This window comes from Gossypium hirsutum, chromosome D03 (assembly GCF_007990345.1).
Source record: "Gossypium hirsutum isolate 1008001.06 chromosome D03, Gossypium_hirsutum_v2.1, whole genome shotgun sequence".
Classification (NCBI taxonomy): Eukaryota; Viridiplantae; Streptophyta; class Magnoliopsida; order Malvales; family Malvaceae; genus Gossypium; species Gossypium hirsutum.
The window spans coordinates 2,503,842-2,648,020 of NC_053439.1; the positions used below are offsets into that span (position 1 = coordinate 2,503,842).

General features: G+C 30.8%; 12 protein-coding genes, 2 long non-coding RNA genes and 1 pseudogene across 17 annotated transcripts; 5 read left to right on the plus strand and 10 right to left on the minus strand.

Moving 5' to 3' along the window:
• The first annotated feature begins 12,496 nt into the window (after positions 1-12,496).
• On the plus strand, positions 12,497-22,196 carry LOC107932577 (kinesin-like protein KIN-4A). The gene is made up of 26 exons (XM_016864625.2): positions 12,497-13,053; positions 13,593-13,739; positions 13,843-13,992; positions 14,159-14,412; positions 14,999-15,186; positions 15,271-15,395; positions 15,898-15,934; positions 16,391-16,482; positions 16,708-16,812; positions 16,905-17,018; positions 17,218-17,311; positions 17,526-17,638; positions 18,019-18,117; positions 18,193-18,306; positions 18,415-18,531; positions 18,630-18,710; positions 19,250-19,321; positions 19,537-19,630; positions 19,705-19,736; positions 20,052-20,149; positions 20,234-20,332; positions 20,425-20,643; positions 20,792-20,954; positions 21,047-21,202; positions 21,283-21,588; positions 21,746-22,196. The coding sequence occupies exons 1-25, from the start codon at positions 12,937-12,939 to the stop codon at positions 21,493-21,495; spliced, it is 3,093 nt and encodes a 1,030-aa protein (XP_016720114.2). The 5' UTR covers positions 12,497-12,936; the 3' UTR covers positions 21,496-21,588; positions 21,746-22,196.
• A 746-nt stretch (positions 22,197-22,942) lies between these two features.
• On the minus strand, positions 22,943-26,092 carry LOC107932584 (probable inactive receptor kinase At5g67200). Its single transcript, XM_016864640.2, has 2 exons — positions 24,604-26,092; positions 22,943-23,635 (listed from the first exon to the last, which is right to left on the minus strand). Exons 1-2 carry the CDS (start codon positions 26,018-26,020, stop codon positions 23,076-23,078), a joined length of 1,977 nt encoding a protein of 658 aa, XP_016720129.2. The 5' UTR covers positions 26,021-26,092; the 3' UTR covers positions 22,943-23,075.
• Positions 26,093-28,671: 2,579 nt separating this feature from the next.
• LOC121215288 (uncharacterized) lies at positions 28,672-32,461 on the plus strand. 2 transcript variants are annotated; one of them, XR_005911024.1, is made up of 2 exons: positions 28,672-29,591; positions 30,468-32,461. It is a non-coding gene; the product is annotated as an uncharacterized lncRNA (long non-coding RNA). The 2 variants fall into 2 exon arrangements; XR_005911023.1 differs by having other exon boundaries at positions 32,077-32,461.
• Positions 32,462-36,626: 4,165 nt separating this feature from the next.
• On the minus strand, positions 36,627-37,682 carry LOC107932556 (uncharacterized). The gene is made up of 3 exons (XR_001693428.2): positions 37,298-37,682; positions 37,089-37,159; positions 36,627-36,959 (listed from the first exon to the last, which is right to left on the minus strand). It is a non-coding gene; the product is annotated as an uncharacterized lncRNA (long non-coding RNA).
• Positions 37,683-41,196: 3,514 nt separating this feature from the next.
• Positions 41,197-43,965, plus strand: LOC107932560 (probable 2-oxoglutarate-dependent dioxygenase At3g50210). 2 transcript variants are annotated; one of them, XR_001693429.2, is made up of 12 exons: positions 41,197-41,279; positions 41,375-41,490; positions 41,581-41,699; positions 41,778-41,841; positions 41,914-41,981; positions 42,217-42,275; positions 42,364-42,520; positions 42,646-42,665; positions 42,748-42,794; positions 43,153-43,234; positions 43,509-43,598; positions 43,690-43,965. XR_001693429.2 is itself a non-coding variant. In XM_016864603.2 (12 exons), exons 1-12 carry the CDS (start codon positions 41,246-41,248, stop codon positions 43,816-43,818), a joined length of 984 nt encoding a protein of 327 aa, XP_016720092.1. In that variant the 5' UTR covers positions 41,197-41,245; the 3' UTR covers positions 43,819-43,965. The 2 variants fall into 2 exon arrangements, 1 of the variants encoding a protein (XP_016720092.1); XM_016864603.2 differs by having other exon boundaries at positions 43,153-43,231; positions 43,507-43,598.
• Positions 43,966-45,733: 1,768 nt separating this feature from the next.
• Positions 45,734-47,714, minus strand: LOC107932593 (tRNA-dihydrouridine(16/17) synthase [NAD(P)(+)]-like). Its single transcript, XM_016864650.2, has 3 exons — positions 47,164-47,714; positions 46,989-47,095; positions 45,734-46,748 (listed from the first exon to the last, which is right to left on the minus strand). The coding sequence occupies exons 1-3, from the start codon at positions 47,620-47,622 to the stop codon at positions 46,007-46,009; spliced, it is 1,308 nt and encodes a 435-aa protein (XP_016720139.2). The 5' UTR covers positions 47,623-47,714; the 3' UTR covers positions 45,734-46,006.
• A 4,124-nt stretch (positions 47,715-51,838) lies between these two features.
• LOC107932530 (probable WRKY transcription factor 15) lies at positions 51,839-53,330 on the minus strand. Its single transcript, XM_016864569.2, has 3 exons — positions 52,556-53,330; positions 52,315-52,440; positions 51,839-52,224 (listed from the first exon to the last, which is right to left on the minus strand). Exons 1-3 carry the CDS (start codon positions 53,224-53,226, stop codon positions 52,071-52,073), a joined length of 951 nt encoding a protein of 316 aa, XP_016720058.1. The 5' UTR covers positions 53,227-53,330; the 3' UTR covers positions 51,839-52,070.
• Positions 53,331-62,940: 9,610 nt separating this feature from the next.
• On the minus strand, positions 62,941-67,234 carry LOC107932549 (U-box domain-containing protein 4-like; annotated as a pseudogene).
• Positions 67,235-73,067: 5,833 nt separating this feature from the next.
• LOC107932565 (beta-1,4-xylosyltransferase IRX14) lies at positions 73,068-76,009 on the plus strand. The gene is made up of 3 exons (XM_016864607.2): positions 73,068-74,172; positions 74,271-74,810; positions 75,331-76,009. The coding sequence occupies exons 1-3, from the start codon at positions 73,442-73,444 to the stop codon at positions 75,563-75,565; spliced, it is 1,506 nt and encodes a 501-aa protein (XP_016720096.1). The 5' UTR covers positions 73,068-73,441; the 3' UTR covers positions 75,566-76,009.
• A 1,089-nt stretch (positions 76,010-77,098) lies between these two features.
• LOC107932566 (protein RER1A) lies at positions 77,099-80,081 on the minus strand. Its single transcript, XM_016864608.2, has 4 exons — positions 79,548-80,081; positions 78,156-78,336; positions 77,988-78,053; positions 77,099-77,380 (listed from the first exon to the last, which is right to left on the minus strand). The coding sequence occupies exons 1-3, from the start codon at positions 79,916-79,918 to the stop codon at positions 77,997-77,999; spliced, it is 609 nt and encodes a 202-aa protein (XP_016720097.2). The 5' UTR covers positions 79,919-80,081; the 3' UTR covers positions 77,099-77,380; positions 77,988-77,996.
• A 1,318-nt stretch (positions 80,082-81,399) lies between these two features.
• LOC107932563 (F-box protein SKIP2) lies at positions 81,400-83,495 on the minus strand. The gene is given in 2 exon segments (XM_016864605.2): positions 81,400-82,877; positions 82,880-83,495. Coding segments are annotated over 2 exon segments (1,635 nt in total). The 5' UTR covers positions 83,358-83,495; the 3' UTR covers positions 81,400-81,720.
• Positions 83,496-107,811: 24,316 nt separating this feature from the next.
• LOC107932545 (cyclin-D3-3) lies at positions 107,812-109,587 on the plus strand. Of its 2 annotated transcripts, XM_016864588.2 has the most exons (4): positions 107,812-108,510; positions 108,609-108,810; positions 108,886-109,016; positions 109,095-109,587. In XM_016864588.2, exons 1-4 carry the CDS (start codon positions 108,037-108,039, stop codon positions 109,368-109,370), a joined length of 1,083 nt encoding a protein of 360 aa, XP_016720077.2. In that variant the 5' UTR covers positions 107,812-108,036; the 3' UTR covers positions 109,371-109,587. The 2 variants fall into 2 exon arrangements, with proteins under 2 accessions (XP_016720077.2, XP_016720076.2); XM_016864587.2 differs by having other exon boundaries at positions 107,887-108,510; positions 108,886-109,587.
• Positions 109,588-115,754: 6,167 nt separating this feature from the next.
• On the minus strand, positions 115,755-118,070 carry LOC107932538 (microtubule-associated protein RP/EB family member 1C). The gene is made up of 6 exons (XM_016864580.2): positions 117,775-118,070; positions 117,508-117,663; positions 117,302-117,408; positions 116,712-116,937; positions 116,512-116,625; positions 115,755-116,406 (listed from the first exon to the last, which is right to left on the minus strand). Exons 1-6 carry the CDS (start codon positions 117,880-117,882, stop codon positions 116,128-116,130), a joined length of 990 nt encoding a protein of 329 aa, XP_016720069.2. The 5' UTR covers positions 117,883-118,070; the 3' UTR covers positions 115,755-116,127.
• A 2,470-nt stretch (positions 118,071-120,540) lies between these two features.
• On the minus strand, positions 120,541-123,733 carry LOC107932595 (probable LRR receptor-like serine/threonine-protein kinase At4g37250). Its single transcript, XM_016864652.2, is given in 4 exon segments — positions 120,541-121,383; positions 122,002-122,076; positions 122,079-122,099; positions 122,102-123,733. Coding segments are annotated over 4 exon segments (2,283 nt in total). The 5' UTR covers positions 123,612-123,733; the 3' UTR covers positions 120,541-120,706.
• Positions 123,734-135,588: 11,855 nt separating this feature from the next.
• On the minus strand, positions 135,589-138,324 carry LOC107932552 (probable receptor-like protein kinase At2g23200). Its single transcript, XM_041089578.1, has one exon. It carries the CDS (start codon positions 138,226-138,228, stop codon positions 135,802-135,804), a length of 2,427 nt encoding a protein of 808 aa, XP_040945512.1. The 5' UTR covers positions 138,229-138,324; the 3' UTR covers positions 135,589-135,801.
• Between the last annotated feature and the right edge of the window lie 5,855 nt (positions 138,325-144,179).

Consider the following 144,179-nt stretch of genomic DNA (forward strand, 5'->3'; position numbering starts at 1 on the left):
TTTAAGTAACAAAATGTATAACTTTTGTCAGATATAGATATCACATTGGACTAAAAAAAAATTACCACTTTCAAAAAATATATCAAACTCAAATATCAAATCATGTATTAAGCCTTGAATTAGAAAAAAAATACCATCCTTGTATTTTGGTGAAATTGAATATTTAATATTTATATTTAAATAGATTAAAAATTGATTTTATTATTTAAAATTTTTAATCTAATCTTTAACACCACTAATATTTGCAGCTTTTTTTTTTGTTATCAAGTATGCTTACTAGTTTGTAATAATCTGTTTAATATGAGATCATTATGATAATATAAACCCTAAGTAGTAATTATAATAATAAAATTAATACATAAAAATAATTTAATTTCAATGGAGTATAGGAAATGGAAAAATCCCACTCACCTAAAAAAGGGGGAGCAGTGAAGCAAAGGCAAAACTAACAAATAACCCAAAAAAGGGGTCTTGGCAAGAATCTGGGCCAATTAAAGCCCATGCTATTTTCAATCTTAAGAGTCCAATTTCACCTTTGCTTATGTTGTTAATATTATTTTTAAGTTAATCAAAATTGTAATTACAAATATTATATCGAACTGATAATCAGAATATATCTAGAATTAAACTACAATAATCAGATTAATAACCGGAATGTATCTTGATCTATGCCATAATAATTCACGAAACGGTCTACACACGGTGCAACTTAAACTAAAATAAATCTGAACTAAAAGTTTACACATAATTTACGCAATATAGGACTTAAAACTAAGTCACAAAAATAATATTATAGATTTGTCCTTAATTTTTATCTTAAATTTAAAAGCACTTCTTTCATTTATTTAATTCAACAAATTAAATTTTTTGGTACAATATTTAGAATTACCCATAGTCCCTCTTCAACCCTTAAATAGGATGATAATGCGTTTCAGCACATTCAAATCTACGTCCTCCTGCACTAGCAACAATGTCGATGTCAATTGAACTAAGACTCAATCGACAATATATGCATAATTTTTATGTAATTAAACTCGGTTTTATTGATTAAATTTAAAATACTTTTCATTAATAAATTATGAGACATAAGAATCTAAAGATAATGCTTGAATTAAGGGTCTACATGGATGAAAAACTTCAAAATCAAATCAATGATCTTATAATAAACAAGTAATATATAGTCAACGAGGCAAAGAAGCTATGATTTGTAAGGATAATCTCTTTCACAATAATGATGTGATGGCCAATTGAACATGCCCATGTACATTATATTTTAGTCCTCTTTTCTTTTTTATTTTCCATTTTTTTTCCCAATTGGATTTTATTTATTTATTATTATTATTGAAAATCTTTTGCTTAAAGAAAAAATGGGTCATGGCTTATTGGCCCTTTCATTGCTAAACTTCCTAACAACATAGCAAATGTTAATATCCCTACCAAATTTGATTAGATTGTTGGGATTTTAAAAGATGGATCTTTATTCAAAGTATTAAAAGACTGACCACATGTTTTCCACTGGTTCTTTTAAATTCACTTTTAAGACTGATAAAATTAATACATCAATTTTGATTTAGTGTAATTATACGCATGAAACTTCAATTGTAGTTTAGATGTATACATAAAATTTTGCTTTTAATTCAATTATATATATCTAATGAAATCAATACATCAATTTATTTTTACACTGAACAATACAATTATTTATATATGCAGTATATAAACGTAAAACAATGTTACGGTGACAAGGGTGTTGATGATTTATAAAAATTGAACCAAATCGAAAACAAAATCAAAGTTTATATATAACATTACAAGTCAATATAAATATAAATATAAATATTAATTGATAATAACTTGTAATTCGATTAACTGCTAAGCATTTGAATTGTTATATAATTTTGATTGTTAATTGGTTTAGTAGTTTAGTAGTGGAATTTGATAAAATTGCCCTGAACTAAAGAAAGTATCTATATAGTTGAATGGTAAAATTTCTCTTTCCTTTGCCAAGGAGAAGACGCGGGTTCAATTACCGTGTTCACCATGTATCTTTTTCTCAATCTCATAAAATTAGAATGAAACCAATACACAAATGGTTATGTGTAATATAAGTAATAACCTCCGTTAATCATGTACTAGTTCATACATTTTTTTTGAATAATCTAATTATAGGTTTCCTAACCCATAAATAGGAAGATAATGCGCTTCAGCACACTTGAATCCGAGTCCTCCTGTATTAAAAATAATACTCATAACAATTGAGTTAAGACTCAATCGACAGATCATACATACTTTTAAACTTTATTAAGTACCGAAAGAAAAATAAAAAAAAAGATAATTTGAGCTGGTGGAACCAACTTTTTTTTTTCTCTCTCTCTCTTTTACTTTGAGTTTCCTTGTTCCAAGCATATTTCACAATAGATGCCTCAATGCATCTATTTCCTTTTTTCTCTTTTAGGGCATACAAATTCTCCAAACGATACAACTAGCTGGTGCAACTTTCTTTTTAAGTATATTTACATCGAAGCAAGTGGATTTGGTATCTATATGATCACTTAGCCACTACGAGATAGAATATATTAAAAGAAATTTTGCTTGGTGTTATGAAGGGGATGATTATAACTTTGGGGTGCACATGTTTTTGTGCTGTCCAAATATTGAATGGTCGAGCTGTAAAGGTATGATAAATGCTTTGAGCTTTGTAAATAGTTAATCAGTTCGAGACAAAGACACATGTTGCATGGTGAATGGGAAGAGCAACTTTTAAGGTTAAAAACATTTTTCAATTATGTGTGTATTCAGAGGAGCACTCTCAGCTATGATTGTCCTATGGGAAAATGGGGAATCCCTCTTTTTTTCAAATTCACTCATGAATTTAGATTTTGTTATAGGATTTTGTTAAAGTGAGATGACGTGGAACCCTAACATTTTATCATATTAATATAAAAATTATTTTTGTTGAGGGGAGATTAGTCTCGAACCCTCAAATAATGGAGGTATTGTGTTTGGGGTGTTTATGTTTTTTTTCGTCTCCAATGATAGTCCAATCGAGTTCACAGAATTTAGAGATCGTCTTGCCATCAAAGAAATGTGAGTATTTGGCCTTGGTGGGGGTTCAGACTCATGACCTTACATAGCATTAATGGGTAAGAACATTACAACACTTGGGGACAAAATCGAGTATAAACACTTCAGACACAATACCTCCACTGTTTGAAAGTCCAAGACCGATCTCCCCTTAATAATTTTTAAAATTTTAAAATGATGAAGTAGAATAATAGAATATTTATTATCACACCTTAATAAAAAATTAAGTTTAAAAACTAAATTAAATAAAACTATCAAATCTCGAAGTTAATATGAAAAAAAATTAAATACAAAAATAAACTTAATCTCCAAGTTGAGGCTAACCATTAATTTTAACCCAAACCGCATATCATAGTTTAGAGATGCGACGAGGAGGAGGATGATTGATGATTAATCAAAGCTTGAGGTACTAAAATGATTTTTTTTTCTTTCTATTTTAGTGTTGGTGGAGAATTAGTCAAACAAGAAGAGACAGAAAAAAAAAATGGCTGATGAATAATCAGATCAAAAGGTGTGTGTGCATGTGAGAAAAGGCCCACAATTGCCAGGGATTAAAGCAGAAATTAAATGAAATTTAAAGCAAATCAATAAAATTCATGAGAAAAAAAATTGGAATAATGAATTACAAAGTTGTCTACTGAAAATCCATTAGGAGTACCGAAATAAACTTGGCTTAATTCTAGTTTTAATAACTCTATTTTGCTGAATTTTAAGATTTAAATTTTTATTACTTTTATATTGTTATAAAATGACAAAGTCGTTGATCTTTAAGCATCCAGATTCGAGTTTTATCGTACACAATTGCAATGTGTGCCAAATGTATATATTTTCCCTAGTCCTTCTTCTATTGTAATTTAAACTTATTTAATTTTGCACTATAGTTGTTCAGATATGTATTTATACTTTTTTCGATAAAAGGAAACAACATAAAGCATTATATCAACTTATTAACATTAAGCAGGCAACGACACAGTCAGATCAACAAGCAGTAAATCTTGTACCGAAATTCGAAGTTCTTCAAACAGTTGTAAAATTAAATTACCAACTACAACACACTTAGCCATATGATCTGCAATCTCATTATGCTCCCTTGGGATGTGGCACACTCTTACGTCCCACCTCCTATGCAGGAGTTGATGCAAAAGCCTTAACTCCATCATTCTACCAACAAAGCTTTCTCAAATTCATCCTCAATCCTCTTGAACCCCTTTTCCCAAGCTATAAAAAGGCCTTCCATCATCACTCTAGCCTCAACTCTGAAGACGGATTCCTTACCTAATGACATCGAATAAGCACATAGCTATTCAGTATTTGAGTCTCGAAGTACACCTCTAATGGATGCATAAGCTTTATCCAACTCCTTCTCGAACAAGACCAATTTTAATTCGTCCCTGCATAACTCTTCGTCCACGTATAACCTGTATTCCCAAGGACTTGAACACAACTATTACTTTAAGAACAACCTATTTGTAATAATAATACTTTAAGAAAAATTAAAATTCCAATCCCAACAAACACAATAAAACCCCAATTTCATCAACCATCTAAAACATCTATCAATGGGATATGCATTTGAACCAAAAGCGATTAGCCTGTTAACATTAACTTTCAAGTAATTGCAAAAATATCAAATCAAATTGGGTTTAACTTGTGGTAAAGGCATTCAAAAAAAAAAACCCCCCATGGTTGCTTAAACCACTTTTGTTTATTTTTTACTTCAAAAAAATTGAGCCTAATAAAAACAAAAATAGTGCAATAAAACTTATCCAGCTACCTAATTAGTAATTACCAAGTTTCCAATTAAAGCCCTGTCTTGTTATATTTGACCAATTATTCCAGTAAAAGCCCTTTTATATCATTTCAAGTCTAATCAAATTGGAACATATATCATATATATTGTCCCTTTTTCTTGGTTCACTATATATATATATATTATCATAAATTGACAAAATATATTTATTTTTTTTAACTTTTCTTCTAAAATGTTGTGTAGCTAAATGGTAAAATCTAGAACTTTGTTTTTATTTTTCAGGGCAATGATTTAAATTGGTTCCCCATCATTATTTCAATTTTCACATTCAGTACTCCAAGGCTTTTGTTTTAAAATCAATAATTTCTTCATTTAAAATAAAAAAAAATCTCAAATTCTATGGAATATCTCTTTACTATATATATTTTTTGATATGACTCATATTTCGGTTAGATTTAAGGGATAATTTTTCAACCTACGAATTTAGCCTATAAATAGGCTCTTTTACAAATATTGAAACTCATAACACTTTTGAAGAATTTTGTGTTTACGTTTTGAGGGTTCTTTATTTTCGAATTTCGAGATCTAATTTTTATCTCTATCTTTTATACTCTTTGTTCTTTTACCATTATAGTAAAATTATATATATCCGTGGTTTTTTATTTTTTTAGAGGGGTTTTTTCCACATCAAATTTGTATGTTCAAATTCTCAATTTCTTCCACTGTTTTTATTTGCTCGTTACTTAATCGGGTTGATCCCCAATATTTATTTTTTAATTTAGTTTCTTTATATCACCAAATATTTTTTAATATATTTTTAAGCATAATCCCCATCTTAAAGTTAATTTTTTCCCTTTAATTTTGTCAAATAATTTTACATTTAATATGGTGTATTTTTTGTTGTTTTTGTATTTTATAATTTGACAAAACTAATGGAGAAAATTTAAACTCAAAACTAAAAATATTCATTCAAGATTTAAAAATTAAAAGTGATCAAATTATAATCGAAAGACTAAATCACATTCTATAAAATTTAACCAAAATAAAAGCAAATTCTTCAATTTGATGAATCATTATCCACAAAACCCTAAAAATCTCGTATTTGGATGTTGATAATGGATTAACAACTATCATTGAACATGTGTTCTTACTCATTTTACGGTCTGAGCATAATCATGTTCAAGCCGATAACAGTATTCAGATAAAACCCTTTTAATAATATTGATTCCAAAACTTTAACTTAGTCTAAATTAATCTAAATACCCAGGGACAAAAATTTACTTCCACTTCTTCAAATTGATTATTAATTATATCATTAAAATTTTAATATATATTAAGAGTTAATTATCTAAAAACCAATATATACTATGATGTTTAAGCTTGACCTAAATTAAAACTCTATAGCCCATTTTTTTAATTGCCCACTATTCAACACTTGTCATTTAGCTAATGACTTCTCAACTTACATGAAAATTACAAGTTTTTTTTTTCTTATGGTTCTTATGATTTCATCTTGAAAAAAAAAATTAATCATGATTTTCTTAGAACAAACCGACTTAGATTAATGTTTATTGTTTAATGTCATCATCCATCAAATCAATAAAACTAACAAATGTGAAAGGAAATTGATTGGGTGAAAGGGCATGGATTTTCTAGGTTACTTGGATAACATTCAAGCTTAACGGTTGAATTTTATTATAATTAGGGAAAATCCAATGAATATTAGGTTAGGTGTTAGAAAGGGAAAACTTTGAGGTTGGGATTTTTCTTTCTTTCTTTATTTTAAAAAACGATTATTCATTTCTTTGGGTCAAAGATATTAAAAATTTAGAATAATATTTAATATAATCCAAGCATTTTCTTTTTAGGTGTGTCTAGAGGTGAAGGTAGAAAATTTATTCAGGGGTTGAAATTAAATTTTAATTTTTACGATAGCAAAAATGTAATTTCATCATTTGAATAGTCTATATCTTTATAATTTTAAAAAATTAAATCAAATTTTTATCATTTTAAAGGGGACCGAAGTGCAATTTTATCTTTACTAATTTAAAAATTTTAAAACTTACTAGGTCTAAATGGAAAATTTTCCATTTTGACCCTTTAGAAATTTTAAAATTTTAAATTAATAAAGGTAAAATTGTACTTTGCCCCCTAAAAATGATAAAAAATTTTGATTTAATATTTCAAAAATTATAAAGATATAGGCTATTAAAAATTATAATTTAATTCCGGCCCCTCCTAAAACAAATTGTTGGTTTCGCCCCTGTTCTCACCACATTATTCATGGTATTCTTTCAATTATTTAATGACATTTCAACAATTTTTTCCATGTCATTGATAATGTACTTTTGATAATTTTTTACCTTGAACCTCAAACCTAAAACTCCAAGTCCGAGTTTAGGACTCAGAGAATTTAAAGTTTGGGATTTGTGATTCAAGATCTAAGGTTAGGGTTTAGAGTTTTGATTCAAGATTTGGGGCAAAAAAAATTACTAAAATTATGTGTTAATGACATAAAAAAATTATTAAATTATTAAAAAAGACCATAAATAATGTAATAAGGAGGGTCTATACAATAATTTCTCATATTTTAACATTTCAACGGGTAATTTTCCTTCACAAAATGTTACCTAACAAACATAAAAGAGAAACTCTTAGAAATAAATTACAATTTATTTATTAATTTATTATTACATGAAAAATAGAGAAGATTTATTATTTTTAGAAAGTAAAAAATAAAAAAAGTAATCTTTGTGGACCCCATCTAAAAATAAATAAATAAAATAGCATGTGAGGGTGGGGCCCGAAGGGAGCCGAAAAAGCTGCTCATTGCTTAATGCTGATACTATTATTATTATTATTATTACTATTTTAATTTAATTATTAATTTAATTATGTTTTATTTGGGACATCGTTTTCGCTCCTTTTTCTTTCTACTACTCCCGCCAACTTCTTTTACCGTCCACGCTTTCCGCCATTCTTTTTTTTTTTTATTCTTTTTTGTAAATTTTATAATTACCCCCCACCTTTAGCCTTTTTCCTAGTTGGCATCTCTTTGATTAACCAGCTCAGTAATCTATAAAATAATTAAAAGAAAAAGTTAGGTCCAAATTTCAACCTAAGATCTGTTAATATAAATTGCTAGAGTTAAATTCTATGATTAGTCTTTTTACTTAGCAAAAGTCGTGAATTTAATTTTTATATTTTTATTTTATCATTTTTAGTTTTTGTAATTTTAAAATTTTAAAATTTTAGTTCTCGCAAATAATCATTGTCAAATTTATTAAGTAAGGTTTTGTTATTTCCAAAATCTAATACGTCAAACATATTACGATATGCATGCTGTCATGTCAGCTTATTATTTCTACATATTAACGTCTGTCATTTTGTGTTAAGATAAAAAAAATTTAAATTCGAAAAATATAAAGATTTAGAATGATCTAATTGAAGAATATGGATTAAATCTACAACTTATGTACTAGTAATTGAATTTAACTACTACTATCTGGGTTAGGACTAAATTTCAAATTTCAGAAAGTACAAGGACTAAAATTGACCAGTTCGAAAAGCATGGCAACTAAATTTGATCAAACAAGAATATAGAAATTAAATTTATAACTTTCACAAAGTACAATAACTAATAGTAGAATTTAACCAATTGTTGGAGTTCAATTGAAAATTTACTTTTAAAATTGTCTTTTATACCACAATACATCATATATTAAAAAGATAAAGTTATTCATTAAATTATAGGTGATGTGTTTGAATATGATTTATTAACAATGTATAGATTTATACATGACTGATAATTCGAAGTTAGAAATATAGTTCATGTAGCGATAAACCTTTGATGTAAGGATTAAATGGATCGATTAATAGTTGAATTGTTTGGACCAAATTATAAATTATTTATCGATGATTCAATCGATTGAATCGAAAATTTATCATCTGGTTTTAAATTTTGGGGATATAATTTAAAAATCTAATAGCAAACATTGGACAATATTTATTAGTGTTTCATTAATTTCTCCATAAAATTACATCACATGACATCTTTTAAGTCTAGAAACCCAATTAAATGATGTACTAGTTTCATTAATCTTAGAACTACCAACTAATTATTTGATTTCTTTGAACAAAATTTCTTTATTTTGTATATTTCATTCAGTTTATTCTTTTTAGTAATTCATCCAACAACACTATTTTAAGAGTAAGTTTGGATGGGCGGTGTGTTTACCTGCGATTAATGCGATAATATTAGATACTATAATGATATTGTAGCGTGAAACAAAAAGTAAGCTAAACACATCGTACCACACCCTACCGCCTATTCAAACCCACCCTAAATAAGTAATCATCTCAACATTATTATCACATTAATAAAATTGTTATTGGTTTCAATATTTTTTAAAACCTATTAAATGTAAATTTTAATTTGTATGATGCAAATATTATGATTTGTTTTATGTGGTGAGAATTTGTCACTAAAACTAAAAGTTCAGCATTCTACCAATAAATTCGAGTATATATATTTTATAGTATAATTAATGTATTATTTATGTCCATTTTATAATCTAAGAATATTAATTTATTCGGAGTTCGTGGCAAGAGCGGCAGGACGGGTAGGTAGAAAATTTTTTTACCCTTTAAAATGTATAAAATTAGTAATGATAAAATTGTACATTGGCTCATCGAAAATGAGAAAATTTTAATTTAATCTTTTAAAAAATTAAAAAATTATTAATTAATACAACAGTGAAATTACATTGGCTCATCGCCCCTAAAAAATTTTCTGACTTCACCTTTATGACTTCTCTTCCACCTTACTATTTCGACACTTATTAATAGAATCGAGTATATTATTAAGGCTTAATGACAAATTTTGCCACTAACGTTTACATGTTTTGTCAAAATAGCCCTAATTGTATTTTTGAGCCTTTTTTGGCCATCAGCCTTTTTTTTTTTAATATGTTTTTTCTAATAGATTTAATGAAAATACCATTAAAAAAGTTAACAAGAATGATGTGAAATTTCATATGTGGAATATTTTTAATGAGATGTAATGTATTACTAAGATAACCCAATAAGATAATTACATGTAGAAAATAACAAAATAAATAAATAATACATTAAATTTTAAAACAATTTTTAATTTAAATAAAATAAACGTAATTATCTAAAAAAATTAACTCTGTAGAAAAAATTCTCAATAAACAAACGTATGAAAGAAAATAAAAATTGAAACCTTAACTTTATTCATTAAATTTGTTAGAAAAAATAGATTGAAAAAAAGAACAAAGATTGATAGTAAAAAAATACTCAAAAATATAATTAAAATCATTTTAACAAAACATACAAATATTAATGGCGAAATTTATCATTAAGCCTATTATTACTTCCATATAATAATAATCAAGCCTTAGCTTTAGTATTGTAGATGCTTCAATTTTGATCCAAGTAAATGAGCCTCACCAATGTCATATACTCACAAATGTAAGCAATCTATTATGTATGTGATCGAGGTGCAATCCTTCTTTGCACTTATTAATTAATGCAACTTCAATAAATTTATTTAAATAAAAATAATATTTTTTTGTGATTGAAAATAATTCACACGTAATTTTTAGGAATTAATTTTAGTTAATTACTAAAAAATAATAATTGTATATCAACATCACAGTATCATTTAACCAAAAATAGGATAAATAAATATCGAGAATAGAAAAAAAAATTATAGCTAAATTTGGACATTATTAATTATTAGAGTTTCATACTTATTATCCATAAAAACACATCACATGGCATCTTTTAAGTTTAGAGACCCAATTAATCAATGAACTTGGTGTTTATTATCTTTAAATCTAATTTCTTTAATCATTAATTCTCATTTTATTCATATAATTTTTTTTGAAAAATATTATTATAAGTTCTGATCATATTGTGACATAATACCTAGAACTACCCATAGATAGAAGGATAATGTGCTTCAGCATACTCGAATCCATGTCCTTCTACATTAACAAAAATGCCCATACCAATCGAGTTAATACTTAATCGACTTTATTCATATAAAATTTGAATAGTAAGAATTTGCAAAAAAAAAAAAGAAAAAAGAAGAATGGATAAATCTCAAAACTATATATAAAATTTTGATTTGATCTAATTCTTGTAAATTATTACCACAATTATTGATATAATATCATTTTATGTTGATATATTGTATACATAAATAATTATATTTATCCAATATCATTTATTTTTTTAAATGTGTATAATTAAATCAAAATTAAAGCTTCAAGTATACATTTGAACCACAATTACAGTTTATTGTGTATAATTATTTTTTATAATAAAGAATTGTAAGAGGCTAATTAGGGTAATTTACCAATAAAAGCTTTTTTTTTCTTCAAAATTTACCGAAATGAGCCAACTATTTAATTATTTATCGGAATGGTCAATTTTCCACGAAATCGCGTCCACGTCAGAGCGACTTGCTGACGTGGAAGGAAATCGCGCCCTCTATGACGCGATTTGCTGACGTGGCATGAACAATTTATGTTTTTTAGCTTGGAAAACTTTGAAAGGCCATAACTTTTGGCTCGGTTGTCCGATTGAGACAAATTTTTTTTTGATTTTGAATAACTTTTCGAGATCTACGCACTGACAAACAGCCAAAGGCGGTTTGCCACAATTTTCATCGAAAAAGATCATTTTTTGCCCTTAAATTTCAAATTTTTTGCCCCTAAATTATGTATTGTAATTAATATTTATAATATTGTAGCTCAAATTGTCAATCTGTCTATACTATTGTACTAATAATGTATATTAATGTAATATTGAAGAGTTAATTGATTAAAAAAATAAATGCAACAAGTACAAAAAAAATTCAAATTTATTGGCAAGAAGATTCGAACCAAGGTACTAAGGAAAAAGAGCAAGCATCTTAATCAACTAAACTAAACTAATTAATTAACATATTATAAAAATACTGTTATTATCTTAATTATATTACTTACGTTCTAACGATTTATCGGACCTATTCCATACACGTGTCAAATCAGGAAAAATAATACAACAATTCTGTAAAAAAAATCCGGTGTTTAATTCAAATAAATAAGGAAATTAATGATTTGAATGTTTCAAAATTCAAATTTAAACCGAAAAAATCAAAATTTAGGGGCAAAAAAGGATCTTTTTTGATGAAAACTGCGGCAAACCGCCTTCGACTGTTTGTTAGCGCGTAGATCTCAAAAAGTTATTCGAAATAAAAAAAATCGTCTCAATCGGACAACCGAGCCAAAAGTTATGGCCTTTCAAAGTTTTCCAAGCTAAAAAACATAAACTGTTCATGCCACGTCAGCAAATCGGGTCCTAGCGGGCGCGATTTCCTTCCACGTCAGCAAGTCGCGCTGACGTGGACGCGATTTCTTGGCACGTACCCTGATTTCGCACTGAAGTGGACGCGATTTAGCGGAAAATGGACCATTACGGTAAATAAGTAAATAGTTGGCCCATTTCGATAAATTTTGAAAAAAAAAAGGCTTTTATTGGTAAATTATCCGGCTAATTACCAAAAAACCCCCAAAAGGGTTAAAAAAAACTGTATTTTGGTATTTTTCGCTTTTTCGCGGTATAAAAAGGGAACAAGAGCATGCTGGGGTCGAAAGGCCAATTTGGTAACAAAGAAAAAAAGAACATTTCGTTAAAATTAAATTAAACCAAACGAACGAACGAACACTCACCGGTGGGAAAAAAGTTTAGAAGCAGTGAAGAAGAAGAAAAGATCCCTTCAGCGGTTGTTAATGTCTATATCTTTCATATAACCTCTTCCTTTCCGTTACTCTTTCCCTTTTTATATATACCAAATTCGTTATAACCTTCGCCACCACTCCAACCACCGCCACTTCCACCACTGTCCCCGCCACTTTCTTTTCTTTTTCTTTTTTCAAAATCGTAATCTGTGCTTATTAAGCTTACGGTTGAGATCACTCTGTTTTCAGAGAGATTATTTTTCAAAAAAAAAAAAGAAGGAATCTGAGGCTTTGATATTCAGTTTCTGTGTTTTTGCTTCGGATTCTTTTTATTTGTTATTGTTTTCATAAATGGAAGTAACGGAGAATTGTTCGGTGAAAGTCGCCGTTCATATAAGGCCGTTAATCGCAGATGAACGAACTCAAGGTTGTACCGAATGTGTCACTGTCACTAAAGGAAAGCCTCAGGTACTCTGTTTTTTAGCTAATTTGGAGCATTATTTCTTTTTCTTTTCTTTCTTTTTTTCTAGTTTTCGGCTTTAGTGATTACTTTTCTTTAATTATAACAGTTTTGTTTATTTCAATGATTTTTGTTTAGGATACTGTTTTCTTCATATTTGCATGCAGAGCCTGAATAAAATTTCTTTAGATTTTTTTTTTGGATACCGACGTAAGTGAAGATTGATCGATGAAATTTGTCAGATTACTAAAACATATCATGAAGCTGTAGTTATTTAAGTGTAAAAGGCTTTGGTAAAGTACAGGTTTATTGAGTAGTATTATATATTTATGTATAGTTGGCTCCACTGTATTTAATAAAAAAAAATTTCAGCTGGAAAAACACGGCTAAAGTTAAAGGGGGTAATGCTTAATGGATTTATGATTTAATTATTTTTTAGTTTATTACTTATTACCTGGAATGATTTTTCTTATGTCCTTAGATTTGATGAAAGATAATTGATTTTGAGAAGCAAAGAATAATTTATTATTTTTGGCTCTGGCTGTAGGTGCAAATCGGGACGCATTCCTTTACATTTGATCATGTTTATGGACATGGTGCTTCTCCATCAAGTTCCATGTTCGAAGAATGCGTTGCTCCCCTTGTTGATGGTTTGTTCCCAGGATACAATGCTACTGTACTTGCTTATGGCCAGGTAATAATTTGTTCAATTGATATATGAGACCTACTTTAAGTTAAATAAGCTTTTTGTATGCCTTGGTATTAATGTTCATGATTGATTTATGCAAATTTTGCAGACAGGATCTGGAAAAACATATACCATGGGGACAGCCATCAAAGATGGTTCTGAGACAGGATTGATTCCTCAGGTTATGAATGCACTGTTCAAGAAAATTGAAACACTGAAGCATCAAACAGAATTCCAGCTACATGTTTCCTTCATAGAGGTAAAATTATTTCTTACCAGCTTGAGAATTCAATTGGAATATTTATGGAGTCACTCTAGAATATCTTTAATGAATCGAAAATATAGTTGGGCTATTGGTTTCATTTCTACATATTGCACATCATTTTCGAGGATTAACCTAATTTGTTGATGGTTTGAATATGAAGATCCTGAAAGAAGAAGTGAGGGATTTACTGGATTCTGAACCTGTAAGCAAACCTGTAACTCCTAATGGAAATGCCGCGAAAGTTACAGTTCCAGGAAGGCCACCCATACAAATTCGTGAATCATCAAATGGAGTTATAACACTAGCTGGATCTACTGAAGTTGCAGTCAGTACACTGCAAGAAATGGCTACTTGCCTGGAACAAGGATCAATAAATAGGGCAACCGGGAGCACAAATATGAATAACCAGTCCAGGTAAACCTCTACCTGATTTTTTCCCCCATCACTCTCAAAAGGAATCTTTTATTTTTATTGATCAAAGTTGTTATAAGAAACTTGAAGCATTTTGTTCTTTTCCCACTATTGAGCCGTTATATATTTGTGAGGATGTTACCTAATAGTGAGTTTTATGTCACTGACGAGTTCAAAGAAACTATGGGTAGCACTTCTTCCAAATTTCTAAGCAATCATACTAGAATAAAACAAGATTGTCCTTGCAGGCATTAATCGAATGGGCTGTACAATTAGTTAAAATACTAAGTAACTAGTAAAGGAAGTATTGGTATCCTTACAAATTTGACATTTACAGAGTGTTCTTCTGATAATTAAATTATAATTTCCGATTCCTGAATAGTTATATGGTTCTGTGTGTGTATTTTCCTTTAGATTTCTATAACAACTTTTAGTTGCGAAAAAAATTATTATTCTTTTCCCAAAATTTTTGAGATAAAGTGGTTGAGTGACATACCCTAGTCACTCGAGTAGAATTATTCATTTTGTAACCTACCTGCAAATGTTCATAATTAATGACATGGGCTTCTATTCTGCATGATTTTAATAGTCGGTCCCATGCCATCTTCACAATCACGTTAGAACAAATGCACAAAATCCAATCAGTTTCTGCTGTTAATGACACTTCGGATGAAGATATGGGGGAAGAGTATTTATGCGCAAAGCTCCATTTGGTGGACCTTGCTGGATCTGAACGAGCTAAAAGAACAGGTTCTGATGGTCTTCGGTTGAAAGAAGGTTTGTAAATATATTATAAACTTAAATACATGCTTCCTGAGTGTGATGCTGATTTTAAATGTTCATTTTTATTTTCATGAACAGGTATCCATATTAACAGAGGACTTCTTGCACTTGGAAATGTAATCAGTGCCCTTGGGGATGAGAAAAAGCGTAAAGAAGGTGTGCACGTTCCTTACCGAGACAGTAAACTGACTCGACTCTTGCAGGTAAGATTTATTTTGGGTTGATTCATGCAGCAGTAGTTTGAACGAGTGACATTTAGATAACCAAAAAGTGGCCAGATTTCAAAGTTAATTTTATGGTATTATCTACTGTCTCAATTATCTCTTACTTTTACGAGGACGTCCCAAGCTAAGAACAGTTTCCAACACAATTTAGCGTGATCATTCTGCCATATAGAATTTAGTATGTCAGATGCTTTTTTTAACTCATATGACATTGTTCTCGGTGGACAGTGTACATCATATTATAACATTTCTTTTGCAAAGCTTTAGAGCTATGCTATCCAATCATCTTATTTTCTTTTTGCAACTATATTTATTAAATTGTGGCTGAATATTTATTCCTGTGATTTTTTTTTGAGGAAATTTATTCCTGTGAGTTGATACAGAAGTATCTTGGCTTTTGGTCCATGATATTAAATTAGGAATGTTAAATGAACTATAGAAGTTATATTTAACTTCTTTCTCATTTTTATTTCATTTTCAGGATTCACTTGGTGGAAACAGCAAAACGGTTATGATAGGTAAATCCCTAAACCTAAAGCATACTATATAACCTTGTTTTTAGAAGATATTCTGTATGGATTTACACATATGAAGTCCTGTACACATCTTGATCATGCTATTTCTTACTTAAGATTGCCTTGTCTGCTTGCTTGTTAGGCCAATTATCATTGTTTACTATTTGTCAACCTTACCACCGGTATTAAAATCTAAAATGCAATGATCATATTCATATATTTTATGGGTTATGAATCTTTTCCCTTCCATTGTGTTGATTATATATTCTTGAAAAACCTGTATGTTTCTATTCTGCTTCAGGGTTCCTTTTATCATGTTTTTTCATTCTTGATCTCTCTATTCTGTATCTTGCTTTTGGTAACATGTTAGTGATTATTCCTCAATATCTTGATTTTGGTTGCTTATATTCTTTTGTTCTCTGACTATGTATCATTGTAAATTTTTTATTTCTTTTCCAGCTTGTGTAAGTCCTGCAGACATCAATGCAGAGGAAAGTCTTAATACTCTGAAATATGCTAATCGTGCTCGCAATATCCAGAATAAGCCTGTTGTAAGTTTTCTAGGCTGTTTCTTCTAACTACTTTTGTTGTAATTCTATCCTATATGTGCTACTTCAGAAAATTGTTCAGGTTTTGAGTTCTTATATTCTGATATGAAAAGTATTATTGCCCCTTCTCCCTTTACCTTTTCATTAAGGTTTTGGATCGTATCATTTTTATTAGATCATAGACGATCAGCTTAGGTAACCTGACAGATTTGCATTTTTATTGTACAGGTGAATAGAGATTTAGTATCCAATGAGATGCAAAAAATGCGTCAGCAGCTACAGTACTTACAAGCAGAACTTTGTGCTCGAGGAGGGCCTACTTCAGACATACAGGTATTACCGTTATCTACGAAAGTACTGGATTCTTAATCAATTTTTTCCCTGTGGAGATTTTACAATGACTGCATAAAATATCTCTTAAACAGACTCTCAAAGAAAGGATTACTTGGCTGGAAGCTACTAATGAGGATCTTCGTCGAGAACTTCATGAATACCGCAGCTTACGTGCTGTTGCAGAGTGTTGTGAAACCGGTGCTCAAGTATGTTGATGAATATGTAGTTGCTTTCTATCCCCCTTTTGTTTTTCTCTTTCTTTGCAAATTGGTTAGAGTATGCTTTTAACTGGATCTTATTCCTTGATAATAATTGAATATGTTAATTCGTATTTGTTTCATAACATTCTTACATCAGAATTCTAGCTTGGTTGTTATATAACCATACTTTCATTCTACATCTCAGGAAAGCCATTCATGTTTTGTAAAAATTGATGGACATAAGAGGGTCATTCAAAGTATGGACTTACCTGATTATCAAATGGATGAAGTTCTTTCAGGTAGGCACTATTTCACTTATTTGGTTGAATTGCATAATGTTGGAACTAAAAGGAATTGTCCTTTCACATGAACTTTTCATTTTCAATCTCACCTTGTGTTGTGCTGATGCAATAGACTATATTACTCTATAACATGAAAAATTTCTCTGGATCCTATGCTTCTTCAAAAGATACAGGTGCAATGTTACTAATGGGTAATTGCTGATTTCTGCAGATGACAATCCTGGAGAAATTGATGAAGTAGATAAAGAATTGGAGCACGCACTTCGAAGAAATAACATGGATAGAGAATTGAATGAGTTGAACAAGCGCTTGGAGCAGAAAGAGGTTTCCTTTATGCTTCTTGTTTTTTCTTGCAGACATATAAATTACCAATGAATGGACTGTAGTCTTGAAAGAGCATGTTTATTATTCCAATTGAGATTCATGTTTGACAAGGAAATAAATGTTGATATCTCCTAGGTAGATTTCTTTTTTCATGCTCTAGGCCTCGTGCTAGAGTTCAAAAGAGATCTTCATATTCTGTCTTTTGAATAATTTTTTAAGAAGCATTTGTCCTGCTCAAAAAGCTTTGGAAAGGCACTAACATGCATTTCTAAAAAACATTTTCCTATCTTCTAAATAGACTTATATGTTTCTGGTAGATTACTGGCAGGAACTACATTGATCTTCTCGTGAACTAATTCAGTGCATTACTTCCTGTGCAGTCTGAGATGAAACTTGTTGGAGGAACTGATACTGAAGCACTAAAGCAGCACTTTCAGAAGAAAATCACGGAACTTGAGGAGGAAAAAAGAATTGTGCAGGTAATACGACCTTCAGTTTCTGTAGTTTTATATGCCTTCTGCTCCAATGCTTAATTTTATATGACACAATCCCAGCAAGAAAGAGATCGTTTGTTAGCTGCAGTCGAGAACCGTGCTGCTAATTCTGACTCACAAATTCAAAAGGCGCAAGAGATCAATGTGCAGAAACTAAAAGCGCTTGAGGCACAGGTGACATTATGATATCCAATCAGTGTACTTCTATGAGAAAATATTGTTTTTAACTTCTAACATTTTATTCTATTACTTTTTTGTTTTTTTTCCTCTTTCCAACTTCAGATTTCTGATCTCAAGAAGAAACAGGAAAACCAGGTTGAGCTCTTAAAGCAGAAACAGAGAAGTGATGAAGCAGCAAAACGGTTGCAAGCAGAAATACAGTACATTAAGGCTCAAAAAGTTCGTTTTTACCTGAGTGATATTTCTATGTGTACATCCATGCATTGTAGAATCAAATATCTTATTATTTTTTGAAACATGCCTCCTCTTTTTTGCAGGTTCAGTTACAGCACAAGATAAAACAAGAGGCAGAACAATTTCGACAATGGAAGGCCTATCGTGAAAAAGAGTTGTTGCAGGTGATTCACTTTTCATGAACAAAATATTCTAGTTCCAGCTTCCTTTCTCCTTTCTTTTCATGTATCTTAAATGCAGAAGGGTTCATACCTCAAAAACAGATGTGTTTCATTATGAAATATGGTGAATCAAAAACTTGAGTTAGCAAGCAACTGAGCATGCATTAATTTGACTATTATTATCTAGATTTTATTGAAGTTTATGGTGAACAGGGTACAGTTGTATCACTTGTGCTTCCTTCCAATTCCAATAAAATGTTGCACAACTGTAACAGAGTTAACATCCTCCACTTCAAATCATTATGTTTCTCAATGAAGTACTTTATTATTAGGACCTTCAGTAGGGACATCTTATTAGAATCTTTCTTGTTCACAAATGTTTCCTGCTTATCTAATCTTGCATTGTAATAGACACTAAGAACTATTTTTGTTGGTAAACTTTTCCTTCCAATTCTCTCAAAACTTTGGAAGGTAACTTCTGCCAGTCATGCTTGCGTTTTGTATCCTATGTTTTATTTTGACATTTTACTTTTCTTGAACAGCTTAAAAAAGAGGGAAGGAGGAATGAGTATGAAAGGCATAAGCTCGAAGCCCTGAATCAACGCCAAAAACAGGTAAAGGATCATGACAGACATGATTAATGTTTGATGTTTTATTATTTCCTCGGTGTTTAAAAATGTTGGAATTCTGAGGTGTGATCAGTCAAGTTCCCAAGGGATTTCCCCCCTATATGTGAAACATTGTGACATTCTTTTTAGGCTACTTACACACCACTTAGTTGTCAAGGTTTTATCTGTTCAGTGACCAACCATCAAACTTCCTATTCCAGGTTCTTCAAAGGAAAACAGAAGAGGCGGCAATGGCTACCAAAAGGCTGAAAGAGTTGTTAGAGGCACGGAAATATTCTATACGTGACAACTCAGGTAAATTTACTTTGTGAAATTAATCTATTATTAATTCTTTATCTGATATACTAATTGTTTGTTACCCCTTTCAGTTAATCACAATGGACATACACCAAATGGACAGGTAAATGATGTATGATTAAGCATTTTGTAAGCAAATTTGTTAATCTGGGTCAATAATACCTGATGAAATCTAGTAGCATGTTTATAATCCTAATTCAAAGTGACAGGAGTTCAAACCGTCATTTAAAAAGATATTTTGGTTTTAAAGAGTGAATAAATTAAAATTATGCTTAGTGGTTAGTTTGTATTTTATTTTGCATCTGATCACAAAAGGAACGGACTTTTTTAAGTTATCCTTGAGCTAGGGTTGATTTTGAGTTACTTTAGTTTCATAGCTAATATTGGCTGCTTTTCATTTCGATTTTTGTATCTTTAGAGCAATGAAAAATCTATGCAAAAGTGGCTTGATCATGAGCTAGAAGTAATGGTGAATGTACGTGAAGTTCGTTTTGCGTATGAGAAACAGATCCAAGTGTAAGTTTCTATCGGTTTGCTTCTCTTACGTTCACTTATCCATTATAACCTTTCTGACTGTCTGATGTTTAAATCATTATTTAGGCAAACTGCTCTGACAGAGGAGTTAACCTTATTGAAACAAGTGGATCAGTTGTCTTCAAATGGTGAAATTCCTCACAGAGTAAACAAAGGACATTCTAGGTAACTTATTCTGTATATTCTCTCAAAATATTTTCTGCAAGTATAGTGTAATCAGTAACTATGATGAGCTAATTATGGTTTCCAAAAAGTAGATTGTTATCTATGTCACCAAATGCGAGAAAGGAAAGAATAGCCTCCCTTGAGAACATGCTCAGCATGTCTTCAAATGCACTCACGGCAATGGCTTCACAACTCTCGGAGGCAGAAGAAAGGGAACGTGGGTCGGTTCGTGGGCGGTGGAATCAAGTACGCTCAATAAATGATGCAAAGAACTTGCTTCAATACTTGTTTAACACTACTGGAGAATCAAGGTGCACTTAGTGAAGTCCCAAATCTTTTCCGTTTCATTTTTCTGGTTGAGGTCGCTGCGAGAAACATAAAATTGTGTTTTCTATTTTAAAGGTCATGAAGATTATGTCAAGTTTGAATGTTAATTTCCGTGGTAAACTGTATGAACAGGTGCCACTTGCGGGAGAAAGATTTGGAAATTAAGGACCTCAAACAGCAATTAAAGGATCTCACAGCTCTATTATGGCAAAGTGAGGCACAGAAAAAAGAGCTTGTGAAGGAGCAAATGATGAGGGAGCAAGCTGTTGCTATTGCCTTAGCTACATCAGCTTCGGTGAGATTATCATATCTGCTGTCACCCGTTTTTTTTATGTTTAATGCATTTTTATTTTCTATTCCCATTTTTTAATAAATGGATTTCCACAGGGGAACTCTCGCAGTTCGTCTAAGCACTTTGCCGATGATTTGAGTGGTCCTCTTTCACCAGTGTCACTGCCAGCCCCTAAGCAACTAAAATTTACCCCTGGGTTTGTTAATGTATCTGTTAGAGACTCAGCAGCATTTCTAGATCAAACACGAAAGGTAAATTATCTCTGCTCGATTCAGTCTCGAGATTATTGTCTTTCTGCTCGATCATGAAATTAAAAATATTATCCATACAGATGGTACCAGTAGGACATTTATCAATGATGAAATTGACAACCAAGGGACAAACCGGAAAACTCTGGAGGTGGAAGAGAAGTCATCACCAATGGCTTCTTCAATTTAGATGGAAATGGCAGAAACCATGGAAACTATCAGAATGGATCAAACACAGCGACGAAACCATCATGAGATCAAAGCCTCGTGCACTTGCTCTAACTGACCGGATATGATAAAAGCTTACATTCACCACCTTCTTCGTCATGTATATATACATCTTGACTGTCATAATGGCTCTCCACGGCTTACCAAGAAAATAAACCCAGGTAATCCCCATTTGTTGTTTAATTCTCTGTTCACACAATAATAAACATCGAAAATTTTTGTTGCTTTTCCGACCACCGAGTGTAAACACCCAACAAAACCATGCAATTGAAAATTTTCGGATTTCGTATATAATTCTTTGATCTTCCATCAATGCAGGCATGTTGTAAATAGGGAAGAGGTTGGTCTTCCTGGATGTGTCTAAACAATGAAGCTTATGCAACCGTAGTGTGATGGTAAAGGACTTTTGTGATTTCATTCATATATTTTTCCATTGTTTGTAGTTTTCACTGCTTTATTTGTTTATTCTTTATCATGAAAAATGGAATGTCTTTTTTGTACGATTGATCGAATTTTTATTTTTTCTGTGTATAATAGTTACAGCATTTTTATTATGTGCCAAGTGTTAAAAAGGTTTATAGAAGTTTAACACTTTGACATGTACGTTTATTTGTGTCTAATTAGCTTTCTTTTTTCAGTGTTTAGTTGTTTTTCAAATGTCGTGTAATTGTGTTGTATCTGAGTGTTATTAGATCAAAGAACCAGATTGTTGCTGATTTCAGTAATTCTGGATTACAAAGCACCTTATTAATGACATCTTTTTTTAGCATATAAATCTTATTACCATTTAATTTATTTATTTGCAACTAAATTGCTCGCTTACTATAATAAAAGAAATTAGTCCAATCAAGTATTTTTAATTAAGTTTTTCAAAATTGGATTAAGAATTGAATTAGTCAAGCCATCAGGATCGATTCTCAATTCAATCGTTCTAACAGTTTTCTCTAGATTGCTATTTTGATGGTAACTTGTTTGATTGGTTTGTTCAATCTAATTTAAACAACATTACTTTTAACTGCAAAAAAAAATCAAAATAGATTATAACACATTAATTATGCAAGTAAAAATAATGTAATAAATTTATAAAAAAATTAACATAAAATCGTATTTTAAAAAAAAACTAGATTATGACATGTTTGTGATGCAAGTAAAAAAATTAATGAAACAAATTTATATAAAAAAAAAAAGATATGACAACTTATGTAAATTTAATTGGTATAATAACAATTTAATTTTTTTTGAAGGCAATGGCGTAAAAAGGGTATTTCCTTTTATATAATCAAGGGATAATTTAAAATTAAATTCAAACTCTTATTCTTCACAAATTAATGCGAATTTAAGTTCACATTTTGTTTTTGAATTTATAAAAGGCAAAAACATATAAATATTCTTAAAATAACATCTCTTATTTTGTAAAAGAAAAAAATTAGTAATTAATAATTAAATTGATATGAAATTAACTCAATTAACCCTAGTATAGATATGAAAAATTGCTAATAAAGCCTTTCGTAGACATGGTATAATCTTACCTCACGTATAATAATAGATAACATTGGATCGTCATATACAAAAACCTTGAATACCAACCACACAATAAAATCCAATTTGCTTCCCTTCTTTGAAACATGCATAATTTTTTATGCATTTGCTATGAATGTCCATAAGATGCCCTATCCTCCATCATTGCACTCTCTTTTATCTCTTGTATCATCTTCAACGCTTGCCACATCGCTGGCCTCTGCTCCGGCGACGTTAAGCTACAAACACTAGCAACTTCAGTCAACATCCCAAGCCGACGATATTCCCCTACATCATCTTCTCGTATCGTTCTAACCCATTCCAACAAGTCATGGGGCACGAGCACTGGATGTTGCGAGGGATGTTTACCTGTCAATAGCTCGAGTAAGAAGACGCCGAAAGCGTAAACGTCGGATTTGGGAGTGAGCTTGCGGTTGGATTTTCGAATCTCGGGAGCTTTATAGGCTAAAGAATCGGGATCTTCGGTTGAAGAAGAGTCTGCGAGGACAGCGAGGCAATAGTCGGTAAGGCAGGCTTCAAAATCGGTCCCGAGGAGCACGTTGGTGGATTTCAAGTTGCCGTGGACGAGCCTTGATGCTTGGTGGATGTAAGCAAGGCCTTGTGCTACATCTTCAGCTATCTTTAAACATGATGTCCAATGAAGTGGCTTTGCCCTTGTGGATCTTGAACCTGTTCATATTATAATCCCACATCAGTTATAAGCAATGAAAGTATATTAATAGCATCCAATGATCCCAAATTCAACTTTTCTTTTCAGAACTAAAGTATCCTTCATGTCCGTCCATGGAGATTAATTCTTTAAAGTGTACGTAACTACTCCTCCTAACAATATTATCTCTTAACGTTTGAACTCAAATTCTCTTGCTGAAAATACAATATGAATTTCCATTGTATCCAACACTAGTTAATCTCAACTTCAACTTTCGAACTTTCTAATAATTCAAAGTAGTAAGTAAGCAAATTTGGGTCATTCAGGGCATAGGGTTTAGAATGGATGCAGGTCTAACTCAAAGTTGAATTGTCGACTTTCTATGATCAAATTAAAAAACGAGTTAGACTTAATTGTCTAAACTAAATTTGATCATAAAGAAATTGAAAACTCAAAACTAGAGTTACCCCGAACCTAACCTAACTAGAATTCAAAACCATTCAAACCCAAAAATGACTTCAATAAACGACCTGAATTGACCCAAAAATCTGAAATCATATAACTCTAAAACCTGAATCACTCAACCCAAACTTGAAATTGGATCAAACAAAAATAACTTGAAAGTTTTAGTATTTAAATTGATGCTATCCAAATTAATCCAACAAGATTTGCCCAATTGAGATGTCTAGTTTGAGGACAATAATGTTCTAAAAGCTGCCAACTTTCTTTCTCAATATTTCCACTACTTTTTCCTCAATTCATACAGAATCCAATGTGTATAAGTCCATAGCATTACCCCACCATTAATCAAAACATCAACGTGTAAACAAAGGCCCCATTTTGATTATCTTTCACATATTAACCCCCCAATAGAAAACCCTGCACCATCAACATTAACTCAATGGGAAACTCGGCCATAACTCACTGAGTAAACCCCAAGTCCTAAAACTTACAAACAAAAAAGAAAAAGAGTGAAATAAAATCTTACCATGAACAAGATTGAAAACACTTCCATTGGGTTGATAATCATAGATCACAAGTCTTTCACCTTTGGCTTGAAAATAAGCTCTAAGGGGCACTAAATTGGGATGTACCAACCCACCAACAGCCTCCATATGTTGTTCAAAAGCTTCACCGCCGGTCACCGCTGTTCTGCCAGCGTCCAATCTCTTCACCGTCAAAATCAATTGCCGATCAACCACTGCCTTATACGTAGTTGCCATTGTACCTCTCCCTAATAACTCGGCTGAAGCTCTCATTAACTGTTCTAAACTATAACCTTCAACTTCACCACCGACGAACACTAAATTCCCACTCTTTTTCAGCCTTTGAATTTCCGGCATCATTGTCTTCCTCTCCGGTGGTTCTCCGATATGGGTTCTCGAGTTTCCGGCATTTGAGTTTGTTACTTCCGGTGAAGCTATCGTTGTTGGCTTTGTCCCTTTCGAGTCCACTCTTTGTTTTTTAACCACAGCTAAAGCTAACAATACTGAAAATAAGATTAAAGCAATGCCGATGGTAAACCCAAGGACCACCCCAGTTCTCCGGTGACTCTTCTTCGGCGAAGAAGGCGGTGAAAGAACCATAACCCCACCGCCGCCGCCGCTTCGGGCCTCCGCACTTTGACCTAACGGACCGGATGCTGAAGGAGAACCGAAAAAAGGAGCACGAGAAGCACAAGCTTTATTGATAATCTCCCCACATAAATCAGGGTTCAATGAAAACGCCGTCGTATTGAACTTCGATAAAGTAGGTGTCACTGGTATTTTCCCGGTCAGATTGTTGCCGGAAACATTGAAAATGAGTAGAAAAGATTGGTTCAACGCCGGGACTGGTCCGTCAAATCGGTTCCATTCAAGCCGAAGGACATTCAACCGTTCCAAAGCAGTTAAATTAGCCGGAATCGGACCGGCTAACTCATTATAAGAAAGATCAAGAGAAGTTATCCTACGAAGTGACAAGATCGACGGTGGGAAAGCACCGGAAAAATTATTACGACCTAAAAACAAGGATTTAAGGTTGTAAAGAGAGGACAAGTCAGGGATAGGACCTGAAAGTGAGTTGTTTCGTAAGCTAAGGACCCGAAGCTGGTCAAGCTTTGAGAGTGAGTTGGCGGGAAAAACACCACGTAGGGCGGCGTTTTGGAGGATGTAACGGACAACACGGCCTTGGGCACATTTAACGCCACGCCATTGACAATAATCGAAGCGCTCATTGAGAGCGTAAAGCAACTTGTTATCGAGGTCAGCTTTGGATTTGAAAGAGAGGATCGAAACGGCGTCGGTGGAGAAGAGTAAACTGGTTTGTGGAGGGTAAGTTATAACAGGCCTAGAAAAACAGGGTATTGAAACCCAGATGAAGAAGAAGAAGAGATGAAGTACAGGTTTGAACTTTGTTTTTGGCATTTTTTTTGGTAAAAAAATTTGAACTTTTTTTTTCTTTTTTGAAAGTTTGAAGCTTTTGATTATTATTTTTATAGTCTGCATTTTGTTTTAATTGATTGTGAGAAATGGAGAAGAAAGAGTCACGTGACTCAGACAAAACATCATTCTTTAGCTACCCCACTCAACAGCGCGTGACTGCTTCACTTCATTTTTTTTTCCTCTCACTACTAAATTGGAGACTATACCCGAGAGGTCCCTCTATTATAGTAACCTGATCAAATTAGTCCTTTTACTATTAAATGGATCAATCTAGTCCTCGTGCTATTAAAAAGAATCTAATCATGCCAAGTTGGAATATTTTTAACATTTAATTTTTTTAAAATAGCGTTTAATATTTAACAACATTGATATTTTTTTAAATTTTTTTATGGTTCTGGAAATGAAATCTTTTGTTTGGAATTGAATTGCAATTCAAAAATAATTTTACAAAACATTTTTTATACCATAATGTTAACTTTGTTAAGATTTGGACTTATTTGATTCTTTTTAACAGTACAATGACTAAATTAATCAATTTAATAATAAAGGGACTAATTTGATCTAATTCTTATAATACAGGGACCTTCTAGGTATTTTAACCGTATTGAATTACTTTTTGGATATATACTTTATTAGTGAAACGACCCCTAAATTATATTTTGGATATCAAATAGGCACTTGAAGTTGTTTTGTTAAAACTAGTCCCTAAAGTTGTTTTGTTATATGAACGAATCTGGACAAAATTTGAGTCTCATTTTTCAGGATAAAAATGAGCTTGAGCAAACATAAATGTACTAATATTGTAAATAAATCAAATCAAAACCGATTTAACTCGGCTCATAAATATCTCATCTTGTAGGAAATTTCATGTTAATTTGCTGAATTAGTAATAAATTCTTTCTTTTAAGAAAATAAATTCTCTTATTTTATATCCAAAAGTCAAATTGAATGAATAAAAAAAACAGTTAGACTGCCTAATATGTACTTAATTTTATGTTTCATCCACAAAATAAATAGTCCCATAAATAAAAGAAGAAAATACTATTACTATAAGATACCAAATAGGGTAAAAGTATAATGAAGATCCTTATATTAGGAGTCAGATTGCATTTTACCTCTTTCACTCAAAAAATAAGTAAATTAAATCAAAGAGCAAATTAATTATTTCTGTTAAAAAATTATATTTTGATTATATTTTGATTATATCAAAGAGCAAGTTAATGTAATGATAAAATTATATTTTGATTCTTATAAAAAAATAAAATTTTAGTTTAATCCCTTCACAAATTCTTAAATAATAATTAATGTAATGATAAAATTACATTAACCTCTTCAAAAATTTATAATTTAAATTTTATAAAATAAATTTCTATTTTCTTCCTTCAACATCACTAACATTTACCTAAGGAGATAATGTTAAGGATGAAGGTTTATTCTAATTTCTTTAGCATCCCCTCTCTCTCTCTCTCTCTCCATATTAGATTGGAAATTTGACCTTTGATTAAAAAAATAAAATGAAATTTTGAGAAAAGAGAGAGAGAGAGAGATTAATCTTAAATTATAAAAGGTTTAAGGGCGTAAAAAGCTCTTAAAATTTTTTAATTAAGTCTTTTTTATTTAATTGGGTACTTAAACTTTTAAAATACATCAAAAAGATTCTCAAACTTTTTCAAAAAAAAGTAATTAAGCTCCTGCTTTTTTATGCACTCAATTGCTAAAATGCATAAAAAAGATCATTTTACTGTAAACTTTAACAGTTGACCGTTAAAGTTAACTGCCCCTAACTTTTTCAGTTAAAGTCACCTCGTCTCACCACACATTTGACAAAAAAATCATAAAATATAAAAATCAATAAAAGTTATAAAAATTATTAAAATTTAATAAAAATATAATAAAATATTTAAAATTTACTAATAATAGAAAAATATAAAAATAGTAAAAAAATCATAAAAAATTATAAAAAGTATAAAAAAAGATCCTTTAACCGTTAACTTTAACTATTGACCGTTAAAGTTAACAATTCCCATGTCACAACACAGCGTGACATGTGGCGAAAAATGATAAAAAAATAAAAATCAATAAAAATATACAACTTTATAAAATTATATTGTTTTTCTATATTTCTATATATTATATAATTTTTTACGATTTTTATAAAAATATACAACTTTTTTATGTTTTTTTACGATTTTTATAATCTTTTTCTAAATTTTAATAAAAATTAAATATTTCTTATTTTTTATTAAAATTTAATAAATTTAGTAAATTTTAATGATTTTTATTTTTTTATCATTTTTTGCCACATGTCACGCCATAGTTGTTACACATGGTGACTTTAACTGAAAAAAATATAGGGGCGTAACAATTAACCGTTAAAGTTAACGATTAAAGTGTTTTTTTGATGCATTTTGGCAATTGAGTGCAAAAAAAGATAAGGACTTAATTTGTAACACCATAAACTCAGCCTAAATATTATGGCCAAATCTGACGTTAAATGAATGACGTTAAATGAATGAAAATTTGATTTTCGTGTATCTTGAAACTCGACGCAAACTCTTAAAATCTCGTATTAAAAACATATTTGTATCTATCTATTTATTTGAAAGCGATGTTTGATTATATTTTTTAAAACGTACAGCATGTTTGGTTGGGGGAATCGATATGCATTCCCCCAATTCCCCGGGCCCACCACCAAACGGGCGTTTGGTTGGGTGTAATAACATTACACCCCGATTCCCTTCCGCCCCTATTACCCCATTGGCTGTAACAGCCATTCCCCACCGAAAGCGCCGAATAGGGATTCCCCCAATTCTCATTTTCTTTTCCGTTTTCTGCCCTTCATCCTCTCCGATGTTTCCCTTCCATCGATTTCTGCTTCTTCTTCTGGTACATTTCTTTTCTTCTTACGTTTCTTTTCTTTTCTCCATTTTATCAACAACGAAAAATGCTCACACTCTTTCCCTGTTTTTCTTTTCTTTTCTGTAAAATCGATTTAGTTTTGCTTTTGCCAAAATCTGGAATATTTGTTTTTGTTCTCCTAATTTTGATTCGTTTCTAGCATTTTCCATTCGACTTTTCTTTGTATTGCATGTTCGATTGAACAAATGAAATTTTTTTCAATGTGGTTCTATTATTTGCTTATTCTATTGCATGTTTGTCTGATTCTATTGTTTTCCGAATGGCTTGTGATTTCGACTAGCTGAGTTCTGTTTATTTGCATTTCTTGAAATTTGTTGGAGTTCATGTATTGGTTTCTGTTAATTTAAAATTTGTTTGCACAAAAGATGAAGGCTTTATGCTGAGAAATGTTAACTATGTTTTCTGTTAATTTAAAATTTGTTTTCTGTCAATTTTAGTTTTAAAATGATTTCTTGCAATAAATGAGGATTGATAACCATAGTATCTGAAAGTTGTATGTGTGCTTGAGTCCATTTTGAGGAAAAAGGAAGATAAAGATTTCTTAGTTGTGGCTTCTTACTTTACCGAGAACAAATAAGTTGTTTTGAGATGTTCTGAGTCTCCTCAAGCTTCCCTCAGAGAAAAGGCTAACAAGGTAAATATCTCAGTCAACCCTCTATTTTACTTTTAATCAAAAAGATGAAAATATCATTTTTGTTATGCTTTAATGCTAGCCCAGGGCATTGTTTTTTATGGCATGCTTGTAGGTTCTTTCTCATTTCCCCTTTTGTTTTATGTAGCAACTACAGTAAGCTCTCGTTCTGTAAACTAATGTCATGGGAAATAAAGGAAAATTGAACTAACTTATGCTTAAGAACTTGCTTTTAGCGATATGGAATATATATTTTTTTTTGAGGTTCACTTGAAATGTTATTTGTATTTTGGTTTCATGATAAGTGTAGGAAGGCCAATTGAGTTACCATCCTGTTTGAGTTAATTAAGGTATTGCATTTATTGATGGCATATTTATGCAAATCTAATGTGTTGTTTGTTGGTGCTTCTTTTAACTAATATTAATTAAAAAATCTAGGAAACTACTATTATCTATTAATTAAATTTTGGTTGCTGCTTCATTTTTTCCCCTTAAACATCAGTTCAGAGAATTAAGACCCTTCATTTTGATCAGTCTTTTGTTTCCTCTCCATTATTATTTGAGGACAGTTCCATCTCTACCTTTTCCTTGAACCTACAGATTGAAATATTTTAATATGGCTCTCAATTGATGTCACATTATGTTAAAGTTCCCTTGTTTTGGTTTCTCTTCAGCAAGATGACAGTAATCATGATCTTCATATGATATTGTACTTCAATATTTATTGCTTTAAATGTTATGATCTATAGTGCTCTCTGACTTTAAAAAGTTATTATTTACACTGAATACTAATTTAACGCTGGTAGGATACAATTTACTAAGTTAATGAAATAGATGCCACAGTTGATATATATATATATATATTTGCTTATTAAACAGGTATTAGTCCTTTTGAATGGGGAACAACCTGGTGGTTTGGCAAGTACTTTAGAAAAGTTTTTGAAAGCTAAGACCACACTTGTTCAAATGCCTGACCTGATCGACACTGGTGATCCAGATGATTACAATAGACTAGATAGTTCCACAAAAGATCAAAATGATCAAAATACTGCAGTACGGACAGTAACACCTCTTATTGATGACTTACTAGGAGATGCTATTAGTACTAATCTCAGCACCAGTGAACTTGATGCGGTCGTTGAAAGCACCCCAAATATCCTATCCCTAATAAATAATGAAAAAGAATAGTAAAAGGGAAGTAGGGTCAAATCCTCAGGGACTGGACTTGCAAAATATCTTGTTCCGTGAAATCCCAGGCAGAATCTTGCCCAAAAAAACTTGGGTTCCTGAAAAAAATAAAAAAAATAACAAAATTAAACATTTGGATTTGAAAACGAAAAATAAAATAAAAACAAATTTAAAAATATTGAATCGAAAATTAGAGAAATTAAAAGTAGAGTTGAGAGAAAGGAAATTCTTATGGGAGATTCCAGCCTCCAGTTGTCTCGTTCCGCCTTGGGTTCAATCCTCGGCTTTTAGATGATCCTTCCCAACTTGAATAAGCCAGTTATAGTGGAAGAGGACGCCTACGACCACCAGTTCCAAGGATTTAGACTTACGATTTGGTAGAACCTGACTCTAGCCAACAATCGCTTCTGTGGGATCGTCTTATGTTAGATCAACGCTTCTCAATGGCGAATCCCACGCCATTTTGTCTCTTGGGCTCGCCAACCTCTGACGCAGTAAGCTAACAAACCGACTGTGCAACCTTCCCAAAACATACAAAGCGACCGCCTTTGCATACGTTGAAAAGCTTACTTTTTAAGGGACATGGATAGAAGTGTCAACCCCGTAGTGCGGAGAAACAATGAATACTCGTTGAGATAGCTAAGTACGGATTCTAAGCCTCATGAACCCTTTTGGGGATTTTCGACAACCTTTAGCTAGATGGGTTTAGTGGCTCATGGTTGGGGTAGAAAAGAAAATAAATAAAATAAAAATGGAAATTTTATTGAAAGGAAATATGAGAAGAACAAAAGCCTAGACTTTTGGGGAGAGAGTGTTTTCAGAAAAAGATGGGATCCTCTTTTGAGTCACTTCACCCCCTATTTATAGTGCTAGGGGAGATAGTCTAATCCTACTTAAATTCCTAAAAGATAAATACATTTAATTAAAGATAAATAAAGATAAAATAAAATCCTAAAAATAATCCTTAATAATTATCTCAATATTAATTATCCTAATATAATTAAAATAGAGTTTAATAGAATAAAATCTCTTCTTTTTGTATTTCAACCCTTGTGTCCTCCATGCTTGCACTTTTGACACCAACTTTTCTTTGTGTCACACATTGGCCCATTTTATCTCTAAATTTATGCTTTTGCCCCTTAATTTTACTTTTGCCTCAAATTTAGTCCCTATGAGATAAAAGATCATAAATAGCTCAAATTAGCAGGATCAGACTCAGAATAAATACATAATTAATATATAAAAATACGTTATTTTAGAGTGTTATCAGAATTGAAAAATGATGATGATCCCTTTGCAGATGTCTCATTTCACACTATTAAGGGAAGAAAAAATGTGGATGATCTCTTCTCTGGGATGAGTGTAGATGACAAGTCAGCTATGAGTGATAATTGTATGACGTGCATGCCCATTTTTTGCATGGAACACTTTTAATTTAATGAACAATGAGACAAGGAACATGAACGACCGTTTATGTTAATTTGTGGTTTGCCATTTTTAGAGACCATGTGGGTTGGCGGGGTGCACTAACTCCTTTTATCAATTTCGTCTTAAGCACGTGTTTCACGTTTTAAGTGAAAGGTTGTGTGTGCTCTTTTTTTTTTCGAGCTGGAAGTTTTCCTATTTATGGAAGTACTTAGATCAGTAAAGAAAAATTATATACAGAAGTAGATTTAAAGAAACAATATGCTGCTCAAATCCATGTTGGTTGAAATGCTGTTATATCATGAATTCCTTCCATGTTTTTGTTCATTGTTCACTATGCTTTTCATTAGCTTGGCTTATGGGCTCTTTTAATTCTATTAATATTTGAAAGAGTTGCTATATAGTTTAGATTTAGCCTTGGTAGTTAGATATCTCTATCTATTATCTAATACTAGAGAGTGGTAAATATAAAAAGGGAAAGTTCCATATTTTTTGGCTTGGATGCTTATTATTGTTCAGAATTCTTGTGTTGATGTTTGGCTGCCATATTCTTCCATTGCAAGAAGATCATTGGGGTTAAACATGGTGGAATATTAGGTTTCTTGTTGATTGTTTTGCCACTTTTAGAGACATTCTGTTAGATTGCCTAATTTCCAGTTCATCCATTGGCTTTTTTCTTTTCTTTTTTTAGCTTATGTGGTTGCGTAACTTCCATTGTTATGTTTCAAAGCAAACCAGAAAACTTGGCCTGCCTCTACCTATCTTCCATTGTTATGTTAAGTAATACTTTTGTTTAGCATTATGTTAAATAACATCCATGCAATATATAAACAAACATAATTAATAAACATCTTAATAAATCTAATCCATTAACATTATTTACTTTTAAATAATCTTATTATTATTATTATTATTGACTAAGGTTAAAAGTATTTTAACCTTACGCGCATAATTAGGATTATTTACTTTTAAATAATTTTAATAATCTTATTAAATATAATTTAATAAAAATATAATTTAATAACATTCTTAATATAATTCTTAAGTTATTTATTACTTCTAATATTTTGTTTTTTATTGTAGAATAATTAAATTATTTATTTCATTAATGACATTTTAGTACATTAAATATGTATTGCAGTTTAAAAATAATAAAGTAGATTATATATTTTTTTATAGTATTATATATTTTAATTTTTTAATTCATATAATAATTATATTAAGAATGTTATTAAATTATATTTTTGTTAAATTATATTTAATAATAATTATGTTAAAATATGATTAAATTATTTATTATTTTTATTAAATTATTTTCAGTAATAATCTTATTAAAATTTAATAACAATAACAATAATCATCAACCTAAAAAAATTATGCTAAGGGTATTCTAGTCATTTTAGTTTTTTTCCTTATGCTATTACAACATCGTTCCATTCAACCAAACACAAAAATACCATTATAGTTCTATTCCATTCCATTCAACCAAACAATTGAATTACTATTACAGCTCTATTCCATTACAGCGAACCAAATGTGCCCTTATAGTTTTGTAGCTGAAACATTTAGAAAGATGTATGTCGAAACCATTTTTAATTTTGAAAAGCGGGGATCGACTTTGAAAACGGAAATGGGAGTCGCCACCGATATTTTATTGAGGTGTGATCAGATCACCTCTTAAATAATTTTAGGTCTGTGAATTTTGAGAAAATAGGTTCGTGAATCGGTTACGCACGAGGAAGGGTTAGCACCCTCGTAACGCCCAAAATTGGTACCGAATTGATTGCTTAATGTCTTAAATCGAAACCTTAAAGATTTTAATGTACGATCCTTGATGAGAAAAACTTGAACAAACTAGATTGAATAATAAGATGCATTTATTTCGAGAAAATAAATTGTCACACTCAGTAAGTTAGGGTGTTACAATTCAATCTCCGAAATTAAATGTGTTCTTTTTAAAAAAAAAGAGTTTAAAGAAGGTTATTTGATTGTTTAAGTCAATCGAGAAATCAGAATCCCGTAAGTTAGGGTTCAATTTCTCAAAATTCTTAAGCCACAAATATTGTCTTTATTTTAAAAACGAGATAACAAAATGTTGTATCCAGTAAGTTAGGATCAAACATTTTGAAACCTTAAGAATTTTATTTTAATAATCGTGATTTTAATAAAATGAGCGCTTGATCATCTAAATTCATCGAGAAGAATCGAAGCCCAGTAAGTTAGGGCCTGATTCTCTCGAGAACCTACGAACGCCAAGCCTCTTTAAAGCTTATAAAATAAAACGATTATGACGCTTTAATAAAATACAACTTTTACAAACGGAACATGATTGAATAACGATACATCTAATAATTCAATCTTAAATTAGAAACAATTAAACGAATAATAGGCCAATACAAACATTGATTTAAATCCTATTACAAACATCCATATAAAAAATTAAGCAACCCATAAATTCATAATCAATTAAAAAAACAAACAAAAACAATAAATAAAAGAAAAAAAAAACAGTGATAATAATAAATAATGCAAATATTTGCTACAATTTAGTAAGGGAATAAAAAAGGGTTTGAATAAATTTTAATGAAAGATCTTTAAAACACAAAGAAACAGAAAACGAAGTAAAATAAAAGTGAATAGCTTGGAATTAATATCTACATTCTAGTCTATATAAATAAAACTTAGTAAAAATAATAGTATACACCTAGTGATGATATATAAAAGTTGAATAAATAGAATAAAATAACAGATTTTAGAGGAATAAGGTTTTTTTTTTATGCATAAAAAATAAAATAAAAGAAAAAAGAGAATCGTTCGAAAATGATAATATATCATTATATATATGCGTATACTAAAAGAAAAAAATCATGTTATATGTGTATGTATATAAAAACATAAAGCATTATTATTAAAAATTAATTTTCTATAAAGATGTCTAGTTACTTATATATGAAAAACAAATATATAAAGAAAGTATAATAATAAGAATAAGTATAATAAAAATAACAATAAATTTCTAAAAAAACATAATAATAAGAAGGATTAAATCACAAATAAAATCGAATTAATAGGGAATAAATAAGATTAAGCTAAAGTGAGGGACCATGCTGCAACACGCGTATTACATGGGGGCCTGATTGGGAAATATCCCGCTTCCCCAAAACGCAGCGCCACGACACGGAGGCGAAGGCGCGCGTGTACGAGGGCTCGTCACGTACGGAGGGGGAGCAAGGGGACGTCACTGCTACGGCGCTGGGAACCCTTGTTGCTAGGGTTTTCGGTGTTTGGGGAAAACTTTGGGCTGAGTTGGGTTCTGGGCTAGGCTAGAATTTGGGTTTGGGCTGGTCTAATTGTAAATGGACTGTTTTTTGGACTGAATTTGATTTATTATTTTTTTTGGTTTTTTTTTTTGCTTATTCTGAATGGGCCCCAGGCAAATTGGGCCTATTACAATGTATTTTTGAAAACATAGCTTGTTAATTGAAACCCGTTGTTTTTGTAGAAAATAATCGTTGTTGATAAAATGTTTGAACAATATTATACAGAAACAGAAAATATAGTCTAAAACTCAAAATAGCCTCAAATGTCCAAAGAGTCCAAATTTTACAAAACTCTCAAACCAAAATTTTCAATAAGTCAAATTTAAGAAAAATACGATATTAACCGAGCTCTCGATTGCACCAATCTGTCTACATGAGATTACTTAAAAATAACAGTCAAATAGAATATTAGTTTTCGGAACTCTGTGTGTAATAGGTAAGTCAAACAGATAATTATTAACAGACAATTTAATAGTACTGAATCTTAACAGAGCAGTTCAAATACAAATATATATATTTCCTATCCCAATCTGTTTAAATCTGAGGATTACTTAAAAATAACAGTCAAATAGAATATTAGTTTTCGGAACTCTGTGTGTAATAGGTAAGTCAAACAGATAATTATTAACAGACAATTTAATAGTACTAAATCTTAACAGAGCAGTTCAAATACAAATATATATATTTCCTACCCCAATCTGTCTAAATCTGAGGATTACTTAAAAATAACAGTCAAATAGAATATTAGTTTTCGGAACTCTGTGTGTAATAGGTAAGTCAAACAGATAATTATTAACAGACAATTTAATAGTACTGAATCTTAACAGAGCAGTTCAAATACAAATATATATATTTCCTACCCCAATCGCTACACACCATCTCTGACCATCCTAACACACCACATGGGGTTTGAAACACCCTTCCAACCCTACATACCACTTAGTGTAGTTAAGACACTTACAAGATATTTGCAGCTATGCTACCAGCATAGTAGGCGAGGTGTCGCCTCTCATAGAAACACTTTCTCTACATAATATATATCTCATCCCAAAATCAGATATAATTAGAGCAGAAATCATGCATAACATTTTAGATACAAATCACATATATAACATTGTTCTCGATTTTATTTTCATATGACATCCCAAATACACTTATAGATAACATAAATTATACTAACAGATGACCAAATTTCATGTTTTATAGTATATTTAATCACATATCGACCTTACGAAAGACCCACGGTCGATCGAGATTACGTGTATGGCCCTAGGAAAAAATTCTAAATTTTGGGCCCACACGGCCCAAACTGTGTGTCACATAGCTATATGGTGTCGACAATGTTGTTTTTCGGCTTTCTCCATTCGCTGACTTTCAAATGTCTCGTTACATAGCTTGACTGATTCTGATGCAGAAACACCCACAAGACTTTCCAAACCTATACGTATCCATTTGAACCCAAATCAATGACATACACGAGTGAATTAACAATACAAACTCTCGATTACTTCCAAAAAAACAATATCAAACGAACAACTTAAAATTCAAGAACGTAATAAAACCTTACCACAGAACGAATAACAATCACACACACGAATTAAGTTGCCGGAGGAAAGCCCAATGATTCTCAATCTTCTCCTATAACGTATTAGATTTAATTTAATTATCACCCAACCCAAAATTAACAGTACATTCTTATAACTTCAAACCCCCAAACACCAATCGACAACCTTCGACAAAAGTGCAGAAAATGAAAGAATGAAAAGCGTTACTTACACAAACGGAGTAGCAAACGAATTAACCACGATCACCTCCCAAAATTGAGAACTGCAACAGACCACAACCACGAAGCCAAAGAGATTCGAGTAGTAAATTGAAAAAAAGAAAGGAAAGAACTCCAAAGAACAAATGTTCAATTCTTTTTCTGGAAACAAAAATATAATCTAACAAAATGGGGACCATGGAAAACGTGAGCAATAGGGACTTACGGCAGAAAAGAAAAGAATGAACAAGAAAAATAAAATCATAACTACCCCATCACCACAAAATCCTACCCCACTTCTCTATCCCAATTGACCCCAATCACTACAAAAAAACATAAAAATACAGCACAAGCAAACCCAAGAACTCCAACCCCCCCTCGACACACTAAACCACCGAAACAAACACCTAATTATGATGAAAATTAATGAATCAAAACTTAAGATTTTTGAGATGTTACATAATTGCTTTTTTTTTTAATTTAAAGGTCTTTTTTATGCATTTCGGTAGTTTAAGTATCTAATTGAGTTAAAAAAAGGCAGGGGCTTAATTTTTTTGTTTTTAGTTTGAGGGCATTTTTTATACATTTTAAAAATTCAACTATCTAATTGAGTGTAAAAAAAAAAAATAGAAGCTTAATTGCTTTTGTTAAAAAAATTTGAGGACTTTTTACATCCTTAAAACGAAAAAAAGAAGAAGGAAATTATGATCATTTATAATATTTTAATGGATAATTGACCTAATCTATGGTTAATCTAATTCTAATTAAACATGTAAGTAATCTAATTTATGAATAAATTTACAAAATTTTAATTACAAAAGCAAAACTAAGACAATTGGATTTGGCTGATCTTAATTAATTATTGATTTGCAATAGTAAAAGTTTGTTTTAATCTTTCAATTTTTCTAATTATAAGTTAATATAATGATAAAATTATATTTTGGTCTTTATAAGATGATAAAATTCTAGTTTAGTCCCTACAAAAAATCCAAAAAAATAAATTAATATGATGATAAAATTACACATTCACCTCTTTAAAAATTTATAATTCAAAATTAAATTTCATAAAATAAATTTCTAATTTCGTCCTCAACATCACTAACATTTACCTACCGAGACAATGCTAAAGGATGAAGGTTTCTTCTAACTTCTTTAGCAGCCCCTCTCCATATTAGACTTTCTCTGGAAACTTGGCCTTTGACCTTGCTTATTCTTTTGGTTGGGGTGTTTTTAAAATGTCAAAATATAAAATGTGTTATTATTATATTAATTTAATCCTTCTCTTAGTTTAGTTATCAATTTCGAAATATCAATACAGACATGGTGCGAAGTATATTTACAATACACAGATCAAAATTTAAGTATATGTGTACTTGTTATATAAACAACTTGAATATAATGCATTAGAAAAAGAGAATATTGTTAAAATTTCGGAGATTATATCTCTGTTTAACATATATTTGATCCAAGTTGTTTATACGATAGATACACGTGTTAAAAACTTGATCAACATGTTTTAAGTATACCTTGCATAAAATCTGAGTTGATATTTAATATCCAAATTACTAACTAAATTGATAAAAAAAAAATTAGTTGATACGATACCGATGTTTTAAAAATGTTGTTTTGAAATTTGGAGATCAATTTAACATTTTAACTGTAATTTGAATACGTTTAATGTAATTAAACCGTATCGAATTTCACTCGAGATTAATGCTAACTAAAAACACAGCTTTTGGAATTTGAAAGTACGTAGCTTCCTTCATTGACTCAGAACAAGTAGTAAAGTGTAGACAGCAAAAAACACATGCTTTTTTAAGTTTTTGAACAATCACATTATAGGTTCTGATTATATTTTCTCTTTTTAATATAATGTCTAGAAATACTCGATCAGCTCTTTTAAGTTTTTTCTTCTTTCCTAATAATGGAGCAAATTGATCTTCTTTTTTTAAAGCAAATAGATAAATTTGAATAAATAGCCAAAACAAAGTAGGGAAACACTTTAGTTGGCTAACGGATAATATATATTAGAGAGTCGTAATTGGATAATTTAGCATCACATTTTTTTTAATACAATATTTTTATTATTTTTATTCTACAAGTAATTTTAAAAAATTATTATGTGTGTCATTTTTTAAAATATATAATTTTTAATATTTTATTATACCCCTGTAAGATACTTGTCAACCTCTTTTAACTCTATTTGTAGAGTCTAAAAACTCCACTGACAGTGTACCAAATATTTTTTTTTTACAAATATATAAATATATACGTTATGATAATCTCTTCTCTAATAATATTACCTCTCCATTTAGCGTACAAATATCAAAACAATCTATGAACTTCGATTGAATATGCAATATCACGCACGAGTTTTGATTTTGTGTGATTTTATATATGAAATTTTAATTTGATTCAATTTTCACAAATCGTTGACACCGCCACCACTGTACATTGAAATATTGCATATGCAAACAATTATATTAATTTAATGTGAAAAGACATGTGCATATTTATTTAAATATTCTTCAAATATATACAATTAAATCAAAATCAAAGTTTTATATATACATCTAAACCACAATTCAAGATTTATGTGTATACCAAATCAAAATTCATGTATTAAATTATACATTAGGCCAAAATTCATGGATCAGTTTGATAGTTATCCCTTTTTGTTTTACTTAATAATGACATAACAATGTTGAAGTGGTAGCTAAGTAGGAAAATAAAAATAATTAATATCAAAATAGGATAAGAGATACACAACAGAGGCAAATTTTGCGTCTAACCCTTTTACAATTTAAATATGGTTAAAACATGCTATCACTCCATATACTTCTATAGAATTTTAGATTTAGTCCTTATATTTTAAAATTTTAAAGTTCAATCCTCTTACTTTTTTAATTTAAAAATTGACTAGAATTCTAACAATATTGGTTGGACTAAAATTTTTAAATAAAAAAGTAAAAGAACTTAATTTTCAACTTTTTAAATGTAAAGACTAAATCTCAACTTTTGTTAAAATACATGTACTAACAATATATTTTAACCTTTAAATATATATTTAAGATTATTTCTTTTCAGCAATGCGCTGGCATTCTATTCCTTTTAATATGAAGGGTAAATATTTCAATTTCGAAATTAAATAAATGAGTTTTCCTTTTAAAAATTTTGAGTAATTTAATTTTTGTTAATTTTAAAAATAAGGTTAATTTTTTTTTATAAATTATACATAATTTTGATTGATATAATACTAAATTTAGTCCTCAAATTTTACATATTCTATCGATTTAGTCCTAATTTAACAAATTTATCTTATAATATTTGTGTAAATGTTGAGGTTGAATTTGTTGATTTTTTAAAAAAGTTAAGGCCAAAATGAAAAATATATAAATATTGAAGGCTAAATTTGTTATTATACCAATCAAATCTATGTACAATTGATGGAAGGCATTAAGACATGATTATTGTCCTTAGTTGCTCACTTTCGAAATTAATAATAATAATTAAATTGCTCTAATTTTCTTAGAAGGATTAATTTTCTCAATTTTCTCAATTTTAAAACTGAGAGAGATCGGAGAAGTTCTTTTACCGAATAAATCTTAAATTTAATACATAAATTTTAATTCGATGTAATCATTTCGATTCAATTTTTAAAATAAAAAAATTAATTTCGGTTGAATTTTATATATTTAAAAATAAATAGATACTTTCTATTTATTTCATGTTAAATAAATATAAATATTTTTATATACAAACATAGATCTAAAATAAAATATTCACAGTAGATCCATTCGATAAAAAAAATTAAAAATTCACATGTCGCGACTCGACTAGACCTAAAAAAAAATAGCATCCTTCTATCTCTATATAATGGACTGTTTTGAACTCCATTTTTGAGCATCAGCTTAGCTATATAGCCATTGCAGCTTATATTAAAAAGAAAAAAAAACACCAAAATGACCACTGACTTCAAATCCATCCCCATCATTGGTATTTCCAGCAATTTTCATTCATTCATCATTCACCCAGGTTTTAGGATTGCCATTTTCTCAGCATTTTCTTTCATTTTCTTTTCTGCCAAACAGATGTTGGTCCATTAGTAGCCAAAGGAGATGATCTCAAAATGGGACAAGATCCAAGCGTACGTGAAGTAATCAAGCAATTGGATCAAGCATGCAGAGAAACTGGGTTCTTCTACGTGGTATACTAGTTAATTCATTAATGAACTTGTTTTTTTATAAATATTCTTTTTAATGTAAATTTGTATATTTGGTGATGAATATATTTGCAGAAAGGTCATGGTGTTCCACAGACACTTATGAACGAAGTTAAAGACGTGACCCACAAATTTTTCCATCTTCCTTTGAGTGAAAAACTCAAAATCAAAATGACTCCCAACACTGGTTACAGGTTTTTAATTTATTTCATTATTGTCTGCTAAAATTGACTTGCAAGTTAAATTCATAGCAGTGCTTTTGAATGCTACAGAGGATACCAGAAAATCAAAGAAAATATAACTAAAGGCGTCCCTGACTTGCAAGAAGCCATTGATGTAAGTATATGTTGGAAAACTTTTTTCTGGCATTATTATATAAATTAATAACTTTATGGATGATGATGACAGTACTATAGAGAAGTGAAAAGAGGGATGTATGGATCACTTGGGGAGATTTTGGAAGGATGTAACCAATGGTATGCACATTTTCTCGATCTAGGGAAAGTTTGTGAACTATTATTGGTCCAAATTTTATTCTCTGCCTTCATTAAGAGTCTTGGGTTCTTCACCTATCTAGAGTCGCTTTCTTGAGCTCTCGATAAAGTTTGGAAACAAAATTTATCGACTCCCAACAAACAACAATTCATAAACTACCCCGAAACAAGTTCCACCTCGCTCAACAAGCTTAAATATTATTTTGTATGTATATAGGCCTAAAGAACCTGCAAACTTCAAAGCATCAATGGAAGAGTATATCAGACTTTGCACAGGTGAGTTCTTGAGTTTAATGAAGTTTCTTATGTATTAGATATTTAAGGTTGAAGTTCGATTATATCCATTGAATTTCTTTAATATCAGATCTTTCGAGGAAAATAATGAGGGGAATTGCATTAGCATTGGGTGGATCGGCGGATGAATTGGAAGGTGAAAAAGGTGGAGACCCGTTTTGGGTGGTGCGGCTAATCGGGTACCCGGGAAAATCAGCTGCAATTCCCCAAAATAACGACATTGGATGGTACTTCATAACTGAAAAGACAAATCATTCCCACATTTTCTTTTATTTTATTCAATTTCCCGGCTGCTAAGCTAATTGGATATGCCTTCTTGTCTTTTCTCGTTGACCAAACAATGTATTTCCAGCGGGATTCACACAGACTATGGTAATTAATTAGTTAATATCTTTCATGATTAAATTAATTAATTAAAAATATTATCTAATAAATCGAATGATTAAAAACACAGGTTTGTTGACATTGATTAACCAAGATGACCGTATAACTGCACTTGAGGTAATATATATATTATTAATATATATAGAGAGAGAGAGGAGGAATTGATTCAGGTTTTGTTTCCCGATTTAGCTGAGAGTCCGAATGCTTGAAGTAAGGTTCAATAGAACATGAGCACTATTGTCATCTACAGTGCATGGATTCAAACCCTATCAAGCGTGGATGCTTATATTCTCTTGGTAGGTGTTGAGAAACAAAACCCCAACAAAAGATAATATTGACCCATTGAGAGATCTGTCAATTCTTGACAGACGACACTTTAAAATTTCTTTTAAAAGAATCAATCATCTCTCAGCAATATAAATATAAATTAGATTCGAATTTATAATTATCGTGCACATAACTTATGTTGCTGCAGGTTAAAAACCTATCGGGAGAATGGGTACCGGCTACTCCCATTCTAGGAACATTTGTATGCAACATTGGCGACATGTTAGAAGGTATAAATTGTTGACAATGCAAAGAAAATCATGATTGTTGAGGATTTAGTGGAGATATTGTCGAGTTTTTTACAAAATTGTCTATACATTTTTATCGTTTTGCCCTTCTGTTACTAGTATAAATAGAGTGTTGATTTCCTCCCCCTCTGCAAACATTTTTCTCCTCTGCTTGCTGTTTGCATTTCTTTATAAATTTTGTTGCTTCTATTTAAGAGTTTGAGTTTTAAGCGGAACCGACTGTAACCCCTCCAAACTTTCCTTGAAATTGTTATAGATATGGTCCAACGGTACATATGAAGCCACTTTGCATCGAGTGATTAATAATTCACCAAAGTATCGAGTATGTGTGGCTTATTTTTATGAGGTAATTACATTTATTAATTAATTGATTAATTTCCTATGTTTTATTTTTTTAATTTTATAAATAGTTAATTTTGATGGTATAAATTAAACAGCCAAATTTTGATACATTGGTGGAGCCCTTGGAAATGTGCGTAGAGAAGAGTGGGGGAGCTCGGCTCAACCAGAAAGCTGTTTATGGGGAGCATTTAGTAAATAAAGTAAAAAATAACTTTGTCCCCTAGAAATTAAATTATCTTTTATGTATTACTATCTGTAATAAATACTAATAATTAATGTAAAATCAATGCCATAAGCAAAACTTGAATAAATATGCTCCAAAATGTTTGAGACTTTGAGCTAATAATGTCACATTTAAATTAATAGATGGAATTAAGTGATTATTATTATTCTTTATCTTTATTTATTATACTCTTGCAGAGAAATTATTTTATTAATCCTCCTCATCACATCATCTATGATTTTTTTTCAATTATTTAATAATATTTCAGTAATTTTTTCTATGTAATTGACACATAATTTTGTAATTTTTATTTACCTTGAATCTGAATCTTAAACCCAAGTTCAAGGGTTCAAGGTCGAATTTGGCGTTTAAGATTTAGGGTTTGAGGTTCTAGGTTCGAGGTTCAAGATTTGGAATACAAAACTAAAATGTCATTAAATAATTAAAAAAGGACTATATCTATAAATAATGTGGTGAAAAACGTCCATAAAATAATTTTTGGGTGATTGTGTTTTACTTTTTCCCCTTCTACGTTATCTATCTATTGTATCTATCTGTTTTGGTTCATTAAAATTGTAACAAAAAAAAAGTAAATAACTTTTCTTAAACGTCCATAAATAAAGTATAATTTTGTAATTCATTATGGTGATAATGAAGTTTATTCAATTCTGAATGATCTATAATAGAAAAGATTAGAAAATTTTATTGATATATAAATGTGAGGTAGTGATAGAGACTTTTCACCCAGTCGAGGAAGTGCTGGAAAAGGGAATTAGTGAAGGAATAAGGGAGGAAAAGTTTGGTTGGAATAGAGGGAGAGAGGGTTCTAAGAGGTATATACAAATGATGGGTTGACCCCTCTTATGCATTTACCAATTCTTGATGGGTCAGCTTGTCACTCATTGGTTCATTGCTAGGTTGGTAATGTGATATGAATTGATTAAGTTGCAGCATATATAGATGATTAGTGCAAGGTGTTTCGTTGAAGTGGTTAGGTTGCTAGAAATGGTTGATTCGCGTTCTCCTAACAACATGGCAAAGAAGAGATCATAGAGGTCGTGCTCTAATGGAGTTTGTTGCTGAGAAGAGTATTTTTTTTTATAGGATATGTGTAACAAAATTTCAATTAAAAAAATTGGCGTATAACTAAAAAAGGAAGGAGGGGAAGATTTAAAAACATAGTTACAATTCAATCCCGAGACGATCATCCACATTTTTAGGTTTTTCTTCACGAAACTTTTCTTGTAAGGTATGAGTTTAGGGATTGATTTTTAAAAAAAAAACTAAATAATCAAAAAGAGGAGACAGAAATTTTAGAAGTGTGAATTTTTTAAAAAGAAAAAATTGACTGACGACGACGATCACGATAAAAGATGGATCAAATCTAGAAACTGAAGAGTGTAAGGTTCAAATAGAGGGAAATATATATATATATGATATGGGAAAATATTTGATATATTACTAGTGAAGTTTTCAAACTTTACAAGCGAAGTTAGGGATTGACAAATATTTTCTTATAAGAGTACATGTGACAACTTTTAAAGACTGCTTGTAAAATTAAAAAAAAACTATTACCAATGAATCAAATATTCACCCATATAATATTTCTTACATAATTAATAAATATATTTTATAGTATTTTACATTTACTTTTATATATTTTATATTACTAAAATATGCCTTTATAATTTATTTCAAGAGTAAAATTGATATTTTTATTATTTAATTTATTACTAAATATAAATTATTTAAGTTTATTAAAAAATAACAAAAAATATTAATTATTTAACTCAAAGTATATAATGTCATTTACATTATTCCTTACATATTTCTTAACATTGTTTAAAGCTGTAACTAATATATTCAATTGGACCAACCAAATAAATAAGATGAGCAAAGTGTAATTACACATCATAAAAAAAAATAACCCATCTTCAAAATTTCTAGTGTACAATAGCAATTTCAATATATAAATTGTTCTTCAATGTTATATAGGAAACAACAATGCCTTACAAACAAGGATTATATCCCATTGAATGAAGGGACGAAATTGTAAAAAGAGTAAATTTATAATCTTACACATAAAAAAATTCATAAGGGTATTCTTTCTTTTTAGCTCAAAAATTCATTAGCGTCTGATTTTCCCCTATTCTAAGCACCTACAACTCAATTAACTTTGGTCCGGCTAATCAAATACCAATTACCTCGGCCAAGTTTCCGGTTGCCGAAGCACCATCCTTTTGATGAAGTGGAACTTGTACACCCAATTCTCGTAACTGATCCACCAGACCATAAAGAAATTCGAACGTTAGCCTGGACTGCGCGTTTAGTTCCTCTCTAACCTGCGGTTGAACCCTAAACCAGTCTCCTAGCATTTTGTGAACGTGAGACCGGATCATCCTCCATGGGACAGGGTATTTTTCACAGAGCTTCAAGTACTGAACGACAAGATCGGCTTGATCTAGTTTTCCATCAATAGAGTCTTTCTCGTTATCCGCAACCCAATTGGAAGTTCGGAATCCAGCAAAAAGAGCAGGGTTCTCAAGAAGGGTCTCAGCCGAAAGCACACCATCGGCACCCGTTTCTTCCAGACAGTTTCGAACATCATCCATATGCCTAATGTTCCCATTGGCAAGAACCGGGATTCTAAGCTCGTTTTTAACAGCCTTAATGGCGTTCCAATCGGCTCGAAACTTCTTCCCATCTTTCTCATCTCTTGTGCGGCCGTGAACAGCTAAAAGAGAGCAACCGGCATCTTCCAGCATCTTGGCATACTTCAGTGTATCCTCTAACTTAGGAAACACTCTGATTTTACATGAAACTCGCACATTAAGGTTCAAAGCCAGTTTTTCGACTAACGATTTCACAAGAGGAAGGTTATCCATCAAGAACGCTCCGTAATACCCTCGTCTAGCGATCCGCTGCGGACAACTACACATAAACCACATAGCCATTCATACAAAAGCCAACAATTTCGATCTTTATAATAGCATTTTACTACCCCAATGGCAAAATGTAAGATCAAATATACAATTCAACATCAACTCAATGAAGGATATCCAACATAAAAGTTAAATTTATAATCTTTCTATGGTTCTTCTACATCCAAAGTTAATAAACTCTAAACAGAATTAATTCGAAATGAAAAAAAGAGAGGAAATATAATTTTACCCCAAATTAATATCGACATAATCACAATGAGATTCCACTCTCCTTGCAGCTTCAAGTAATATATCAGGATCATTGGCACAAAATTGAACAAATAATGGACGGTCCTCCTGCAATCATCAAAATTCATCAAAGTTCCAAACAATTTTTTTTTTAAATTCAACCCAGAAAATTTTACCTTGCAAGTGGTGAATTCTTCAGAACGGTACTTTGGGTTCTCGTTAAAAATACGTGAATGTAACATGGGGGTATAAGCAGCCTCAGCCCCATATTTTCTACAAAGCATTCGAAACGGAAGCTCCGAGTTATCAACCATGGGTGCAACGATTAGCTTAGGCCGACCTAGCTTGGTCCAATGAGCCCATGCTCTTTCAAATCGTGAAACCCCGGTTAAGTACTTCCCCGGAGAACCAACAAACGACGGCGTTTCATCGAGGGAAGGAGAAGAAGGCTGTTCCTCTTGGGTCTGTTCTGGGTTGGAACACAGGACGTCATCCTCGGCATCGTTTTGGGGTGGATCCGAGTGGGTGGTTCGGGTTTGAGTTAGGGCCATGAGATGAATGGGGTTAGAGAAGAGAGGTTTTCGGTGGAGATTTAGGTTTAAGATAGCGGAAATGAGAGGCTTTGGTTTGTTCATGGGCGGGCAATGGCGGTTGAAGGGGAATCCATCGCCGCCACTGCTTAGGGATTGTTGGAGAGAAAAGGCTTTTTAAGTTGTAATAAATGGGCTTCAGCTGTTTTTGGGTTTCTTATGATTTTAGTTGCTCTTAGAAAATGGGCTTGGGCCTCACATACTATGCAATATTTTGGGTTGAAAATTTAAACCCTGATTTTATCAACTAAAGACTTAGAAGATGTTTGGTAAACAGGGTTTAGACATTTTTAGTTGATTTTGGCATAAACGAAGGATTGGATAGTTAAACCGTTTAATTGTAATGTTTGGTGAATGGAGATTTGCAATAGCTTGTTGAGTTAAAACCTTCAAAATAAAAAACGTTGGGATGTACAACTTTTTTCACAGCTGATTGAGAATGAGATATGTGAAATGACATATCTCACCATGCTTGCTCAAAAATTATTCTCTTTGCCACATGCTCTCAAACCTAATTAATTTTCAAATAAGGAACTTAAGAAATTTATTTATTTAAATTTTCAAAAATATTCACTAATTAATTTCCAGAATGAAAGTTTTAATTCCTTGGTAATAGTGTTTTATTTCAATAATTTCATCTAATAAAAACTAAAGTATTATAAACAAATAAATACTTAGCAATAAAATGTGTTATGCCCTTATTTGTCATTTTACACATATCATCTATCAGCTAAGTTTTACCAAACACTTTAAATAAACAGTTAATGGTCAAACCAGCCACTGCAATCAGCTACTAGCCAATTGCCAAACAAGGCCTTAATAACACTAATAGTTTACCACTATATATATAAGTGATTTAATAGCAACCTAAATCCTTTATTATTACTAGAAATTCTATCACGTATATACATGAAGAAATTACATATTTAAAATACAGAGGTATGTTAAAAGTAACATACAATAAATAATGAAACATAAGACTTGAAACTAATTAATAATACTACTATATGCAATATGTACGATATTAAAATAGAAAAAAATTAGATTAAATTGTGAATATAATGAGTTTTAAACACATAAATACATTAGATTAACAATAGTAAAATGCAATACAATTGTTCATCACGGTGTTGTCATCGATATTAAGCTGATGTCGAGTTAACTTGTGACACCATATAAATCATTAACATTATCAATATATATACAATTGATGAAGGTAATGAAGTGTGCATAATACAATTAAAATGTACAAAACATTTCAAGATAAAACTTTGGTTGAGTGGTAAACTTAAAGTTTTATTAATTAATTATTTGTTTGTTTTTTAAAAATACTCTAGAAAAATATAACTTCTTTTAAATACGAGAGTACATTTTTGTAATTTTCCTAACCGAGTTAATGTCCGATTGACTCAATATATAAACTCAATCATGGGTTAAAATAATACTGACTAGTATATTATTAGACTTGTTCATATCTAGGCTTCCTATCCAAACTCAAAGTTCGCCTGAAATACAAGAGTATTTAAATAAAAGCACGAGACCCAGAAATGGGTTTAAACATTAAAATTAGTCCTGTTTAAAATAGGGATTGAACTTTAACATATAAGGTTCAAACCTAGTCGCACCATCCTCGATGGTGAATTAAATGAAATGAAATTTGAAATTTAATAACTCTATTTTAATTTAACTTAATTTAGTTTATTTATTTTTATAATATTATTATTAAGGATCAGCGTGGTTAGGTTAAAATTTTTTAATAATTCATAATAATTCAATCCAGATTAGTTCGGTTTTTATTTTTTATATTAATTTTAAGTTTTTGAATTTTTTCGATTTCATCTTAACAAAATGTATTTTGTTTTATAGTTTTCAGATATTATTAGGTAAAGTTTTAAAGTGTTTTTTCATAAATATTTGTAAAAAAAATTGAAGTAAATAAAAAAATACTCAATAACTCATGTATATTTGTTTTTGAAAAAAATGATTTTTATATCGTATTTTAAGTTATTTTCACTAATTTAATTATAAAATATAATTTATATCATAAAAATTAAAATTAATTATAAATTAAATAAAAATTAGAATTCAATTTAAGGTATTCTAAATCTCTCCAAACACCACATTTCAAATAATTTTCCCATTTTTGGGGGTTTTTTTCTGTCTTAATTATAATTAGGTTCAAATTGATATCACCATTAGTTGGTGTCGTTAAAGTAATAACGTAATTTTTTCAGTCTTATTATAGGTTTTTATAATATATGCTTTTTTTGATACAATGTGTAGAATTATATAGGGTTGTAAATGAATTGAGTTTGAACGAACAAACCTTTGTTCATGTTCGTTTGCTTATTTTTAAGCTTGTTCGTGTTCAATATGTATTTCTTAAGAATTTCAAATTTTTGTTCATGTTCGTTTATTTAAAATTATGTGTGTTCATGTTTGTTTAATATTCACGAACATGTTCTTGAACATATAATTGAACATGTTCATGAACAATGTTAATAAATATTAGACAAACAAACAAACAATAAATACATACACACACATAGTTTAGATATAAAATAGTCAAATATAAATATTAGTAATTATATTATAAATGAAAAAATACAAACCAATATAATTTTATTAATGTATACTAATAGAATTTTTATAAGAAAATACCATTAATAAATAAACGAGCTTGTTCGTGAACATAAATAAACCGAACACACCTCTGTTCGTGTTCGTTCATTTATTAAACGAACATAAAAATTTTGTTCATACTCGTTTATTTAGCTTAATAAACAAACGATTCACTAACAGTTCATCGAACGTTTTATTCATTTACACCTTTAGAACTAATGATAGTCCCTCCCCAACTCTAAATAGAAGGATAATGTATTTCAGCGCACTCAAATCCACGTACTTCTGCGCTAACAACAAGATGAATACCAATTGAATTAAAACTCAATCGGTAAAAAAACAACCCTTAACATCCGCTCGATAAGTAAATATATTATTGATCCGACCTGATTAATCCATTAAACCTCATATTTTAACAAAATTAAACTAATAATTAAAAAAAAAAAAGGTTACAATCAATTCTCTCGTCTTAAAACAGGCAAAAAAGACAGATCTTTGCCAAATTAATAAATTGGCTCAAATAATTGAGAGAAAGATAGTCAAACAAATCCACTATAAGGAGGCAAAAGCAAAGGCATAGCAGTACTTATTTATGTGTTTATTTTTTCGTTTTTGTGTTTTAGTAGGGATGGGTTGAAAATTATTGAATGGTGATAAATACCCAATCCACCACATGTCGATCTTGTTGTTGATAATTAATAAATTTTTATAATAAATGAAATGGACCGTCCATATTCACTTTACTAAGGTTGACGTTGAGCAAAGCCAAAGCAAACAACAATAATAAAAAATTTTAAAAAATTAATTTATGAACATCATGTCGTGTCCCAATCTGTCCCCAATGGCCACAAATTTGTCCAGTCTCTACCCACCCATTTTGACTTTTGCCTAATCCTTTTTCATTTAGACCCTTAGAGATAAGGTTTAATCAAACAATGTTGCTGGGTGAAACTCGAATTCAGTAATTATCGATCAAGTACTTAATTTAAATAGTTTATAAGTTTTATCGAGCAAATATGAATTTGCTAGTATTTAAACTTATACCCTTGTTTAAAGCTATTATGAACATACATAAAAATCTTATATTGATTCATACTGTGAATTTTAAGATGCAATTGAATGAAAATAAAATGTGTTTCACTATTTTAATAATATTATCTAACGATTTTCTTAATTTTAGCATAGTAAAAGGACTAAATCATAATTAGACATTAAAATCTATACACCAAACACAAACCATAGTTAATTAGGCTTCCCAACTAGGCGACCTATTCTCCCATAGTCAACTCATCCCTAACAAGAAATTTGGGTCCACATCTTTCCAATTGTTTGACTAAGCCCCTTTCTTTTACTTTGTGATGAAAATTGTGTATTATTACACTCAACATTTATTCATTTTTTTATTGAGAATTTCATAATTATATTACAAATTAAATTAAAATCAAATTAATTCAAGATAAAATTTCTAATATTATTTTCAACCCTCACAAAAATTTTAATTCGAGATTTTATTTTGAAAACATCGATTTTTTTACCACTCGATTTAACCCGCATTGCTTCAATGATGCAAGAGAAAATAAAAAGTAATCTAAAAAGAAGAATCCAAAGCAAAACAATTAGAAAAAACAACAACAAAAGGTGGCATTGGAAACTTTAATTTGGAATTGAATTTTCAATCCCTCAATAATTGCAAAATCTAATACCAAATCTAACATCTTTTTCTTCCCTTTTGATCTCAAATGGTCTTTCAATTAAAGAAAGCACAAAGCATATAATTTACAAGGAAATAAACGAGCAGATTTGATAATATCCTCAAATCCCGAACATAAACAGTAAAATCAACATTAATAATAGAAAAAAATATTGTTCATCTATGAAGATTCAAGTATGGTGGTTTCTGCAACAGATAGAGAATGGTTATGATCACCTTCATATGTAACTATTAGCATTGAAGCATCATCTAAAGCTCTTTCCACATGTTTTCTAGCAGGACATCCTCTTACGCTACTGCACTTATAGTATCCCCTGTTTTAACCAGACAAAACGTGTTAGAAGCAGAACACATAAGAACTGAAAGAAATTATTTCGAAAGGGTTAGATTTTTATGTTCTTTACCTTGGATGTGGTGAACCCTTGATTGGTTTTTGACCATATTTTCTCCATGAATAATCATCCGGTGGAATATCAGCCATTTTCAAGCTTATCGCAGGAACCCTTACCACCCTTTTCGTCCTCTGTTTTCTGTCAAAAAGAAAAAGAAAAAAAAAAGAAACAGAACAAACATTTTAAAAGAGGCAAACAAAAAACAGAACACCCCAAACGGCAAATTCATGCAAGAAAATATGGGATTATGTACCTTTTTTTAGTAGAGCAATGACAACGACAAGAAGAGCTATTGCATTTAATCCCAGAACCCAAATTCTCAATACTACACTTTCTCTTCAAAGAAGACGACAATGGTGGTTTACCAGCGGAGGAAAGGTTACTAATTTGAAACGCTGATGAAGATGGTTGTTTATTACTGTTATTATCAGTAGTCGTTGTTGTTGATGAATACGAAAAATTGATGGTTGTTGTTGGTGAATCTTTTCTTTCTAAATAAGTGGTCACCGGCAGTGGGATCTGTTGAATCGGAGTTGGTTGATAAACCTTGGTTTCATGCTCTGTAACGGTGGCTGTTGGTGGTGGTGGTAAAGGGGCTCTTCTAAAACGAGCATGGCCGGTCCTGGTTCGACCCAAAAGAGAGATGACTTTCTTGAACTTAGAAACGGCGGCGTGGGCGGTGACTTTACAGTCCATTTCTAAATCCATGGAGGATATCGTCGGAGAAGATTGGAACTTTTTTTCTTGATTATTGGAGGTGTAATTTTGTTGGGTTTGGGAGAGTAATTTAATGAGTTTCTCGACACTTTCGAGACCAGAAGCTGCTTCTTGAACGGCGGTTTCTTCCATTTTTGATGAGAAACCATTGTTGTTGTTTCTGTAACTAAGCATCAACTCCATAGCCATGTCTGCAAATAAAACCATTCAAAGGGGGGGAAAAACAAAAGTGAAAAGAAAAAGAAGAGAGAAGGAGAGTTGATAAAGGGCAAGGGTGGACTTATGGTCAAATTGCGTGACTAAGCTGTCATCTTTTAACATTTGTAATTTATTTCATTTATTTATTTCGGGTTTTTGGTCCCTTAACTATGATCAAATTCGTGATTTAATCCTAAATACTTTAATAGTGATCTTCAGATTTATAGGGAGGGGCTGATGGTATAATTGCAATATAAGTCTCTCAAGTATTAAAATCTCAATTTAACTTTTTCTAGCTTTTTTGTTAAATGAAAAAGTTGCATTTTAGCCCCTCTCATAAAGTAAAGCATTCAATTTATGTCATTTCAATACAAACTTTTTACCTTTGCTACTCAAATTTTTTAATTTTATTTCGGCTTTACCCTTTCACTCCAAATAATTAACGGTGATACATGTTTGGACGATGCTTTAATCATAAATTTTGTCCTACTTTACTAAAACTAAGGAGTTTCTCCCTCAACTTTAATTTGTCAAAATTTAGTCCTTATACTTTACAAAAATTTATAAATTAATCCAATTAATTGACACTACTAAACCTTACTGTTAAACCATTGACTCATAAATTATCAGTTGAACCATCTATAAGCAACAAATCAACAAAAAATTAATAATTTAACTTCACATGTTTACCAATAAATGAACTAATTTTTCAATACTCTTTAATTTATTTTAATTTCATCATCGTATTTTATGAAAATTGAGAAGTTAGTTTAATATGAAAATCAAAGTGACTTCCAAATAATCACATATAAAACCAAAATCATTAATTTGACCATGAAGTTTCCAATTTTACTTTATAATATAGTTTTCATGTATTATTGTGGTCCAAAGTAAAATTGGCGTCAAGGAGGGTTAGGGAGTGACATAGGGGAAGGTGGAGTCAAAACATTGTCCGGAAAAATTCAGATCTGTAATAATTATTAAATTTAATAATAATATATTATGGTAGAGTAAGAAGAAAGTTGTTGCCAGCATGAAAGAGTTGACTTTTAAGATTTTAGGGCTAATTTCTTGACCTTTGTCTTTGTCATTTTCTTAGTCACGATACATAATTGCCGTATAAGGCCACTCTTTGCCAATCAAGATTGATGTTAATTTTTAAGTTTTTAATAATTTTATATTAATTTTGGATTCGATTATTATATAATTTCATTATAAGTATTAGGTCTTACTCTATTAATACTCAGGTTATACTTTTCAATTTTTAGGAGAGTGAGAAAAGAGAGCATTGTACGAGTAAGACTTTCAATTAAAAAAAAAACTAAATACGGTTATTATGTTAACTAAATAAAATTTCGTGCACTTAGAAAATCACCTAATAATTGAAGTAAAATGTAATTGTTTTTAATTGCATGTATAACGTGTTTGGGTAATCTATTGTAATTATTAGGTGTTATTGAATTAAGTATAGTTGAAACACTCAAATTCCACTATGCAATTCTTAGGGGAGTGCGACTCGTGAGCGTTCGATCGAATTGAGTAAAAAATTTCGAGTTAATCGAGTTGACTAGTCCTATTTTATCATCCTAACTCAATTTGAAATTTTTTCGAATTGAGTCAAGTGAAATGAAATTTGAGTTGAGACGAATCGAGTGAAATGTTCGGGTTAAATTAAAATATTGTTACAGTATAACTAATCTCATGTTGAAACACATAAATTTGAAACCATATATATTTGAAAATTTTTTCAAAGCAAAATAATAAAAACTACTTTAGTATGATAAACTTGAATCATTAATTAATTTATTTAGGTCCCAATATTATTATTCTAGAAATTTTTTAATTTTTTAACTTTCTTTATATATTTTTTAGATTTTTTTGAAATATTTATAATTTTTTTAAATTATAAAATTTGAAATTTTTATAAATATTTTGAATTTCAAAATCTATTTTGAATTATTTTGTAATTTTTGTTGAGAGAGAGACCGACTTGCTCATTTTCAAACTTGATAGAGACTAAAAAAGTATTTACACCAATTTATTATTCGAATTATTTGAATTGTAAAATTCAGCTCGATTCGAACTCGAAACTCGAATAATTTGAATAACTCGATTCGATTAACTTAAAATTCAATTTTTTTGAATCGAATCAAGTTTTATTCTCCCCTAAGTGTGAGAATTAGGGTAATTATGTGAGAAATTATAAACACATCCGTACATGATTTAAGTTTAATTTTTTAATTAAAAGAGGGGTATTGGATTGCTTGAGATCGAACCCAAACTCTCATGCCTACAACATAATACTCTTAACACTAGATAAATAAGTGGTTGACAAGTTTAAAAAATTAATTGTATACAATGATAATAACATTTTAGTATTAAGATATGTATATCTTTTTTTAATATAAATATATGTTATTTTACTATCCCCTTCTCCTTTAAATAATAAAAAAATTTATTAACCAATGATAATCTTCATATATTTTGATGTACTAAATATTTAATAATTACAAATTATTTATAATAACAGTATTTATTATTAATTATTTATACTCGACAAATGATCAACCGGTGGTGACAATAAGTACATGTTTGATGTTAGAGAGGAAATAGTCCATCAAATATGACATACTAATGTAATTAGCTAAAATTGAATAAGATGAATTTTTTCTTGTTAAATTTAGACATAATGATAAATTAGCTTCTAATGTTTACTCCAATCATTTTCGATTAACTTTTAAATTTTAATCAATTGAATAAGTGCTTTCGAAAAACATTTCTGAAAAGGAGCTGAAAATGAGAAGTTAAAAGTTTTAGCTTTTCCTCCCCAAAAGCACTTTTGGTGCTTAATTACTTTTTCACCCCTCCAATAACATAATATTTTCCTTTTTTTTCTTGGTGCTTAATTACAAATGTTTTAAAATCATTAATTAAAAAAATATTTTTAAAATACTAATTATAAATATTTAATGGTTATATTTAAATATTTAAAATATAGTTTATATATTCTAATTAAATTTTATAAATAATTAATATTTATTGCTTAAAAATATTTAAATTTTATATTTTATATATTAAAATATTAACAAGTTATAATAAATTTTTTATATTCTCACTAAAACATAATAATATTAACTAATTTAAATATTATTTAAATGCATATTTGTTGCTTGATAATAACATGTCTAAAATGAACATTTTATTTCTCAAAAGTATTTTTTGACAGCAATGCTAATCACTCAAATTTTAAACCAAACTTTTCAAAAGCACTTCTCAAAAGTACTTTTCCACAGCACTTCTCAAAAGTAATGAAGAATTGGCCCTTAATGTATTGGATAGACCCTTCAAACAATATATATATTGAAGTTTGGAAAAAATTTAATATATATATTTGTTTGTAAAACAAATAGACCCCAAAATTTTATTTGAAAGTTTGCATAATTCAAATATGAAAAGAATGAATAAAATATATAAAATGAGAACCAACTAAGAAATATATTTGGTCACACAAGGATAAAAAGGTCAATTCAAATCCTTGAACTTGACATCCCTAATTGCATTTCCAACAAGGATTATATTCTAATTTAAAATGTTTTGGTCTTCAACTCCAATTTCATGGAACTTTTAACTTTGACCACTATTCTTTTTGAGTGATTCTTTGTCCACCACATGGATTCACATGCTTCAATTTCACATAAACTACTATATATTGGACAATATGCCCTTTTATGTATAGCTAATCTAAGCTTTTTAATGAGTAAATTGTATTGTTTTGAAGGAAATTTTATAAAATAAATTATATTTTTTAGGGTTATTTTTGTCTTTTTAAATATTTTACATAAAAATAAAAAATATACACATAGTAAAACTTGAATCATCAAAGGCTATCGTTTTTAATATTATATTTTACTACTTCAACTAAAGCATCATCTGTTATTTACATAACCTTTTATAAACATATTTGTTACATAATTCTATTTTTCAATCACGTCGTGGTGTGATATAATTTAGTTATTAGTAATATCTTTTTAAAATTAATATTAGTAATAAATTCTCAACTTTTTATACATGCACAGTTTTTTTTCTAAATTCTTAAAATTGAAGTATTTACTGATTATAAAGTTGAAATAAAATATAAGTATACATGTATTTATAAAAATATATTTTGTTAAAATGGTAAAGTTGAAAATATAAAGTTTCCAGTATCTTATATAGGGGTGAGCAAAATCCGATTCGATTAAAAAAACTCAATAATAAATTTAAATTCTGAATTAAATAGTTCGAGTTATTTGGATCAACTCGAATAAAAAATAAAAAATTTTTATTTAACTCAAATATGAATTACATAATTTGAATTATTCAAAAATCCGAATAAGAAGAGACAAAATTACATTGTTTTGATAAATGTTTACATTTTCTAAAGTTAAAAGTCAAAACCATTAAGTTAAAAGGTAAAAATACGTTGTTTTGATAAATGTGTACCAATCAAGTTTAAAGACAAAACAATTATATTGTTTATGTTGTCAAAAAATCTTGTACTTCATCTACTAATTAAATAATCGGTCCATGTAAACGCAACATTGAATATAAATAATAGGACTCATCAACTCGACTAACTTAAAATTTTTTTATTTGATTCGACTCGACTCGACTCGATCGAATGCTCACCCCTATTCTTAGATTGAAGTCATACCATGCTAGGGTTTTTTCTTTAAATTATCTTTATAGATATTGTATTCTTATAATAATATATGTTACATTTTTAAAACAATGGATTTTAAATATTTTTTAGCTAAATTGATGTCTCATTAACTCGTGATAATATTCAATTAAAAACTTAATAATATTATCGATAATAAGTTTTTATAAAAAAAAATTGAATAAATCCAATAACACTAGTTTTTTAATAAATTTGTTTTTAACACTATTTATCTTTATATCTAGTAACACTATTAATATATCAAATAGGGATAAATACTAGAACTATACATGAATTCCGATCTAATGTACAATTGTATACATTAACTTTGATTTTGTGTAATTTTATACATGAAATTTTGATTTGATCCAATTCTTATAAATTATTAACACAAGTATTGATATAACATCATTTTATGAGTATATATATTACATGCATAAATAATTATATCTATCCAATATAAAAATAAATTGATGTATTTATTTATTTAAATGTGTATGATTAAATCAAAATTAAAGTTCCAAGTAAATATTTGAACCATAATTAGAGTTTCACGTGTATAATTGCATCAAATTAAAATTTATATATAAATATATATAATTACACATTAAATCAAAATTCATATATAATTTTGAGATCTATCCCTATTAAATATTAACCAGTTTTTTAAACACTAATTAAACTAGTCTATAAATAAAAAATTGTGAGCAGGATTTGATGTAAACTTTTGTTGATAATGGAATACTGTTGTGTAGGTTGATTGGCTTTTTTTTTTTTTGCAAAGTTTTGATTCCTTGATATTGCCATCTTCAATGTTCCCAACAAGGATTATATTATAATTTAAAATTATTTATTCAACAGTCAACACCAAATTGCTAAATCAAATAAAAAGAAAACACCAATTGCATGAAACTCAACTTTGACCACACTCTTTTGTGTGATTCTTCATCCACCACATGGATTCAAATGTTTGAATTTTACATAAATTAATATTGAACAATATGTCTTTTTCATATACATATTTTTTATTTCCAATGTGATTTAATTACTTGTAATATATTCTTAACTCTTTTTTTTCAGCAACGGTGTTAACTTTTTAATGTTTAATTCGAGTTTTAGGGTTGATTTAATGAAAGTTAATTAGTAATATTACTGGGTTTGAATTTTTCATAACTTTGTTAGTAGAATAAATTTAGTATTAATTGTGAATTTATTTAATTTTATGTTTTATCAAATTCAGTCCAATGAATGTGATTTAATTCGGATTTTGGGGTTGATTTGATGAAAGTTATTTGTTAATATTATTAGCTAATTATGAATTTTCATGAAATCAACTTTAAAACCCGAATTAAAAATTAAAAAAAAGTTAACAATATTACCTTCGGGTACTAAAATGTATAACTTTTATCAAATAGAAATACCATATTGGATCAAAAAATAACATAGGTACCATATTAGAAAAAAATATCTTTTATAAATAATGAAATATTATTTCACATATTGTTTTCATTAAAATTATTAACGAAATATTAATTTTTTATTTTTTATTAATAATTGTATACGTTTTCATTATTTTGTCAATAATAATTAATTTTTTAATTTTATTTTGAGTTAATTGCACTAAACATCCCAAACTATGCAGTCTAAATTGATCCCTAAACTTCAAAACATTCTAATTACATCCCCAAATCATCGATGTTATATCAATGAAGTCCTTCCATTGTTAAAAATTAAAACCGTTAATTTAACCATTAAAAGACATGTAAAATCTTATGTGACATACTTTAAAATGAAAATTTTAGAGAAAAATAGAATATTGCCGCATAACTTTTAGAATTAAAAACTAAAAATAAAGTAAAACTGAGAAAAAAAAAAGAGTGGACGATGGTTTCTGTAAAAGCTTTTAAACCCTCAAAACTAAAATTTTTATAACATCCATTTTTACAATATTCATTTTGTTAGAGATTGTGTGATCTGAATCCCGTCACTTGTTGAAGAAATAAATACATGGCAAAAAAAGAGGATCTGTGAGGGCGAAAGGCTAAGGGCTGCACAACACAAATTGAATCCGTATAGAACTATTCTTCTTCTATTTGACTTTGATTAAAACAATGTTTTTCAACCCTTAAATAGTTGTAGTCGAAACTCCTCTTGTATTTTTCACTTTTCAACATTAGTGAATTTCTCCTCCTCTGCCCGTGAGTTTTTCCCCGAAAGATTTTTCACGTAAAATCTGTGCGTTCTTTTTTTTTCTTATTTCTTTGCGATCGTTCTACCACCATTATCGACGTTTATTATAACACATTTTTCTTTAAAATTTTCATTTTAAATTATGTCACACAATATTTAACGTCTCATTTAATAGTTAAATTAACGATTGTAGCTACGGAATGGTTTTATTGATATAACATCAATAGTTTGATAATGTAATTAGAATGTTTTAAAATTTGAGGATCAAATCAAGATGAGAGTCATAGTTTAGGGATGTTTGGTGCAATTAACTCTTTTATTTTTTATTTTTTCATCAAGTGCCATAGGTAACTATTATTCCCAATAACAATTTTATTTCTCCTCCAAAGTTTTAATCAAAATGTCTCTTGAAATTCAATGGATCTAATCAGCAAAAAGATAAAATTGAATGGATCTTATCTTCTATTCATGGATCTAATCTACTTGTTTAGTACATATATTGGCAATAAATATAAAAAATTATTTCACAATCACATGCAAAAATAGATATTGACCTTTTTTATCTACTCAGACCAGACAGATGCACCAGCCATTCAATTATTTTCTAGGTTTTAAAACTCTAAATTTTCCAATATTAATAATAATGGATCTTGGCATTAAGGGTTAAGGGGTCTAATTAAAATTTTTAAAAATTTTGAGGGTTCTATTGAGAATTTTCAAAAATTTTGGTAAGTCTAATTAAAACTTTCAAAACTTTTAGAAATTTTATGAAAATTAAAAAAAGAAATTTGAAGAGCCCAAGTGAATTTTTTAAAAGTTTGTAAATAGTAAATTTCAAAAAAAAAATTTGGGGGGAGAATTAAAATTTTAAAAAAAATTTGGGGGCTGAGACCCCCTAGGCCCTAATGAGGATACGCCTTTGTTTAATAGATAAAAATAAATAAATGTTTGTTAAATCAAATGGTAAGAAGCTTGATATCTTTTAAATAAAGTCTCGAGTTCAAATTTTATGAATGAAGAAAACAGTGTTAGGAAAAATTTATCCTCCATTTAACAATTCAACTCGATTCAACTCTAAATTTAATTCGGAATCGGACTATCGATCCTATAAGTTCTTATAAATAAATAAGTATAATGATAAATTTAGTCCTTAATGTTTACATCTTTTGTCAAGTTGACCCTTATTCTTTTTTTTTAACTAAATTCAATCATCAACCTTTTAAAAGAGTCGAATTTAACCATCACATTTTTAAAAAGAAACAAGTTATTATTTTTAATGAAAATACTGACTAAAATGTTAAATTTTTAAACATGACAACATGTATGGCAATCCACGTGTCATGTCAACATGAAATATAAGTGGACTGCTACGCAAGTTGCCACGCCAACATCATTAATAGATTAATGTTTTAGATAATATTTCTGTTAGAAAAAACGATTCGAATCCTTTCGAAAAGTTAATGACAAAATTTATTTATAAAAAGACAAGGACCAAATTGACCAAAGATATGAATATTGAGAATTGAATTTAACATTACCCCAACTAAAAAAGGAAAATGAACCAAAATGTTCAAATTTCAGCCACGAGATTGCAACCACAAAATTTGGGCCTGTGGTAGCCTACAAATTAATGTTCAAAACTTTTTATTCAATCATTGTTTCAAGTTATTTATATAAATTATTTAATTTATTTTAAATATTAAAGTAGGATAATTTCTTAATATTACGTGTGGGATTGAAAAACTTGGCTATTAATACATAAAAAAAGCAAATTCATGTGCATGGTATTCCATTAAATTTGGCTCATCAATAATTCCTAAATTATGATTTTCATTGTAAATCAGGAGATACAAAATAAATAAAAATTTTAGAAAGTTAAAGTATAATTTTATCATTATATTAATCTGTGATTTCTTAAAATTTATAGGGACTATATAAACAAAAAAAATTTTCCGGGCCAAGTCCATTGCCTACCCTTCTCTTGGCATGACATGTGGCGACCACAACGACAATTAGGGGGTTTACACATAATTTGGTAATTTTGAGGGTTTTATTGATTGCTTATATTTGGTTATGAGCTAAATTGAGTGTTGTTTCCGGTTAAGGCTTAATTGATTATTAAATTATTTTATAAGGTTTTTTTTTGGTTATATTAAGCCTTAAAAATATTTCAATAAAAATATTTAAAAATAAAACTTTATTTGAACATCTGAATATTTACTTGGTAGTCATGTAATTTAAAAAATGATGTTATAATGAATCTAAATTAGATGTGTCCAGGGGATGAGCCAGGTCGAGACTTGGTCCCAAAATTTTTTTCAAGCTCGAGCCCATTTTGGCCTACCCACTTAACCCAAAAAGCCCGTTTTACTATTAAAAATTAATTACATATATTTTAATTGATATTTTATATTTTTTATAATTAAACTTATATTAAAAAAATATATTTATTATTTAAATTGAATTCAGGCTAAGTCGAGTTGACTTGAGGTGAAAAATGTTTGTCCAAACGGACTAGGCTTATCGGTCCAAGCGGGTTACCCAATCCACGGACAAGTTTAACCTAGATTTAACAAAAGAATTTTATCCGTGTGAACTATTAAATTTACATTTTTAAATCCAAAAGTTAGAAGAATTAAATTTCAAATTTAAATAGATTTGAACCCAAAATATTAAAATCTTTACTTATTTTAATTTTACCATTTCAACTAAAACCACGTTTTTATTTATGTAATATTAAAATATACATATATATAAAAGTGGATTTTGGTAGCTGAATAGTAGCTTAAATAAGTTTCAATGGACACGGTTAAGCAAATGGAACAAAATCAAGGTTAATAGATCATAAATTCATGATCTTGGTAGCCTGCAAACAAAGGAAGAATAGCTTACAAATCAATCTGAATGTTTAATAGTGTATGAAAAACAGTGAGTCAAAAATGTATGAAAATCCCTTTCCAACATGCACAATTTCTCATATACACAAGGTATTTAACAAGTTGACTCTCAATCAAATCCTCTAAAAATTTATTTTATTTTCTTCTCTATACAACAAACCCTGTAACTTCAAGCAGCAAAACTTTCACATGCATCACTTGCAACATCAAATGTACAGCAAACATTATAGACCAAAATACCTTGGACGGCAATGAAGGTTGTGTTCCCTGACATTCAGTCACTTTCAGCATTACCATGTCGTTGGTTTCGAAAGTAGCTCAGATGTACCTGTGCCTCCAACATGCAGAAGCTTATGATATTGTTTTTGCTCAGACTTAAATAAAGGAGATGATTTAGAAGCAGTATACCTTCTCTTTAGCTCTCGGAGTGCCGGACCGAGACGATGCCACTAATGGTGGAACAGCTCCTTCTTGCAGCACCACACTACAAGACTTAGAGCTGCATGTGCAGAGATATAAAAGAGCAGCCGCGGCATGTTCCTTTCCTCTCGCTGAACCCAATTCAACAACCTCAACAAGCCTGGGAATCCCACCCTCTTGTGCATTTGCGGTCCTCCCTTCAGGAATTGTAGCAAGGTTTGCCAAAAGAACGACTGCCTTATCAACCATTCCAGCTTGCACAATTCGGGCCTTGTTTTCATGAAATAGTGACAGATTAAACAAGGCTGATGTTGCATCTTTCTTTCCCCTAGGAGTACCATTCCCCAGCAAATCAACAAGAGGCTGGATTGACCCGAACCTTCCAATCCTGGCTCTGTTAACCTCAATGACCGAAAGGCTGAAGAGAGTGGCAGCCGAGTTTTCTTTAGCTACTGGACTTCCAGTCTCAAGCACATGAATCAGAGGCTCAACCGCATTTGCATTAGCAATTGCCGTTTTGTTGTTATAAATATTTGATAAGAAGTGCAGTAACAGCATTTTCCTGAGTCTTTGTATCTGGTGAACAAATCAAATCAACTAACAAGCTAATTGCCCCATAGTTGGCTATTATAGTCCGATCATCTTTATTTTGCTTGGAAAGTAACCTGAGTTGAGCTGTGGCTGCCCTTTGAGTATCAGTTGATGTACTCTTCATTTCCTCAACCAACTTCTTAACCTCGGTTGCACGAAGCTGATAGACCTGATTTAAACTCGTGGACTCCATGGGATCAGGCTACTTCACATTGTTTGACTCGCACCAGTTTGCAATCAGTGCCTCCATTGTGTAATTAGGTATAGAAAGCGTGTGAGCCAAAGTCTTCCGTGTCTTGGGGCACACAGTGATCCCGAGATCAATCTATTTCTTGATGAAAGCCTGTTCATAGGTTCGTCCCGATGCCACAATCACCGGATCGGTTATTAGCTGTAGGGAAAGCGGGCAAATGAAATCAGGAGGTATGAGAACTGGGCAACAGGTCTGAGATTGTTTTTTTAAGACAAGGCGACGATGCATGTGGGTTACAAGAGCAATAAGTTTATCAATACACTCGACTTCTGTAGTTATTTCAGCTTGTTCAGCATTCTCCTTCAACTTTTCAAGGGCAACAGCCTCTATCAGAATCTCCATGTTTGAATTCAAGCTCAAACTCTCGGCAATTCTCACTAGTATTTCTGAGCTTGGTCCAACACTACCCACTCGACCCCATACGGCTTCCTTAATGACGGATGATTCTTGTTCATATCCTACATGCTTAATTTCCTGCAATCAATCATACCACTTTGTTAGACCTCCTGAAATGTCGATACCTCTTAGCTTTCTTTAAACATAAAAATCGAAACAAAAGGATATCTAATGATTTTCTTACATTTTAAAACTTTACAGGTCAGATGCCATTCACCCTCCAGTAGATGACCTCTCATCTTAGTAAAAACCTTTGGTAATCATTGAGACAATATGATAATTATGATCTACTTGTAAACATGAAAACAAAATACGAGCTTTAACTTCAATGATTTTGGGTTGTAAATTACCTCAAGAGATGCTGAACTCAATTCATAAGGAAGATGCTGATTGGAAGACTTTAAGAACTGGTATATGTATGTCCAAGCTAGAATTTTGAATATTTGATATTAATGACTCAACTTGCAGAACCTAGACATAAAATGGAAGGGAAGGTGATTATCCAAGGTATTGACTGATAGTTGCTTATAAGAAAATTCAGTTTTTCTATGATATTATTATCTAAAACGCACCCATTAAGGCAATTCTCCGCCTGAATATGATCAAACAGTCAAGAATCCGGACTAAACCTACTCGGAAAGGTACAGGTCTAAAATGGGTTGCCAGGTTTCAAATTTCTGTAGCAATTCTTCTACAGAGAGACACAATTCTTCAAATGCCTTGCTAGCCCATTCAAAGAAGATAAATCAGCCACTTGAATCTCCGAGGTCCTTATGTCTCACAACTCTCTTAGCTTTCACGATACCATGCTTCAAATCTGACTCGGTAATTTCATCTGGCTGTATGCCCCTCTTTGGCATTTCATTAAAATGGGTTACAGCCTTCTTTACATATCCTCTTTTACAAAAAGCCATATATAAGAACTGTATATGTCACATTATCACCATCCTCGCAAAGACAACTAAGCAGTTTTGAGCAAGAAGCCTTCCTCACTAGAAATCCCTGCTTATGCAGCTTAAGAACAAAGTTAAATGCCTTTTCTATTAGTCCTGCTTCACTATAACCATCAACCAAGGCAGCTGCATTTCTAGCTAGGCCACCAGCAGGGACCCTATAAGAAACAGTAACAGGCTTGTGACCATGATTCTTCATCTGCATGAACAAGTTAGATGCTTCTACAACTTCTCAACACTAACATATGCCTTTACTACTGCAGTGGACAATCGAAGCAAAAGGTTTGACTCTTCTCCCTTGAGTTCATCTTCAAGAGTTTCAAACAATTCCAAGACTTTAAAACGCAAATTCTCAATGATTTCCAGTAACATCGAATCCAAAATCCTTTCGCACCGGCACTGACACAATTTTTTTCAACTGCAGGCGGTGTCCTCCGCAAGGATTGCCCCAACATCTATTAGAAAAATCAATAAAATTAAAGAGAAATGAGCAGAAGATGAAGGTGTGCATACGGTCGATTCAGTTCCTATATGATAATAATTAAATAAATCGATTAATTTATACAAATCAAAATAATCGAATCAATTTAAGGAATGCAACCGAAATAATCGAATCGAATAAGATCAATTTGATTTATCCACGAGTGAGTCCAACTATAAAGATGAGTGTAACAGTCAAAACTCATACTAATGAGGTTACATTGCCTGGAACTTTGATGCCAAAGAATCAAAACTCAAACTGAAATTTCACCATATATATGATCTAGGAAGACATTTAATTAAGCATAAAACATGCTGAAAAACAGTTCCATCAAAGATACTTCATCTATTTCTTATTCTTATTCTCATCAACACTTTCATTCCCTTATTTGAACTCCTCTTAAATCTTCACAAAGATTACAAAACAATTTTTCCATTTTGATTCATAAAATATAACTATTATCATTAACCCAAAGCAATTACAGCAGAGAATAATACCAGTCAATAACAAAGATTTTGACTAGACTTGTCCAAAGATTGGGTAGTTGATTTGACTCGACTTGAGCGGGGCATGCATAAAGATTTTTGTGTCTGAGTTAACCCGGCTCGACCCAAATTAAATTTCAATAATAAAAATATTTTTTAAATTTAAATTTAATTATAGAACATAAAATATCAATTAAAAAAACATTTTTGAGTAGTAAAATAAACTTTTTGGATGGGACGGGTGGCCTCGAAAATAGGTCTGGGCATGAAAATTTTCTTAGAATCGGGCTTTGACTTGGTCCGGCTCATGAAGAGCTCTAATTCTGGCATATATATTGTTGACTTGCAAGTTACCTTTATAAGAATCTGAGATCCTACAATGAATGTGTGTGCGTCGGAAGACAACTAAAGCTTGAAGTCAAAGGTGTGTCAGGTCAAGACGTGAAAGACGATGATGGTGGAGATATGGAGGGCGAAAAGATTATACATCTGATTATGTACCATGGTGGCAAACGAACGACGGTGGTCGCTTGGTGGATGCCAAATGGTAGTGGCTTAGTGGATACCAGACGGTGGTGGGTGTGTTGAGACTGGTAATTAGATATAGAGGTTTGGTTTTTACTTTTTAGGCCTTTTAGGTTTTTTAAATATTAAAGGGTAACTAAAAAATAGTCACTTATGTATGGTTTAAATTACGTTTTGGTCACTAAACTTTAATTTGTTATGTTTTGGTTATTAACATTACCAATTTGTAATATTTTGGTCACTACGTCGTTATCCAGCGTTAATGGTGTAACGGAAGTCTGATGTGGTACAAATATGCCGTTAAATGCTGACGTGTCATCCACATCATCACCACATAATTTAAAAACATTTTTTTAAATAACCTTTTTTTTATTTATTTTTAATTTTACTTTATTTCCTTTTCCCTTATTTCCTTGTTTTTTCGTATTCTTTTCATTCTCTTTAGTGTTCTCTAGTCTTTCCCAATTCACCATGTTTGAAGCACACTTCTTCTCTCAAGCTTCATCATATGATTCAAAGAGTTGATTTAATATAAATTTAAAAAATAAATCTCATATATTTTTTCTTGAAGCTATAAAAAAAGGTAGATTTAATAATTTATTTTAAAAAAGAATAATCTCAGTTTTTTCTTCTTTCAAACTAAATGAGAAAAGCAAAATAATGACAGATTTTTCATAGCGACAGTCACAAGCCCAATGATATGTTGTAAACTGACATGTCAAATTAAACTCTTTTTTTACACTTAATGAGCTTATACTCGAGAATTTTATAACTTTATTAGTACTTTTTAGTAATTATAGGATTTTACTTTAGAATTTAGTTTTTATGCATTTTGAGTATTTTTTAGGACCAAAATGAAAAAATCATGCCTTTGGGAATTTAATGGATAACTTGAGCTTGTGCAAGAAGTGGTGAAGGCCAAAACTTGAAGAAATGTTGCCATTGTGGTCAAGGTCGCGACACCAGATCCTTGGTGTTGCAACACTGAAGCCTTCCATCACCACGAGGACTTAAACTTCAACAAAATCACACTGTAGGTAGAATGTTGATGGAGTCACAACATCAAGGGAGTGATGTCGTGACATCAACCTTTAAGATCGCTACATTGAGCCTTCAAGGTTGCGACATTGTGGGCAATCACCAAGTTTGAGGAGCCTAAGTCATCCAAATGTGCAAGTCACAACAGTAGAGACCACGGTCATGACACTAAAGCTAGTAAACATCCCTAGGAGTGGAATGTTGAGGATGTCACGACACCAAGGTCTAGGTGTCGCGACATCAAAGCGTGATGAGGCAAAGTCTATAGGGGCAATTCTTAGTCAATTCAAGCTTAAGTCAGCTGTTTAGTAGGGTTTTTTTTATCCATTTTAGATCAACACATCTCAGACTATTTAAGTTACTTTAAGAAATGTTTTAGGAGAGCTTTATCATTAGAGTAAATTTTAGGGTTTAGTTTCTACTTGTTTTAGATATACTTTTTTGCATTTTTTTGCACTCAAAGGTACAAGGACCTTTTGTATCTTTTGAGTTTTGCATCAAACTTAAGTAGATTTTTAGTTATTTCTTTATCCAATCTTACAATCGAATAATCGGGGCTGTGGATTTCATGTTTACGCTTCATTTCAATGATCAAATTGAGGATTTCATCTCGATTTCTAAGCATTTCTAAACTCTATTATTTGTTGTGTGATTTAAATATTTAAATAATATGAAAATGAACGGGTTTTGTTTGTTGAATATGGGCATGAACTAGTTTTCTATTGTAGTTGATTAATTGAAATGTTAATTAATTAATTTAAGGTTTAGGAACTAAACTGAAAGGATTTGGACTAGATTGAATAAACATAGAATCCTAAAATTAACACTTTAGGTGAATAATTAGATAAGTGAAATCAAGAGGAGACCTTGTCAAGTATATATTCAATTGTTCCTATTCCATCTAAGTGATATTGAGAGATTAATTGGTTAAGTTAGTGACCAAGAGGAAAAATTAAACTGATTGATTTAATCAATTTAGATCCCTAATCTGAGAATTAGGTCACACTGTTAATTTTTTTAAATGACATTATAATAACAACCTAAATTTAATAAATTAATTTTATTAATATTAATAGTTTGACTTAAATTTTAAAATCTAAAAATTAATTTTTTTATTCAACATGCTTGAATTATGTTAGTGATCTAATATTCCCTTGTTTGCGCCTTTATTCAAAATCAACATTATTTAAGCTTTGCTTTCACAAAAAAAAAAAAAAAACATTGTTTAAGCCTTAATGAGAAAATGGCCCAAAGTGGCCTCAACAAGGAAATAAAAGCTTTTAAATAATAGGTCAAATTCTGCAATTAGTCCCTATACTATGTTTAAGTAATAGATTTAGTCCCTGTACTTTTTTTAAAAATTTGAAATTTTGCTACTCATCAAACAGTAGCGATTAAATTCTACTATTTCAAAGTCTTATGTGGCAAACATATAACCATACGTGCAACGTCATATCAACTTGCTATTTTCACATGATATTCACAGAAAATCCATGTTATTTTACTTATTGGATTTAATGATTATAGTTTGAGTTAAGATTAATATTTCAAAATTTGAAAAGCATAGGGATTAAACATGATCAAAATGGAGAACAAGGACTAAATCCACAACTAATCGGACCTAGGGCTGAATTTGACCTAAAGATTTAACCGCTAACATTTGGTTCAAGATTGAAAATTAAAAAATTAAAAAATACATAGACTAAACTTGACTTTTCGGGAAGTACATTAACTAAATTTGACCAAATTATGGTATATGATTAAATCACAACTTACGTATAATACATGGACAAATAACAAGATTTAACAAGCATATTTGACAAAATAGATATGACTTGAAGATATTCGATCAATCTCGAGTCGAGTATCGAATATATAAATAGATATTAGTCCATGTATTATACGTAAGTTGTGATCGAGCTTAAAAATAGATATTCGATCAAACTCGAGTCAAGTATCGAGCTTCGAATTTCGAGTTGAGCTCGAGCTTGTCAATATTCAGACTCAGCTCGATTACACCCTTAACCCATAACTCTATTGGACAACCTACGGAGTCTATATCATGAACTTCTCTTTACTCGTAAAGGGGACTCTTATCATTTCCTTAAAAGACACACAAATGCTATCAACCTCCGTTATCACAATTCTTTGTTTTCTCTAGAAGCAACTCTATCATCAACTTTCAACACTCTTACGATGTGAGTCACTTTAAATTAAGTAATCTGAAATCACGCATCAATAACATACCATTTTCTCTACGTATAACATACTTACCAAATACCCTTGCATACATAAAAAGATTCTTAAAATTATTGACCAACCTTGTTAATTTTCAAGTCCCTATCAATTAGGTCATATTATATTATCACCCCATCTCCATATTTGTTTAATAATTTAATCAATTAATTAATCAATAATGTGAGAAAAGCTTACACAAATATGGCTCGACTCAACCATCAATAGATCCATTCCACCAAACCGATTCTCTCTTTCCTACTCTACCAATTTTTTTTTCTAATTAAGGAACCAATAATCTCGTATTACACATTTATTTTATTCATAAATAAAGAAAACAATTAGAATGCTTTAATGAATTATTATAAATATTTAAGTATTTCTCTTAACGGCATAATAATGATTGGTTTTTGCTTGCGATTTACATTTTTTAAAGTTTGATTTGGCAATAATCTACACGCGATTTAACCAACACAAAAATTGGGTAAACTATACTTAAGGTCACTAAACTATTAGTAAGTTTACGTTTTAGTCACTCAACTTCAAAAAGTCACAAAATGGTCATTGAACTATTTTGAAAGTTTTCATTAAGTCATTGAACTGTTAAAATCATTGTTGCATGCCTTCCTTGTTCACCTACACTAATTGAAAGCTCTTATTTCCTTTATCTTCTACAGTTCAATTTTTTTTCATGGAACAACTTTGAAAGTCACGAATCTACAAACCAAAATCTTTATAACTTTCTTCTCTGATCTTTGACACTAACCATCAGATTGACTTAGATCGTGTGTTCTTTTAAGTATTGATCTACCGTAGGGGCAAAACCAAAAAAAATTTTTGGGGCGCCAAAATTAAATTGTCTATTTTTACGATAGGAAAAATACAATTTTACCATTTTAATAGTCTATATATTTATAATTTTTAAAAGATTAAATCAAATTTTCATCATTTTTTGGTGGCGAAAGTGCAATTTTACCATTATTATTTTAAAATTTAATAAATTATAAAGGAGTCTAAATGAAAAATTTCCTATTTTAGGGGGTCCGGGGCCCTATCAACCCCCTGGCTCTGCCACTGATCTACCGTACTGAGTGTCATCGTTGCTTAGAGCTCGCTAGCTGAACTCTTTTTTTTATATAAAAAAAACTTAATAGTCCAATGACTTAAATAAAAACTTTCAAATAGTTCAATGACTTAAATGAAAACTTTCCAATAGTTCAATGACTTAAATGAAAACTTTCAAATAATTCAATGACAATTTTGCAAATTTTTGAAGTTGAATGACCAAAACGTAAACTTATTAATAGTTTAGTGACCTTAGGTGGAATTTACCCAAAAAATTCTAAATCCCTCAAAAGAATAAAAGGTTGGTGGGTTTTTAGTTTTTTTGGAAAGAGAAAATAAAAAATATGAAAAATGCCAAATTTGGTATATGCTTTGATGAAAATCTAAAACATCCTATAATTTGGAAACATAGCTAACTTATTGTAATTAATATTAGGTATAGTTTCTTTAGAGGGTGTTTATGTTTTAGGATATTTATTAACCTTAATTCACTTTCTTATTTATAATTAATTGTAAAAATTAATATTGTTGAAAACAATAACTTACTTAAAAAAAAAAACTTACTTGATAAATCTCTTAATGTGTCAAAATAGCAAAATCCCTAGTATTATAAATTTCTCAAATTCATTTTATATAAAAGTGGTTAATTATATTACACGTCCCTAAATTATAAATTATATTCTAAATTAGTCCTAAACTTTAAAGTAACATAATTTAGTCTTCCAAATATCTATATTATCATATTAATCATGTCTTTTTGTCAGTTTGGGTTCAAATTTTAGCCCTACTACAATATGAATCGTATTTAAATCATGTGGATCAAAATTTTAAAACGTATAGCCCCATCATCATATGAACAATTCGGGTCTAACGTATTAAAAAAAATCATTTAAAATTTTAATGACACTATCTTCATTTTTAACTCATTAAATCCAAGTCATCCATATAATAGTATACACGTGTTTAAAATTTGATCAATATATTTTATAGGTTAAAATATGCTATTAGTCACAGTTCTTTTCAAAATTCAGGTTTAATTGTTAATTTGTTAAACTTAGGTTCATTATAACTTTTTTTTAGTTACATAGTTACCAAGAGTTTTTTATTATTATTTATTTCAACATTTCACAACAACAAATTTAACAAAAAATTAACGATGTTAACAGTCGGACTTGAATTTTAAAAATTAAAAAGTAAAAAGACTAAATTCCTAAAAATAAAAGTATAGTAACTAAATTCTAACATTTCAAAGAGTATAGGACCTATGACATCTTTTAACTTATTTTATATTTGCTCCACCTCAAATCCGAGCCGACATTTAACAATCCACAGATTCTATACGAATGGAATAAATTGATTAATACAATACTAATATTTTGGGAGCTCGAGTCAAACATTTCAAAAATTTATAGATCAACTTAAAATATGGATAACGATTCGAGATGTATGTTGCAATTAACTCTGTTAAATTAAAAATTAAAATTAAAAAGTTAATCATGCTCTCTTTGTTCTTAATGATAGTAATTAATTGGTTGAGCAGTGGAAGTTTAGTAATAAATTCATTTTGTTTGATAAAATTAATCATGTCCAAAATAAATTAGAATTAAGCTTTTGGTATTGCCACCTGGCTTGGGCCCCTATATCATGGGCTAATGTCTTTGTCTCACACTCTCTCTCTCTAACTCCTCCATGTTTTCTCTCTCTTCACTTTCAGTGTATACAATGAAGAACAAATTAAGAGCATAAAAGCAACAAGATCAAATTCAGAGTAAATTTGAAAAATAACCCCAAAAATCAATGCATCCCTTGATTCCAAAGTAATCTTTAAAAAAAATCCTTTCTTTTAATCAACTCATTAAGCCCATCCTTCACCGCCAAATCGAACCTACCACAAAAATTTGAGCAGAAAAAAAAATTGATCTTGATTCTCCTTTCTTCTTCTCTTTTTGCTTTTCTGTTGTTGCTTCGGTCGCCGGAGATTTGGTTGTGGCCAAAAATGAAGCTTTCGGCGCTACAACAGAGTTATCTAGGTCGTCGGAGTAATAGTTTCAGATCATCGGGACCGTTGGATTCTTCTTCCGATGGAGCTTTTAAATCGCCGGCGGCCGTTTTTTGGCTTGTCCTCCATGGTCTGTCTTGCTTAATTAGCTTACTCCTTGGGTTCCGTTTTTCTCGTTTGGTTTTCCTTTTGTTATCCACTTCTTCTACCTATACCTCACCGTTTCATTCCCCTACCGAGCTTGCCAAAACCCTAGATATCCGCTCAGTTATTCCCGCTGATCCCGTCGGGAACGTCCCGTTACCGTTTCCTAACAAGACCGCGACGAACTCCCGGGTGGTTGTCGGGCGGCACGGGATCCGGATCCGACCGTGGCCGCATCCGAATCCGGTTGAGGTTATGAAGGCACACCGGATCATCGAAAGGGTCCAAACGGAGCAGAGGTTACAATTCGGTGTGAAGGATCCCAGGAAAATTATCGTGGTCACTCCGACGTATGTACGGACATTCCAATCACTGCATTTGACTGGTGTGATGCATTCGTTGATGCTGGTCCCTTACGATCTGGTGTGGATCGTCGTTGAAGCCGGCGGCGTAAGCAATGAAACGGCGTCGCTTATCGCCAAATCCGGTCTGAGAATCATCCACGTGGGATTCAGTCAACGGATGCCGAATTCATGGGACGAACGCCATAAATTGGAAACCAAAATGCGGCTTCGTGGTTTAAGGTAACGGTAATTTATATTATTTTATGCAATTTTAGGGACTAGATTGTAAAAAAATTTAGAAATTGATTCGATTTCTTGTACTTATTTTTTGGGGACAGAATTGTAAGAGAGAAGATATTGGATGGAATTGTTATATTTGCTGATGATAGTAATATGCATAGTATGGAACTTTTCGATGAGATCCAAAATGCGAAATGGTTCGGTGCGGTTTCTGTCGGAATACTTGCTAACTCGGCTAATATTGATGAGACGGTGGTTGAGAAGAGAGGGGAAGAGGAGAATCCTCGAATGCCGGTTCAAGGTCCGGCTTGTAACGTGTCTAATATGTTGGCGGGGTGGCATACGTTTAACACATTGCCGTTTGCTGGGAAAAGTGCGGTTTATATCGATGATAGAGCGACCGTGCTGCCTAGGAAGTTGGAGTGGTCGGGATTCGTTTTGAATTCTAGGTTGCTTTGGAAAGATGGAGATAAGCCGGAATGGATGAAAGATATCGATACATTGGATGGGGATATCGAGAGTCCACTGGATTTGGTTAAAGACCCATCGGTGGTGGAGCCTCTTGGAAGCTGTGGACGTCGAGTTTTGCTCTGGTGGCTTCGAGTTGAAGCTCGTGCCGATAGCAAGTTCCCTCCTAGGTGAGTATCTTATCCTATTCTCCTTATAATATCATTGTGTTGCCTAATGGTACTCAACTAGTTTGATATCGAACTGATTGTAGACTAAGAAACTCGAATAACAGATCACTAACGGAATCAATGCGTCTCGACTGTTAGGTGTGTCAAACTTATAATACATCTTTATATAGGGAGTAGCATGGAGAAATGCCGAATTAAGCACCCGTTCTTACAAATGTCATGGTCCAATATTCATCACTTGTTGATTCATTTCTGAAACTAAGTCACCTCGATAGTTTCTTAGAATTAAAATGGTACAATGTGGTATAAATAACCACAAATGTTCGAGAAATCGATTGTGTCGAGTATGATTTTTGCTCATAGACTGGAACCATGTGGTTTATAACTCAAGTAATTAATTATAGCATTACAGTTGTTTTTTTAGCTTTTTTTGTTTTTCGACTTTGATAACTCAGGATCGGCTTCTCTTGCTCGGTCTCCTCCCCGTATTATCTTCTCATTAATTTTACACATCATGCAGATGGATAATTGACCCACCTTTGGAGGTCACCGTCCCATCAAAACGCACTCCATGGCCCGATACTCCCCCTGAACTCCCTTCTCACAAGAAGCCAGTGATAGGAATCCAAGAACCAATCATCAAGCATACTACAAAGACACGAACATCCAGATCAAAACGTCGAAGTAAAAGAAAGCACGATGAAACAAGAACAGACAGACGCACAACAGGTTTCGACAAGACATTACAAAACTAAAAAAATCATTAGCCCAGGAATGTATACACCCTGACCGAGTTAAAACCACCGTGCCAAGACCGAGTTGGGGGGAATGCAGATGGATCTTATCAGGCATTGGGTATGTATCCATGTGCACCCTTTTACCGTAGGCGAGTTTATACATGCATTTCCGTTTACGTTCCTCTCTGAGTTTCAACTATGTATTTTTTATCTTTTACTCTCTTCTTTTTCAATCCATAGTTTCTTGGAGTGATGGATTATATCTGCTTCATCAAGGAATGTATGTTCGTCGAGTCGTTCTCTTTCGTGTCTCGAGAAAAGCTCGATTGCGACATGCTTAGTTTTTACAAATTTATACATATAATCTTTGTAATAGGGAACTATAGAGCTGTGTTTAGTAGTTGGTTTTTGGTAGATACGACACCAAGAATAATAAAAATTCAGTCACATGATTATTGATAATTGCTGGATCTATTGGTAAACTTACAATACTTTTTTTTGAATTTTATTCATTGTAAAGAACAAGATTTAAAAAAAAAAATTACAAAACAAAGAATTTATAAGTTTCCAAATTGTTTATTTATGTCCTGGTTAATCTTAACTCGATTTAAATTTTCGTGCTATTCACTTAAATCAAGTCAAATAAAGTAAAATTTTTGAGTTAATCAACTTGATATATTTTATTTTTTTATTTTTAAATCGAATAAAATAAAATTTGTTCAAGTTAAATTTTAGTAAATTTAAGAAAATAAACAAGTTAATTTAAAATATTATTGATGATATGTCTCAAATTTGTTCTTTTGAATTTTTTTAAAAATTATAATTTTAACAATTTAAAATTTTGAAGTACATTTCGAAGGGTTAATGTTTTTTCACTTTTAAAATTGGCAAAGATTTAAAAGATATCTACACTAATTTATTATTTAAATTGTAAAATTTAACTTAACTTTAATTTAAAAAATTTAATTTTAATTTAATTAGCTTAGAATTAAAAAGAAATAACTTTTTCAAATCCGATCATACTATATATGTTACCAACATTGTCTGATCAATTCTTTCATCTTAGTTATCATCTCCAAGTCATTTGTAAATTAGTTCCTTGACAGTAGAAATTAGAACATCAATTCCCCTCAAATCTGAAAATTCATTTCCAAACTCAAATTCCACATAACCTAATTTAATAAAAAAAAGTAAACAATTCGAACTCATCAAACCAAACCCAAACCGACTCAAACTCGAAACAGTTTGAAATAAATCGAATTCGAAAGAATATGAATCTTAATGATCTAAACAACTCAAAAATAATCTCACCTGAAAAACTCAAGTCTTAAATCCAAATTCAAAATAACTTGAACTCGAAACCCCGAATAAATCCAATTCCCCCATATAGCAACTTGGTGGTTAGCAATCGACAGTTGACACTTGACAGCCAATGAAACTAAAGACAAATTAATTATATGCTGTCGACGAAGGCCATTTTTGTAAGTTGCAAGGCTGGATTTTTTGTCATTCATTCCAAAGTAAACAGCTAATGAAATCATAATAACAGGGTTGACATAAGATCTCACAATCTTCTTTAATCTAAATAACAACGTGAATGTTATGAGTTAATAAATAGGGTATATTTGTTTAAGATTAAAAAGTACCATCCACATCTAAAATTTTTAATATAAACCAACTGCACTACTTGATTGAGTATTATCAGAAGTAAAAAATACATGTTACCGGCAGAAGTTACAGGCGACGGCAAATGTTGCATGTTCCATCAATACAAAGTGTTCTTTGTCTGGTAACTTTGGTTTTCTTATCTAGGCTAAACTTTCCCAGATGCACCTGAAAGTTAAATCCAGTAAAGAAAAGCATTAGAAAATGGACATACATTCAATGTCCGACTTAGAGGCGAAGCTAAAAAATTGCTTTAGGGGAGATAGAAATGAAACATAAATTTTTGGAGGGGTTAATGTGCAAATTTACCATTATATTAACATGTAATTTTTAAAATCTTGACAGGGCTACAAGGGAAATTTACCATTTTTTGGGGTGACTGGTGATTATCTGATCTATAAACATTCTAATTGAATTCTAAAAATATCAGTACTCTAAACTGGTCATTTAATTACTGTACGGACAGCTTTGGTCTAACGTGTTTTAAAAAACAGACAATGTCAACAGAATTTGGGAGGCTTGTTTCTTCTTCTTTTTTAACACGTCGGATTCAAACTGTTAACGCAGTAGGCATACATGTGTTTACGATTTAATCCATGTATTCTAAATATGCTTCACATCAAACCTGAGATACAAATAGACTTGATTTTTATGATACTAATACTTTAAGGACTCAACAGAACATTTTAAAATTTGAAAACCAGTTCAAAATCTGGGTCATAGTTTAAGGATGTCTGGTGCGATTAACCTTATATACACACACACACACACTCACCTGAGGAACTTAATCCCTGGGAAGGTTTGTGTTTTCTGTTGGAGATGCCTTCTTGCTGTCGTATCGCTAACAAAAGAAACAAAGTACAACACAATCGATCACACAATCAAATATGCCAAGGAAAAACAGGGATGCCAAGTCACAAAAGGAAGATAGATTCAGAAATACCTGTTTCCCGAATGAGAAAGGGACGTATTTGTACTTGATCATGTGCAGTATCTGTTTCCTCATAGTCAGGATGAATAACATTATCCAATAGAAAAGGAGTATTGGCCAAAAGACAGGCACATCAAACACACTGAAGAATGTCATCACGAAAGCAATGCAAAAGGCCTTTGTGATCGAGTACCTTCACACAGAAAAAAGGCCAACACATGATAGATAAAAATCTTAGCATCAAGCATAAAAATTTCCGAAAGGTAAAGAAGTAAGTTTCATGGCACCCTGTATATGCTTTGCATATGCACCTTAAGTTACGAAATAACTATAGACGAAGAAAAATAGTCAGAAAAAAAGTACATGCCAGAAATAAAAGCTACTTGCTGCTCATGATATTCGTTTCACATTGAATTCGAAAACCTCAAAGCTAAAAATCAATTTGGACTAATAAACTGGATTTTGCCAATAGTTTTTATAACCTGGTAAGGTTTCCCTAAAGAGAACACTTTAGGGCATAAGTTTCTACATATCGATACCATCCAATAGGCCAACAATTATTGGGTATAAATGGTAAAACACATTGCATTCCTATGGAGAGAACTCAGATTCAAGCCCTGGAGATGACATTATTAGGAGGGGCAACCATGAATCCTAAAATGATTAGTCTTCATGGACTGTAAAACAGACCCGGAAAGAAGATACCATCCAACAAATAAGTGAGAATATGTGATAAAGCCTATATTAGAATAACTAGCTTCAATTATTATCCAAACAAACAACAATGAAACAAGCTCCAATTAACAAGTACCTCGGAAATAGAAAGAAAAGAGAAATTTCTAATCATTCTCATGGACTTCAAATGTATAAGCATTGAGCAGTAAGAGTTATGTTACACAGACTCTTAATTTCCCTCAAAGTTACCATGTCCGACACTTGTATTATGACATATTCGAACATAAGTACAAAGGTATAATACTCTGAACATATGGAAAAGCTTAGAAAAACCAAATATATTTATGTCAGTTAGTACTTAATTAACTTTGGGTAACAAAATTCAGGAGCGTGGAAAAAAGAAACCCTACTAATTGGAAACGGTTGATTTAGAATCCATAATTTTTCTTTCATTTTATAAAAAAAAAGTTCACGATTTCTTCATTTATCAGCAATGATCAAAAACTTCAACATTAAATCCTTCTCTCATAATGCCCTGGGAATTAGAATTATCAAGCAATAAAAGCTTATTTGTTCGATTGAATTAAACTTTCTTAAAATTTTAGCGGGTCCAAATCAGTAATAAATTAAATTATCCTAATACTCAAATGAAACCTAATTTAACTATAACAATATTCAGATCATTTGACTAAATCAAAGCAGTTAAAACAAACAGTGAAGAGGGGGAACCAGAATTTGAATTCGGGGAGTCGACGAACGAAAGGGCGAAACTCATCGGATCCACTGACGGGAAGCGAGGGACCATCCTCCATCTCGGGGTCCACTTGAGGGGAAAGGAACCCCATCAGCAAATTCAGCAAGTAGATGCCGAGGCCGTAGGTGACGATGTAAAACCCCTGCACGAAGTACACGCGTACGGCGTAGATCAACACCACCGCAAGACATCCGATCCAACGGTTGAGAACGTGCGGAACCGTTTTGTCCAGGAGGTGCTGGTATCGCCGCGATACCTCGAAAGTCCACCGCGATATGACCGCCGCGGGAGACGACGGGGATAGATCGTCGCCACCAAGGGCACCGCCGGTTGGTCCGGTCTCCATCGGGGGACCCTTACGTCTCTGTGTGTTTTTTTCTTTTTCTATAACGAACTATTACGAAGCTTCTTCGACAGCCCTCAGATTTTCGGCTATGCTTTAACACATAGAATTTTCCTTCTGGTTCGATCATTGTCCTATACCGGTTCATTTAAACCGGGCCTATTTTAAATTTAATAATGGTTAAATGTAAATATAAACAAATTCTTAAAATAAGTGGTTTATAATTACTTTGAATTGCTTTTAGTTTAATTTGAAATTAAAAATTTAATGATAAGATAAAAAAAATCTAAATTTAAAATTTAACTAAAATATAATAATAAAATAATATCTATTCAAATATAAATGATAAATTTAATTCATTATCTTCCAATTTCTGCACTTTAAACTAAGAATTAATACATAATTAAAAATATTTAAACCTTGAACTAAGATTTAATTAATAATTTGTTATTTTAATTTTACACTTTTTTTCTAATGTACCAATTTGGTACATGTATAATATTTTGGTCCAATCCGATACTTGACAAATAAATTATATATGTTGGCTTTAATTCAATTTTAGAGTTGATTGAATAAAAATTCGTAATTAACAAAAAATTAACATGGCACCTTTGACACCAAGATATATAATTCGAAAAATTATCACAAATATTACATCAGAAAAAATTGTCAAACTCGGATAACGAGTGATATATTAAAAAGTTAATCAAAAGATATATTTGATACAATATTAATAATTATAATTTTAAGCTGTAATTTAAGAATATTTTGTGCAAATGTTTTTTTTATTTTTTGTACAAATTTAACTTGCATTGTGATTTTTCTTTTCTGAAAGTAATTCAAGTGTTTTATTTTTTGGGCCTATCCTTTGATTCAAGATTGAATTGGTAAATATGACCACAAATTCTAAAACTGATTCTGCTAACAATGAAGTCTAAGCTTCTTAAAGTGAAGACGACAATGATGATGTATTCTCCGAAAGCAATGGGAGAGATAATTCAAGGGATCGGAAAAGTAGTCAGGATACGGTCCCCCGCCTGCAGACGAGCAAATAGGGTGACAGCAAAGCATGGAACTTAGCAACTATCTGTCAAAGAAGTCAAGAGCCTTCATTGGACACAATGCTATCGAAGACGTTTTAGCAGTATTAACGGCGTTGGCAAACCTTCCTCTGGACTTGAGATCCTCGGAACAAGCTCGACGCAGGCAAGTGACATCATGTCAATCACCGCTGATGCCTTGGTTTTGGAGATGAAAGATTATATGAAACCTGGGTTTGAACTAGATATTGATTTCTGCATTCACAGCAAATACAGCTTGAATCAATGCTATTGTTGTTTTTTTTCGAGAAAGTGAAGTATCAAATTCGATTACCAGTATCAGAAGCCGAGTTAAGTAATCCGCCAAGGTTCGGTTTAATGCAACTCGAACTCAACTAGGAAAAGGAAGGAAAAAAAAACTGTTAAAAAGAGTGCTTAAACCCAGAATTCAAAGATCCAAGCAGATTTTATATATATATATATGCCACATGAAACCAAGAACATTAAAGGGATTCAACGATCCGAATTACACCCAACAACGATAACTTGCTGTACCATACGAACACCTATACGCAATCATCAACACAACATATAATTCAAAACATTCTCATTGCCTTTCCATCAAGGTTTACAAGTTTCCAAGAAAAAAGAAAATCTAAAGCAATAAGTAAGCATTAAAGAAATGACTCGAGAAAATAAACTTTCAAAGGCTGCAATGAGATCAAAGCAAAGAGTAATTTCCCAAACATCTACAATTAGATCATTTCACAAGTTGATATTTAAACTATCATCACAATTAGACCACCTTCTCAATGTGCATGCTACTAAATTCCTACCAGCAAAATGCCCCAACTTTGACCTCAACAAAGCTAACCTACCATTGCTGCTCGTGGAAGCACCAACAGCGGTTACTTGGCCAACCTCCTCACCGGTTTCATGAACTCCAATGTCACTGACACTAGCCTCGAACCCACAATCTGTGTCACAAGCATCCATATTGATCAACATCGATCCCCTTTGTTCACGCAACCATTCGCCGGCATCACTACTCACTCCTCTACATTTCCTCACCTTAATTTTTACCAAATTGGGACAACCGGAACCGAGTGCTTCGATGGCTATATCTGAAATCGGACATCCCTTGATACAAAGTTTCTTCAAGGCCATACATTTTGTAGCAATGCATGCAATCTCTGTATCACCAATAGTTCCACTCCCACAAAGAGCTAACCTCTCGAGCTTTGAACAATTACATGCAATGGCCGATAAGCTCACATGGGTAGCATTAACACCAATCAAAACAAGTTCTTGTAAATTAGAACAATGCTTGGCTACAGCAATCAAACCCTCATCACCAATCCTATTAGTTCTCCATCCATCAATATGAAGCTTCCTCAGTAGCTTACAATTCTCAGCTACACAAACAAGTCCATAATTCGAACACTCGGGGGTTTTCACAATATGCAAATTCTCAATTTTGGTGCATTTTGAAATGGCTGATAAGCCTATATCACTTACTTGGAGCCTCTCAAGGTGAATTTCCATTAAAGGACTCCTACTGCTATCACTACTGCCGTAATTGATATCGCAGTTTAAATTCTCTTTATAGTTTCGATTTCGGTTTCCAATTAATTGAAGAACACTATCCCAATCACCTAAACAATGAATAATTTTCACAGTTTTAAGGTTTTTTGATCCAAGCACAAGCGGTGCAAAAGACTGACCGTTAACGAGCTCTTTCAAGCAAATCATTTTCAACGAAGAAGCCGCGGCTCCAGGTCCGATCGGCTCAGCTCCGTCGTGGATTCCTCTAAGCCTTTTTACCGATAACTCTTCTAAATTCGCGCAATGATCAAGGACGGCGTTTAAAGCTTTAGCGCCGAACATGCAAGAGCCACAAGAGAGTTTTCGTAATTTTTTGAATTCTTAGCAAATGTCGACATTCCTTCGTCGGTGATTTCGCGGCAACCGCGGAGCTTCAACCGTGTGAGGTTACGGCAACGGATCGAGATCGTAAGCAAAGCGTCATCCGTCAAGCTGATCGATTTACGACTACACCGTAAAGCGAGCTTGGTAACGGAATCGAAACGGGTAAACAAAGAAAGCAAAGAAGAAACGATTTCAGATTGAGCGTTGAGAGATAAACGGTGGCGGCTCCAACCGTCAACGCGAAACCACCGCTTGCAGACGAGTGAACACCGGTTCCGATCACCGGGTCCAAGGAACTGGAAAACGAAAGCCAAACACTCATCGGGTAACTCAGCGGTATAATCCACGATCTCCACCGCGATTTCGTCGCGAAATCCGTCGCCAGAAATGAAAGCAGAAGAAGAGGATAAGAAGGTGAAGGGATCACAGAGGGAGTTTTCTCTGCCCAAAACGACGGGAGGAGATTGGCCCATTTTCGGCGGGTGGATAATAAGCGCCACCGAAAGGAAAGTAATTGAGAATAGCCTCTCCTTTTTATGGGTTTTTCTTTTTTTTTTGGTTGTCTGTAATGTTTCAATTAGTTTGGGGGGCAAAGGTTCCTGGTGGGCAGTGAAATTATAAGGGCGAAAAAAAAGAGGTTGAAATTTAGGTACGTTTAATTTTGGACCCGTCAAATGGGGGACGAATGCGTGTCCTCGTCGCAATCGCCACGAGTCGACTCATCCAGTCATCGCCGATTTTTTATTTTATTTTTCGTTTAAAATATGTTACAAATCCCTACACTCTTTGTAAAGTTGAAATTTAGTCTTTATCCTTTTATTTCTAAAAATTTAGTCCTTCTATTTTAAAATTCAAGTACAACTATTAACCTTATAAAATTATTTTGTTAAATTCAAGCAGGGTGAATGCAAATGGGACAGGTAGGGGTCCCCCCAGATAGAAAACTGTATTTCAGCTCCTTTAAAAATTATTAAATTATAAATTTATATATATGGTAAAATTGCACTTTAACTTCTAAAATGAAAAAAAAACTTTGTTTAGTTCTTTTAAAAAAAACTATGAAATCATAAATTTAACATGTTAAAATTATAATTTTCCCTCTCAAAAAAATATAATTTAATTTTGGTCTCTCCTAAAAATTTTTTCTGGATTCACCCTTGAATTCAGGTTCATTACAATGTTATTTTTTTTATTTTCCACATTAAATTACCCAATCATTTATTTATTATTTATTTTTGCCAAAATTCTTTGAGTAAACTATACTTGTAGTCACTCAATTATTTATAAGTTTCTTTTTTGGTCACCCTGTGAAAAATTATTACAAAATGGTCACCTAATTATTTTGTAACTTTTCATAATTGAGTGGCCAAAAAGAAATTTATTAATAATTAGATGACGGTTAATGCAATTTACCCTTTTTAAAAGGGTCAAAATTTTCCTTCATTTTCCTTCTTTTTTTATGGTGCATGCTTTTGCGTGTGATGGGATATTGGCAATGGTGAGGCCCCACTATGATTAGAAGGTGAAAGCAACATTTAGTATCTCAAAACTTTTTTCTCTAAATTAATCCTTGAATTTGGTAAAAATTTTAAATTTGGTCCTTTATTTTGGATTTTGTTAATATATGATAATGTATCACTATGGTATTCTATCGCATCATCACTGTGGTATTCAAACACGATTTAAATCTCAAATTTTGTTATAGGTGTATGACATTAACAATCACTTCTCTATACTTGGGGTTGTAATAAATAATGTTAATTGTATTAATATTGTATCAAGCATGCTCTTTAGTTTGGTATAAATTTAAGGGTAAACTAAACCCAATGCCACTAAACTATTAATAAATTTACGTTTTGGTCACTCAACTTCAAAGAGTTACAAACAGTCTCTAAAGTTTTTAAAAATTTTCATTTAATTCATTGGTTGTTAAATCGTTGCCGAATGGTCTTCTTTGTCCGCATTGTCTGCACCAATTGAAAGTTCACATTCCTCTTTTATTCCACAATTCAATTTTTTTCATGAAATAATTTTGAACATCACAAACTTGGAAACCAAAATTCAAACAACTTTCTTCTCTAATTTCTGGCACTAACCATTAGATCGATTTGGATTTAAGGTATATTCTTCTACTTGTCGATGGGTACTGATCATAATACCAATCGTTGAATCGTCGCTTGGAGCTCACTAGCCAAACTTCGTTAAAAAAAAAACTTAACAACCTAGTGACTTAAATAAAAACTTTTAAATAGTTTAGTAACTTTTAGAAGTTGAGTGATCAAAACGTAAACTTACTAATAGGTTCGTGACCTTGGGTGTAGTTTACCCTAAATTTTAATACTAATTAAAAAAGCGTAGATAAATTTTTAAACACATTTGTACCTATCATATAGACAACTTGAATTCAGCATATTTATAATAATAATATTTTTTTTGTTTGTTTTTAACACGTTAGATCCAATGTACCTTTCATTTGTTGATCAAATTCTAAACACATACATACATTTTGCATTAACAAATTCAATATGACGTGTTAGGGGAAAAAGGAAATTATCCTAAATTTTAATATCAATATTTTGTAATTTTTAACATGTCAAATTCAAACTATTCGTACATTAAATTTACGTGTGTTTAAATTTTGATTTACATGTAGAGCCAACATTAAATGCCCAAGTTGATAGAAAGATATGATTAGCACAACATGAATACTTTGACCATCAAAATGAAACGGTTTAAAATTTAGAGATTAATTTAGGTTCTGAGTTATAGTTTGAGGATCTATGTGCAATTAATCCAAATAAACAAATAAATCACCTTAATTATTAATATTAAAATCATTATAAATTTAATATTAATAATATATATATTTAAAAATAAATATTAAAAAAAGGCTGCTATGTGTCTTCTTTTTAGACAATATAATTATTCATAATTATTTTTTGGGGGGAAAAATATGAATATTCATCGCCTCCAGTAAACCACGCCCGTTTACGATTATCTTGAGCGTGCAGCTAGCTTTGTTTTGCATGCGCTAATTATTGAACTGTCCCTGAGGACTACATATAGTTTTAAACAAGCTTCCAAAAGGCTGTTAAAAACATTGGGTACCTACTTTCAACGTTTTTAAAATTGGATCGATGATCGAATCAGTTAAATTATTATCTTTGTTCGATTAATTTATCCAGTTCAATTGAATAAATTATTAAAATAAAAAATATTTTTAAATAAAAAAGAATCTATTCAATCAGTCAACTAATCCAACCTCTTATTTCGAACCAGTACATTGGTTGATTTTCGATACCACCAGTCCAGCCCCATTCCAAAAACAGTGCCTACTTTTTCTACAACTTTTCCCTCTACCCTTTCTCTCTAGACTATCTTTTTGGAAGGGTCAAAAATGAAAAATTTCCATTTGAACAAAGCTAAAAATGATTAAAATTGAACTCTTAATTTTAAGAGACACTAAAAAAAGGAGAAATTATACCATTTGACCAATGAGGTTAGCGCATGCCAATGACCAATTTTAATGGGTTAAACTGTAATGTTCTCAGTGATCTATTAACGGTCATCGACTACCATTTTTTTCGTCCAGAATGGAAAAACAAAACAACAACAAAAATACAACATTTTCTGATTCTTTTTCAAATTCGATAAATGTTGATTAATCGTATATTTCATTATAATTTATGATTCAGAATATCATTTCATATTCATATTCAAAGTTACAATCGCATTGATTCATTAAAAAGAATCGATTCAATACATTTCTTATGTACCCATAGATGCTATATTGCATTTGAATCATATTTCGGATCAATCTATCTTGATATGAGAACATGAGTTCAAATGCATTATCCTTCTATTTATGGGTTTAGAGGAGACTTTGAGTAATTTTAGATATTGTGTCAAAATATATATATGATCAAAATCAATAATGAAAATTTTCAAAAAAAAATCTATTTTTCAAAAATATAAGATATAGAAATTTTAATTTAATTTGATATAATTTAATTTCTTTTTGATAATTTTATACTATTATTAGTAGGTGTAATTGAGAATCATAATCAAAGTGATTGCTTTGATTTTTTATTGTTATTCAGTCATGTAATTAGAGTCGCAAGAAAATCCAATTAACTTAATTAACAAAATTAAATAAATAAATTTTAAATAAATATAAAATCTATAAAAAACAATATAAATAAAAAATAAATATAAATAAAATGCAAAAGATGAGACTTGTATTTGTATAAAAAACAATATTAATAAAAAATTATTTTTTTTAAATAAATTTTTTTATAAACATAATGTTTACATATAAAAAAATTCATTTATATGTCATATATTTTAATCTCTTTTTTATTTTATTTTATCTCTTTTTTTTAATATGGAGAATAAAACAACCATTATTTCACCCTTTTTTTTTAATTATATTTTTCGTTTGCAATGCTCTATCATAAAGTTATTATTTTATTTGAACAATTAAAATTAATAATATAAAAATAAAAATAGCAGTCAAAACACCCCTTACCCAAAGACCAACTCACCTATCACCTGGTGCTCTATGGACAACAATGTTATAACACGATAATCTATTATACAAGCAGGACCATGCAAATGTACCATAACAACTACTAACCTGCAACAGCAGGGCACATTTGGCACTTGACCTCTAACTTGTTTGTACAACCATACAGTTGGTCACGTGGCATTATAAGACAAAAGACAACCCTCTATATAACCTCAAATATATGAGAGAACGACCCTATCTCTTCCGTCTCCTCCTCGTTGATGCTCAATACCAACAATAATATTTTTACATTATTTTCATGTTTATTAAATATATTCAAACAAGTTGGAAATATGTAACAATCTCCAAAATAAATAATTTTGCCACTAAAGTATCAAATACTCTTATATTTATGATTTTTTTCCTTCATTCTTCGTCCTACAAATATATCAGATCCTTCATGTGCCCAATAAATGTGAAATACATAATTTGGGCAACCATTGTAGTTACAAATCCAACCAATTGGACTATTCCAACAAACAAAATTGGGCCAAGCATACAGGCACTATTGGTGGCCCTTAAGATTTAGCAACAGATTTATTTATTCAAAACATATACATGTATACAGATTGGATCAAGTGGTAAGAAATTTGATAATTCTTCTTTTACCGACGTAACAGCGAGTCATAACAAAGTAGTGGAACATATAATAGGATTAAAATGTAAATAGAGAAGAATATCAGAAACTATTCACACCACCAATAAATGTTAAGCGCAATAGTAAGGTACATTGTATTCATATTGAGAAAACTCGAATTTGAACTTGAGAAATGACATTGTCGGAAAGGTCAAATATGAACCTTGAAAAGATTAATATTTATGAATACTAAAACAGAAATGGAAAATGGTTCGATTAAAAAATTGTCAACATCCTCACGATAATAAAAAGGTCACATGTCATATCGCAACAATTGTTGTGACGTTATAAGTTACACAACCTGTGTTCTAACATAGCTCGATATCTCTTAGTAAAGTCTCGAACTCCCGAGTTTAAGTCTTTTGAATGAAAAATAAAACACTCTGAGAGAGTTTCACCTCACATTAGGATCTAACTCGACTAAGTTTGAATTTAATCGGAATTAAATATATAACACAAAATAGTTTTTTTAAATACAAAGCATTTAAATATTAATAAAAAAGTAAGGGTAAACTATATTAATAGTCACCCAATTATTAGTAAATTTCTTTTTTGGTCACCCAACTACTCAATTTTGTCTTTCTTTTCTGTCACTAGCTACTAGAGGTGTTAATGGGCCGGGCCGGGTCTAAGTATGATATTAGCATACTTTATGCTTGTCCAAACTCAGCCCGACTCGAAATCTGGGCCTAAAACTTTGCCCAAACCCGTCCATATTTGCAAAAGACTAACCCAAGCCTATTTTAGGTCCGCCCATATTATTTTCAATTTTTTTTAAAAATATTTATATTGTTTTATTTTAATATTTAATAATTTTATACATGTTTTATTTATTGGAAATTTTATAGTCATCTTAACATTTTTTTATGTTTACATTAAAGTGGTATTATATATTTAGTATAGGTTTATTTTTTAATGTGTTCTAAATTACATAAAATAAAGTATTATAAACTTAAAACATGTCGCGTCGGGCCGTGCTCAAGCCTAATTTTTTTGCCCCAGCCCATTTTTTAGGACTAATATTTTTGTCCAAACCCTCCTAAATTTCGAATGGGCCTAAGTGGGTAGCCCGACTCATGAACAGGTCTATCATCAGCTATCTAACAATGCAGCTTTTAAAGTTGGCATAGTAGAAACTTTAACTCTAAACATTTATAAATTATGTCAATTTAGTCTTAAATCTAAAAGAAATTAACCCAGAAATATTTACATGCAATTTAACTTTTCTTTTAAATTGTAATTTTATTTTATTTGTGACCCCTCCATTCAAGGACTAGACTATTTATATTTAAAAATTAATATCATTTTCATCTAACAAAACCAAATTGGTTTTAATGTTTTGTATTTATTTATGAGAATGGATGGTCAAATGAATTGTTCACCATTACCTAACATTGTTCCTTCAACAAATGACAATATGAAGACCCACAAAATATTGGGAGCATTCCTTGTGGGAAAGTCAATGATGCTTAGTTAAGCAACATGTCAAATATGCAACGCATGCACCCACCAAATATATCTGTCATCATTACCACCATTGATCCCCAAAACAAATCATTTTACCTCTTTGGCAATCATAAATTCTCTTTTATCACTTTCCAACTCTTCACCTACAAGTTCCTTTTTTCTTTTTCTTTTTTATGTTTGAAACATCATGAACTGGATAGTCAAAACATCTTTTTTTTCAATTTTTAATTATTTTTATATAATTTCTTTTGGGGTTTTTAAGTGATTGCCATGCAAGTTATTGCTTTAAATTTTTAATAGTCGAATTTGATTAAAATTTGAAGGTTAGGAGTTAAAATGACAAAAAGAAGTAAATATTATGGGTTAATTTTGTTGTTATCTCATGTATATGGCTCGGTATTTGTTGCATTGATGGTTTATAATTTGTATAGTTCAAAATTTAGCTCTTAACGTTTATATTTTTGTCAAATTGGTCTTTATTTTTTTAGTTAACTTTTGTCCTCGACCTTTTGAAAAAAGTCCAATTGTTGTTTTTTTAGGGAAATGTTGACTAAAACATTAAGTTTTTAAACATGGCAGGTCAGATGGCTATCTACATGTACTTCATGTTATTTTTTTGAATTTTTATGAACTTTTTATATATTTTAAAAAAATTAAAATTATTTAATTTTTTATATATTTTAAAATTAATTTATCGATATGACATATAAGACAAATAGTGACATGTCAGTATGAAAGTACACATAGACTCAGGGGCGTAGCTAGGAGGGCTGGTAGGGGCCCCGCCCTCCTAAAATGGAAAATTTTTTATTTAGGCCTTTTAAAAATTTTAAAATTTTAAATTAGTAAAGGTAAAATTACACTTTGGCCCCCTAAAAATGATAAAAATTTGATTTAATTATATAAAAATTATAAAGCTATAGGCTATTAAAATGGTGAGATTGCATTTTTACTATCAAAAAAATTATAATTTAATTTTGGCCCCGTAAAAAGATTTTCTAGCTTCGCCCCTAAGTATAGAATTTACGATTTAGTCCGTGTACTTAAAAGTTAAAAATTTAATTCTTCTACCTTTTTTAATTTAAAATTCCTAGTCTAATTATTATTATCATGGGTAGTTTCTAATTTTCTATCAAAATTTGTTAATTTATCATATTTATTTCTCGTCAATCATATGCCATGTCATACGAGAACAACATAATTAAAATTTCAAGTTGACAAATACTGAAAAATAAATATTTACGATTTCAATTACTAGACTAAGATTTTTAAATAAATAAAATGTAAGACTTAATTTTTAGCTTTTTAAATATAAAAACTAAATATCAAATTTTATCAAAGTACAGGGACTAATAGTATATTTAACCATATAGATATGTATTACCTTTCTCTACCTAGTCAAAGCTAAATAGCTGGCCATTGATTCAAATTTATGTTGTTGCCGGGGTGGATGACGTAAAAGCAAAGCCATCCTTCATGGCCGAAAATAAACTTGTTAATTCCACAAGAAGTCCTCAAACTATAACTCAAAATTTAAACCGGTCATAATCTTCAAGGCTTTTTAATTGAATCATTGAAGTATCAGTATCGTATCAAGCAGGCCTTTTTATTAACTTAGCCGTCAGTTTAAACGTTAAATGTTGTTCGACATTGAGCTTTTTAAAAACATTCAGATCTAATTTTAAATATATGTACCTATCGCACGGACAATCTAAATTTTATATGTTAATGAAAAATAAATAAATTTTATGATAAAATTTCTAACAAAATGAAATCTAGCTATGCATAGGCCGAAGCCAGGAAAAAATTTCAGGGGGGCGAAATTAAATTGTCTATATCTTGATAATTTTTAAGGGGACAAAATACAATTTTACCTTTATTAAAATTTCCATTTTAGGGGGGCCAGGCTCTTGTCAGCCCCCCTATATCCGCCTCTGGCTTTGCCTTTGCATGTTAAAAAAAATAATGAAACGGTCCTTTTTTGTTATGAATAATAAGAGGAAGACAAAAGTGTAACAACAACGTGATTAGCGTAACTCGAACCCAGATCACACCTGACTAGACGAAGGAGGCTCAAATTCAAAAAAATTTTATTGATAATAATTAGCTTCAACTAAATTAGATTTCAATTTATTTTTTCCCATTTCTTATTCTATTTGAATTAATAGGAAAACTAATACAGCTATATTTCATTTTCAAGGGTTGTTAGAAATTTTATCATAAATTTGGATTTTTTTTTCATTAATTGATTTATGCTTGATGTATCTACTTCACTGATAAAAGCGTTTAAGAAATTACCGCAGTAATTAAATACTTTTCATAAATACATATATCAAATCATAATAAATTAAAAGTTTAATTTTGATTTCTCATTTTTTTTTTAAATACGAAGATGAAATTCACAATTAAATTTAAATATTAATTTATTTATATCTCCATATGTTTATTAATTTATATTAGATTCGATTAAAGCAGAATTAATTTATCAATAATTTATTCATTTTCAAATTTAATAGGAACTTAAGGTATTTACATTAATTAATTTTTCGATTTGTAAATAATTCAGCTCAATCCACATTAAATCGATTTGATTAATTTTGTTCAATTAATTTAAAAACTACAATTGCATGTAGATATATGTAACTAACCAAGGCGTAGCTAGGGGGGCTTGCAAGGTCCCGACTCCTCCTAAAATTATACTTTGACCTCTTGAAAATGATAAATATTTGATTTAATACTTTTAAATATATAAAGATATAGACTATTAAAATAATGAACTTAAATTTTTATTATAGTAAAAATTAAAATTTAATTTCGATCTTTAAAAAAATTTCTCGTATTCAACCCTATAACTAACTAAACATAGTCACTAAAAATGTATTAAGTGAAATATATATATATATTTCATTGATTTTTTTAGATCCATCCAACAACATTGATTTATGAACCTATAATGGTAACAATAACATGATGTACCAAGAATTACTTGAAATGGTGGTGAAAATAAATAAATTTGCAACAGTATTATTTAAAGTAGATATTAACTATTATATAATTATTATTTTATTATTCCATTGTGAAATGTTGATTAATGGGTGAGGAAGAAAATATATAAAAAAAAAATTATTTGGTATAATATCAGTAGAGTTTTTAGACTCTATAAATAATGTTAGTGGGTTGACAATTATTTATACGAATATAAAAAAGTAATACATATCAATTTTCTAAGATTGTTCGTGGAATAAAAAAAATACATTATCAACATATCAAATAGCGACCCATAAAAAAAACTTGAAAAATAACTATAATTTTATTCGATTCAATTCAATTTTAATTTAAGAAAAAAATATAATGCATTTTGTCTATTTTTTTCATAGGACATAAAATTACAATTATATGTCGAAATATTCAAAATTTCAACTTTAACCAACAACACGGAAATTTTATTTGTATTTAGTATAATTTTATTAGGTATAATAATTTATTTGGTCCTCCAACTTTTTTTTAGATTATCTTTTAGCCCTTAAATTTAATCACTCAAAATAGATGAAAAAGTTAAAGGTTTGTTAACACTGCAGCAGAACAGGTTTTTAGCGGCGTTTTTTAGGCCTTTAGCGGCGCATTTTAACGCCACTAAATTCATTTCCGGCGCTTGAAGAAGCGCCACAAAAAATGCCGCTAACGACAACGTCTCTAACTTTTGCGGCGCTTACACAAAAAAACGCCGCTGAAGATCATGTTCTTTAGCGGCGCTAAGGAAATAAACGCCGCTAAAGATCATGTTCTGTAGCGGCGCTTAGGAAAAAACGCCGCGAAATCTCATGTTCTTTAGCGGCGCTTTGGAATAAAACGCCTCTAAAAGTAATGTTCTTTAGCGGCGTTTGTTCAAAAACGCCGCTAAAAGTAGTGTTCTTTAGCCGCGCTTATTTCACAAATGCCACTGTTTGGTATGACTTTTAGCGGCACTTTTTTAAAAAACGCCACTAATTTTGGGATTTTTTTAAAATAAAATTTTCTGTTTTTTTCAGCCCTCCTGGAACAACAAATCAAAAGCAACCAGATCTAAACTAACCAAAAATAATAAATTTATATAATATTTCAAATTAAATGACTAAAATAATATTAATTGATATAAATAAAAGTGAATTCATACTTTTCTTTACAAAAGCGTTAAAAGTATTTATGCAATATACACTATGACGGCGGAAGTTGCAACTGCTGAAACATCTTCATCATAATCTGAAGCTGCTGTTGAAGTTCGTCGTACTTTTTGCTCTGTTCTACTTCTCTCGATGCCGCATCTTTTTGAAGTTGTAGCTGTAGTTCTTCATATTTCTTTTGAACCTCTGCTTCTATCGCTGCTTCTCTCGTTGTGGCATCTGCTTCCCTCGCTGCCGCCTCTGCTTTAAGTTGTTGCTGAAGTTCTTCATATTTCCTTTGAACCTCAAATGTGGTTGCTTGCATCTGAGCCATCTGGTCTTTTAACCTTTGAACTTCAGCTTGAGATTGACTCCCCGAAGCCATGTATTGGTGCGAGCTGGATCTAAAATATTGGGTTGGGCTGATAAAAGATCCTTGAAATCGAACCCGACCATACTTTTCAGGACCCAAAACTTCAGTAATAATCCGGTTATCAATATCTTCAAGATGAACAGAACTATCACTAGAAGCAATCGCTTCGTACTCCGTCTTTTTTTCCTTTAGTTTTTCCTAATAAATAAATCACATAGTTAGGAACGCAATATATAGTAAAAAAAACAAATGCAATATAATAATAGTCGCATTACAAGCAATGAATTAAACCATTAGAAAATAAACACTATAAATAACTAAAACAAGTGAAATCGTATTAAGTAAACGTACTATAATTTCACCAGCTTCAGGAGTCAAAAACTTTTTGACCGGACGACCGTTCCTACAATATAGTAGTAAAAATATTATTTAATAGAAAGTTATACATATTTGAGAATATTAAAAAATTAAAAATACCTCCGCCTCAGCTACACATGCAAAACTTCTCGACCCGGCTGTGTGAGTGAATTTTTGTTGCTGCCGGCTGCTTTTTCCAACTCATTCACGATCCTACGTTATAAAATTTTTAGTACGTAAATAGTAAATACTATAAACCAAAATAATTACAATAGTTTGGAAGTGCGTCGTACCTCGCCTTTCTGAGAATGCCAAAATCGAATCGCATCTTCCCATTGGTACCTCAACATACCCGGCGGGACATTTTGCAATTTCTCATCGAGGGTTGTTTTTGTCTTATAATAAATTTTCTTCAAAGTACTTTTATTGTCTCTCCATCTTTTTCCCAATGCCTTCTTTACATAAGCATCCGAGACCTCTAAAGCAAACCTTGACTACAAAAAACACAAGTTAATAAAGTAAATATAAATGAAACTATTTCCCAAGCATTACAGATGACATTAACATTTTGTTACCTTAATATTATCGAGGGCTTGGTTTTTGTTGCTATCGGGCATTTGACGCCATGACTCGTAGTTGATAGGCAACATATTCGCATTTCGTGCTAAAATGCCCATGTATCCTGCTAAAAGTCGAGCTTCTAATCCAACAGGCTGACCAAAACTGTTTCTGCATACCTTGACACGCTCGACTGGATCTAACTCATATAACTCTCTAAGTATCGTACGTCCTCGACCTCTACACGTCCCACCATTTTCAGCTACAAATGGTATATTATAATATAATAATTTGAAAAATAAATCAATTATAAGTCAACACGCATGTAATTAATGTAATTTACTTTGAACTTCCGTAGGATCCTCGTGTGTAATCGGAACATTCAAAGATCCAATTGCTGTCTGTTATTCAATACTATTTGTTTCTATCGAGTTTGGATCATTTTGAACAATGCTTTCCCTTATAATTTTTCTTCTAGGCATTTTATCTGCAATACACATAAAATGTAATTAAACTTAATAACTAATTACAACAATAACAGCACATATAAAATAGTTGAAATATATAATAAGACCAAGACTTAATACTAATGTAAGTTACATATAATTAAACAATCGTAAAATCTTACTACATCATTATTCGTAAATATCTTTATCCGTATCCTGACGAACCCATTGAAATTGTGCACTAGTACTAGGGATATTATCGTTTAAGTTTTGTTCTGGAAATGGCAAAGTTTCTGATCTGTCGTCGATGTTATCTCTACTTCCACTGCCCATGTCAAACAAGTCTCTAGGGATGTTACGGAGTACAACGTACCAACCCTCATCAGTTGGATCTTTTGAGTAAAAAACTTGTTTGACTTGACTTGAGAATACATACGGCTCATCTATCAGTTGTTGTCCTGTGTGAATCAATCGGTCAAAGTTCACCATTGTAAAACCAAATTGATCTTGCTTGATTCCACGAGATGTATTAACATCACCCCAATCACCTCGAAATAAGACAACTTTCCATTTGCCGTAGTAATCCAACTCAATTATATCAGTAAGTTGTCCGAAATATTCCACATTTCCCTCAACAGGATTATTGTCCCTAGCGCTAGCATAACTTGTAATTGCAGAATTAACAACTATTCCATAATTTTGCGTTCTCCTCAACCTCTCGCGATATTTTGTATGAAATCTGAATTCGTTGATGAGGAACGCACTATATCTTTTAACCACTCGATTTGGACCTTGGGAGAGCCATTTAACTTCGTCGTTTACGCTCTTCCCATTCCAAACCTATTGAATGGAAAGTAAACTGAGTAATTAAAAATGTTATGAGAAAGCATTATAATTTGTAAGCGAAAGCTCCAACTACATACCGTTTGGCTTAACCATTCATAAAAAGAATCTGTAAACAACTTATTGATATCTCGATGTTGCGTTCTTCGGGAGCACGAACGAGATCTCAATATTTGTTTGTACTCACTATGTTAAAAAAATGTGATCTTTGTTAGAAGATAAACAATTTATGTAAGTTTGATAAATATTTATAAAATTTGTACAACTTACTTTCGTAAAGGTTCCAATGATTCGTGGTGAAATAGAACATATCGATGTGCTTGTACCCACGATAAATGATCTAATTCCACAATTTCAACTTTGCCAATTGGTTGTCCAAAACTTTGGAACAAATAAGTATCGGCTAAGTTATAGTCCGTGAGTCCAGCATTCCTATTTGGTCTGTTCAACCTTGTTTCGACATCTTCCAAATATCTTGAGCAGAAGGTCATACATTCATTTGCCAAGTAACCTTCAGCAATCGATCCTTCTGGATATCGCTTATTGCGGCAGTAAGACTTTAACTTGGATAGGAACCTAAACACAATATACAACATTATCAAAAGTTGTAACTAAATGCATAGAGGTGAATGAAGGAAAATTTTGTTTTTACTTCTTTAACACCTTTCTATGAGATACATCCATCGATAGAATACGGGTCCGCCAAGAATTGCTTCGTACGGGAGATGAATTATCAAGTGAACCATAATGGTGAAGAAGGAAGGTGGGAAGATTTTCTCCATGTTGCATAAAGTCAAAGCGGCTCGATCCTGTACCTTCTGAAGTTCTTGAACATCCAAACCTTTGCCACAAATGACTTTCATTATGTTGGATAGTTCAATAATACAAGACGTCACCTTCTTGGACATACAACATCGTAGAGCAACTGGCATTAAATTTTGCATCAAGATGTGATAGTCATGTGATTTTAGCGAATATAATCTTCGATCTTTAACACTAACACATCGAGATATATTTGATGCATACGCATCCGGAACCTTTATATCCTTCAACACCATGCAGAACAGTTCTTTCTCCGTCTTAAACATTGAGAAAATAGAAGGCGGCAATCGATATTTCCCATTCAGAAGTGGATTGGGATGAAGATTAGGTCGAATTCCCATTTGGACTAAATCAAGTCGACTCTGAAGATTGTCTTTTGATTTTCTGTCGACGTTCAAAATTACCCACAATGTTCTCGCAGACATTTTTCTCAATGTGCATAACATCAAGATTGTGTCGTAAAAGGTGATGCTCCCAATAAGGCAACTAAAAAATACTTCTTTTTTTTCCACAAGTCCGCCTCATTAGGATCGTCCTCTTCGTCGGAGCTTTCATTGGCTTCATCATTTGATCTTCTATTCCTCTGCGTGTTTGGCGGTTGGTTCATCTTCCCATAAATAAAATTCATATCTTCCAACATGAACAAGATTTCAGAGCCACTGGTCTGGGAAGGAGCTTCTCTAAACTCTTCAGTGCCGTCAAATACAGAACTCTGAAATCTAAATCTATGATTTTCCGGTAACCACCGACGATGCCCCATGTAAGAGAACTTCTTCCCATTATACAACCATTGCGAGCATGTTTGTGCAGCACAATAAGGACACACATAACGACCCTTAGTATTCCAACCGGATAAATTGGCATAAGCGGGAAAGTCATTAATGGTTCATATCAAAGCTGCACGTAAATTAAAGTTCTCCTTTCTCAGCACATCGTATGTCTCTACACCAGCCCATAATTGTTTTAACTCTTCAATAAGTGGCTGTAAATAAATGTCGATATCATTCCCAAGCCCTTTCTCTCCAGGTATAATCATAGATAAGATAAGGGAAGATTGCTTAATGAAAATCCACGGAGGCAGATTGTAAGGAACAAGCACTACTGGCCAAGTACTGTAGGCAGTGCTCATGATCTTGAAATGATTAAATCCATCAGATGCTAGCCCAAGCATCACACTCCTAGGATCGCTTGCAAAGCTTAAAAATTTATTGTCAAATGCTTTCCAAGCTAAAGAATCTGCCGGATACCTTAGTAATCCATCATCGGTTCGTCCATCATGGTGCCACGTCATTGACTCCGTTGTCTTTGACGACATGAAAAGCCTTTGAAGCTTTGGTATCAACGGAAAATACCGCAAAATCTTAACTGGCTTCTTCCTTGACTGTGCATCATTTTCATCGTCGTTCCCATCTTCTATGTTTCTATTTAGCCAATGGGATTCGCCGCATACATGACAGCAATGTTGGTTTTTCCGATCGCCCCAATACAACATGCAGTCATTTGGGCAACTATGGATTTTGTTGTACCCAAGGCCTAAATCTTTTATCATTTTCTTCATATCTTTGCATGACTGAGGGATTTTTGCAAACGGAAACATTTCTCTCAAAAACTCTAATAGCATTGTTAACGAGTTTCTGGTCCACCCTCCCAAACATTTTAACTGAAAAAGACGAACACAGAAGGATATTTTTAAAAATTTTGATCCCTCATACAGTTCTTCGTTCATGTCATTAAGTAGAGCGTAGAACTTCGCCGCTTCTCCATTTGGCTCTTCATGAGGTACACTGCTTCCCGGTTCGCTAAAATCAGTTCCACCAATATTACAATCTAGAGATGCTATAAAATCCCCTGGGGACGATTGCACACCATGATTGTGCATATTAAATGCATCCCGCAACATACCTTCCATGTCATCCCCTCTATCAGACTGATGGTAAGCAGTACCAGGATAAGATACATCCATCGTTGAAGAGGAAGTACTAGGCGGGCATTCTCCATGAAAAAGCCATTGCTTATAACCCTTAACAAACCCATCAACAATTAGATGCTCGTATACAACCTCACGATAATGGCAGTTTATGTTGCCACACTTCTTACATGGGCAAAGAATCATGCTCTCTTGGCTTGCATATTGAAATGCAAAATTTAGAAAACTCTGCACCCCATTTCGATAACTGTTGCTAACCCTTGAAAAATTCATCCAAGACCGGTCCATTTCTTAATTCTTGAAGTCTGACGTTGACAATAATTTGCACGGGTTAGTCAAAACGCCAGTTATAACTATAAATGAGTTATGTAAGTTATGTACTAAGTTATGTATTAAACAATAATGTAAGTTAGGAAGGTTATGTATTATGTAAGTTATGTAATTTATGTAAGTTATGTAAGTTATTTAAGTTATGTAAGTTATGTAAGTTATTTAATTTATATAAGTTATGTAAGTTATATAATTTATGTAAGCAATTTAGAAAAAATTATGTAAGTTATGTATAAGTTATGTATTATGTAAATTATGTATTAAGTTATGTATTATGTAAATAATTTAAGTTAGGTAGGTTATGTATTATGTAAGTTATTTAAGTTATGTAAGTTATGTAAGTTATTTAATTTATGTAAGGTATGTAAGTTATGTAAGTTATATAATTTATGTAAGTTATATAATTTAAAAATTGTTATGCAAGTTTATATGTAAGTTTATGTATTGTATGTTATTTAAGATATGTGTTATGTAAGTTTATATATAAGTTATGATATGATTGATAAATTTGAGTTATGTAAGTTATGCTATGATTGATAAATTTTGAAAAAAATATAGATTTTAAAAATATATATTAAAAATGTATATAAATATTTATAAGTTATGTAAGTTATATAATTTAAAAATTGTTTACTAATAAATTTGAAATATAGGTTATATATCCAATTTACATTTAATCGATAAATTATAAAATTTATTATTAATAAAATTGGAATATAGGTTATATGTCCATATTAATATATGTTATATATTAAAAATATTTTGTCTTATAATATATGAGTAATATTTGTGTCCCAAAATGATTGCGTTTTTTTGCACGAAAGGTTGCGTACATGGTTAAAATTCAAGTAAAGGAAAATATTTTCAGCAAAGAAAACCGAACCTGAACAAGTAGTACAATTTCAGATTTAAGCAAAGTCTAAATTCGGTATCCGTAGATGGTTGATTTAGCAGCAAAAAACAATAAAATGTACCATCTTAGCAGCAAAAAAAAATGAAAAGGTACAATCTAATTAGCTGCAAAAGCCAATTAAAATCCTTTATATCCTAAATCCAAAACCATTTAAATTACAAAACCTAAGTAATGTTTTCTAAACTTATGCATTATTTAATCATTTGAACCCATATCAAATCTGAACCTGAAACAAAATTATATGAACTAAAAACTTTAAATCAATTCAGTTCACAATTGCAATTATATTTGATTTCAATTTGGATCTTTACAAACCATGAGAATATTGTATAATAGTTGAAATTATATTCCATAACAGAAATTAATTCAAACACTTAGTACAAAGATGGAGCAAAAAACATCTTCAAGACCAGAACAATAACCAGAAATAAATACAATAAGCAGCAACATTAACCACAACGTGCAGCAAAAAAAGAACTGAATTGATTTTAATCGCTAACATTAATCAGCAACATTAAGCAGAACTTCCAGCAAAAAAGAACTTGCAGCCACATTAACCAAATACCAAATTAGAACAGTCCCAAATACAAATATACCAATTATAAAAACAGTCCAAAATCAGATGTCAATTTATAAAACGAAAAAACAAATAAAATAAAGGATCAACTTACCTTCTGGTTATCTACCCTTTCTATGTATTGCTTCAAACCAGTGAGAGGTACCAAATTTGCAGACTAGATTGCCAAAACTAAAATGCTGCAACCAAAGGAAAGAAAAAATTAACTAAGGAAAAACTAAACTTGTTCAACTTCATAACTAAAACAAATTTACATGAACTTAAGTGAAAAATCAACTGTCAAATTATCTAAATCAAAATATTATTATAGAGTATTTTATATATAAAATTTTCTTAAATTTTATACTGATTAAACCTAAATTTATACTGATTAAACCTAAGTAGAAAGACTTTAAACAAAAACAAGGTTTACAATATGCTGCAAAATCCTTTTTAATTAATCAATTAACTGCAACCACAAACAAATTAAAAAAAATATATACATAGAAAATTAATTAGGCATTCGAAAGCATACCATTCCTCTGTCAAAATGTAAGACAGTTACTGCTTAAAACCCTAAACAAAATAATTCCGTAAAGCTAGATTTAAGAGATCCGAATTTCATACCTAAACGAAGACGAAAAGTTCTGGAAATCGGGCCGGATGTGATTCCACCGTACTAAAAATTTCCACTGTTTTATGTGTTCGGCAACCCTAAATCCATGGACGAAATGGATTGTTAACGATATTTAACCCTAAACACGAAAAAAAGAGGGAAATCAAACCGCTTCGTGCTTACCCCAAAAACTATTCCACTGTTCGTCTTCCTCTAAATGCTGTGAAGATTTGAACGCACTATACCGACGAAATGAAGAATCGAATAGACTAAATAACTCCGTCAATGTCTCGAATTAAGGGAGTGGAGGAGATATTGGCTAAGGAAATTAGGGATTTGGAAGGGGAAGGGGAAGGAAGCTGAGTTTAGGGGCTGGGTATGGGTTTTAGGGTTTGAAAGGGGTCAAAATATGTGACGCCAAGCAGAACGACGACGTTCTGAATAACAGAACTGTTCCTCAACTGAAACGGCGACGTTCTGAACATTTTGTAAAAAACATTTGTGGCCTTTTCATACTAAACGCCGCTAAAGCTTACAGTTGCGGTGTTTTAAATACAAACACCACTAAAGAGTTCAAATCATTCACAAAAACATATACGGATTTGTGGCGTTTCTATAAAAAAACGCCACTACTGTATACCTTCTGTGGCGTTTTTCATACAAACGCCACTAAAATTCAAATTCATGTAACGAAACGGTGACGTTCTGAACATTTTGTAATACACATTTGTGGCGTTTCTATACCAAACGCCGCTAAAGATCACATTTTGCGGCGTTTTAAATAAAAACGCCAGTAAGGAGTTCAAATAATTTAAGAAAACGACGCCGTTTTCGTACAGAGAAACATTTATGTATTTGCGGCGTTTCAATATAAAACGCCACTATAGCATACCTTCAGTGGCGTTTTTAATACGCCACTAAAATTCAAGTTCCTTTAGCCAAACAGCGCCGTTTTACGTAATTTTAAACACATTTTTGCGGCGTTTCTGGCCGAAACGCCACTAGAGTAAATAATTTCCAAATATTTAATAATTTAAAAAAATTAAAATATCATACAAAAATATGACAATATTATTTTTAATTCTATTAAATGGGAAATTTGATTTTTAGTGGTGGTTTTTTATTAAAATTTAAGGTAGGAACTTAATCCGTGATAGTGTCTGTATTTTTCTAAAACATCAAATTAAAAATTAAATTCGGTGAAGTCAAGTTGTAATCTTCAAAAATACTAAATAACCTAGACCCTAAACCACAACCCTTATCCCCTAAACCACAACCTTTATCCCCTAAACCCTAAATCATAAACTTTATTCCTTAGACCTTAAACCTTAAACTGGTTTAGGGTATAACCTTAAACTTTTAACCCTAAACACTAAACCCTTAACCCTTGATCCTAAATTGACCCAGACCCTCTTATCCCTTCAACCCTAAATCTTAAACCTATAAATCATAAACCATGACCCTTAACCCTTTAACACCTACACCTTAGGCCCCGACCTCAAATGATAAACCACAAACCATAATACATAACCCTTAATCATATCCCCTAAACCTTCAATCATAAAACATTAACTATAAACCCTTAACCCCTAACATTTAACCCTAAACACATAAACCTTAGACCCTAACCATTGCACCATAATCTCTAAACCCCTAACTCAGCCTAAACCTTAAACCCTAAATCATAGAACATATAAACCTGCTTAAATCCTAAACCCTAATCATAAAACATATATAAACTATAAACCTTATATCTTAAACCTCAACCCTTAAACAATAAACAATAAACCGTAAAGCCTAAATCCATAATCCCTAAATAGCCAATGCATTGAAAGCTCAACAAAAAAAAATAGTTTTGCTTAACAATTTGCGGCGCTTCCCCAAAACGCGCCACTAATGTCTCTAAACCTCCGCCACAAAACAACGCCGTTTGCTTAAATCTTTTTGCGGCGCTTACAAAAAAGCGCCGCTAATTCTTAACTTATGCAGCGTTTTTAAAGGTTGCACCGCTAATGTACCTAAACCTATACAACAAAACGAAGTCGTTTTAATTAAAATTATTCAACATTGCATCTAAGCTAATGCTTGACATTTGCGGCGTTTTTAACAAACCGCCACTAATGTTCCTAAGCACAACAGAAAACAACGGCGTATGCATAAAACTTATTGCGGCACTTAATTAGAAGCGCCGCTAATGGTTTACTTTAGCGGCGATTTCATATAAGCGCCACCATAGTGTATAAAACTCATCACGAAAACGACGTCGTTCGGTAAAATCTTTTGTGGCGTTCCAGTAAAGCGCTGCTAATGAATGGCTTCAGCGGTGCTTCATTTAAAACGCCACTATTTCTCTATAAAATTTAATAGAAAACGGCGTCGTTCGCTGGAAAACTTTGTGGCGCTTTTGTGAACGCGCTGCGAATACAGGATCTTTTGCGGCGTTTACTTATAAACGCCACTAATGTAATCAAACATAAATCAATACGGCATCGTCTGTTAATCACTTTTGTGGCGCTTCTGGATAAAGCGCCGCTAATGTTTGTCTTTTGCAACGTTTTCATTGAAGCGCCACTAATGTCTTTGAATCTGACCATGAAAACGGTACCGTTTACCTAACTTATTTGCGGCGCTTTTGGGTAATCGCCGCTGTTGCTTGTAATTTGTGGCGTTTTTTAACACTCGCCACTGTTGCTCGGTTTTTTGTGGCATTTGGATTTTAAATGCCGCTAAAGGCCTCTTTTGGTGTAGTGTAACCTTGTTGACATATGACATACATATGCACATATAATAATATGAAAACACATTTTAAAATATTCATTATTAACATTCATAATCAACTACACATGAATTAAAATATTATTTTCTGTGAATTCAGTTGTAAATTTAAACGTTAAATGTCAATTTAAATAAAATGAAAAGTGCGTATTTACAATTCATGAATTAAATTATGAATAAATGTACACATCGTAACATGCTAAAATTAAGACATCGTTAATAAATTTACGAGAATTATTTCATTTTATAACATGTTAGATCTAAATTATCTATTCAATAAATACACATATATTTATAATTTGATCCACATGTTTTAATATATGCTCCGCGTTAAAATTTGGAATAACATTTAATGCTCAAATTCATGATCGGGTTAGTAGAAAAACCTTAATAACACAATTCTCAATTAAAACATTTTGAAATCTAAAAATCAGTTTAGCATTTGGATCGTTGCTTGATGGTATATCAATTCATAAAAAAATTATTAGTTAAAATATGCCACAAGTTCCGGTACTCTTCGTAAATTTGAAATTTAGCTCTTCTATATTTTAGATTTAAAAATTCAGGTCAAATTATTAACACTATTAAAATTATTTTGTAAAATTCAAGTATTACAAACATTAGTTTTTGGTTACATTGTTACTAAGTTTTGTTTTTTTATTTCAAAATGTTATACTGACCAATTTAAACAAAAAAAAAATAACAATGTTAACAATTGAACCTGAAATTTGAAATTTGAAATTTGAAATGTAAAGAGGCTAAATTCTAGAAAAATAAAAATATAGAGACTAAATTATAAATTTATGAAGAATACATGAACTTACGGCAAATTTTAACAAAAAAATTTACCGTTTTATAATAAAACCACTAAAATTAGCTACGCACTTAAAAATTTAACTTTTTATTCCTTATTTTCATTTCAAAATATACATTTTGTAGAGGTTAAAATATATAATATATTTTTCGTAAATTTGGAATTTAGTTCTCATACTTTTTTTCATGAATTTGAAAAGTAGAAAATTTAATTTAAGAAAAAAATATATAATGCATTTTGTCTATTTTTTTCGTAGGACATAAAATTACAATTATATGTCGAAATATTCAAAATTTCAACTTTAACCAACAACACGGAAATCTTATTTGTATTTAGTACAATTTTATTAGGTATAACAACAATGTTAATAATTGAACCTGAAATTTAAAATTTGAAATTTGAAAATTGAAAAGTAAAGAGGCTAAATTCCAGAAAAATAAAAATATAGAGGCTAAATTATAAATTTATGAAGAGTACATGAACTTACGGCATATTTTAACAACAAAATTTTCCGTTTTATAATAAAATCACTAAAATTAGCTACGCACTTAAAAATTTAAATTTTTATTCCTTATTTTCATTTCAAAATATACATTTTGTAAAGGTTAAAATATATCATATATTTTTCATAAATTTGGAATATAGTTCTCATACTTTTTTTCATGAATTTGAAAAGTAGAGAAACTAAATTCCTAAAAATAAAATTATAAGGACTAACTTTTAAATTTATAAAGAGTACATGAACTTATTACATATTTTAACCATGTAAAAAATATAAAATTTTTATCTACATAAGTACTGGTTACTGATTTTAAAAAGAAAACCATGCTTTTTCAACTCCCAAAGTGACAGACTTCCGTTTTAAACGGTCAACGCATACCCCCGTAATTTTTTTTAAAAAAAGCATCCCTCGTAAGCGCGTCTTTATCACATTCAGTGGAATACTTTAGATATTCAGAGCGTGTTGTTCACGAACGTTTCTGTGAAAGTGGTGTTATAACAAAGTGACAGAATTGGGGACACCATGATACGCTTTTTGGTATGATGTAAGAAAAATTCACGATACGAATCGCTTCCTTTTCTTTTTCTTTTTATTTAAATAAAAAATATTAAATAAAATTCATAAAATAATAGCAAAAAAATCTATCCATAGTATCAAATAATAATTAGTGATATAAGAAATTTTTATAATTTAATTAATATATTTGGAATATCAAGAATACCCTTAAAATATCAAAATTACTTTTATTAACTCCAATAACTTCAAAAAAAAATTGAAAATATAAAGTATATATTATTAAAATGAAAAAAAAGCTGAAATATTAAAATTTAAAGTTTAATATTCCTTTTTTAATAAATAAAACTGATGATTTTTTTATAATAAATCATTTTGACATTTTACAATTTTTTAATTTTTTTTTATATTTTTATATGAACAGAATTAAATTCATAAATATTTTTATGAATTAATTTACAATAATGCTTACTATTATCAAAATTAATCTTTAATAAATTGAATAATTAACTTAATTATTTTAAATAATAGTGGTAAGCAATAAAATTGGGAAAATTGAAAATTGATTTAATGAAAATGTCGGGTTAATTCGAATTGGTTTTGGTAAAATTTATGATTTATAAATTAAAAATTAATTAATTTGATTGAAATTATAGTTTTATTTATTTATAATCAAATTTTAATAATGCATAATGTAATATAAATTAAAATACTAAAAAAAACCTAACCATTATAATTAAGGTAAACTATCAAAATAGTTACTTTTATTTGTCTCGAGTTACATTTTAGTCATTTATGTTTGAAATGTTACATTTTAGTCACTTACGTTATCGTGTTGTAACATTTTAGTCACTGAGCCGTTAATTTTCGTTAATGGTGTAACGGTAAGCTAACGTGGCACGTTAAATCATCATTTCAAACAAAAAATTTTGGTTAAATTATACAATTAATCCCCATATTTTTTTGTTTTGAACAATTTAATTTTTTTCTTTTATATTCTTTTAACTTTCTTTCTTTTTTCTTCTTTATTTTCCGTTCTCTTCTACTTCTCCCTCTATTTTCCTCCATTCTCCCTTCTCCCTTCTTCATATTCTAATGGCGGTTTAAAGAGCTGCCTCAAATGATTTTCATGCAACCAGACCCTTAAATCCATCATGTGGTTAAATGCTACACATTAACAACCTTTAGTTGACTGTTTGACATAATTTGCAGATGCCTCATGTTTAAAATCTCAATTCTTTGAATTAATTATTAGATCATTCAAGCGAAACAACTTTGTGTATGCCTCATGTTTGAAATCCCATTTCTTTGAATTAATTATGTGAAAAATAGAGATGAAGAACGGAGGAAAATAAAGGGAGAAATAGAATGGAAAAAAAGAAATAAAGTTAAAAGAACATAAAAGGAAAAAAATTTAAATTGTTCAAAAAAAAATAGTGATCAATTATATAATTTAACCTAAAATTTTTGTTTGAAATGATAATTTAACATGTCATGCCATCTTACTATTATATCGTTAACGATAATTAACGGCTCAGTGACTAAAATATTACAACACGTTAACGTAAGTGACTAAAACATAATATTTCAAACATAAGCGACTATTTCAGTAGTTTACCCTTATAATTATAAACCCTTAGACGATAAGACAAATAAGTACTATCTACTTTTATTACTTAATTTCTTTTTTGCACATTTTATTAAAAAAAATTATTATAATTTATGAAACATATCTAAATCTATAAAATAGACCCAAACATTTATTATAAATCATTTTCATAAAAAAAACACATTTATTTTGAATTTTCAATATTAGACCGTAAATTACGCCTTTTGTCATTCATTGTATTTCCATATATATACATATCCAGATTCAAACTATTGTAGAAATTGATGGAAGAGTGAAACAGAAAAAAAAAATGAGATTGAGATTTGCTTTGTTTTTTATGATATTATAATGAAAGGAGAGTATTTAAGTTGTTCTTCTTTGAAAACCCATGGCTCAGCATATTCAAATCCCATCACCATTGATTCTCCAAAAGCTGTATTGCGAAGAAGAAGAAAGCTTTGAAGACGACAATGGAAGTGAAATTTGTGTTGAAACAGTGAAAAAAGAGACATTTTTACCTTCAGTCTTCATTGAAAATGATTGTTTCTTTGAACAAGACGATGAGTTGTTTGTTTTAATGTCTAAAGAGAAACAGACCCACCATGGGTATATTGATGTTAACTTAAACAAGCCACTGGTTTTAGCTCGAAAACAAGCTTTGGGGTTGTTTTTCAAGGTCAAAGAACACTATGGGTTCAATGCTTTAACCATGGTTCTTGCTGTGAATTACTTCGATAGGTTCATTTCAAGCTTGAAACTTCGACAAGATAACCCATGGATGAGTCAATTAGCTGCTGTTGCTTGTTTATCTTTAGCTGCTAAAGTTGAAGAAACTCAAGTACCACTCCTTTTAGACCTTCAAGTATGTTACAATTTTGTGTTTCAAAGAGCTTGTTATTTGGTTATGAAAAATGGGTTTTTCATCTTCTTTTTTGGGTTTTCTTTTTCTTTTTTCTTTAGGTGGAAGAATCAAACTATGTTTTTGATTCAAAAACTATACAAAGAATGGAGCTTTTAGTGTTATCAACTCTTCAATGGAGGATGAACCCTATAACACCAATTTCCTTCTTTAATCACATTACAAATAGACTTGGATTGAAGTCTCATTTACATTTTGAGTTCCTTCATAGCTGTGAACATTTGCTTCTTCTTGTCATTACTGGTAATTTAGTCCAAATTTTAATCTTTAATTATACAATTTGTGCATTTTTTCTAAAATTATTCAATTTGATCCCAGATTCAAGGTTCATGCTTTATATACCTTCAATCTTAGCTGCTGCAACAATGCTACATGTTATTAAAGATATTGAACCATGTCATTACCTCGAATATCAAAAACAACTCATTGGTGTACTCAAGATATGTGAGGTATATAATTACTTTGGGGTTCTTTATCATTGGATCCTGATTGTTTTCCGGATAATCCCTGGTTTCGTTTTCCGACAGGATGAAGTAAATTCGTGCTACGAGCTCATCTCGGAGTTACTGGAAAGCCGAGGCCACAAACGTAAGCGTAGATTGGTCCCGAGCCCGAGTAGTCCTAATGGTGTCATTGATGCATCTTTCAGCTGTGATAACTTGGTTGATTCGTGGGCTGTGACAACGTCTTCGGTTTCGTCATCGTCGTATCCACAATTCAAAAGGACTAGAGCACCGGACCAGCAAATGCGGCTGCCGTCGGTAAACCGTATGTTTGTCGATCTGGTTAGTCGTCCCCCTTAATAGTAATAAGTAGTACTATTAGACATGTCAGTTGTAGGATTCCTTCTGCGTATATTGTTGGTTATTGTTCCTCATGTATGATCTGTATGTGTTTAGTTATTTATTGCCTTCCCAAAAATTGGCTATAACATGGGCCGGAAATTGATCGATATCGTTCGTTGGACCGTCGTAGTCGGTTTCTCTGTTTTTTTAATGGAACGAAATGCATGTTCTTTTATGATTCCTCCAATGTATGATTGTTGAACAAAACATGCATCAATGACATTCCCTGCATCTGCAAATATCTCTGTTTTCCTACTTTCAGTTTTTTATTAGAAAAAGTATCACGGAGGTGACTTTACTAGGAGTCAAACTGTATTTTGGTCTCTCTACTCAAAAAATGAGTAAATTAATCCTGATATGTTAAAGCAAAGAGTAAATTGATCTTTTGTGTTAAAATTTCATTCATTTGTACTGTTAAAAACTGACGTGACTAATGAAATAATCATATAGTGACATATAACATGCCACATGTACCTCATGCTGATGCACAAAGACTAGTTTTTAACAGTAGAAATAGATAAAAGTTTTAACAGAAAGACCAGTTTACCCTTTTATCTAACATATCAGGATTAAGTTTTTTTCATTTTTTAAATAAAGGGGACAAAATGCAATTGTACTCTTAGTACAAAGGTTTCCATGATATTTTTACCATTTAGGATCATATATTACGCAATAGGATTTCATTTTTGAGCTTGAAAACCCTTTATTTTAATGTGATACGCTACGTAAATGCCAAGTAATTTTTTTCCCATCGCGTAACATCTCTCATATCTTTGCTCGAATTCGAGATCATTTTTCATCTTAAAAGCAAAACGTCAAGCTATATTAATGATCAAATGTCATCAAAAATTAATTCATACAAACATTAAATCAAATAATATAACTCATACATTACTCAAAAAGGTGAAACTTAAACCTAGACCATTTCAACTTTGACATTTGAACTAAAGTTGGCAATAATAATAATCCAAGTTAATTTCGGAGTATATAGATTATGAGATTTCTATTAGTGTTTTTTGAATTGAGCTAGGAATTGATCGGTATACCAGTTTGACAAAGAAATCAATTAAGTTTCAAATAAATCGTTTAAAATCAACACAAAATCAACGATCGAACCAGTTTTTTTAAAAAAATTTATTAATTTTTATATTTTTTAAATTATTTAATTATTATTGTACTGATGATTAAATCGATTATTAGATATTTTTAAAACATTAATTTTTATTAAATTTAAATTGAAACAAATAAATAATTATGAGAAATTTCAAATCAATCCATATGGAAGTCAATTATTTGGAGGTTAGTAAGTGGCAGGGAAACAAGTAGGATTGTGCGACTACTATAAGTGGTTTTCGTAAGTTTGACAATGACACAAGTTTTTGCCCACTACCAATTTTTGAGGTTTCACTTTCACTTTCGCCTTCCTGTACCTGATTTTGACACTTCAACCTTTGCTGAAAAGTCAAAATACAGCCTCATGGCTCATATATAGGTTATATATATATTTATATATATATATATTTTCTTCCTTTAATATTTCTAATAGGTTAAAATATGTTATATAATTTTTATGAATTTAATTGATTTTTATTTTTATTTTTAAATTTAGATTCAACTGTTAATACTATTAAATGTGTTTGTGTGATATTTTAGAATTAAAAAAAACCGTCACTTAATAATGATGTAACTAAAAAATGATATCGTAATGAATCTGAATTTAACGAAATAATTTTATTATTATTAATAGTTGAACATGAATTTTGAAACCTAAAAATTAGAAGGACTAAATTCTTAAAAATAAAAGTATATAGATTAATTTCCCAATTTACGAAGAATATAGTGATTTATGGAGTATTTAATTTGTAAGATTTCAAAATCTTCTTAGCAAATAAGATGAAAAAAAGGAATTATAATAGTGAAAGAAATAACCAAAATAACTATTTAAAAAATATATTTAAATTGCTATAGAATTGTTAACAAAATGTACTTCAAATTTTGTTGATTTTTTTTTTAAAAATAGCATGTATTTAATAGTGAGATAGTTTTAATTGCTATAAAATCATATATAACACCAAAAAAAAACTCAAATTTTATTAATTTGTGAAAGTAACAGCTATAAAATTATATAAATGATAAATTGACATTTTTAATGAAGTTTAATATGAATATATATATATACACGTAGCTATTGATATAAAAATAAAATGAAATTGTTAGAGTTGTGACTCAAATTCTTATTAAAATAAAAATAAAATGAAGAATTCGTATAGAAGTTTACTTCTTCTGTTTGATATTGATTTGAATAAGGTGTTTCAACTTTACTGTATTACTTCTATTAGATGTTGATTAGAATAAGGGTATAAATAGACCTAGTCTATACTTCTTGTAATTATTTAAATTTGATATAGTAAATTTTCTTCTCCTCTGTCCGTGATTTTTTTTTTGAAAGGGTTTCTACGTAAAATTTGTGTTCTATTTTTCTTTCATTTCTTTGCGATACATTACCATTGTCGACATTCTATTTTAATTAGAAATTGAAGTAATAATACAATTACAAGTATTATGATCAAATATGTGTTGAATATTGTTGATACAAAAAAGTGGCGTGAACATAATAATCAATTTACATGACGAAGGTGGAGAGTTGTAAGATGGAGATAACGGAGTTGGATAAAGCAAAAAGAGAAGGAAGAAGATGATTTTGGTTATTTAAATAGATTGACATTAGGCTTTTTGATAGTTCAATCAATCGGCTTGTCATTCATCAATCCCCTGTTAATTCGAGAAAGTAATGTCACATTATTGAATTGTAAAGTATGTAAGTGACAAGTAATAGATATCTTATTGAAATAGCTAGATTATCAAGAGTAACTAACAATCTAGTAAAATAGTTCGCTTCGGAAAGAACATTGGCAAACTAGGTTAGACAATAGAGGTAGTAGTCATGGTTGTTTGAACAAATCAGATTGACCAATCGAACAAGTTGGAATAATTTTTCTGGAGAAAGGCTATTGATATGGACTAATTGAATCAAATAGTTGAACCATATTCTTTTTTATAATTTTTAATGATTTATTTAATCGAATCGATTTGACCACCAATCAAGTATCGAAAATCTTAGCATTAATTTAGAAAAATTAGTTGTTAGAAGTATTTCTAGTAAGAGGTCATTAATACTGATGGTGGTCCGTCCCGTGTATATGTAGCAAATATCAATATTTAGAAAAATGAAAAATAGGAGAGAGATTTAAATTAGTGAACTTATTGCAACTTTATAAATGTGCCAGCTCAAGTCACTTAATTTTCTGGGCATTACTTCAAAAATGAAAAATAAGGTCATTTTCTTATAGTTTGGTAGGAATTTATGGGTTGTCCTTTTGGATTCAATATTTTGCCTCATTTACTCTAAGGAAACATGTTTAGGTTTTTAATCAATTTGGTCCTTGCTTTTAAAATTTTATGTCCTAAACAAACACTACATTACAACCAGTCGTTTCAACACAAACATCAATTTGAAAACATCATTCTTCATGGCTTTTGTTTATTTTTGTTATTTTAAGTTAAATTACAATTTTAATCTCTCTACTATACTCCAATTTGAGATTTAATCTTATATTTTAAATTGACGTAACTTTTTTCAAAATAACTAATGGTGGCAACTACTAGAACAAAAATAATATTATAAAAAATGAGGATCAAATTATATAAAATTAAAAATATAGGGACTAAATCCCAAATCTGTGCTTAGTAGTAGAATAAAACCATAATTTGATTTTTTTTATTCCACGCCAATTCTTTTACCCAAAACCTTTGAAGTTTCATTCACCAATAGAGTCTGGAGATAAAATTTAAAACCCCAATTAAGAATAACAGTGTTCTGTTGAGAGATTCATCGACTCCATAAAAACGACAATTCAATAATTTCCCTCACCTGATACTTTCATAGACATTTTTTGCAAGCAGTAATAAATTGTACCTACCGGCAAAAAAACAACTGAATTGATGACACCAGAACTTACAAGTCAAACAGAGTTCTGCCCCCCACATCTACCTAACACTAAAAAACAGTATAATCAGTGTTAATTTTACACAACTGGATTCATCAATTTCATTTTGAAAAGGAGAAAAGAAAAGGGGAGTAAATTCTGCGTGTTTCCCTCAGGTTTTCTCGCCATCCAAACAGTGCTCAAATCTCTGTTACGCCATAAAAGCCGAAAGAGAATTTTGCACCATGTAAAAGAGAAAACTATACCCTCCTGTCTTTTTTACCATGGCAGTAAAAATCGAATGCAACTATTTGGATAACTAAGTTAAATCTATACTAAGGAATAGACACGGAGAACTGGTGACTGCTGTTTAAAAACGGGGTACCTTTTTTCCCTTTTTTCCATAGCTTAACCCGAGCACATTCAGGTGTTAGATCACATCAAATCTAGTGTATGGTCCTCTTGAGTGCATTCTTGTAAAATTAAATGAGATTGAATTTGCATATTCTTGTAAAATTAAATTTGCATTGGAAATATAAAATTTAAATATAAAACTCAATCTCATTTATTTTTTTTTATTTTTTTCATATACTGATATCTAATTCTAACACGAAAAAAAATTTAAAATTGTACTGGGTGTTGGCCATTGACAGGCCAGAATCCAAAATTTTTTATTTTTATTTTTTTCATATACTGATATCTGATTCTAACACAAAAAAAGAATTTTTTTTAAATTGTACTGGGTGAAAGCCATTGACAGGCTAGCACCCAAAATTTTCTTTTTTTATTTTTTTCGTATACTGATATTTGATTCTTACACAATTTTTTTTAAAATTTTACTAAGTGCCAGCTATTGATAGGAAAACACCTAATTTTTTTTTATTTTTTTCGTATACTGATATCTGACTCTAACACAAAAAAAATTTAAATTGTACTGGGTGCCGACTATTGACAGGCCAGCACCCAAAAATTTTTTTTTTCGTTTTTCTTTTTTTGCCTTTTTCATATATCAGTATTATATAATTTTTAAAAAATAAATGGATTCCGGCTATTGACAAGCCAAAATTAAAAAAATTAATTTTTTTAAATCTGACACAATTATTAGGCAATCATGGGTGCAAAATACAAGTAGGTTCTAGCCATTAACAAGCCACAACTCAATTTTACTGTTTCTTTTAGGTTATTTTAGTAATTATTTTTAAACTTGAGTTATTTTTATAAATATAATATTTTGGTGATTATTTTTTTGGACCATACCCGAGAACATTCAAGTGTTAGATGACATCAAATCTAGTGTATGGTCCTCTTGAGTCTTGTGAGTAAATTTAATAAATTTAATAAATGTTGTCAGATTAATTCAAGATTTTAAATTTTAATTTTGATAGAAACAAATAATGTTACATCCACTAATATAAATATAAAAAGTATAAGAATTAAAAATTATCAAATTAAATTATGGGTTAATGTACCATTTGGTATTTGAATGACTTTAAGGTTTTTGGTACCCAAACAAAACAAAAAATCTAGAGCAATGAATGTTGGTACTTAAACCAACATTAAATTTAAATACTTAAATTAACATGAAAATTAAACTCAAGTACCAAATTAAACACTAAACCAACCTTAGGTACCTAGTAGTATATTAACCTAAAGTATAAAAATTAAATTTCACTCGGCATTAATAAAAAACTAATTACAAACTTTAACCCTATCAAAACATGGTGGAAACTGGTGTCTGCTGTTTAAAAATGGGGATTTTTTTTTCCCTTTTCATTTTTCACAGCTTAACCTGAGCTCATTCAGGTGTTAGATCACATCAAAATCTAGTATATGGCTCTTTTGACTGTGGTGGCTATAATGGCTTACTTACAACAAGAAGTAATGCTTTTCAGGATTTGGATTCATTCACTTGTTTTAGTGTAAAATTTTTTACAAACTATGACCCACAAAAATGTCACATAAACTATTATCCAATAAGTAAAATTTTTCTAGGTTTCGGGTTATCTCTCTCTAGCTATGTTCTCGTATACGACAAATATAAGTATTAGACACAAATAGTTAGCAAAAAGCTTTAACCTGTTCAAAGTTTGGAGACTATAAATGATGAGGAATAAGAGGGAAACTAAAGGGAAATTTATGTCTGGATAGTGTACAATATAAAGCCAATGACAGAAGTTTTTGATCTCACCATGGCCTTATGGCAAAAGCCTGAGCTTTAATTAGCTTTTCCTCATGACCTGTTTTTCCAAGCCTTCAACAAGCATTAAGCACAATGCCTATATTAATCATATAAATACCAATCTGTACAACAAAGACATTATGGACAGTAAAAACAATATTGTAAACTGCAAAAGCATTGGACAATCTCAAAAAAACTATGATTCATTCCCATATATCACACCTTGTATTTAAAATTTGAAAGCCTATATAATTCCATAACAAAGAAACATCTAAAAAAGGAAGGTGTCTAGCTAAAAATGAACTGAAGCAGAATGGATATGCATAGAGTAGCATGTTATTCTTACATCTTCCTAGTGCACAACATGATCCAATTAGACATTGCAAACAAATTCGGATGAAGGATTATATCATGTCATGTCCTAAACATTCCTAGACACCCTTGGTTGGACTATAGAAACAACAGATAGAATTGCAAAATATACGGCTAAGATATTTGACAATACTGTATTGTCAAGCAGGTCTTGAGAAGTCTTTTAGTTGGTTGCAGTTTAATAAGTCATTAGAGGTGACCCACTGCAGTGAACATCAGAAGCATCAGTAAGCCTTTGCCTTGGAGACAAGGTTATGATTCCGGCAGCATCTACATCAGTGTTCAAAATGTTTTTCCTCTTCTGGGTCTCAGAACCAGATTTCTCTTCCGATGCCTCAGCAATTGGACTCAATGCCTCTGCTTCCTTGGGGTCAAGTGACAGCATGGCTTGAGCTTCAGTCACTACCGATGCGTCGCCATCTGTAGCATATAAAATTCTTTTGATAGCTGCAACAATCTGCAATAACATATGGTAAAACATCAAAAAAATCAATTTTAATGACCCTTTTTACGACATATAACATTTCCCTAATCTAAATCTGAATGTCAAAAGAGAAAATACCGGGGAGTCTTCGATTTCGGGTGTCTGGCAGAGAATCTCAATGTCTCTCAATTTTGCAAAGTAAAAATCCCTCTCTTTCTCAAGACTATCCACAGATAGCTTCAACTCAGTAATCTACATTGTAAAGCAGAAAACATAAATTCATCTGAACTTTCTTTAAACTAATGAAATTATCAATTTGTTCCATGAATATAAAGTACCTGTTCATCATACGCAGCCACTGATGTAGATGGTTTGGATGGTGCCTTTGCTGGTTGATTAGAAGGGTTCACGGATGAAGGAACATCGTTGCTGTTCCTTCGAGCATGGGAAGATGTAGGTCTAGGAGCAGCAGTTGAACCCTTGGTTGAGGATGGTTGTGGTGCTGATTTCTTGCTTGCTTCTTTTCCTCCCTTAGAAGCTTCTCTCCTTTCTACTGGATTGTAACTACATGTGACAACAGCAGAAACTCACCCATAGATCTTCTCATTTCTTTTAATTCATATATACATATAGCTAAAGACCAGGCCTAAATGCAAGTGTCAAATTCTGAAAAACCTTAAATTCAAGCATTTTGAAACTCTCAAATATGACTAAAACTATTGCAATATGTCATATTGGTGATGGTATAAAGATTAAAACAACAATGCTCAATTCTAACAAAGAAATTGGTTATAAAGTCATATAGAACAATTAAAGTTAGCCAAATTTCCTAAAATTTAATGCTAAAATTTATTTAAAATTGAATTAGGCAAAAGAAACCATTTGCATGATCTGATTACAAGTAAAGCAAGGTTTAAAAGAAATTTACCTATGAAGACCGCCTCCATTAACCGAATCACAGTATCTTTTCATCCATTGCATGAACTCCAGATTATCAAGCGGTCTTCCTTTCACCAGCTTGCTCACCTCAATATGCTAAAGCAATTAAAAAAAGAATTCAAAACAAAAAAATCAAAAACCAGAAGAAAAATAATAATAAATCCTCAAAAAAGATAAAAACAAAACATAAAAGACCTTGGTGATTTTGAGTTTGTTAAAGACATCTTGAAGCACTTTGTAATTCTGGATCATCTCGTATTCGCTCTTGGCATCGAAATTGACTTTGTGCATCGGCACCATCCCTGGATGAACCGAATCCATCAACTGACAGTGAACGGCACCAGAACATGCCTGAAGAAACCAGATCCAAAAAAAAAATCATCAATAAATCGAAATTTTCTTGATTTACATTAGAAATTAGAAAGATTTAATGATTGAAAAAAAAGAAAGAAAGAAAAAAACCTCTTCTACTTTGGAGAGATTGAGATGGAGAGTGGTGTTGATCCAAGCAAGGATCTCAGATCTGCCGACGAAATAAGCACCGTCCATCATTCCGATGTTCGTCGCCATTGCTTTTCTACTTCAGGTAGGATGACAATCGAAGCGCTGTCTTTTTCTTTTTCTTTGTGGCGCTGCTATTGGTGTAACAGAGAGAGACGTTTGAAAGGGTTTTTAAAATGAGAGAATGGGCGGGATCTTTTCCAATTCAAAAAACATAAGGGCGAAAAATGGAAAACCAGACCAAGTCTAAATTTGATATCTTTAAATTTTAATTTATAGTAATATATAATACTATAAAATAAATATTAAATTTTATTAAGTTGTTTATATATAAAATTTTAATAAATGAAAATATATAAATTATCTTTTTGAGTGAAAAATATATAATTATTAAATTTAAATTAATACAAATATTAAGATATCACAATTGTAATTGCAAGTGGTACGATATGAATAATCATATTCATAATCAAAGTTTCGTGTATATATTTTAATCATAATCAAATTTTCATATATATATGATTGTACCGAATCAAAGTTTATATACAGTTTTTTATATTATTCCATAGAATTGTAATATATTTTGTTCATTTAGCCTAACTCAATCGTCACAATTACAATAATAATAAAAATTTGATTCAAATAGTTCGATTTAAGGATTTCGAAAAGGGTTAAGTGCAAAGCCCAATATGCATGGTTGCTTAATTCATGCTAAAGCCCCAATTCATTGGCTTATATTAATTTGTAACAAGCATATTATTATATATGTAATATTATGCCAATTTATTATTTCCGCATATTATTCATGTGCAAAATCAACTGATAAACTATTATTTGGAATTTGAAAAATATAAGGAGTAAGAACAATTCGGTTGAAAAGCATATACCAAATTTATAACTTTATACATGGTGCAAAACTAACAGTAAAATGACGAGGGAAGAATATTTAAGCAGGAAAAATGAAGGGACCTGAAGAGAAATAGAGAGAAGGAAGAACGAGATTTCAGAGAGCAAGAGAGAAGAAGAAAACCACGAGTATTTTCATAACTGCCTCACCCCTTTCTGATTGGTCAATAAAAGGGTGGGTAACGGACAAAAATTAACAACCTCGCAATAGCAGAAATAATCCTCAAAATGCACCGTTTAACTCGAACGGTTACTTGCCCTAAACTCCCCGTTTTAAGCACTGATCTAATCCCCCTTACACGCACCGTTTTCATTAAAATGCTGAGGTAAAACGCTGCATTTGGTTACAATTAGACCTGTCCATGGGCCGGTCCGGGTCGGGTTTGGGCCCATAAAAATTTCAGCCTGTTTACTAGGCCCGGGCCCAGCCCGGCCCGAAATATGGGCCTGAGATTTTGCACAGGCCCGGCCAGAAGAAAAAATATGAGACCCGAGCCCGGCCCGGCCCGTTTTTAATTAAAATTAAAATTAAAATTAGTTTTTTTAATAAAATTAAAACTAATTATTATTAAAATTAATTGTTAATAAAATTATCAAATTATTAATTGTTAATTGTATTAATTGTTGTAATAAAATCTAACATTTGATTAGTAAATTTATCAAATTATTAATTGTATTAATTGTATTAATTGTTGTAACAAAATCTAACATTTGATTAGTAAAATAAACTTGATGTTTTATTATTATTTTGTAACACTAGTAAAGGAAATGAAAGTAAATAAACTTAAAATAAAAAACTATTATATTTTAAAAATAAAAAATATATATTTATTATTTTTCAGGCTGGGCCGGGCCCAGGCCAAAAAAATCTTGCCCGAGGCCCAGCCCATTTTTTAAACGGGCCTAAAATTTTGCCCAATCCCATATTTCGGGCCTATACTTTTACCCAAACCTTCCCATATTTCGGGCGGGCCGTCGGGCAGAGCCGGGCCGCCCAGCCCATGGACAGGTCTAGTTACAATGCTGAAATTAACAAAAATACAAAACCAACTAACCATTATTACTAATTACCCCATATCATAGAATTTAACCAAATGATCAAGACTAATAGCAAAATTTAATCAAACGAATTTAACTACTATTTTAGGCTAAGATCGGAAATTAAAATTTCAAAAAAACATAAGGACTAAATTTAACAAATTAGAAAAGTTAGGTCAAAAACCTAAGGTTAAAATTTACTATTAATTCTTGTGCTTTACTAAAACTACGGATTTAATCCGTGTCCTTTAATTGGGTCATTTTTAGTCATTGTACATATTAAATTTTAAAATTTCATTCCTCACCAAACAATGACAATTAAATTCACTAGATTCTTCTATTTTCAAATTTTAATGCAACAAACATATTATCATATGCGTAATGCCATGTCAGTTTGTCAATTGTCATCACATATCACTCGCTAAAAATCCAGTTAACAGATTAGTGACTATCATTTATATTAAGACTGAAATTTCAAATTTTGAAAAATATAATAACTTAGAATAATTAAATTAGAGAATATGGACTAAATAATATACAACTGTACACATAATATGTGGCTAGTAATTAAGTTGAGTCTAACGGATTTAATTGCTACTATTTAGATCAAGATTGAAATTTTAAAATTTAAAAAAATCATAAAAATTAAAATTAACGAAATTAAAGTATATGGACTAAATTTGTAATTTTTATAAAGTTAAAAATTAATATAACAAAATTTAGCCGAACAACAAGAAGGATTTGATCTTAAAGTTAGTAATAAATATTAGTGCCACATGGAGAAAGGTTCAACACATGATGTTATGCAATTTCCAACCAAACACAAACTTTGAAACAAAAAAAAGTTAAAAAGAAAAAATTAAAAAATAAAACCCTATAAGTCAATCATTACATACACTGTTGTCTACAAATGTAATCTCCCATTTTGTGTTGAATTTTTTTTTTCAAATCAGTATCCAAAATAGTGTTGTGAAAATGAAGTTGAAGAAGGGATTTTATCAAGAATTTGTACGGCTTCTTTCATTGAAGGTCTCTTTTGTGGTACCGGAGAAGCACAATTGTACCCCAACGTAAAACAAGCCACCAATCCCTCTTCTTTGCCTTCTAATTCGCCCCGGATCGGCGCATCGGCCATCCTCAACGCCTTGATTTTATCTTCGATCACGATCCCATTCCCTTGACCCGACTCGTCCACGACTATGACTTTCCCCGTTAGAAGCTCTAGGAAAATGACACCAAAGGCGTAAACGTCCCACTTGGGGTTAGGCTTGAGGCTCCTGAGAGATTCAGGGGCTCGGTACGGTGATAACCCGAATGAGCTTGGGCTTGGACTCGGACTTGGTCCAGTTAGGTCTTGGAGGCTGTCTCTCGATGCCGTCGACCTTTTGCTACCGAAGTTTCGAGCCGAGACCCCGACTTTGTTACTTGTGTCGCATGTTACAAGCCTCTCGAGACCGAAGTCTCCGATCTTCGGTTCCATGTCGGGGCCTAACAAGATGTTGCTCGGCTTCAAATTGGCATGTACGTGTTTCTTGTCATGGAGATAAGCTAGCCCTCGTGCAACACCTTTGGCTATCTTTAGCCGAGCCTCCCATGGAAGATGACAAGGTGACGAGCCAACTTTTCCTGAAAAAAAAAATTATTGTAAGAAAAACATTTAAAATGTTTAAAATAAAATTATCGTAAAAAATAGTTTTCACCTAAAACTTATGCCAGTCAATTGAAAATTTTCCCAAAAATATATAACTTTTTTTATAGATTTTATATAAAAATTATCATACATAAAAGTAATTTAAGTTTAGGGCCAAATTTCAAAACTGATATGGGCAAAAAATTTAAGGACCAAATTGAAAAAATGATGAAATTCAGGGATTAAAAATTACTTTATGCCAATTGGATTCCGAGACTTTAGTTTGACTTTCCCATGCATTAAACAACAATGTTCAGTTTTTCAACTACTCCACCGTCACGGCTCGAGCAATCGAGCGCAATTTAGCAAATACCCATGTTAGTTTTGCTAACGTGCGCATATGTTTCCCTTGGAAAATGTGAGAAAATTGAAAAAAGAGAAAGCAACGAATGAGTAAAACAAATGTCACGTTAATTTCTTAGGAGTCGGGTTCGAATTTTGTAACGATATTACTGAAAAAATGGGTCAATTGTTTTTTAAAAATAATAATAATATAAATTGTAATGAAAATTAATTAATATAAATTATAAAACGGAACGGAGTAAGTAACTTACTGTAACGCGAGTTGCGAGGCTGCATTTGGACGAATCGTAATAACAAGCTTTCATCGACCCCAATAGAACCTCGAATCTGACCAAATTAGGGTGCACCATTTGGCGATAACTCGAACTTGAGTGTCAAAGTCTTTAAATCGAACCACACTATTCTCCCCGATCCTTCGAACCGCTAAACAAGTCCCGTCTTCGAGCACCGCCTTGTACATAATACTCGACCCCGTGGCACCTAAAATGTAAGCTGACGCTTTAAGTAAAGTTTCGAGTTCGAGCTGGTTTTCGCCATCCACGGTCACTAATGTACCTTTTTTATCATGTTCATGCATTCCCTGCCGTTGATTAGCTTGACTTTGATCTTCTTCAGAAGGGGTTTCAGATTCTTCATCGTACTCTTCTTTTGTGTTCCTCAAACATGACCATCTTGTAAACCCTCTGGATTCCGACGACGATGATGTCGTTGACCAGTTGTCGTTGACTGTGTCGTTAGCTGTTTGTGTTACTGTGGTGGCTTCAACTCTTTTTTTGTTCTTTAATTTGTGGATGATGAAGAAAACCATGAGGAAAAATCCAATCCCTGCTGTGTCTCCGATGATGATTGCTACTATGGTTCCTGGTTTAAGCCTGTTTCGTTGTGGTTTTTCACCGACGGGTGACGGACCAGGCGTGTCGGCGAACTCTGTTGTTTTCGGAAAAGCTGCGATCGCCGGAGGAGAAGATGACGGTGAAGAAGTTATAGGACAGCTACGGCCTGTTATTTCGCCGCATAGATGAGGATTCCCGGAGAAAGATTTGGGTTCTTGGTTGTTAAACACGTCGGAATCCGGGATTTCTCCAGTGAGATTGTTAAAGGAAAGATCGATGGTGGCATTGGTAGGGATTTTCTCGGCGAATTGCGACGGAATTTTCCCGAAAAGTCTGTTGTAAGACACGTTCAAGTACGTTAAACTGTCACCGCCAAAGTTCTTAGGCAAAGAACCATCGATAAGATTCGAAGAAAGGTCTAAAACTTGAAGAGATCGAAACCCAGCCGGAAGATCACCGGAAAAATAATTGTTCTTCAAAGAAACAACAGTTAGATTCTGGATAGTAGTAAGAGTTTTAGGCAAAGTCCCACCTAACTCATTGTCGGAAAGGTTAAGAAACCGCAAACTTTGCAACCGTCCGATAGTTTCCGGCATCGCACCGGACATCAAATTATTCGACAAATCAAGAAACCGAAGCTCCGTCGCATTGAAAACCGATTCTAAAACCGACCCATTAAGTGAATTGTTGGACAAATCAAGGCTTTCGAGGTGTTGAATGGAACCCAGATCTGACGGTATCGAACCGACGAGCTGAGAACTAGGAAGAGACAAAGCTGTAACACGAGACTCGCCCTCACCGCCGCCGCCATTGGTGTTGCTACAAAAGACGCCGGTCCAAGAACACGGTGTCTGGTCGGTGGAGTTCCAGTTTCGTAGTGCTTGTAATGGGTCGCTGAGAATGGAGTTTTTGAAAGACAGTAAAAGAAGACCGTCGGCGTTTATGCCGGAACCTTGAACTGCAAGAAAAGTAAGAATGATGAAAATTGCGGAGTGTAAATGGAGTTTAAGGCTGAAGAAGGAAGTCATGATTTGTGGAACTGATGATCCCACATTTCTTCTCTGAGGAGAGAGAGAAATGGTGACATAAAAAGGAGAAGAGATTATGAGTAAGCAAGTACGGTAGTGACTGAGATTTTTATAATTTTTTCCAAGTTTCGTTAAAAAGGAAAATAATAAAATCTATAAAGATATGACCAAATATGTATAAATTAAAAATGAAGGCTTCTTTTATTTTGTTGTTCTGAAAATTTTTATTTTTTATTTTTTTAGATTGGGATTGGAACCAAAAAGAAAAAAAAGGAGTGAATTTCAATTAACAAGTTTGACTTTGGAACTCGACTAAAGGTGTTGAAATTGGATAGATCAATAATCTGGAAATCATTTAGTACATTTATCTTGAATAAGAAAAAAAAATCGATTGACCCATAATTAAGTACGAATTAATTGAACTAAAATAACAAAAAAAAAGTTAGTTGAGACAACATTCAAATCATCAACCCAAATTCCATAAACCATGACCTCAACATTAATAAAAAGTCGAAAATGTTAAACTAAACTCGACATTTACAGGAGTTAATATTTGAAATCAATCTTGTCAATCAAAATTCTCTTATTTTATCTCCACTCCGATCTAACTTCTTAACAGGGAAATAATAAAAAGTTGTAATTATATCTGGTTTTTTAAAATAATATCTAAAATTATTCATAGTCCTTCCACAACCCATAAATAAGAAAATAATGAGCTTCAACATACTCAAACCCACATCTTCCTGCGTTGGTAACAACAGTCATGTCAATCGAACTAATAACTATTCGACATAAGATGAAAATTCTTAAATAATATATGAATTTACTAATGGCCCCAACAATGAACTGGCAAGACTTGCCCTTCTTAACTACATCACACAGTGCGTGCAATCAATGTTTAAATGATCTTTTTTTTCTTTTCCCGTCTGTTACTGCTCTTTGAATTAAAGGATGTTGATATATCGAGACAAAATTAAAAAAGAAGAGGGGGAAAGTGATAATGGAAGACAAGAAAACAAAGAGGGAAAATAAAAAGGTTGAAAATGACCCCCCAAAATATAACACTGTCTTGTTAGTGGAGAAGCTACTTATACATGATTGCAACTCAAAAAGAAAAATTTTGGTTGGTGGTGAAAAATCGGTTCAAATGATTTCGTTCGATGAATTTTGATCGAGTTGGTTTAATTAAATTAATTATGATTATTAAAATAATTTTGTGTGCAGTTAAAATAAATTATCTCGATAAGTTATTAGTTTTTGAAATTGTAATCAAATTAATGATTTAATTGACTTTTAATATATATATTTTTTATTTTTAAATGTATATAATATAAAAAGTTAATCGAAACCCAACTCAAACTCGATCTTATTTAACGTTAATTTGCCATTGAGGTTGAAAAATACATGCTTTTAGAAAAATTGATAGTGTTTATCATTGCCGCTAAAATGTGTTTCTCAAAAGATTAAATGCCAATTTTAAACATGATTTTGTAAAGTGAAAGATTTAACGAGAGGATGAAAAATTAATTTAATTGATAAGCACTTTTTCGAAATTTAGATTAAAATCTCAATTTAAAAATAATGTTTAACTGTTTGTTTACATTTTTTTTGTTGGTTTTAAATTGAATAGATCGATTGCTCTCGATTAAGGTTTTATCTGTTAATTATATAGTTATTAAAAGTTCTTTTGTATTTACTTTCTTTCATATAAGTGTAGGATCACAATCTATGGTATTTGTTTTCTGATACAATGCCTAGAATTACCAATAGCCCCTCCTCAACACTTAAATAGGAGGATCATATGCTTCAACGCACTTGAACCCACGTCCTCTTACACTCATACCAATCAAGTCAAGATTCAATCGACAAAAAATCTATATTTTTAAATGAAGAAAATAGTTTGAAATATTGATATTCTAAGTTTACTCTTACTTTCCACCAATAACCTGGCCATGATAATTGATTCCCCTATAAATTGTCCTCATTTTGGCACTAGACAAGCTGATAAAGATCTCCATAGCTATGTTTTATTAGATAATGATATATTTGGTCCCTATAATTTGTTATTTTATTAGAGTATAGATCTAACATTGTCTAATATTTTAAAGGTTTTAGTCTTTATATTTTTTCAAAATTTTGAAATTTAGTTATTTTATTTTTAATTTTAGGAGTTTAATCCCTCTATTTGTCTAGTTTAAAAATTATAGTCCAATTAAATTTGAATATATATAGTCAATTGAAGTATTGAATTTTTAAATCAAAACTTTTAAATATTAAAATACAACAATTCAAATTTAATAGAAATCCACTAGGCTTATAAATTAGACTTTAAATTTCAAAGCAAAGGGATCAAATTTCAAAAGTCCAAAAGTATAGGACTGAAGGCATAATTGAACCTTTATCGGAAGAAAGCAACATTTAAGTCGATTAACATAACTTTGAGTCCCCGAAATTGATAATTAGGTCTATTTTGATACTTGTACTTTTTGTTTGATTCATTTTAGTCCCTAAACTTGGATTTCATAAAGATTTAATGACGTGCCATAATCTCAAAGTGTCTCATTCAAAAACCAAAACGAACCTCATTGCCAAGTTCAGTTATCAAAATAGATCAAAAAAAATATAAGTGCTAAAGTGAACTTAATTACCAAGTTCAGGGACTAAAATTATATTAACCCATTTAAGTTTGATAACACTGTAGGAAGCTTGGGATTTTGTTCCCCTTTTCCATCCCAGAATTTTAAGATCTAAAAATGTAATCTTGTTCACTCATGGGACTTGCATTATGTAATCCATCATCATAATCATTATCATCTGTTTCTTATTTTATAATATTTTTAAATATTTATTGTGGCAGATTTACAGACCTCGTTATAATAGAATTAAGGGAAATAAACAAAAGTGTTAATAAATACAAGATTAAAAAGATCTTTTTGTACATTGTTTAATGTGGTCCCTTTACTTTGCAATAATTACTAAACAATGCAACTCCTTTTTCTTCATAACCCCTCTTTCCGCCATTGATATATAATGAAAAGGAAAAAGAATGTATGGGAAAAGATCTAAATGCATTCAACCTTTTCTTTTTGCCTTAAAAAGCCTATTATGGCAATAATTAAGGTTTTAATAGTGGTTACAATCTCAATTATTATTTTTATCAACTAGATTTGTTTTTGCGGTTTATGTTCCAGGACGAATCCATAAATCGTTTCAGGGAGGATCAAAATCGAATAATAAGTTTTTGCGAGATAAAAAAATAATTTTATAAGGTATTAAACATGTGCAATTCTATCGTAACTTCATTTTTAATTTAATCATTTTATATGAGACTTAAATAGCAATTTCTTCATTTGAGGGGGGCCAAGGCCTTGCATGCCCCTTCAGATTCGCCACTGTATTTTGGGTTTGTGGTTGTTGGTTTCAATAATGTCATTTTCAAGGTTCAGATTTGAGTTTTCTGTCTAAGAATATAATATGTGACTTCAATTTTAGTACATTTCATATATAAAAGAACTATCATAGTTTTTTCTTTTTTGCATATTTTGTACTCATTGCGCTCGTTGATGTTAAAATTTACCCACTAACATACTTATTTTATGTGAATTATATATCATATCATATGAGAACATCAACATATATCAACTTGGTAAATTTTGACGAAAAATACTAACAATCAAACTCAATTTTTAGAATAAAAAACAAAAGTAGAGACTAAATTATACATTTTATCAAAATACAAGGACTAACATCATATTTAACTTTTAATAGAGTTTGCAAGTGTGCCCTTAGTTGGCTCCATGGCTGCTTTTTCTTGAAGATAAAAAAGATACTTTTGAAAAGGTACAATTGGATCCACCATGCCCCTTAAGTCAAAGTTTTTTTTTTCTCTAGCAGCTTTGCTAATTATTTTAATTTTTACTAAAAAAGGAAAAAAAAAAAAGAGGAAAGCTTACATGATAGAATTTAGCAGTAATTGGCATCATTGTTCTACACTTTCACTTTCCATTTTATTATTATTAATTATTTATGCTTTAGATGAAAATCCCATAAGAAAAAAAGTATTGATATAACAAAAGGAAGAAAAAAAAAGGAAATTTATGTATACATATAATTAGGTTTAATTTAACATTTGGTACTTAAATTTAATTTTTTTTCTAATTTAGTACCTAAACTTTTTTGGCCTTATTTGGTACTTGAACTTGACATTTTTTTCCCTAATTTGGCACCTAAGCTTTTTTAAGTTCAATTTGGCACTTAAATTTATTAAATATTATACAAATTACGCAAAACACTAATGGTGTTAATTTTTTTTGTTATGCTACAAAATTATTATCAGTATTAAAGGAAATTCATGTTAAAAAAATAGGTATTAAGCTATGCTTAACGAAATAATATTAAACAGGAAAACATGAGTTTTAAAAATCCAAATCAAAAGAAATTCATTATTTTTAATCAATAAAATAAATAATTAATTAATTAAAAATTAAAAGTAATTGAACATATAAAATAAAAAAATCATATCATCTGTCACACGTAGGTCATACATTGCTTACTTTTGCTACCTCATAAAAAAAATAATATTGTTAGTATATTGGAGTAATTTGTAAAATAATTGACAAGTTCAAGTATCAAATCAAATTAGGAAAAAGAGTCAAGTTCAGGTACCAAATTGGATCCCGAAAAAGATTAAGTACCAACTTAAGAAGAAAAATGTCAAGTTTAAGTATCAAATTAGGAAAAAGTGTCAAGTTTGGGTATCAAATTGGACCAAAAAATGTTGATGTACTAAATTAGAAAAAAGTGTCAAGTTCAGGTATCAAATTGTTATATGTGTTATTTATATTAATTAAAGTAAATTGTAAAAAAAAAATTAATCTCGTTTTTAACTATTTTGTATATAAAGGTCAACAAACATCTCCACTTCTTGAAGTTGCTTCAGTTGAGCAGCTTTTACTTTTTTTTCTTCAATTTTTCTCAAATCCCAAATGTCTCCATCGCATGTATTCTTCATTGACAAGAAACCAAAAGAAAAGGTGGGATGGTAAAATAATTCAGAAAAATGGCAGGGACGAATATAAGGTTAGGCAGAAATTTTGGTCCTAAAAATTAAAAATGTTTGGTTTTTTTTATATATAAAAAATATTTGTTTAGTGCGTTCTGAAATAATAAAATTATAAATTAATATATGAAAAAATAAAATTATATTTTGATCTCCTCAAAATTATAATTAAATTTTGGCTCTTTAAAGAATTTCTATATTCATTTCTGAGAGATGGATTATCTTTTTAAAAATCGAGTTTTGAAGTAGGATGATGCAACTTTTTAATTAAAATATTAGGATTCAAGTCAAGTCAAGTTAGCCGCACCATCTTATCTTGATAAATTAATCAATATATATTTATTTTAATTTTATAACTAGTTTTATATTTTTTTAATTATAATTTTTGAAAATAATAGTTTAATAATATTTCATAATCTGTATGTCATTTAACTTTTGTAAAAAATATTTAATTGTATAAATTATTTAATATGTCAGGACAAGACTAGTAAGAGTAGAAGAAAATTTATTGTTTGATGCCGAGTTATGGGATATTTTGAATGGCCTAACTCTACTAAAAGAACAAGGGTTGAGAATAATTTTGATTCATACAGATCATCTCGAGGTGGTCCAAGAAATAAAAAGGAATTCTTCAACAAATTCAATATCTACACGGGTTAGGCGAATTCAAAAGTTGTTACAATATAAAGAGTTTTGGGTGGTAATACGTATCCCTAAGGAAGCCAATCATGTTGTTAATGGCATTGCCAAAATCGCTTCTGTCGATGTGGAGGGAGTAAATGTGTTAAAATCCTTTTGGTTTTCTTGTATCACAAAAAAAATCAAATAAAATCATATTCGAAACAAAATGGGAACAAAATGTGTAAAAAAATCGGGTTAAGATTAAAACAAACAAAAACCAATTCGTCCCACCCAATTGCCATCTCTAACAAGAAAAATTGAAAAATTGAAAATTGATCCGAATCGAGGTTTTGGATAATTTATGGAATGGAAGTTCAAAAACCACAGCTACTCATCAAAGCGAATCCTATTTTTCATTTAATATGTGATTAATTTTAATTTTATGATATAAAAATTAATATTTTATATTTAAAATAGTGAAAATAATTAAAATTCTTAAAAAATATTCAATTTTTAAAAATAACTAACCTTAAGTTTTATCAAATAATATTTAAAAGCCATAACACAACCATAAATTAATATGAAAAAACGGAATCACACTTAATCGAATTATGATGGACAACTAAAAAAATTTGACCAAACTAAACCGATATCCGCAATGAGTTATTATTTTCTTATTTTTTATAGATACAAAAATCTCTAGTTTTGATGGCCAAAATACAACCACCAAGAACGTTAATAAAGCTTTTCTAACGAGAAAAATGGTAATTACTTTCAGTTGAAACGACTAAGAAAATTTTTTAACTCTTTTGCCTTTTAATATAATAATTCTTTGTATTAGTTGAAAACTTGAAATTGTACCATTAAAGGAAAGAAGAAGATTTTGTTTGACAGCCAACTTGTATCTAACTATAATTATTATAATAATAGGGGCTTAAGTGAAAATCAAAGGCTGAAACTTTCTAATATTTTCATGGTCAACCTCGGGTTTCGATATCTTTATTATATTTTAATTTGACATAATTTCAATCATTTCAATTATGTCATTAGTTAATTTAAATAGTTAACATTGTTATTTATTCCGATCAAATTATTGACATTAAATTATTTTTAATTTAATGCGTGATGAGATAGGTATTTTTCTATTAAAAAACGTTTCACATCTATTCTTTAATCATATTAATTAACAATGCAAATTATTTGAGTTAAATAGACTTGTTCACGTGTTAGGTTGTTTACGCCAGTTATGTTGGCTCGACGTACTTTGGATTGTGAGTGGATAAATTTTATTTTATTACTTCAAATCGGTCCAACCCAATTTGAAAATTTCAATAATTTTTTTATATTTTTTGTTAACATGACATGTCACATTAGCACCGTTAACGATTAAATCAGTCAATTGATGGTTTTCGTTAACGAAATGACTTAGTTGATTTTTTTGGTAATTATTAATAGCTCAATATAAGATGAACCTTTTCCCTGCTTAATTTTTTTTCTTACTAAAAGATTTTTTTATCCTTAAACTCTTTTTAAATACCCTAATTTGTTTTTCTCTAAATCAGGTAATGGCTTTATAAAAATAGAAAGATTAAATTATGTAAAGTTATATAATAAAGGGACCAAAACTATAATTTAGCCTATTTTCATGCAACCCTAACATTATTACCCTAAATAATCTAATATAGGTATATGGTATTTAGGAATTTCTTGGCCTAAAGATTGCAAACCTAGCTTTTAGATATGCCAACTTAGGAAACCATTAGCCAACCTAATTATTTGATTTGAAATATGGTGGGATATATATATATGAAAGCAGCCAATCTGTTCCTTTTAGGTGAAATTTGGTTGGCCTTAAAATTTTGTAGACCCTTAATTTTTTGGGTATAAAATAAGGATTTGTTAAAAAAAGGAAAACCTAGCATGACTTAACTATTGCGGTGCAACAAATAATTGATGGTTGATATTCGAGTGACGACTATACTGTGCTAATATGACTAGGTTGCCAAATTCCTGCCTGGTGGGACAATGGGGATTGCTTTATTTTGAGTACGTGGGGTATGGATTTGTAGTTGGGTGCTCTGATATGTTTAATTTACTTTTTATCTCAGTTATAATATTTAATCTCATCGTCACTGTTATTTTTATACTAACCGTAAATAAACGCACTGCCCATCCAAATTAAGCCCTAGTAAATTATTCTTTTTACATTATCGGGTTTAAGTAATATTTAATCTTTGAGTTTAGTTGTTTTTTTATTTATCTTTGAAATTTTTTGTCTGTATTAATTTTAGAATTTGACAATTTTTATTAATTTTGATCCTTAAATTCGATGTTAAGAAATGATGATATGACATTATGAAATTGTGCTAAACCATCATTGATTTTTTTAAAAAAAATTTTGTAATTAAAAACACTATAATTTCATTTTTGCTTTTTAGATTATATATATTTAAAAAGTAGATGATAATTTTAAAGTGCCACATCATTACACCTCAATCGAATCTAAATTCAAGGACCAAATTGATTTTTTTTATAAATTCCAAGAATAAAATGGACAAAAAAATATAAAAACCAAGTTGAAAAATGTTGTAAAGTTCAAGAATTAAATGTTGCTTTATAAATGGTAACTAGTTTTTGTCGTATGGAATTAATTTAAAGTTAAATCTAATCTTTTTAATATTGTTTGATTAATGAGAATGCTTGTTGGATCTGAGTGATAAGGATTTTTTATATTCCTTAAATAAGATTTTATATTCGAATTTTGCAATTGAAAAAAATGATAAGATAACTTGCCCTCAATTCAGGGGTATGATCCAACTTAACTCGTAATTTAATAAAAAAAATCAATGTAACTATGGAGATTGAAATCTCATATTGAGAAAAAAAAATACAGATGTTTAGCTATTGTTTATTAATCACTTTTGGGCTCAGGCTGCTCCAAAAACAGGCACGGGTTTGAAGTTCCTTCTTTTCTGGAACAAGATCGCTTCTTGAACTAACTTAGAGTGGATTTAGATGGGTAGTGCATTTATCTGCGATTGGTGTAAAAGAAAATTAGTGAATGTGAGATTAGATACTATAGCGTGAGATAAAAAGTAAATTAAACGCACCACACTGCAATCCACTACCCATCCAAACCCACCTTTAATCTGATGCATGAACAACTCTAACCTAAACAACCTTTAGGTTAGCCATTCACGCAAAATGAGCAAGTTAGGGTAAAATTCGACTCATAATTCTAACTAACTCTAGGTTAAACAACTACATTCATTATTAATCATACATGAATCTAGCTCAAACCCAAATCGATTCATGAACATCTTTCGTTATTTAATAGTAGGGTTGAGAAAAAAAATGAAAAACGAATAAAAAATCCAAGCCGATGATATTTCAACGATTTATCTTTTGAGAACATGAGAAATTCAATTAGCCGCCCGTGAACAGTTGCGGTTTTTGATCCGGTCAGGGTTCAAACCAATGAACCCCTAAAATACAACCGGGTCATTCGGCGAGGATTTGGTAGTTTCTTCCATAAAGCTCGTTGCCCAATATCTTCCGGCAACTCGTCAAAGCCATGGTTGGATTTTTCAGCAGCTTTAGTGTTTTGTCTTCAGTGGTGTCCTAACCCCTAAACAATGATTATGAAAATATGGGACTGCATTATTAGAGAATCTGAGTTTTTTTTAATGAAGTTGGAATATTGCTTTACGGTTTATTATTCCATCCCATTGGAGGGAATAAAGTGATGATCTTGTGAGTGGTAATGTGAATGCCATTAATACAATGTTCTAAAATAATCTTAAAAATCCCAAATTGATTTTTTTTATAGAGCATGACAGAAATTTTTATTAAAAAAAACCAGACAGATCATGTCTTCGGTTTGAACATTCCAAAAATTATTAAATGTGCTTTGATTCTGATGAGGGGGTTGAGTAACTTTGCTTGTACAACTCACTCTAGCTCTGTAATCAACGGGAAACTATATATATAATTATTTCATACATTGGAATTTAAAAAATATATAAATAAAATTGTTAGGATGAATAGTGCATAGTAAAAATAAATAAATTATATATAAAGGAATATTATACGATAATTTTTTAATTTTATTTGGGAAGGTAATTGTTAGTGTATCAAATATTAATATTATATGTAAAAAACTTAAGGGGACGGACATTGGCTTCAACCTAGACTTGATCATGGGCCAGACCACTTGTTTAGGTTCGAAGACTCGCTCGGAAAATATACTTGGACAAAAAAATAAGACTCATTTTTAAAATGGGTCGGACTTTGGGTAAGATTTTTTGAATCAACCTGACCCGAATTTGCCTAATTTTTTGGTACATATTGTTGTTTACTATTGTTTTGTTGTCATGTTACTATTTTATTACTACTATTTTGTTGTTATTTTTTAATATTGTATAATTATTGTTTTATTATTAATTTTGCTACTATTTTAGAACCATTTGTTTGCCAATTTGCAACTATCTTAGTGTTATTTAAGTATAGAGATTTTTTTAAATGTATTTTCACTTTGTTGAGAAATATTTATTTTAATGTTTTTAGTGTAGTTGATGTATTATATTTTTTAAAATTTATTTTTATATAAAAAAAATTAATATGAGCAAGCTGAGCTCGGGTTAGTATTTTTTATATAGGTCAAGTTTCGGCAAAATTTTATGCCCATTTTTGGGCTGAGCTTGAATTTAGGAAATGAGCCTAGAATTTTGCACCAACTCGACCCAACCCATGATTGGATCTACTTTGACCCATCGAATTGGGAAAATTACTTTCCAAGCAAGGTTTTCAGAACTAGATATGTGATCCAACGGTTCGATTGGTTTAATTAAATAGACCGTTAAAAGTTCAGAAAAATTAAAAAAAATAAAAAAAATCAGTTCAACCAATCTAGTTCCTCTTCAAAATAGTACCTTCGTTAGCCTAGTTCAATTTAAACAACATTGTTTTTAAATCCATTGAAAGATTATAAGATAATATTATAATAAACTTACTTTTTAGCCTACAAAAATTTATAAATTTCCTAAAATTTATTTCTTGCTTCACCCTCATTTATATGCAAGATTTGTTATAGAAAAATTATTTCATACATTGCTTAATTATAATATATATTGACAATAGATGTTGTTTAATTATGTGAGATTAATGTATTCTTAATTAATATTCTAAAAAATATTTAATTTTAAAAAAAAATTATTTACGAAATAAAAAAATCATTAACCTATTAAACAAGGATAAATCTCAAAACTATATTTGAATTTTGGTTTAATATGTAATTTTATACATGAGTTTCGATTTTGTGTAATTTTATACATGAAATATTGATTTAATTCAATTTTCACAAATTATTAATACAATTATTGATATAACATCATTTTATTTTTATATATTACATACACAAGTAATTATATTTATCCAATATAAAAATAAATTGATGTATTGATTTCTTTAAATATCTATGATTGAATCAAAATTAAAGTTTCATGTGTATATATTTGAACCATAATCAAAATTTGATGTGTATAATTTACACCAAATCAATATTTATGTATCAAATTGTAAATTAAATCAAAGTTTAAGTATAAGTTTGAAATTTGCCCCTATTAAATAATAATCAAACCAATGGACCAATGGTTTGTGGAAAGTGTGAAAGTTCAAGTCACTATGTAGACTACAAAGGCATCGCTCTTGCTCTGCGTGTGGGCACGTGGTTTCACGTGCGCCTTGATTTTCCTAAGCCTCGGTCGGTGGTTCTCCTTTTTTTCTCTTAATGGGCCTTCTATTACAACCCAAAAACTTATGGGTCACTTAACCCGAATCTGTTATTGTCCACACATAGAGGTGTTAATGGCCGGGCTGCTCGGCCCGCTTTAGATAAAGTATTTTGGACTTCGGGTCGGCCCATTTTATTATTCAAAAAATATAAATAATTTTATATTAATATTTATATGTTTTTATGATTAAAATTAAATAAAAACAACTATTTGGGTGGGGTGAGCCATCGCTTTAAAAAGAAATTTAGTCTCAATATTTACACATTTAAGCAAATGTTGTGGGCTACGTTTGTTAATCGGGACAAATTTGTCAGAATGTGTAAACTTTGAGTGCTAAATATATTATTATACAAATAAAAATTATGTAGAATTGATGAAAAAATTAATGATATGATTAATGGTGCTTAGTTGCTCATTTTCAAAATTCACAAAAATAAAATTGCTCAAGGTTTTTGAGAGAGACTAAGGGTGAGTTTGGATGGATGATGCGTTTACCTGCGGTTAGTGTAAAAATAGCGGTGGCCGTGAGATTAGATACTGTAGCGATACTGTAGCGTGAGACAAAAAGTAAACTAAATGCACCGCATCGCACCGAATCGCCCATCCAAACCCATCCTAATTTGTTTGATATTGGAATTGAGAGGACCGGAGAGGTCATTTTACCAAAAGAATAGTACTTACAAACTGTAGCGTTTATCAACATTTAAACCAGTGGAGACTATCTAGCCTCACCAACACTCAATAATGAGAATACGTCGCTAGCAGTTACATCAAAAGCATCAACGGATAGTACGGTCGCATCTTCTTCCTCAACGGCCGGGAAGCTATTTGAAGGTAACCGATGGAGGATCGGCATCATTGAGAATTCTAAGGAAGCATTAGTCGTACTGTCGTCGAATGTTCCATTGTTCATCGGAATTAACTGAAGCTGCAATGCGTATTCTAAATCCCACAACACGTCCCGCATCATCGGTCTTTCGTTACCGGACGGTCTTAAACACTTCTCGGTTGTTTCGACGAACTTCCTCAACGAGTTGGGGTTGATTGTATCAACTAGCATTGGATCGATAATCTTCTCGAGTTGACCTTTCCTCAACCAAAGCATTCCCCATTCAGCTAAGTTCACTTCTTCCCTCCTATTCGATACCATAACCGCTGGCCTCGCACAAAGTACTTCGAGAAGTACGACCCCGAAAGAGTACACGTCGGATTTATCTGTCAATTGCAGCGATAAGAAGTATTCGGGGTCGAGATAACCAAACGTTCCTTTGACATCAACACTATGTTCTGCATCCGGAAGGTTAAATTTCGAGACTCCAAAATCGGCAACTTTGGCTACTAACCGTTCATCGAGTAGGATGTTCGTGGACTTAACATCGCGGTGAATGATTCCACCATCCGAACCGGTATGCAAATAATTAAGCCCTTTTGCTGCACCAATACAGATTTCAAGCCTTTGCTTCCAAGACAAGTCGGACCGAGCAAAATACGGTTTCTCAACATCGGAACTCCGATTATATAGGTGATCTCTAAGAGTACCCTTCTCCATAAACTCATAAACCAATATCATTTCCGATCTTTCGTCGCAGTAACCAATCAAAGAAACGAGATGCCGATGCCGGATTCGGGACAAGACAACAATCTCTGTCTGGAATTCCAATAGGCCTTGGCCATGTCCTGGTTCGCTCCTTTTAACAGCCACTTTCTTACCACGAAACAAACCTTCGTACACTCTCCCAAATCCACCTTCTCCGATCAATAAACCAGAATTGAAATTCTTCGTTGCTTGCTCGATTTCGTAATAAGATATTCTAAGAGCAAGATCCAAAGGAGACATGTTGGATGTTTTTTCAGACAAAGGCTTTCTTTTCCTGCATTTCAAGAACATAACCATTGCCACTATAAAAGCAACAACAAATACAACAGCCCCAACAACAGAGCCAACTATAGGAACTAAATTCGTCCTTTTTTTAGACCTCTCTTCGGGCACAACAAAACTGGATTCCTTCATGAATTCCATTATTTCAATCCCATTCAAAAACGCCATTTGATTCTCGGAATCATTCCGAGGGCCGACACTTACGTTCATGACCCCGGATTTGTCCGAATCCACCACGAAATCGAAGTAAAACGGAACCTCTAACTGTCCGGTTTCGTTATACGGATAAACCAGCTTGTCAAATTTATCGTAAATGTAAAGATCAAACTTGACAGAATCAATTGATGAACTAACAATGTCATTAAAATGGAACCTAACAAAGTGTCTTGAACTTTTACTCACATTGAAACTCCATGTTATATTGAAAAATTGCCTGCTAGTGTTATCTTCTACATTCAATTCCTTTGCAGTCTTATAAACAAGGCTTGGGGCAGTGTATTCATTGGCACGACCAGATGTGTATGCAGGTTCACCACTGAAAAACGAACTGTTCTTAGCACTTGTCGGATCAGACAAGAACTGATCATCAGGTATCCAGTTCCTCCACAGTGTATCTTCATCTGTTGTAATAGTAGCCCCTCCGACATTGATCCTATAGACTGTATGTAAAACCCGAGACCGTAAACCGTCGAACGAGCCTCGACGACGTCCGGCGAGGGGAGCGGTGTCGGGGACGAAGCTTTCCGGTGTTAGAAACACTTCAATGGCGTTTACAAAAGCTATGTTTGAACCTTGAGAAGGTATGAAGTTGATTTTGAATCTTCCTTCATCGATATTGACTAAAAATTCCTTGATGACCGGCGAACCGGCAGGGCTATTTTTGACGGAGAAATTCGATAAAAGCTCGAACCCTGAAGCTAAAACGGTGAATTTAGCGTTGTACAGATTATCAGAAGATGAAGGAACAAAGAAATGGAGACGTACAAAGTAAGTGCCGCTTGTTTTGATTATGAACTCGTAAAACGATGGCTGTGAATAGATTCTCACCGTCCGATAAAGTTGGGATACGGAGGAGGTGGTTTCTCGTTTAGTGCCGGTTTTTCCTCTAAAGAAAGAAACGCCGGCGTAACGGTCACCGACGAAGTTCCGATCGTCGTTTCCGGTGAAGTTGAAATCTGACCCACAGTTGATGAAGTGCTCGTAAGGACGAGTATAAGCTGATGAGAATGGCAGAAAAAAAAGGAAAATAATTATAAGGTTTTCCATAGGAGAGGATTATGAGCTCCTTTTTAATTTTTGCAGGCCAATTTTGATTTCAATGGAACACTTTGAAAGAGAATAAAGGTGGTGAGGATATGCATAATTAAATTAGAAATTTATAAAAAATATTAAAAAAGTTAAAGATAGTGGTAGTTAAATTATTGAAAGGTGGAATGTGAAACACATGATTGATTGATTGATATGATACCGTTCATATTATAATAAATAAATGGATATAATCCATGTGCTGCATTATGGTAATTTTATATGTTGTAGAGTAATCATTTTCTTTATTTTTTAAAATTATATATTATGTATTCGTATGGATTTGATAGACGATTGGATGCAATGCGTTTAGTTTATTTTTTGTTTTACATTACAGTATTGTTGTAATATTTAATCTTACTATTATTGCTACTTTTACACTAATCGTAACTAAATACACCGCTTATTTAAATCCACCCTTACATATGATTGCAAATATTTAAGGGGATATTAAAGGAATGATGAATTATTGGTGTGGGCAATCTAAAAAGTATGGTTGATCACTTTAGTTTGAAATTTCTTTTAGGCATAAAAAGTATTTAAATTTTTTCAAAAAAAATTAAAATTTTGTTTTTTTACTTAATTGGTTATTTGAATTTTTAAAATACATTAAAAAAGCCTTTAAATTTTTTTAAGAAAAGTAATTAAATCCCTATTTTTTTTCCACTTAATTGGGTACTTAAACTTTCAAAATATATCAAAAAGCTCACAAACTTTTTTTTTTTTAAAAGAGCAATTAAATCACTGATTTTTTTTTTGCACTCAATTGGTTACTTGAACTATCAAATGCTTCAAAAAGGCCTTTTGACCATTAACGTTAACAGTTGACCATTAAATTTAACTGTCCCTAACTTTTTTCAGTTAAAGTCACCATTTGTTACAACCATGGTGTGACATGTGACAAAAAAATTATAAAAAAATAAAAATCAATAAAAGTTATAACAATTATTAAATTATATTAAAAAATAGAAAAAATTATAAAAATCATAAAAAATTATAAAATGCATAAAAAATGTCATTTAATCATTAACTTTAACCATTGACCGTTAAAGATAATGGCCCCTAGTTTTTTTAGTTAAAGTCATCATATGTCGCAACACAGCGTGACATATGACACAAATTGATAAAAGAAATAAAAATCAATAACATTTATAGAAAAATTATAAAATACTTCTTTTAGTACAATAATTTAAATATATTTTTACAAAATTTATATTTCTTTACATTTTTTATAATTTTTTTACGACTTTATAAAATTTTATAAAATTTTATGATTTTTATAAAATTTTTAAGATATTTGTAATTTTTTTCTAATTTTAATAAAATTTAAATATTTTTATTAAAATTTAATATATATATTTTTTATAAATTTTTATGTTTTATTATTTTTTGTCACATGTCACGCTGTGGTTATGATACATGGTAGATTTAATTGAAAAAAATTAAGGGCGGTTCAAGTACCCAATTAAGTGCAAAAAAAGGCAGGGGCTTAATTGTTTTTTTTTTAAATTTTGAGGGCCTTTTTATGCATTTTGAAAGTTCAAGTGGCCAATTGAGTGCAAAAAAGAAATAATGGCTTAATTGATTTTTTTTGAAAAAATTTGAGGGTTATTTTGATGCATTGTGAAAGCTCAAGTGTCCAAGTGAGTGCAAAAAAAAATGCAAGGGCTTAATTACTTTTTTTGAAAAAATTTGAGAGCTTTTTACACGAAAAATATCGAGGGCGTGGTATTGAGCTCTGGAGTTGGGAAAAATGAAAATGTACCATTCGTGTTCGCGGTAGAGGCCTTTGCATGTGTTCAAAGTATTCAACTGGGCCTGGATCTGGGATTTATGGAGGTTGAAATTGAAGGCGATGCCCTTTCTGTTGCCAAAAAATTACAGAGAGAAGGTATTGATAAATCAGATATCTGTGCTTACATTAGAGATGGGCAAGGGCTTAATGAAAGATTTTGTACATGTCAATTCAAACACATCCATAGATCGATGAGTGGAGTTGCTCACTTGCTTGCTACTGAAGGCTTAGAGAAAGGGGAATGATGTTGCTTGAGAAACGAGTTTCCTAAGTATGTTAAAGGAGAAATGGAAAGGGATCATAGGGGGATAGTGTTTTTGAACTAATCTTTGCTCAATTTTGGCAAACTAAGGTAGGTGGTGAGTCTAGAGAAGAGAGATGAAGAGAAGATGGATGGTCTAAAGTATTTGGAAAAAAAAAGGGTTAATGACTGAAGGGTTACAAACCAGTCTATGCCGCATTAATTACTTAGGTCGGGGGCTTGGATGCTTCTAGAGCAAGTTCTTTTTTTGTCTGGATATTGGACTGCTGTTTTGGCCCAATTATTTTGTTATATCTGATTGTTACTTGGATTTTTTTGTTGGTTATTTGAATAAAATTCCAGTTGATATTTTCAATATATATATTAAGGTCGAGATCACGAGAACTTTGAAATAGTAGTTTCACAGGTTTAAATCTCACCTTATGTAAATGTATGTAAAAGTGGATTCTAAAAGAGGTTTAGGGGGCAAGGCCCCTTAAAATTTTGGGAAGTTTTTATTTTTCCCTTAAAAATTTTAATTAGGCTCCCAAAATTTTTAAAATTCACATTATAGCTTTTATATTTTTGAAAATTTTGATTAAGCTTTCTTAAAATTTTTAAAAATTCTCATTAATCTCACACAAATTCTAAAACTTTTAATTAGACCCCCAGTTTTTTTTTTAAAATCCATTAAACTCCGAAACTTTTTAAAAGTTTTATTAGCCCCAAAAACTTAGTCCCAAGATCCACCACTGAATGTATGGATTCTACTCCAAATTTTTTTATGTTACTTTGAATTTATTGAAAGTCTTTTATATAGTTCCTTTTGTAACAACTCGCTTTTTAGTGGTGTCGAAAACAGTGGTTTCGGGGCCATCAAATCCGACGAGTAAGTTCGTAAATATTATTATTTAATATTTATGAGTCAAATGTGATTTTTAAAAAGGTTTTTGATTTGATAATTTATGTTATATAAGTGATTTATTAAGTTCAAGTGGTTTTAGAAAATAAGGTATCGGGACCTTATTTTTATAAACTGAGCTGTAAATATTTTTATAAATATATATAGAGTGTCATTAAGGTGGTATTAAAATTTCGTTAAGAAATTTTAATGTTTCGATGGTTAATTAATTAAAAATGATCAAATTAAAAAAAAGTGCATTCCCAGGAGTCCGTTCTAGTAAATCGGAAATATTTACGAAGCTAGTTGTGTAGCTATTTAGGTTTCGATTAAGTGAATTTCTTGAATTAAAAGTAAATAGGTATAAAGACTAAATTGCATATAGGGCAATAGTTGAATTATAGATTAAAGAAAAATTAAATGGACTAAAGAAACAATTATGCTATTATTCTTTAATGAGGCGGCATAAAGATATTTATAAATTTAATATATATTACAATAAAACAAAATAAATAAAGAATAAATCAAAAGAAAGAAAGATAGAAACGAAACGGAAAGAAAAAGAAAAAGAAAGAAAGAAAAGAAAAGAAAAAGGAAAGAAAGGAAGGAGAAAGCCACAACCTTAGGGGATTCAATTGTTTAAAGTTCAATTGGTTAGTCAATTTAGTTCCTTTTTCTTTTTCTTTTTCTTTTTTTAGAATCCTGGTATTAAATACTACCCGACCCATGTCAAAATTTTAAAAATTATTGAGTTTTTAAATGTTGTTAATGTTGAATAATTTTATTATCAGGGATTAAATTGATAGATTTTTAAGTTAGAAGTGAAAAAGGATTGAATTGTAGAATAAATTTTAAATTTTGAGTAATAGAGATTAAATTGTGAAAAATTTGAAATTTAGGGATTTAAGTGAAATTAGAGAGCTAAATCTAGTTTAAAGTGTAAATTGAATGAAAATATAGAATTGATTGTGAAAAAATAAAATTAGTCTCGGTTTAGGGACTAAATTGAAATTCAAACAAATGTTGAGTAAAAATTGAAATATGCAATATGAAATTGAATTGTATTGTATTGATGAATTTTAATTGTTTTACTTCCGTAGCTAACGTCGTACCGGAATCCTCGACTAAAAAGGGGAAAGATAAAGTCGACGAGGAATAGCTCGAAATTTCTAGTTTGTATTTTTATACTCCGAATCTAGTTGTTAATTGTTATAATTCAATTTTATGTATATGGTAAGTGTTGAGGTGAGAATTATTGTGTTTTGCAATTGAAATGGATCGATTTAGTATGTGATGAATTTATTGAATTTATATTGATTGAATTGGTATATATATATTGAATATATTGATTATTTGAATTGAAATGAATATTGGTTGTATTTGAAAAGTGAAATGAAACCCTATTAACTGTATTGGGATGAGTCGAATATAGATGGCATGCCATAGGATTGGAAGAGTTCAGGGATTTATTCGACTTCGAGTTGATGAGACACTAGGTGTCAATTTACTACTTCGGATTAATTCGATGAGGCACTGGATGCAAATTTACTTCTGTTTAACCGATGAGACAATGGGTGTCAATTTATTATTTCGAATTATTCGATGAGGCACTGGGAGCCAAACTGGTGTGTTTTGGTTGGGTCCGTGTGTAATAGCCCGATTTTAGGCTTAGTCGGAACAGTGGTTTCGGGACCACAAATCCGACGAAAAAAAAATGTAATGGCTTGAATTTTCAGAGGTGTCGGAACGGTGATTCGAGATCACTAAATTCGACAAATGGGTAGAAAATATTATTAATTTAGCAAGTATAAGTTAAATATGAAGTTAGGAAAATTTTTGAAATAGTGAATAGTGCACTAGAAATAAATATTAAAATAATTAGAATCGAAATGAGGTATCAAGACCTCGGGGATTTTAAACTGAGCCATAAATATTTTTATAAATATTTATGGAGTGTTAAAAAGTTAGTATTAAAGTTTCGTTAAGAAATTTTAAAGTTCCGATAATTAATTGAACAAAAAGGACTAAATTGTAACAAATGCAAAATTTTGGGAAATGATTAAATAGCTTAAATGATAAAAGGAAGAGGGCTTAAAAGCAAATAGACCCAAGGTCTATTTGGGCTGGACGGCAGAGGCATGAAATTAGCAAGAAAGTAAGGAGAATTAAGGGCAAAATTGGAAAATTGGGAAATATATGAATGATTCGTGTATAAATGGTCATATGTTTGATTATAACTCATAAACGATGAAATATGAATGATGCTTATTTTTGTGCATTATTGGTCATGGTTTAAGCTCATGTGTGAAAATAAAGTTTCATAGTATGTGTGTATGGTATATTCAGTATATGATTTGGCATGAAATAATACCATGAATGGTTTATGAATTAACACATGTTGGTAAGCATGATATATGAATAAATGATCAAATTGAGCGAAACGCCGGATTTGAGTACTTCTGATCAAGTGATAAAGTGATAAGTTATAGCTTCGGCTATACTTATCTGATCAAGTGACAAAGTGATAAGTGATAGCTTCAGCTACACTTATCTGATCAAGTGACAAGTGGAAAGTGATAAGTGATAGCTTCGGCTACACTTATCTGATCAAGTGACAAGTGGAAAGTGATAAGTTATAGCTTCGGCTATACTTATCTGATCAAGTGACAAAGTGATAAGTGATAGCTTTAGCTACACTTATTTGATCAAGAGACAAAGTGATAAGTGGCTACACTTATCTGATCAAGAAACAAAGTGATAAGTGGCTACACTTATCTGATCAAGGGATAAGTGATAAGTGATCATACGTAAGACCATAGTTATACTATGGCAAAGTGAAAGTGAAGTACTCAATTTTCCGTGACCGTTCCCTAATTTGATTAAGGATGGTAAGTGACAAATGGGCCCAAAAGAATTAAAGTAAATGGATAAGTGGTAGTGTATTTATATCAGGACGATGTTGTTATTCAAACTAA

Excerpts from the sequence above, each read along its gene's own strand:
- LOC107932565 (XM_016864607.2), top strand. The coding sequence starts at position 73,442 with ATGAAGCTTTCGGCGCTACAACAGAGTTATCTAGGTCGTCGGAGTAAT. Across the intron at positions 74,173-74,270 it reads ATGCGGCTTCGTGGTTTAAG|AATTGTAAGAGAGAAGATAT; the intron begins GTAACGGTAATT and ends TTTTGGGGACAG. Across the intron at positions 74,811-75,330 it reads GATAGCAAGTTCCCTCCTAG|ATGGATAATTGACCCACCTT; the intron begins GTGAGTATCTTA and ends CACATCATGCAG.
- LOC107932538 (XM_016864580.2), bottom strand. The coding sequence starts at position 117,882 with ATGGCGACGAACATCGGAATGATGGACGGTGCTTATTTCGTCGGCAGA. Across the intron at positions 116,938-117,301 it reads AATGGAGGCGGTCTTCATAG|TTACAATCCAGTAGAAAGGA; the intron begins GTAAATTTCTTT and ends TGTCACATGTAG. Across the intron at positions 116,407-116,511 it reads CCGAAATCGAAGACTCCCCG|ATTGTTGCAGCTATCAAAAG; the intron begins GTATTTTCTCTT and ends ATGTTATTGCAG.
- LOC107932545 (XM_016864587.2), top strand. The coding sequence starts at position 108,037 with ATGGCTCAGCATATTCAAATCCCATCACCATTGATTCTCCAAAAGCTG. Across the intron at positions 108,511-108,608 it reads CACTCCTTTTAGACCTTCAA|GTGGAAGAATCAAACTATGT; the intron begins GTATGTTACAAT and ends TTTTTTCTTTAG. Across the intron at positions 108,811-108,885 it reads GCTTCTTCTTGTCATTACTG|ATTCAAGGTTCATGCTTTAT; the intron begins GTAATTTAGTCC and ends ATTTGATCCCAG.
- LOC107932566 (XM_016864608.2), bottom strand. The coding sequence starts at position 79,918 with ATGGAGACCGGACCAACCGGCGGTGCCCTTGGTGGCGACGATCTATCC. Across the intron at positions 78,337-79,547 it reads CTCCCCGAATTCAAATTCTG|GTACTCGATCACAAAGGCCT; the intron begins GTTCCCCCTCTT and ends TTCTGTGTGAAG. Across the intron at positions 78,054-78,155 it reads CTTTCTCATTCGGGAAACAG|CGATACGACAGCAAGAAGGC; the intron begins GTATTTCTGAAT and ends TTCTTTTGTTAG.
- LOC107932577 (XM_016864625.2), top strand. The coding sequence starts at position 12,937 with ATGGAAGTAACGGAGAATTGTTCGGTGAAAGTCGCCGTTCATATAAGG. Across the intron at positions 15,396-15,897 it reads AACTGACTCGACTCTTGCAG|GATTCACTTGGTGGAAACAG; the intron begins GTAAGATTTATT and ends TTTCATTTTCAG. Across the intron at positions 15,935-16,390 it reads CAGCAAAACGGTTATGATAG|CTTGTGTAAGTCCTGCAGAC; the intron begins GTAAATCCCTAA and ends TTTCTTTTCCAG.
- LOC107932552 (XM_041089578.1), bottom strand. The coding sequence starts at position 138,228 with ATGGAAAACCTTATAATTATTTTCCTTTTTTTTCTGCCATTCTCATCA.
- LOC107932593 (XM_016864650.2), bottom strand. The coding sequence starts at position 47,622 with ATGAACAAACCAAAGCCTCTCATTTCCGCTATCTTAAACCTAAATCTC. Across the intron at positions 47,096-47,163 it reads AAGAATTCACCACTTGCAAG|GAGGACCGTCCATTATTTGT; the intron begins GTAAAATTTTCT and ends TGATGATTGCAG. Across the intron at positions 46,749-46,988 it reads TATGTCGATATTAATTTGGG|TTGTCCGCAGCGGATCGCTA; the intron begins GTAAAATTATAT and ends GTTTATGTGTAG.
- LOC107932584 (XM_016864640.2), bottom strand. The coding sequence starts at position 26,020 with ATGCCAAAAACAAAGTTCAAACCTGTACTTCATCTCTTCTTCTTCTTC. Across the intron at positions 23,636-24,603 it reads TGTTTTCAATCTTGTTCATG|GTTCAAGATCCACAAGGGCA; the intron begins GTAAGATTTTAT and ends TAATATGAACAG.
- LOC107932560 (XM_016864603.2), top strand. The coding sequence starts at position 41,246 with ATGACCACTGACTTCAAATCCATCCCCATCATTG. Across the intron at positions 41,491-41,580 it reads AAACTGGGTTCTTCTACGTG|AAAGGTCATGGTGTTCCACA; the intron begins GTATACTAGTTA and ends ATATATTTGCAG. Across the intron at positions 41,982-42,216 it reads TTGGAAGGATGTAACCAATG|GCCTAAAGAACCTGCAAACT; the intron begins GTATGCACATTT and ends GTATGTATATAG.
- LOC107932530 (XM_016864569.2), bottom strand. The coding sequence starts at position 53,226 with ATGGTTTTATTTGCAGACATGGCTATGGAGTTGATGCTTAGTTACAGA. Across the intron at positions 52,441-52,555 it reads CATTGCTCTACTAAAAAAAG|AAAACAGAGGACGAAAAGGG; the intron begins GTACATAATCCC and ends TCTTTTTGACAG. Across the intron at positions 52,225-52,314 it reads AAGGGTTCACCACATCCAAG|GGGATACTATAAGTGCAGTA; the intron begins GTAAAGAACATA and ends TGGTTAAAACAG.